We start from the raw sequence: 114,736 nt of genomic DNA, 5'->3' as shown, positions 1-114,736 counted from the left end.
CAAGAACATACATTAATGGACTATCTATACAGCACTGCTTCCCAAACATTTAATTTTCAAAGCAGTCCCCAGAAGTAGGAACTGAAAGGTGGCCTGCTGTACTACAAGGCAAGGGGTCAGTGACCTCTGCCCCCAAAATGGTATAAAAACTTACATGTGCACATTGGAGGGGGTGGTGTCCATAGCCTTAACCATGCTGTCAGAGGGATCCTATAGCTCTGCAACCCAGAGGACAGAGCCCTGGGTTTGCAGGTAGAACTCTCAGCCACTTAACTAGCTGTGTGGCCTTGGGCAAGTCTCTTAATCTCTCCGAATCCCCATTCCTTCACGAATAAAGTGGACATGACCTGCCTACCTTGTAGGGTTGGGCGGATGAGAGGTCATGTATTTAAAGCACTCTGCATCAGCAAGGGTGTAATAAAATGGTGACCCCGCTTCTTAATTAGGTGGTAAACAGGCTGAGGTCACTTAAAGACCCTTAGGATCTTCTAGCCCAAGGCTATCCTGGCTGACCTGACCCGAATCTGCTGCTAGGCAATCGCACTCTGACCGGACTCGTACTCGGGCACCGCTCCCGGTAAGGTCACTTTGTGTTTCTAGTCTAGGCGGAGCAGGGTCCTGCGGGTCGCCGATGAGGAGCGAGGTGGGTGGAGAACCCGAACGAGTCAGCCTGTGATGCAGCTCCCCCGGTACGGGGCGGAAACTTGGCGCGAAAAACGTGTGAGTCATGGGACCCTGAACTGGGCTGGCCACTCCAGTCGGGCCAAGTTCTCGAGCGCAGCCACGCCCCTGGGCCGCGCGGCCAATCAGCGCCCACTGCGCCGGGCTCTGCACACACACTCACACACACACACACACACGCACACGCACACGCACACGCACGCACACCCCTGCAGAGTTGGCGGCCCCAGGGTGCGGGCGACATGGTGCATGGCAGGATCTCTCGGCTCTCGGTCCGCGACGTGCGCTTCCCCACGTCGCTCGGGGGCCAGGGCTCGGACGCTATGGTAAGCGCTGCCTGACCGCCGGTGCCCTCCCGCCCCGCCAACGCTGGGCCCTTTAGGCGCGGGGCACCTCACGGGCCCCAGGAAGGTTCCCAACCTTGGAACCGTTGCTTTTGTAAGTGGAGAGGTCGGGAAGGGGAATGAAGGTACCTAGAGACTCTCCACCCTCCTAGGTTTTTTTTTTTTCTTAACTGTTCCTTTCTTTACTGAAGTTTAGTATTTCCTGTTTTTACATTTACAATTCTAATTTTGCTGGAAATGCGAATCGTATTTGCAAAACGAAGTTGTTAGGTTCCCACCAGTGAAACCCTAAAACACAGCGCTAGCTTCTCAACCAGGAGACCAGGAAGCCCCGGGCAGGGTGTTAGGTGGTGATCCTGTTTCCGCCACAGCTTGCTGTGTGACCTGGAAAAGCTCCTAACCCAAGAGACCCATATGCGAAGTGAAGGAGTCACAGTCTGGCTGGAAAACCAGACGAACAAACTCGCAGTAACTGGGTCGTGTGAGGGGGCTCTCATGAAATTACCTGAAAACATGATTATAGAGGATGTGTCACATAAAGAGTTAAGTCGATGTCAGCCTTTGGAGATGCAGTAAAGTAAGCACTGAAGGGCATTTTTGCTCCCTGAGAGTGTTAGCGGGACAGCCCATGCCACAACCACCTTCTAGTGCAGTGGTTCCCAAATATGAGTCCTGTGCAGGGTCTCCTCCAGGCCTGTCCCCACTGGATCCTCACTGCCCCTCCCGGCCCACTCACACATGGCACACTGGAAAAACAAAGTTGCAGGGTATGTAATGAATGTGTGAAACATCCGTGTTAGGATAATGATTATCTGTTACTTGTATGGAGGGAGGGGAATGGGTACCCAAGGACTTTCATTCACACTGTAAAGTTTTGCCTCTTAAGCTGGGTGGAGGACACCCTGATGTTTATTACATTCCCTATGCTCTTTATGTACCTAAAATGGCCTCTTGTTAAAAAGTCCTAAAGTTACTTAAAAGAATGTCCTTTATTCTGAGATTACGTTCTTCCTGCTTTTAAAAACCCTTATTTGTCCTTTCTTATATGATGTTATGGTAAATGACAAAAAACACCCACTGGGCAATCCTTTGTGGATCTCCAAACAAATGTTTGAAATTTTACTGACTTGTAAAATTTGAATACCTGATCATGTGCCCTTCATGTGCCCCTCTGAGGTGTAGCAGCTGTGGGGAAACCACACAATATCTCCAGGCCTGGATTTTCTCATCTGTAAAATGGGTATAACAGTGTCTGCTTTATACATGTAAATGAGATGTGTGTAGAGAGCCTGACACAGAGAAGGCTGGCAATAACTGTGGCTGTAATTACTGTTTACATATGAAGAAACTGAAGCAGAAGAGCGCTGACCTCCACTTTTCTCTTCTTTGAATTTGTGAAGTGTTAAGGTTGCTGGCTTACCATGGAATAATTTAGGAAATGGAATTTGTCTCTGGCCTGAGTGGTTTATGACCTCTGGGTCAGGAGAGATTATTATCTGACACCTGTATTGCAAGCTCATAAATACTGAAGTATTATCTCCCAGAGATATGGTGTGTGTTGTATGCTGATTTCCAAGTGCCTTCCTTTTAATTAATTAATTAATTAACTTATTTATTTGGCCACCCTGAGGCATGCAGGATCTTAGGGGATCTAACTCGTGCCCCCTGCAGTGGAAACACAGAGTCCTAACCACTGGACCACCAGGGAACTCCCCCCAAGTGCCTTCTTAATTGCAAGTCTGCTTGTCAGTCCTCAGCAGTACTGCCATGACTCTGAGGATTGCTCCCCGCACCCTCACTGCACGCAGCACTCAGCAGTTCAGCTCCCTCAGCACTTAGCAGCGGAGCGAGCCTTCCTGATCACAAGTAGGGTATTTTCATGAAGGAGCCCTGAAACTGTTCCCCATATTTGTTCAAGCAGTGGGTTCCAGTTACGATTTCTTACCAGCCTTTTAAGAAATGTGGAGCCCTCGGGCCTGCAGTGCTCTTACCAAAACTTATCCAGGCGCTCACTACGGTTCCAGAGAGCCCAGCTCCAGCTGAGCCTGCCACTTCCCAGCCAGACTTTTTTTTTTCCTTTTCCATTATAGTTTATATTAGATATTGAATGTAGTTCCTTCTGCTATACAGTAAATACTTCTTGTTTATCTATTTTATATATAGTAGTTTGTATATGTTAATTCTAAACTCCTAATTTATCCTTACCCACCTTCTCCTTTGGTAAGCATAAGTTTGTTGTCTATGTCTGTGACTCTGTTTCTGTTTTGTAAAGTCCATTTGTGTGTCATATTTTAGATTCCACATCACATATAAGTGATATTGTATGGTATTTGTCTTTCTCTGCCTGACTTCACTTAGTGTGATAATCTCTAGGTCCATCCATGTTGCTGCAAATGACATTACTTCATTCTTTTTTACAGCTGAGTAATATTCCACTGTATAGATGTACCACATCTTCTTTATCCATTCATCTGTTGATGGACACCTAGGTTGCTTCCAGCCATACTTTTCCTCTCCATTCCCCGTTGTCTGCTAAGCTCCCTGGAGCTGCTGTCCAGACCACTCTCTCCCACCTCTGCCACCCAGTCCTGTGCCATTGTGTTGCCACAAAGACTGAAGACTAATGTGCCCTTGGCCCCATCTCTGCGCATCAGCCTGCAGCCATCCCTCTCATCTTTCCCTTTATTCTGTAAGGCACGTCCTTCTCCAGAACTGATTTATGCCTGTGTCCTCATGCCCACCTTTCCTGACTGCCAGGGCCTGTTCCCTTTTCATTTTAAGTCTCTCCTTTTCTAGTGGCCCCTCTCCATTCCACATGGACAGGGCTTCCCACTTTGGAATAGTCTCTGCTTGGCCCTTACACCTCTCCACCCCGTTTCTGTCCCTTCCCCACTGAACCCTAGATTACTGGTCCATGCCTGTTGCCTCCATCCCATACATCTACTTCCTCCTTAACCTAAAGTCAACCTGTGTCTCCTTCCTTCTCTTGGAACTGCCCTTTCTATTTCTGCTTCCAGTGTCCTTCACCCTGGTCTACATTTCTTGCTGTCTGCTGCCCACCCCTCCCTCGCTGACCACTTGCCTTTCTGACTGCTCCTTCCTATACTGACCCCCTTCTTCCCTCTCAAGGCTCAGGCCTCAATGCCTTTCCTGTCTCATCACACACTCCCATTAAGACCCCCTCTGTGTTCATGGCTTCAGTTGCCGCTTTTATGCCAAAGACTCCCAGATCTCATTCCTGGATCTTCACTCTCACCTCAAGTCCAACTGCCATCCTTCAGGAGGACATTCCTTTTGTCCATTCAGAGGTCCTATGTTTTCTTTGGGGAACATGAACAGTTCCCTCTGATGGGAACTCTTGTTGGTGTTTTCTGTCCTTACGTGACGTCATTCCCGGGTTTATTTGGGGATTTCTCACGTTTGCGGATTTGGGGGAAGCATTTCCCCTGCAGCACACAGACCCTGACTACTCAGCTGCCTACGTTGTCTTGGAGACGGATGCGGAAGATGGACTCAAGGGCTACGGAATCACCTTCACTCTGGGGAAGGGCGCTGAAGTTGGTGAGTTGAACTTGAACCCTTGAGGTTCCAGAATGCTTAAGTTTCATTTACATTCCAGTTCTGACCTTATTTTCCTCCGTATTTACACTGCTTAAAGTGAGTAAAAACAATGTTTGATGGTTTATTTCATTGGAATAAATTTTTAAATAGCAGAATTTGGCTTCTCTCCTTGTAGTCATCCATAGACTGCAGGTGAATCCTTGAATCTCAGCCGATTTCTCTGCAAGAGCTTTGAGGATCTGAACTGCGTGAGTGAGTGAGGGACATGACGTAGGCAGGCGTGCATTCACAGAACAAGGCTTACTGTTGTGTGCACAGTCTACGTGCTTTTCTGAATATTCCACACCAAGTTGGTTTCAAGTTCACTGCTCTTCTGAGCAGAAAACACTGTAGGTCCTGCCCAGTTTCAGAACTCTCATCTGGAAGAGCAGATAGTGAAGAATGCACATTGAGCTGTGAGTAAGCCTGTCTTCTCAGAGCTGGATGAGGGCTCAGCGGTCTTGAGCGTCCACATTTTTGGAGATAAGGAAACTGAGGCCCAGACAGCCGCTCTGTTAGTCCTGACTGCCCGACGTGCTTTCTGTCCAGAATATTTACATACAAATTATTTGCTTGTTTTTTATTAAATGCGTAATTGTTTTTTAATGCACGCACAGTGTACAAAATTCAGTATGTACAAAAAGAAGACCTCTGACAGATCAATTTCAATGGCTCATTAGGAGCTGAAGCCGAATTATGATAGGTTGAAGGGTGAGGGTCCAGGAAGGGAAGAAATAGATTCTCTAACTTTGGTGGTGATGCGATACCTCCCTCATGGATATTTGTAGTGTCAGCCCTTGCCTAGTTGTAGAAGAAAAGTCTTGACCCACTGAACGATTTTAGTATCATCGAGCAGATAAAAGGTGTGTGTGTGTGTGTGTGTGTGTGTGTGTGTGTGTGTGTGTGTGTGTGTGTATAGGACAAGGAAACCTTTCTTGAGCGTTACGTGGATGCCATCAGGCTGTTCCAGCTCCTCCCAGGGCTTGCCGTCCAGTCGTCCGTCAGCTGGGCCTTCCGCAGATGCCTCCTGTGTGCTCCTGTGTGCTCAGCGCTCTGCCAGGCACTGCAGAAATGACTTTACAAAGAGAGAGAAAAAGGGGACAGAGTCCCACGTACAAGGAGAAGGAAAGCACAAACTTTTCAGGGAGACAGGGAGGTTTGTTTTTGTTTTTTTTTTTTAGTACAAGCTACACGGAAAAAGGTTAGTTCATTGCCCAGGAGGGTCAGGACGGCTTCAGAGCAACGGTGAGGTTTTGAGATGAGCCTTGAGGGGTAACTAGGAATTGGCTGGGCAGAAGGAGGCACCTTGGCAATGATTCCCTGACCCCCTCCCCCTAAGTCAGCCATTCACTGTTGCCGTTTTCCCCCAGGCAGTGACCGCTGACCCCCACAGGTTGCCGAGCTGTGTATCAGCTTCTCCTGCAACTCTAATTCTCTGGTGTAAGTCGAGCACTTAATGAAGCTGCTTTCTCCAACCATACAGGGCGGCCCCCAAAGTTTGTACAAAATTCAACAAGGCTTACAAGATGTGTTCTGGGACAAGCCATGAGACCCACTCTCTGTTAACAGCCAGGACCTGGAACTGGGCCCACAGTGGAGGGACACTGAACTGTCACGTGGTCCCTGGGACAGATGTGCTGCAGAGTTCACTGTGTGGGGACCTCCCTGACCCGACCCCTCCCCTCCCCTCCCCACACTGTCCCAATGGATGCCTCGAGCAGGAGAAATCAATTTCCATCTCTCTGTGCCTGGAACAAATGGCTCTTTTGTGGTGATGGAGTTGGCTTCCGCCTGTTTCAGACCACAGCATGACAGAACCCATTTTAATTTTAACCTTGTTGCATTTTTCAGGTGACTCACTGCCACTGCCATCTCACTGAACGCGTTAACGTGGTATTCAAATTAAAGTTGAAAAAAATTCCATTAGCTCATCACAGTTCTTCTGCAGCCTTTATCAGCCTACTTACCTAATCATCTTTTATGGTCCAAGAAAACAATGCTTTCCTCATTACTGTGAAGAGAGCACCTGTATGTGAGAGAGCAGGGAAAGTTATGGTTGATTTTTTATGTATAGATGAGACTAATATAGTTTCTTTTAATAGGAAAAGAAAAAGAGGTAAAAAAAAGCATAATTTTTAAAGAGAAAAAATGGGGCTTCCCTGGTGGTTCAGTGGTTGAGAGTCCACCTGCCGATGCAGGGGACACAGGTTCATGCCCTGGTCTGGGAGGATCCCACATGCCGCGGAGCGGCTGGGCCCGTGAGCCATGGCCGCTGAGCCAGCGTGTCCAGAGCCTGTGCTCCGCAACGGGAGAGGCCACAACAGTGAGAGGCCCGTGTACTGAAAAAAAAAAAAAGAGAGAGAGAGAAAAAATGGCCATAAGGGTTCTTGCCAGCACGAGAGCTCAGACCCACGGTCCTCCATAGCCTTTACTGACTTGTCTCTCCCGGGCAGGAGGTCCCAGGAAGTGAGTCCTGGACAGATGTAGTCACAGGAGAGAACCCTGGCCTCAGTCAGCACGGAGCTGCCTTCAAGGCCGAGTGTTTCCAGACGGATTTCCCACCCATTTTGCTTCAGACGTGCACACCTGAAGTAGACTGTTCTCCACACTGGAGTCAGACCACCACTGCCCAAATTTCTATGGAATGCACCAAATTTTAGTAAACTTCCTGCAGTGGCCTCAGTTTGAGCGAGGAGAATCCACATCCTCTAGATGAATGTATTAGTGTTGCTTGCGCTTCTCTTAGAGCTGTGAAAAATGAGCCCGTCCCCAACATTGTTAAATGTGTTTGCTTTGTGATGCAAACAGTGCATGGTTTTCAGCAACCATCTCAGTAGAACAGAGGTTTGATGCAGATAATGATACGAACTCTCTGAGTCGCTGATTTCCTCTTCAGATGTCTTTAATCCAAGAGCACCAACCATCAAGGAGTAAGGAACACTCTCTTCTCACAGTTCCAGGGAATGAGCGCCTGAACTGGAATCAGTCTGCATTCTATTAACAAAAGCCCTAGAGAGCAAGGAAGGTGTGGATCAGCCCTAAATACTCTATGTGAGAGCCAGTGCGAAGCATCTGAGGGCTGTGTCACACAGAGGCCAAGCAGATCCTAAGAACATGTTTTAAATACTTTCAAAACATCTTTCTCCTAAGATCTGACTGATAGTAAAATTGTGCCTCTACAACTATCTTGTGAAATGATGTGAGAATTTTAATATTGAAGCAGTGGCTATACCAAACAAAAGTCGATCAAAATTTTTTATAATAAATTCAATGCTTTAGGGCTAAGTTGATGACTTGGTTTGATTATTTTGGCCATTTTTACGTAGACTGAGTGTTTTATAGACTGAGCAAAGGATAGAAGGATCTTTCCCATACAGTTTGTTACTTTACTTGTTCATCTGAAATAACACAATAGTCTTTTTTAAGTAGAACACCAAAGATAAGTAATTGATGGTAATGCTGACCCAAGTGAAGATTAACCTTGAAATTAGTTATGAAAAACGTAGTCTATCACAAGTCAATGGTATGAAATTTAATGTTTATGAAAAGTGTTTTCATGTAGTTTAATATTTTACATGTCAGTATTAAGCTAATTGCAAATTCATTTCATTTTTAATAGAGTTATGCTGTGAATTCAAGATACTTTCTATACTTGAAAATGATGAAAAGGCATTTTTTTAAAAAAATTCTGAAGTCAGAGTCTTATTCCTTAGGAACAATGAATTAGCAAGCTTTGGTTTTGAAGATGACCTATGGACACTTTACAAAGTGAACAGGAAAATGATTTGGGAACATGATTTAAACTTTCAGATCTATGGCTCTGTCAATCAAAATTGGTTTGCTCTTTTCAGAAATTAAGCTCAGTATATAGATTAACAGCTATTCTGTTGTGTGCTATCGGTGTGTGCTATTAGTTATGACAACCAGAGAAGACATATTTGGGGCAATTTTTAAAGGCATGTACCTTTTGTATTTAAAATTATTTTCATTAATGCCCACAATAGATTGTTTGTGGTGCTTGCGTGTCTTAATTTATTTACACCAGAACTAAACAAGAATTAAATCCCCTTTAATAGTTGTCTGTGCTGTGAGTGCCCTGGGCCCCCACCTGCTTAACAAGGACCTCGGGGACATTGTTGGTGATTTCAGAGGCTTCTACAGACAGCTCACGAGTGACGGGCAGCTCAGATGGGTAAGGCACCTGTTTTGTAAAACACTTCTATAAATAACTCAGGTCTCATGTCCTTTGATTGCAGCATTTGTGAAAACAGAGACAGGTTTACAATTTTAAGGTAAAACATTTTATTCAGATAAATTAGGGCTTGAACCATTTGGACAATCAGTATTTTGAGGTAATCTGTTCCTTTCTTGAAGACTTGAATCTGGACATATTTGGATCCTGAGAGCTATCTCTGGACCTTATGGACCTCATCTCTGCTCCCTGGATGGGAAGAAGCGGTCTAGACCCTCTAGAGGATAAAGTGCTGAATGGGCAACCTTTTTAAGGGAGACGTAATGTGAGTAGAATTGAAGTTGTGGGAGGAGGTTATTAAGGACAAATGTAAGAGAAGAGCAAAGGTTAAGAAGAGAAAGACCAGAGCACCTTTATGTGTATAGGGCTATATTTGAACCCTAAGTTCAAAGTATGAAGAGAATGAGGTTCTAGAGAGAGGATTTTATCACAGTAAGGTCAGTCCAGCAGCCGAGACCTTGCTGATGTCTCCTGACATCAGCTCTGTCTTTTCCTAAGTGCTAAGTCTCCTGTCCATGCACAGAGAAAGGCACATTGTCCACATTGCCTCGGATTTCATTCTTAACTTCTGCCAACCAAGTGAAACTTGCTTTTAAAGCATCCCCTCAAAGGAGTTCCCACCGGTCGAATCTGGGACAATTCAAGCATCAAAATAAATGTGGTGGTGATGCGTATAAGTCGCTGAATAACCTAAGACACCATGAGTCCTTTCAGATAGCAAACAACCAACCAACAAGGGAAACTGTCATTACAATCGAATACACACTAATATAACAGGAATGGTAACATTAGAAAACCACCATATTACAACCATACCTGTAATTGAGTGAGGCAAGAATCACCAATGGATGCTAAAACTTGGGGGCAATATTAATCTCCTTACTTAGAAAGGGAAATGGTAACAACACAGTAGGGAAGCCTAAAGGATACTGACTTACCCAAGCGCTAAAAGATAATAGCCCTTACAAAACAATGTGGTGGCAACGTTGCAATCTAGTCATGATGGGGCTGCAGACCAACCCAGATGGAGGAACAGTGTGTAAGTCAACTGGCCTGTATTCTTTGAGAATTCTTTTTTTTTTTTTTGCGGTACGCGGGCCTCTCACTGTTGTGGCCTCTCCCGCTGCGGAGCACAGGCTCCGGACGCGCAGGCCCAGCGGCCATGGCTCACGGGCCTAGCTGCTCCGCGGCATGTGGGATCCTCCCGGACCGGGGCACGAACCCGTGTCCCCTGCATCGGCAGGCGGACTCTCAACCACTGCGCCACCAGGGAAGCCCGAGAATTCTTTGTAAGCCAATATTCTTTGAGAATATTGATATCTTTTTTTAAAATATCATTTTTAAAAAGAAAATTTGCTCCAGATAAAGAGAGACTAAAGTGACATGTCAGCTAAATGAAATATGTGAATACAAGAAAGTACATTATTGGGACAATTGGTGAAATTTGATTATGGACTGTCTTTGTAGGTAATAGTATTCTATCAATGTTATATTCCCTGAATTTAATCCTTGTTATATGGTCATGTAGGATAATGGCCTTGTTTTTAGGAGCTACATTCTGAAGTATTTAGGGTTAAAGGGGCATGATGTTTGCAACTTACTCTCAAATTACTCAGTAAAATAAGTTTATATTATTTATTTTATTTTTCTGTACATATGTGTATATGTGTGTACATATGTATATACAAAGAGAGAGAGAGAGAAATGTACAGGAGTTCTTTGTACTATTCTTGCACATCTCCTATAGGTTAGAAACTATTGAAAAAGAGCTTACCCTCCAAGTGAGTTTCCATCGCTGCCTTTTAATTCATGAAACGTGTCCCTGGCTAGAAGACCTAAATATCTTTTTCTTTTCTAAGAAGTGCTGTGTTTTGCTTCCTAACCAGATCAGTCCCGAGAAGGGTGTGGTGCATCTGGCCACGGCGGCCATTCTCAATGCCGTGTGGGACCTGTGGGCCAAGCAGGAGGGAGAGGTAATCCTCCAGGCAGCACCTCTGTGACCCTGCAGCACAAACACTACCTCTACAAGCAAAGGCAAATGCACAGCAGCTCCCAAGTGACATACGGAGAACTGTTCGATTATTCGTCTCTGCTGAGAGGTACTGGTCACAGTCAGGTTGTTGTTGGAGTAGGTTAGAAAGGGCTGAGCAAGAAGGGGTGGCAGAGGCGAGGGGCTGGGAGGCAGCATGAACCGGTGGGCAGGCAGGCAGGTGTTAGACTGATAGTGGGAATTCGCCACTAGTGCATTTACTGTCAGAAAACAAGTGGGTACTTCACATGTTTTGGGTACTTCACACATTTTACAAATCTTTTCTTTTCTTCAAGCCTCTGTGGAAGTTACTTGTTAACATGGTAAGTAAATTCTTTAATATTCTCATTGTTTCTGTAAATGAAATGGATTTCATGGATTACTTGCCTTTTGATAATCAGTAAATACATTCGGCACTGTCTCTGGATCAATCACTGTAGTGCTGATCAAACAAAACCCAGTAAAGTCTAATATTCTTTTTTTTTTTTTTTTTTTTTTTTGGCTGCGTCAGGTCTTTAGTTGTGGCATGCGGGATCTTTCTTTGCTGCACGTGGGCTCTTCGTTGTGACATGTGGGCTTCTCTCTAGTTGTGGCATGTGGGTTTCTCTCTAGTTGTGCCATGTGGGTTCTCTCTCCAGTTGTGGCGTGTGAGTCTTTTCTCTCTCCAGTTGTGGCGTGCGGGCTTCTCTCTAGTTGTGGCGCATGGGCTCAGTAGTTGTGGCGCACGGGCTTAGTTGCCCTGTGGCATGTAGGATCTTAGTTCCCCAACTAGGGATTAAACCCGCGTCCCCTGCATTGCAGGACGGATTCTATACCACCGGACCACCAGGGAAGTCCCAAGTCTAATATTCTTTTTCTGGTATTTGAAGTAACAAGGAGCTGTGCTCACGCAGGCAGGGAGGTCCGATGGTCCTGCCTCCCCCACTGTGGCACTTGCTTCCACATGCAATACAAATTCTTGAGTTTCTGTTTCCTAATTGTGAAAAGGGGATAATCATAACTTCTCTAGAAACTCCATAGAATTGGTTTAAAGACCAATTGAGAAAAGTGCCTTACAAACTCTGACAAGCAAGATGTTATTATTAAAATATTATCTGGGGCTTCCCTGGAGGTGCAGTGGTTGAGAGTCAGCCTGCCATGCAGAGGACACGGGTTCGTGCCCCAGTCCAGGAAGATCCCACATGCCACGCAGCTGCTGGGCCCGTGATCTATGGCCGCTGAGCCTGCGCGTCCAGAGCCTGTGCTCCGCAATGGGAGAGGCCACAGCAGTGAGAGGCCCGCGTACGGCAAAAAAAAAAAAATTATCTGGTCACTTTGACTCCAAGAGCAAATGGCAGATCAGACTCTTGAGGAAGGAGCCCACGGTGAATTCTAAAGATGTGCCCCTGCCGTTTCCTTTCTCCTTGACCTGTTGATATCAGGGATGAGCACCTGGCTGCCAAGGAGGAAAAAACTCTGGGCAGGTTAAGGGGAGTGAACTTCAGACCCAGGCAGACCTGGCTTTGAGTCTGGACTCCACCACTTCCTGGCTGCATGACCTTGAGCATGCCGCTTAACCTCTCTGAGCATCATCTGGCTCGGGGCGATGCCTTAGATGGTTGCTGAAAATCTGGTGTTTAACAAACAAAGGTCCTGGGACTTCCCTGGTGGCGCAGTGGTTGAGAATCCGCCTGCCAACGCAGGGGACACAGGTTCGAGCCCTGGTCCTGGAAGATCCCACATGCGGCAGAGCAACTAAGCCCATGTGCCACAACTACTGAGCCTGCGCTCTAGAGCCCACGAGCCACAACTACTGAGCCCGTGTGCCCTAGAGCCTGTGCTCCACAACAAGAGAAGTCACCGCAGTGAGAAGCCTGCACACCACAACAAAGAGCAGGCGCCCACACGCAGCAACGAAAGACCCAACACAGCCAAAAATAAATAAATTTACTAAAAAAAAAAAAGGAAAAACAAAGAACCATGGCCTTGAAGACTGTTGGGCCGGCAGACGTTGTCCCTTCTCTGGAGGAAAGTGAAAACGAGAGGCTGTAACATCATCTCTCAGACATGGTTGTGGGTGGCATGGGGGCGCCATCTGAAGGGGAAGGACGTGGACCTCTTGAGCCACCTGCAGGCTCAAGGTTGGCCTCTCAGAGGGGTGCTGGAGGTGGCCCCCAGAACTGAATGATTTGGGGCCACTAGGAAGGTGCCTGAAATCCCACCTGTGGACTTTTCATTCTTTTGGATCCTGTTCCCTGTTTCAATGCCAGTGGTCTTAAAAGAAGCAGAATCTCAGCATTGAGAGCTTTTATGATATTTAAGGGTTACAGCGGAGTACTATTGGTCACAGTACAACCTGCTTCCAAGCTGACTGACTTAGATTGTGGTGGGGAGGTCTCACCAGAAACCCAGCCGAGAATGTGGGCCTCCCCAGTGAGGCCAAAGCCCCGACTTCAGGGAGGGAGGAGAAGGGGACCCAGAGGTCCTTTCCCGGACAGAAAAAGCCCATGTCCAGCAGATTCTTAGAAACATAATCCACTTGTGGATTGATGTAGGCCTTTCCTACCTGCTGTCTTGCTGCCAGGACCCCAGGAAGCTGGTATCCTGCCTAGATTTTAGGTACATCACCGACGTCCTGACAGAGGAGGAAGCCTATGGTGAGTCATCCCCAGGAACTGGGAGCTTTCTGGTCCATTCTTATATGGAGGCAATGGGGCCGAGTGCTTTGTTGTCTAAAAGAGTGATAATGCTTTTTATTTTTTCCAGAAATCCTGCAGAAAGGTCAAGTTGGGAAAAAAGAGCGAGGTGGGTTGTGAGGAAATTCTCTTCATTTTTGCTATCATTGTGCGCTGTTTAGTGTCCCTGTCCTTGAGTGTCCAGGGGTTCGCATCATCCCCCTGCAGCAGGCCCACTGACAGACGGTTGAGTCTAGATGCAGTGGCCTCCTGGTGTGACCTCTTAGGTCAGAGTTCACTTTGGCCACTGCTGGGAGCAAGGCTGGTTTTAGGGTTACACCGCACGCCATGGGCAAGGCCTTGGTCAGCAGGGCGTCCCAGAGGGTATCCCGGGCCCTGGGTGTGACATCCTTGGAATCCGCACCGCCTCCGGGTGCCTTTGCAGGGCGGGCAGGAGAACAGCTGGATTCTCCATGGGCAGCGCCTTAGCCACGGGCAAGTCTAAAGCTGAAGGTCCCGCAAACACAAAGTGTTGACGAGCGTCGTGTTTCCACAGAAGAGCAAATGCTGGCGCACGGCTACCCCGCCTACACCACGTCATGCGCCTGGCTGGGCTACTCGGACGCCACGCTGAAGCAGGTGGGCGCTTGAACCTGGTTTTCTGGACAGGCTTTCTGGAGAGACATCATATTTTCCTCTTAGCCTTTCTGAATCATTAGGGATCCCAGGCCTCGCCCTGGAGGTTCTTGAATGTGAGCAAAATGAAAGCCGTTTCCGTTGTGGACGCTGGGCCCGTGAGCTGGTGAGCCCCACCTCAGCCCTGGAGGGGGAAGCCGATTCCCAGGCAGAGGCAGCAGCACAACATGGTGCAATGTGAGCCCTAACCGGGCTCTGCCTCCGTTTCCTCACTGCAAAGTGGGGAAATAATAGCTGTCCCAGGGGGTGTCTTGAGGATTCCGATGAATGCTGCCGTGGTGTGATGCTTGCAGCACATGGTGGCACCTGGTGGGCGGTCAGCGCCTGGCTGCTTTACTGCCCTTTCCCATCACCCTGCGCTCACCCGCCACTGAGAGAGAGAGAGGGTGGGGGGGAGACTAGCTTCTGTTCGTTACTCTTTTATCCACTCATTCTGTGGATGCCACAGAACATCCTGGCTTTAAAAAGAGGGACAGAAATGCTCCATTCCCCAGCCAGGAATGTTGTGACCATTAATGAAATGGTTCCCATAGAGATGAGGAAAGAAAGTCACCGAGCAGTCATGCTCTGTTGGCTAAGCTGTTTCTGCTCTCAATTTCAACACATGGTGGTCCTTCTGGTTCATGGTACAGCCATAGCGTTTGTGAAGCCAAATCAGAGATGGCCAAGGTGCCGCTTAGACCTAGGAGTGTGTGTGGTGATGGCTCTGCTCCTCTCCCCACAGCTCTGCAGCGAGGCGCTGGAGGATGGCTGGACCAGGTAACTTATTTGGGTGAACTTGACTCTCCAGTTAGCGAGAGAGGCTGGTCGGTGGAGAGGAGCCAGAATCCAAAGGCACCAAGGCCAGGATTTGCCCGGAGCAGTCTGGTGTGTAAGGACACACCAGGGAAATTTCAGCTGAAGCTCTTGCTCCGAAGACAAGCTATGAGTCTAGTTAGAATCCTGGAACATCAGAGTTGAAAGAGATCATTGATTTCCAGCCCTGATCTAGAAGAGAAATCTACTCTTTACTATAGTAACAAGCGTTGATTCAGCTTCTACGTGAAAACCTCCAGAGGCAGCAAGCTTGTAGGGTGCTTGTGCATTGTTGGAAGGCTCTGAGTGTTAGAAGAGCTTCAGTGTAGCAGACCCTTTGCTTCCCTATAACTTCCAGCCACTGGTCGCAATAATTCTCTTCGGAGTTCTTCTCCCAAGAGCCTGGCCCCCCTCTTCCCCAGGCCACCTCCTCTCCAGACCGACCCTCTGCCTTCTCTTCTGTCCTTCTCCTGTGTGTTTATGGACCCCTGGGCATCCTGCGGTTTCCTTGGGGTAAACTACGGTGGGCAGTGGCCCCGAATCCCGAAGCTGTGCAGGACACAGAGGGACCATCACCTTTTGATCTGGTCACTGAGTCCATCCATGCGGCTCAAGGCGGCCATTGTGCCTGTGACCCGTCACCAGGCTCTCTGCACGACAGTCTGGCCACCCGCCTCCTGCTGCCCCAGGTGTGGTCTGTGGAGCAGCACTAGTGTGCACCACCACTGCTTGCGGTAGATTTAGAAAACCATTTGTATGGGCTGCTTAAAAAAGTGCAGAATCTTGGGCCTCACCCCAGACCTGCTGCATCAGAATCTGCATTCTAACAAGATCCCTGGGTGATCTGCATACCCACTGAACTTTGAGAGGCACTGACTGAATTCTGGTTGAATTCTCAGCTACGTAAAGGGTTGGGCACTGAGAACTTGATGGCGGCAGCATGAAGCAGTGGAAAGAGGCTTGGGATGTGGTGGATTTGGAATCAACATCATGCCTTTTCCCTTCATCTCCTGCAGTGCCTGCCTGCTGTGTGACCATGGGCAAATTGTTCAACCTCTCTGAACCTCATTTTCTCTCTATAAAATGGGAATAATATCTCATGGTTCTCCTCAAAGTTGTTGTCTCTGAAAAGGACCAGCACAGCCGGGATTGGTAGCAGGTGCTCAGTAAGTGCTGGCACCTTCCCTCCCTCCATGTACCCAGGAAAGGCTGGAGCAGACACCGCTAGGAGTCAGAGAAGGCCGAGGAGAGATTCCTAGGCCCCTGAGCATGGGAAGCCCAGCATCCAGAAGTTAAGGCTTCCTTCCACCCAGGATAGAATGGTCATCTTTAGTGTGTTTGGTGCCGAGCGCAGGGGAGAGAATGGCACAGGCTGTGCGAGGGGCTTTTTTGTCAGCACAGAGGGTGGGTGTTGCGGAAAGGAGGACCTTGGGCCATCCTGGCTCCAAAGCAGCATCCTGGCGTCCGTGTGTAGGACAGAGGCTGGTGATTGAGGGATAGGATGCCAGCTCACCCACCAAGTCTGACTATGCCTTTTCCGTTCTTAACTCCTCTTCATGGCACAGCAAAAACTCAGTTAATGTTATTGAAGATCTAGCTGCTCTGTCCATTGCTGGACTTCAGGACAGCAGGTAATTTAGAGTTACTGCCCTGAAACTGAGTAAAAAGATACACCTACAGGGTTATTTTTGAGTGGCTTGTCTGAAGATTGATTGGGAAAGGGCAAGAAAAGCCACGTGTCTTTGCCAAGTCAGGGGACAGATCTAAATTACGAGACCAAATTTATTTTATAGGTTTAAGGTAAAAGTTGGTGCTGATCTCCAGGATGACATCCATAGATGCCGACTCATCAGAAACATGATTGGCCCTGAGAAGACGCTGGTAAATATCCTCCCTGCCACTGAGAAGTAAGCAGCTGTATGTGAGAAGCCTTGTCCAGGGCCAAAATACAACTTGTTTCAAGCAAGGATTAAAGAACACTTGGAATTTTAACACCGTATGTCAGAAGTACAGGTTTGAGCTCTTGGAGTAGGCGAATTGTTTAAAAAAACAAAAAACAAAAAACTGAGGGGGCTGATTGATAGTTTTTTATTCTGCAGAACTAATTCAGTAAGATCGGGTTTAGGGATTGTTCCTTTGTGCTAGGACAGATGTGCCTGAGCAAACAGGTCTCCCATTGGCACCCCGGGTATGTCAATCATTCAACCCCCCCTCTTAAATCTGCCAACCCGGCTTCAGGTAGGTGGGTCTCAGGGAGCCATTACTCAAGAAATGCTGGAACTTCTGCCGAGATAAATGTTAAGGATCAGTCATTCCTACGTATTTTTATAAAACGTTTCTTCCTATGTGTAAAATATTTTCATAAAATAGTCACAATAAGATGTTTTTATATCTTTTTGGAGGCATGTTTCATATATTAAAATAGAAATTTGAGTCCTGGACCTAAGATCAAAAGTCCCATTATTTATACATGAATTAATGCTACTTTTGTCTTGTGAGGTCATTCTCATCTAAATAATTTATGACAAATAGGTTCCCACAGCATTCCACAAGGGACCTCTTACCACTCAGCACATTCTACTAAAAAAATCCATCTGTGTCTGACTTCTCCAAGTATGATGATATCAGGGATGGAGAGGCCCTTTCTTGTCTCCACACACCAAGCACCTGGCTTCCTGGCAGTCTCGATGCACACAGAGGGCCCAGGCCTTAGGGTGAGAGGCCTGGATTTGAACTCACCATTTACTTGTCGTCCTTGAGCAAGTTACTTCTCTGCATATCAGTTTTCTTGTCTGTAAGATGGGTTAATGTGAACTGCCTCATAGAGTTACTATAAATGTTAAATGGGACAAAATCCATTAAATGGGACAGAATCCATTAAATGCCTAGCAGAGTAGATGCCTAATTAATGGTAGAGTTTGGGTTATTTATTATTGTGCCAAACACCTAGTAGGCAATAGCCAATAAGTGACTATTAACAAACTCGGTATTAACTGCACGATTCAGAATGTGATAAAACAGTTCCTACAAATGATGAACCCTGCAAGACAAATGTACTTGGGTGGTTTCTAAATGTAGATCAGGCTGGAGCTCCAGGGCCAGCAAGCACTTCTGGGCCCAGGCCAGGGCACTTCTGGACCTCATAGTGGCTCCCTGAGCAACTTGCATCTCCTCTGAGACAGTATATGGAGCCAGAGTTCGTCCTGGTGGCTGCTCTCGGGCTCCCTTTGTTATTATGGGTGTGTACTGGGCCCCAGCAGTCAGAGGCACCGAGTGACAGCGTTTCCTTCCTGGGAGCCACAGCCTGCAGCAAGGTCAGCAGCGGGCACACCTCCCCATGAAGGGTCTCTCCCTCCTTTCAGATGATGGATGCCAACCAGCACTGGGATGTGCCCGAGGCCGTGGAGTGGATGGCGAAGCTGGCAGAGTTCAAGCCCCTATGGATTGAGGAGCCCACCTCCCCTGATGACATTCTGGGGCATGCCACCATTTCCAAGGTAAAAAACCTGCTGCTGTTGCTAAAGTGGTGGTCACAGATCCTAAGATTCCTGGGCTTATTCCCTTTCACAGTTGTATTTATTTTAGAGAAAGTAAATTGCTAAAAGTTGAAAGGCTACCAGCAATCCAAAGGTTAACAGACCTGATTCCCATACTTTGTAAATACAGAAATCTGACTGATACTCAAATATTTTACTTACCCAGATTGAAACAAAGTGTAGATTCCTCTGGCTGATTCACAAGCAAAGGTTTGCTCAGCTAATGTCAAGGTCAGGCCTCCGCATGAGAAGGCTGCCCATCCGTTTCCACAGAGCCCTTGAACCAGGGCGCTTCCTGGGCAGACTCACCAGTATTCGGGCCGGCTTCTCTCCCTTTCATATGTAAGAATATGTGAGAAATATCCTGTCTCTCAGGGAGAGTCTCCCACTAGCCGGGTTCACAGCACAGATCTATAAGCCAGAGCACCAGGTGGGTCACTCGTAAGGAGAAAGTGTAACTTCTGGGAGCCCTATATTTTTGCATCCTCTGACAGAGCAAGCTCTATGTGCAGCCCTATTGAAACCAAAGGCTGCCGGATGGGTGAGAAATCAGGGAGGAACTGGTTGTGGGATGGAACACGTGCTGGCGTCAGACAGAGATGGCCCAGTGCACCCACCCCCACCCCCTCTACCACCTTCTACGGCTCCTTAAACTTCACACGGCTCGACAGCACGGCTGTTTCCTTCTTTAGCTCTAAATAGCTGAACAGCTTTAAATATTTTTAAACATTAGGAGTCTCAGTTCAAAAACTTAGGAAAATAACATCAGGTTGCCTTATATTTTACAGGCACTGGTCCCCCCGGGGATTGGCGTTGCCACCGGAGAACAGGTAAGAGATGTCTCCTCAGGGTCAGCACACACTGGCCACCGACTGGGGACACTGGCATACACTAGGGTACATCGCCCGTGTTGTTCTGAGTTGGGAGATTTTCTTAATCTTAGAAATTGGGTCACCTTAGACCACTTCATAGTCTGGAGTAAGATACATATAGTCAAGAGTTTGCATGTTCTTCTACAATTCCTATGACTAAGGTCATTTATCTTTTTCAAAGTAGCTCATCGGAATTTACGAGGCAGCAATTTAAAGCTGCAGGGGCCTAATATGCACCATGTGGTTTTAAGAAAGCCAGCTTCCAAACTGGGTAAACATGATTGCGTTCCCTTTTTGTGCTTATAAACGAAGCATAAGCGCCTGCCAAAGCCCGCAGCAGGCGGCCCACGAGCGGAGCCGTGTGAGGGAACAGATTCTCGGCTTTCCCAGCAAAAGGAGCAGCGCCGTTCTGCCATGCTTCTGTTTTGTCGCCCGTGCCACCTGCTCATTGCCATCCCCTTATTTCAACCTGATGCTTCATCTCCCACTTAGAGGTGGCGGTTATGTACTGATAGGTGGCGAGTGGTGTGACTTTTATGTGACACACATGTGGTTCCGCCAGCAAATCTGTCACAAAGTGATCAGAAGGTCCCCGCCTGGCCTGTCAGGGCTCACCTTATGCCAAGTGAGAACAAAAAATGAATACAGTCCGGGCTTCCAAGAGGCCACCAATGAGAGATCAGAATGGGCGCGGTGCCAGGTGTATAGATCCTGAAGGCCAAGGCTGACTCTTCTGTTGGTGTATTTTAATTCTATTTCCAGTGCCACAACACAGTGATATTTAAGCAACTCCTACAGGCAAAAGCCCTGCAGTTTCTCCAGATCGACAGCTGCAGGCTGGGGAGTGTCAACGAGAACCTCTCAGTGCTGCTGATGGCCAAAAAGTTCGACAGTAAGGGCACCGCAGGGTCACGGGCCAAACACCATTTCCCACCCTGGTTCCCTCTGGAGTTTCCCCTTTTGACTTTTTTCTAACTCTCATTTAGGCTTAATCAGGGAATCTTTGATGATTTTCATTCCTAAATATTAATGATTTAAACACCTGCAGGCAACAAGCAAAGCCACAGTTTCTCCTTCACTTCTCCCTTGCTGCCCTACTTGGCACTCAGTGGAAATCTGTCTTCACTTTTAGTTCCTGTGTGCCCGCATGCTGGTGGACTTGGCCTCTGTGAACTGGCGCAGCACCTGATTATATTTAACTTCATATCAGTCTCTGCAAGCCTCAAAGACAGGTCAGTGATGTGGCATTAACTTCAGTACTGTCTCAATCCAGGCCAGACCTCTGGCCACTGGCACATCCCATAACTCAAAGGCAGTTTGAGACCCACTACGGAATAGTCTTTTTTCTTCTGGAGGGTGGTTTCCTGGTAGCTGACTTACTGTTTTCTAGGTACATAAGAGGGGGTGGGGAGAGTCTGCAACCAAATGGAAACCAGAAACAACTCCTGTTTCTGACTTTCTAAAGCCCTGCTTTCATCATATGTATACTCTCCGCTTCTGTCCAATTTCTCCCCAACACTGGAGTCTTCAGGATCTGGCTGCATCTTTTAGTTCCATCTTATTCTCAACATGCGCCAGGTGAGCTTTAAATTAGGACAATCTCCTTCCAGTCACCTGCAGACACACGACTTTATTATGCCTTTCTTTCCTCCAAGAATTAAATGCGATCGTGCAGAAGATCACTAGGAGTATATAGTGAAAGCATGAGAACTTGCTTGGGAAAGGTGAACATCAAGTTCAGGGCTGAGAAATGGGACCTGTGAGGGTCTATGGGGACTTCAACTATAAAGTAATGGTTCTTTCTGCAGCTGGGTATTTAAACCTGAGATATTTTAAACCAGAAAAACGAACACTCCTAGATTATTCTGCTTTTGCCCCCTCATTTCAGTTCCTTAAAGCAGGACCAAGCGAGGGGCTCCAACCAACCTTGACAGGTCCCACAAAGTTTTGAGGAATGCAAAAAAGAGGGTCAGCCCTGACCCCCTGGGCACTATGCCCGCCCATGAGTGGGTGAGAACCTCATGCCACCCCCTGAAAGCAGACCTCACTGCTTGGGAATGCCACCACGCAGGATGGACAGCCACCAGACACAGGTGCCATGTGCTGTCACCTGCTTTGTAACCCTGTGTGTGGAGCACTGCTTCCCTATTCATTCTTCAAGGTCCACTGTCCTCTCCCATGGGGCAGGTTTTTCATCTGTAGCCTGTTCTTTATAGATTATACACAGTACATATTATAGTCAACAACTTGGTATCTATGGCCATTGAAACAAGGCCCTCTCTTACCAGTTCCTTTGTGTCTCCAGCACTGGACACAGGGCCTGCTCATCTCAGCTGTTCATTAACCAATGGCTGAAATAAGGCAGAAGTTAGGTCACTTGCCCCAAGTCACAAAACTAGACAGTGGCTGACACCTAATTTGAACAGATTGGTCTGATCCTAAAACCTGTGCTCTTCTAAATCATTTGTAGCTGGAAGGGACCTCATTTGGTGACTTTAATCTGTTCATCTTTTGGCTAGAGGCACCCAAGTAATCCCAGATACGTCTAAGTCTAAATTGATGCCTTTGGGATCACAAAACCTTAAGTTAAAAGATACTTCACAGTTCATTTCATCCAAGCCCCCACACTGCTTTATCTCTTACGGAGAAGAACCCGAAGTCCAGAGGCCGAGGGACTTACATAGAAATACATGGTATCAGCCAAGCCTTGGCAGAGTCCATCGTTTCTTAGTGGTGCTCGCCCCTTTGCCCTAACAGCACCACATGAACTATCTAACTGAAGGCATTGTTACCCCAACCCAATTCCTTCCTCCCAGGATATGTGACTACGTCGACCACCTGCACGAGCACTTCAAGTACCCGGTGATAATCAAGAAGGCTTCCTACATGCCTCCTAAGGTGAGTTTGGCCAGGGAGGGCCCCCTTGAGGAGGCACTGCCAGCCCTGCCCTACTCTTCTCAGGAGCTAGACCCCAGAGCACAAAGCTTTGTCTCCTTCAAGTCTGTTTTCAATATCTAGAAACAAATGGCTCTTTAGTCAAATTCCCCAGGCCTGAGGGTCAGAATGCCCCTGACAAGGCTTCTCTCATGCCAGCCTTTCCTCACCAGCTGGACCTGTAAACATGCACTCCTTGGGCCCTTCCTTCCCAAAACAAAACAAAACTAAAAAAATAAACCCGGCACCATCTAGCAAGTTAGTGAAAGGTTTTGACTGCAGTTGTGTTATCTGCGCCATTTATCCTTCTGTTCAAGAGAGCGGGGCTCATTTTCACCAACCCAGGTTGAACTATCAAAGGAAGTGTGAATAGTTAACTCTCCTGAGAAGCAGCCGATAAAGTGCGTCCCTCTCCCCCATTTCAAACAACCTGCAAACTTATTTTTAAAATATTAATTCAGTTGCCTCTGGCTTAGATTTAAAAGCATTTCTAGGAACAGCAGAAATAAGTAAAATAAATGACTTTTGTTCTAGGTGGTTATTAACATGATTCTATTTTTTGTCTTTGATAGGATGCTGGTTATTCAACAGAAATGAAGGAGGAATCTGTAAAGAAACACCAGTATCCAGGTGGTGAAGTTTGGGAGAAGCTCCTTGCTGCTCAAGGGAATTAGAGCTGAATGCTTAACAGCTTTTGCTTTAAGTGAAAAGGCTTAAAATTTCTTGGGTATGGTTTTACAAAAATAGAAAAAAACCATCAGAACAAGTTCAGCTGAAAGTCATACTAACCTCAGGCATCAGCTTAGTCATCATTACTTGATTCTTTTAGCAAAAAACACATTCTCCTATGTAATCTTTAAACCAAAGTAGATCCAGCCGTCTCAAAGTCCAGGAGGATGTTAAATCTTAAAATTTCTATCACATGCTGGTACCTAAACATTAAATTGTACTTTGAAAATAAGCAGCATGTTGGTATAATTCCTTAATCTTTTTAAAAACACACTTGTCATAAATTAGCATAATAAAACAGTCCTGCAGCACTATGGGGTATCTGATATGCAGCAAAGGTAAAAACATTTCACTGATCAGCCCTGAGGTGGTTTAGCATTTCTCTTGCTCAGTCTAAGCACGTTATTAGAGAATTCACACCATGCTGAAGCTAATGAGGGTAAAGTGATATTTCACAGACTATAACCCTTAAAGCCTTTATCCCAAATAATCATTGTATTTTAATGATAAAATGCAGCTAGAATTAGATGAATCATAGAAAAATAGGGTGAAATATAGCTTAGTCAGCATTTCTAAAATATACCTAAGCAACATCCAAATGAGAACACAGCATAGGTATGTTTGTTTAGGAGGGTTCAGTTAAATCTGTTTTAGGCAGGAACTGAGCAGATAAATGGCAACATGGAATTAAAAAAAAAAAACATGAATGCAGAACATTACAGCAAGATATAAAACAAATATAACTTTCTCTGTTCATAACCACACTAGGCATTATCACGACTGACGGTGTTATCCAGCTGGCTCCAATCTGGGGCGATAGTTATACATAATTCTTGAAATTCACTGACCATTTTCATAAAAACATTATGAAGTTTGAATTAAGAGTATATAAATTTTCTCTTTCCTGTCTTTATTCACAATCTCTACGTGGACATGCATCCTCAGTGAATTATCCTAACTCCAGGTCTTTTATTACTAAGAGAACCAGCACAGTTCTATTTGCCAGTGGCAACATCCTTAAAAGTTAATGAATAATAACTGATAGATCACCAACAGGTTTTGACCTAGTTCCTTCTCCTTTAGAGCAAAATGAACTTTCACCTACGTGTAAATATCCTTCAAACAACTCCTTCAAAAGCACTCTAAACAGCCATTGCCATTTTAATAGTCGGGTGAGGATTGTAGCCTTCAATCTGAAAGTCTTCAGCCTTGAAGTCATCAATTTTCTCAACTTTTCGAAGGATTTTGAGCTTGGGGAAAGGCCTTGGTTCTCGCTGAAGCTAAAAAGAACACAAGACCATTATTTTGCCAGATCCATACAGCCTGCTTTAATTTTGCTCCCTGTGTCCCTTCATGAAACAAATAACAGTATTTTACCAATAAAGTATCAGTATTATTTTGCAGGGGTAGAATACTACAGATACCTTGTCCCTGGTTATTCAATGCTGCTGACCAGTTCTCTCGCCCATGTGGAGAGTGAAGGATGTTCAGTAGAATCACATGGTGTCAGGAGCCTTGGTGGCTCACCAGGTTTAAGTTCTTATAATCGACTGCTCTTGGGAAATTTGTTAAAGACAGGGCCTAGTCTTTTACTTTAATAAAAAGTAGCTACAGAATGGTTACTTGAGTCCCTTGAACCCTAGCCCAACTGTCCCTGGCAGAAAGGGCAAGGAAGAGGACATGTGTTGACAACTAACAGGGATGCAAGCCAGGACTCCTGGGATGAACAGAGAGCAGCAATGAGGACATGGACACAGGTCATGACCACACAGTATTCCGTCCAGCATGACTGGAGCAGACTGCCAGAGAGGAGCATCTGGATGAGCCCTGGGTCACCCTCTAATCACAGCAGCCAAGCTCCTCAAAGACTTGCCAAACCGAGACCTAATCCAGAAGGGGCTAAAGGTTTTTGGTTTGAATTTTTTTCCTTGAGGTTCATTAAGCACACTCATATTTTTATTCCCATTTTAAATCATCCTTTGTTGGAAATACATAAGACATGACACCATAAAATGCCTAGAAGAGAACATAGGTAAAATATTCTGACATAAATTGTATCAATGTTTTCTTAGGTCAGTCTCCCAAAGCAATGGAAATAAAAACAAACAAATGGGACCTAAACTAACTACAAGCTTTTGCATAGCAAAGGAAACCATAAACAAAACCAAAAGACAACCCACAGAATGGGAGAAAATATCTGCAAACAATGCAACAAACAATGGCTTAATTTCCAAATATCCAAACAGCTCATACAACAACAAAAAAACAACCCAATCGAAAAATGGGGGGAAGACCTAAAGAGACATTTCTCCACAGAAGAAACACAGATAGCCAATAGGCACATGAAAAGATGCTCAACATCTCTGATTATTACAGAAATGCAAATCAAAACTACAATGAAGTATTACCTCAGACCAGTTAGAATGGCCATCATTAAAAAGTCTACAAATAAATGCTGGAGAGGGTGTGGAGAAAAGGGAAACCTCCTACACTGTTGGTGGGAATGTAAGTTGGTGCAGCCACTGTGGAAAATATGGAGGTTCCTCAGAAAATGTAAAATAATTTTACCATATAATCCAGTAATCCCACTCCTGGGCATATATCCAGACAAAACTAATTCAAGGATACATGCACCTCTATGTTCACAACAGCACTATTCATTATAGCCAAGACATGGAAACAAACTAAATGTCCATGGACAGATGAATGGATAAAGATGTGGTACATATATACAATGGACTACTACTCATCCATAAAAAAGAATAAAATAATGCCACTTGCAGCAACATGGATGGAACTGGAGATTATCATACTAAGTGAAGTCAGAAAGGGAAAGGCAAATACCATGAGATATCACTCATATGTGAAATCTAAAATATGACAGAAATGAACCTATCTATGAAACAAACACAAACAGAGAATAGACTGGTGGTTGCCAAGGTGGGGAAGGGGTGGGAGTTCAGGATTAGCAGATGCTAACAAGTATATATAAATGGATAAACAAGGTCCTACTGTATAGTACAGAGAACTATATTCAATATCCTGTGAAACCATAATGGAAAAGAATATGAAAAAAATGTATATACATGTATAACTGAGTCTGCTGTACAACAGTAATATATAACAGTAATTAATACAACACTGTAAATCAACTATACTTCAATTAAAAAAACAACAAAAAACATCCAAAAAACAAATCCTTTGTTGGCTGCTGTAACTTATGGAAGTGAACACAGACTTTTGAAAGTTCAGACCTAAGTACTGTATGTTAGCATAAAACTAAGGGAAAATATCTGCATTTAAACACTCTTCCAAGTAAAAGAATGAATTAAAATGCCACCTCTGGGAAGGTCCTAAACCTTCTGGTCCAAAGATGGCTCCTCCTCTCTGGTACTGGTACTTAATACCTCACAGCACGTGTCATGTAAAGTGTCTGTGGCCACTGAGGCCTATCTGCCTTGTCCCTGCCTGCCCACCACCACCTGCAAATCTGGAAGCAGGTCCTCTTATCTCTGTCAGAGCACTGAGGAGAACACCTATTACAGGAGGGATGTTTTCCATATCAACCTTTTATCAAGAGAAGGTACCAAACCCCAAAGTGTGACAGATACATTTCTTACCTGAATTTTCAGTGGCTCAATGTGATTCAGGTAAATGTGTGCATCTCCCAAAGTGTGTACAAAGTCACCCGGCTAAACCCCATGGGAGAAAGCAGAACAGTAAATGCTTTAGTTTGAATTCCTTTAAAACACATCATATAAAAACACATGATACTGAGTGTGCAGACATCCCAAAGCTTTTCACAAGGAATTTAACCAGCGTCAATTTTGAGAAAAATTGATTCATCAAAGTTATAATAAATAACCTATACAATCCCATTAGTTTATACGGAGATGAAATTCTCTGCAATTAGTTCTTCCATGTTACAGGATCTAAGAGCTCAGTGCTTGGGACTTCCCTGGTGGCACAGTGGTTAAGAATCCACCTGCCAATGCAGGGGACACGGGTTTGAGCCCTGGTCTGGGAAGATCCCACATGCTGCGGAGCAATAAGCCCATGTGCCACAACTACTGAGCCTGCACTCTAGAGCCCGTGAGCCACAACTACTGAGCCCACGTGCCACAACTACTGAAGCCCATGCGCCTAGAGCCCGTACTCCACAAAAGAGAAGCCACTGCAATGAGAAGCCTGCGCACCGCAACGAAGAGTAGCCCCCGCTTGCCGCAACGAGAGAAAGCCCGCACAGAGCAACGAGGACCCAATGCAGCCAAAAATAAATAAATTAATTTTTAAAAAATCATTAAAAATAAGAGCTCAGTGCTTTAGGCTGGCAACAGCCGTTCCTCCCTGAGAGGAGCCCACCTTCAGGCCCGTGATGTGTGCAATCATGTAGGTGAGCAGGGCATAGCTGGCGATGTTGAAGGGCACACCCAGGCCCATGTCTCCTGACCTCTGGTACAGCTGGCAGGACAGCTCACCGTTCACCACGTAGAACTGGCAAAGGGCGTGGCACGGGGGTAGGGCCATGAGAGGGAGATCTGAGGAGCCGGCAGAGGAAAGTCAGGAGGGGCAGTGGTTTTAAAGAACACAACTCTAGGCAAAACGAAACAACCAACTCATACAGCGGAGATGGTGAGAAAGAGCCACTGAACCAGCGACCCCCATGACCCATACAGACCGTTTCAACCCCAGGGATGGCATAAGGTCAATGACAGAGACCTGTCCACCAACGTGAGACTTCTGTGGATGCACGCTGACAACTGAAGCCATGCTCTCCTATCCGAGCTGAAATGAATTAGAATTACTTGTGCTACCACCATGGCATCAAACCACAAGTATAGGAGGAATGAATTCATTTGCAGCAGCCACAGGATATTGGCCACTCAGGCACACCCTCCCGTATTCAAAATCTCTATCATAAATGCAAATATTCCACTCTGGGTATTTAGTACACCTTGGTAGAGTTTAGTGTTACAATATAATTGTTTAAAATGTTCATAATAGTGAGGGGGGAGGTGATCTTAAATTCCATCTGCCCCAATTTAAAATGTTAAAATTTTCATGTGTATTTTTATAGGCAATTTAAAGCCCATAAAATACAAATTTCATCTGGGCCCAACCTCACCCTCTGAAGGTGAAAATGGGACCGCGTGCAACATGGCCAGCATCACAGGGGCAGCCGGGCAGCCTGAAGCAGTTCCCAGGACCACCTCCCGCCCTCTGCCTCTGCAGGAGGTAGTTAAGACATGGCAGGGTGACTGGGATGCAATCAACCTTTTGGATTCCAAGCACATAGGATGATTCTTCTGTCATCAGGGTTGGTTTTGATTGTGTCGATCACTTTTTGCAGTTGATCTACTCCTTGATCTGAATAATCTGAATTGGCAAAAAGAGAGAACACCTCACACGTGAATCACAGCATCCCATGAGAGGGTCTCAGAGGTCATCGACCACACTGTCCTCCCACAGCCTCCCCTGGCCCACAGTTACACGATAGCCAATGAACAATACAAATGTCTCATATTTCGTCGGGTTATATTGAGTCTTGGCTCCTAGGTCTGTCCTCTGGGACCATAACAATGTCTATTTCTTACCTAATTAAGAGTCCTTTAAATACTTGGCCATGGTGCCCCCTCCTCCCCCTTCTCCTATCGCTAACCTTCTTCAGTCTCAACAATCTGTTTCTTCCAGTGGTCCCCACAGAACGTAGTCTCTATACCATCAACCAATCTTTTCACACTCCACTGCCAGGCACGGGGCTGGATCTTCACTAATTTACCCTACCATACACGGTCCAACTAACTGAGGACGAGAATTCCTTTTTGTCATCTAGACACTATCCTTCCAACACTCCCACCTAAAATTACAATTTAACAGCCAAATACCTACTGACTGTAAATATCAGGAGACTTCTAATTATTATACCACCTTATACTTTTGTCCCATTTCTGGGCTCTGGACTTTAAGTCCCTGCCTCCTTCTGAAATGAACTGGAGGCTGAGATGTACAGAGCTTCACACCCCTCTGGTTAAACTTCCACTTATTGGAGTCACACTATGCTCAAGTCCAGTAGTTCTAAATTTGGGGAAGAAAGTCCTGTCACCATCACAGTTCCAGAAAAGTAATATCAAAGATTTAAAAAAAGATGAACCGTGAAGGAACAGTTCTGTATCTTGATTGTGGTGGTGGTTACATAAATCTACAGGTGCTAAACTTGCACTCAAATTTATAAAGCTGGAGAAATCTGGTAAGTGCTGTGGGTTTTACAAATGTTAATTTATGTGAGAGGTTACACTTTTCTGGGCAATTTCCTGTGAACCTATAATTATTTCAGGGTAAAAATTAAAAACAAAACAAAACAAAACCTCTTGTACTGAAATCCAACAGCTAAGTGTTCATACAACTCTACACTAAGGCCATATCAGGTCCCTCAAGGAAGAATAAATAATTGAACACGAGGCAGGATTTAAGGCACAATTAAGCCAGGGGTGTAAGCCTCACATCCTGAGGATGTCCTAGGACGGAGGCTACATTCTAACAACAGAAAGACCATTCACCTGCAGAGAAATTGGCCTACAGAGCATTCTTTTTGGTGTGTGGCAAAATTTATAGAACATTAAGTTAACTATTTTAACCATTTTAAAGTGTGCAGTCGGTGGCGTTAAGTACATTCCCAATGTTGTGCAACCATCAACACTACCCATTCTGGATCTTCTTCATTTTCCCAAACTGAAATTCTGTACCCATTAAACAACTCCCCATCCACTTTTGGTCTCTGTGAATTTGCCTATTTCAGGTTGGCATGGCATTTTGAACTTACCAAAGTTGCCAACATTCCAAAGACTTAGGCTTTTATTGAAGAACCCGACAACATCAGGCCCAAATCCCCCCAGCTGGCTAGAGCTGAGGTGTGACTGTCCCCTTTAGATGGCACATGCTTTCCAGGTAACTGTTTTTTGCTCAGCCAGCAAACTGTTACTTCCTGTGTGTATGCACATGCATGGCATGTGCACACGTGTACACACCCCCACCCCCACCCCGAGGTACGCATTTGCTTTTGCAACCCCTGACCTAGGGATGGGGGGACAGGAAGGGTCAAAGGACCTGGACTGAATTCTGTGACACTCAGCAAGTGCAGCCACCAAGTGACAGAGGAGGGTAGGCGTCCAGGGGTGAGATGTTTCACCTTCCTCCATCCCACCAGGACGGGGAAGAGAAGGTGACCAGAGACCGGTCCCCAGTACCACTACAGTATGCTGGGCAGCTCAGTCTTTAAAAGGGGAGATCAAGGCCGCCACAGCGCAATCCCTGGGACTCTTGTCCCCCAGATGAACTTCCAACCCTACGCCCAACACAGTGACCAACCACCAACCAGGTCACTATCTGCTGATGAACAAGGTATGGAAGATGCTAAGACCCAGCAAGTGCTAACCACCCTGCTAGGATCTGATCTGATCCTCCACCTGAATCTGAAGCAGCCCCTCACAAGGTCCAAGTTATACATCCACTTCCCCATCACCAGCTTCCTATCCCCCAGGCTTCACCTGCAACAATGGAACAAACTCAGGCTGTGAGAGGCACTCAGGAAATCTGAGGCCCCACTCCGTCTCCTCACCTGAATCCATATCTTTGTATTCGGCCCCAAAATGCCTCCACTGAAAGCCATAAACTGGGCCTAAATCCCCTTCTGCTCTGGAGAATCCCAGGCTGTCCAAGAAGTCTCGGGACCCATTGGCATCCCAGATTTTCACTCCCTTGGAAGACAGCTCCTTAGCGTTTGTGGATCCCTGCAAGAGATGGGAGAGAGCAGCATCCAGTGAATTCTGTGCCATCAGAGTCAATCCCCCAAAAGCCTCCCTCAAAGTGGGCCTGTGCTGCTGACAGACGGGATAGCACCTGACACGTCCCATCATTAAGCAGGCTGGTCCCAGTCCAAACTTTCTGAGGGCCCCCAGGATGGGCCAATCCTTCTTTGCAATCATGATCTCAAATCTTTTTTCCTATTCCCCTCAACTAAAATTCGAAACACCTCCAAGTCCTTTAATTACTTCCATCTCATCTAACAGTTCTGTGTTTCTTAACTAAATGTGTTCTGTGTCTAAGTGTGATGCCCCAGGATGAATCTAATGCCTCATGTGCAATCTGTTTGGTGTATCTTAGACCTGGTATATCAGATATTTCCACCTATTGGCCTAATCAGTCTTAGCTTTTCTGGCAAATATGTCAGTCATACATCTTACAAGTGCCACTATCAAGTCATGTTTACCCCCCAGTCTATACTTGCAAAGTTAAGGTGTGGGTTTTGGGGTTTGTTTGTTTTTTTTTTTTTTTGGTGCCAAATACAAGCTTTATTTTCCTCTTATATAGATTTTACCTCATTAGATTTGGCCCATGTCATCCTAACCTGTATCCTGATGGTGCATCCAGGTCAAGGACAGACCCACTGGCCTCTGGGTATGATACACTGTAAGGTTCCAAGCAAGGCTATGAGGCCACACACGCGTGGGCCCCATGCCTGCCCTCTCCTCCTCCCTTCTCTGACCAGCTTCCTGACCCCTCTAGTCTCACCATCTGCACCCAAAAAACAGCACAGCAGTAGTAACCACCACCCATATTACCGTGAGTAGAAAATACAAGCAAAACGCTTGGCACTCAACCCAATATTAATTATTGCATAGACCATACATACATCTCCATATTGCCCAAAAATCCCAGCTGAAGTGCAGGTAAACTCTGACCCCTGTATTTTTTTTTTTTTTTTTTTTTTTGCACTGCACAGCACGTGGAACTTCCTCGACCAGGGGTCAAACCCGTGCCCCCTGCAGTGGAAGCATGGAGTCTTAACCACTGGACCACCAGGGAAGTCGATAACTCCTGTATTTTTGAGTCACCCATGGAGTGATGATCAGAGGTGAGTCTGATGTGTTCCTGACAAGGATTTATTAGAATCCTGCACTCAAGCTTTAAAACAAGCAAATACATTTTATTTCTGAGCATCTCAGTTCCTCCCTGTCACTGAGTTTGTACTAATTTTTTTCACTTCCAACAACTCATTTCTCAACCTTTCGCATGTGGCTTCAAAAGTCTCCCTTCCCATCCATTCAGACTGGGCTCTAGCTGCTTTACAAATGTCCTCTTCTGAGATTTGCACTGATGTATTTGGAAGTAGAAGCTCACTGTCAGTTGAGATAGGCCAATGCAGAAGAAAATACCCCGAGAATACAGAACTAAGGGAGACTGGATTGAATCCAAATCTAAACCTTTTCTAAAAGGTGTTAAGAGGTCTTGGGCCTGCTTTGGCCCAAGGCAATACAAGCCACATAAGTGCCCTGTAGAAGGGATCCCAACCTTTAGCCCAGCCCAGAACAGAGCCCATTTCCTCAGGTAGCCTGTGACCAGCGCTGGCCAGAATATCACTGGTCTGAAGCAGGAGATGGAGCGAGGCAAAGCCGAGGTGTGGCTGCTGCCCATCATCACGACACTCTAGCTTGTTACTCAAGAGACCCTTCCAGCCTATCCCAACACGAGAGCACAGCTGGGATCTATATTCAGTGATCACTCCATGTTGAGTGCCTACTGTGTGGCAGGCTGTGTCTCAGGGGATGCAACAGCAGACAAGAGAAATTCTCTGCCTTCATGGAGCTTCTAATACTTTTCTAAATTAAAAAAATATATTTATTTTAAAATATATTTTCATTTAAAAAATTTTATTTGATTGTCTGCCTTCACCCTTGAAAGGGGAGGGCAGACCTTATACATAAGATATGTCTCTGCAGAGAAAACAAAGGACGGGTGGGAGGAAAGGGTGGGGAGGTAATCACAGTTTTAGATCCGAGGCAGGGAACGCTCACGGAGCAGAGACTTGAGGGTGAGGGAGCGAGTCATGCTACATGGAGCAGAAGGTTCCAGGGAGCAGGACCAGCGGGTGCCTGGGCCCTAGGGGGGAATGTCCGGTGTGCTGGAAGATTAGCCAGGAGGCCGGGGAGAAGCAGAGTGAGGACTCTGGCTGAGGCAGAGCTGAGACAGGACTGTAAGAACCTCGGCTCCTACTGAGTGAAATGGGAGCCACTGAGGGCTTTAGGCCGAGGACTGACATGATGTGACTTTTAAGAGGATCTTGCTGATGCTGTACTGAGAACACATGATTGATTTCCAATAGCAGCAACTTATTTACCTTGATAAACCACAGCAACTCCTCCAAAACACCCTTCCAGAAAACACGTTTGGTTGTCAGCAGAGGAAATTCATCTGGAAAACAAAGTTTATCATATAATTTCAAGATGGGAAAACAGAACATGCCATCCAACTTTCTCTGTAAAAGCAAACTGCTCCAGGACATAAGGCCCTGGAGTGACCATAGAGCAGCTGGAAAACTGCAACCTCTGCCACGTGGGCACCCCCAGATCAGAGTGGAGCTCCCAAGGCTGCAGCCCCAAGTCGGTGACACAATTCAGACCGAGACCACCCTCCTGTGCCCCTTGACCACCAGACACAGGAATTCCACACAGTGATTTGGGGCAGGGAACAGGCAGGGATGCCCGTGTGCACAGGGAAAGAACTACCACCCACTACCTGGTTAGCGTGAACCCTTCATCACAGAGGTGTGAAGACAACACATAGAATGTGACCTAGGACAAAGCCTGAAGGCTCCTATTCCATGATTATCCTGCCAGGGATAACTTGCTCAAGACCAGGGGATAATAGATACTGCCCTAGCCCAAAATGAATAGTTTCTAGATAGTCGCAAAGAAAGTTAACCTCTATTTTTTTAAGTGTAATAAAAATAGTTAACTGTTTAAACACTTGATATGCATGATCTATTTGATCCTCAAAACAACCCTCCTTGAGGCTCCATTATGACCTCCCTTTTTACAGACACCAGGAGGTAATACGTAAGTTTGCGTCAAGCAATAGAGAAAACTGTAAAAGCGTCTCTCTAAATTTGGTACCTATTCAGTCGACATTATCACTTGTACAGGTGATACTCATGTAACAAGAACAGATTCTTCAAGCACCTGCTTCCATTTTGAAGATGACTTCCTCCATTTTGAGCACATGGGGACGCTGAGGATGGGAGAAGTTAAACCACTTGCCAGAGGTCTAAGCAGAGGGGTGGGAGTAGAAACGAGGTCTGTGGCTCCCCGGAGGCCACTGCGCTGGAGCTGCAGGAGGGTGGATTCCTCTGCTCAGACAAAACTTCCTAGGCTGGGCTTCCGTGGTGGCGCAGTGGTTGGGAGTCCGCCTGCCGATGCAGGGGACACGGGTTCGTGCCCCAGTCCGGGAGGATCCCACATGCCGCAGCGCGGCTGGGCCCGTGAGCCATGCCCGCTGGGCCTGCGCGTCGAGAGCCTGTGCTCCGCAACGGGAGAGGCCACAGCGGGGAGAGGCCCGCGTACCACACACACACACACACAAAAAAACAAAAACAAACTCCCTAGGCTGTCCAAGCCACATCTGCCACTGCAGCCCCGTATTTTCGTCTCTCCAGTGGGTGCGCGGCGGAGGGTTTCTCCCCCGACCTGGGTCAAACTGCTTCACCAATAGTTGGTCTCCCCACTCACAACCGCCCTCCACACCTGTTTCAACTTTCGTCCGGTGCCGACCCCCCCCCCACCCCGCCCCTCTGTCTCCTGAAAGCCCGACCCTAACAACCCCCTAGACACACTTCTTCCCAGGAGCCACCCTGTTTTAAAGACAAAGACAAAGAAATATGAACTCCTACTCGGACTCTTGCGTTCCTGTTTCAAGGTTTAAGAGGAAAGCTGGTTCGCGGGACCAGATGGCAAAACTGTCATGAACCACAAGTTCCTGCCCCTGCTTTTCGGCTAGGTCTTCCCAATGCGGCCCCGCCCACGTCATCTACGCTCCAATTTTTAAAAACTTTGCAAAGCGGAACAGCAGACGCGGAGCGAAGAAGAGGGGCAGAAAAGGGGCCCTCCAGCCAAGGCCCCGGTCAAGCCCGAGCAGATCCTCTCCCACCCTCTAATCTGGGGCAAACGCTGCAGGATCGCGCCCGCTCTGGGGAGACAGCATAACTGGGTGATTAAGAGCCAGAGGACCCGGTTTTACCTCCCAGCTCTGTCCCTCCAGTCCGTGTGACCCTACGCAAATCATCTCTCTAATCCGAGCCCCAGTTTCGGCGTCTGCAAAGTGGGGCCAAGGCCGCTTCCCCTCCTCGCGGGGCTGAGGTTGACTAAACGCCGACCGCTGGGCCCGGCCTGTCCGGAACGCTCTCCCCACAGCAGCTTCGCACGCTCCCGCCCCCGTGGCGTGTCCACCTCACCTCTCAGGCTGTAGCGCGCCTGCATGCCGAACACCGACAGGGTGCCGGTGCCCGTGCGGTCATCCTTCCGAAAGCCGCAGCGGAGGATGTGCTCGATCTGCCCCAAGTACTGCAGCTCCCCGTGCGGCGGCGGCGGCCGCGACTCGGCGCCCTGCTCCTGCGCGGCGGGCGGCGACGTCGGGCACGGCAGCTCGGAGCCGGCGACGGGCATAGCGCGGCACCTGGCGCGGCACCCGGGACAGGACTGCAGGAGGCGAGGCGGCCCACCGCTTTCAACGGTCCTCTTTTCCCGCCGCAGCTCTTGAGACTCCGCCTCTTCCGGTGACGTTTCGGTGACGTAGGCCCCGCCCCTCGCGTCCCAGAGGCGCGCTGGGCTGCCAGCTGGGATCGCGATTGCCTTCCCGAATCGCGTAACCTTTATGACATTTTACAAGTTAAGAACCTTTGGCCTAGAAGGAAATCCTAAAGCTGTATCTTGGTGCGTTGCCTGAGACAGGCCGCTCTCGTTGGAAAGATTCAGGGTCGACCGCGCCTTTCGGTGATCAAGGGGACCCTGAAACAATTTACACGTGTTCTTGCAGTCGAAAAACAAACAAAACCCTGTTATTTGAGGTGTTTCCTACAACTGAGAGGGGGCTGCTGCAAGTGATTTGCATTTCCATTTTCCCCCATCCTCACTCAAGGCCGGCAGCTGGAGCAAATAGAATAAGGCAGCTTTTTAACTTAATAACAGCCAGCCGTTTTCAGTTTTGAATACCAAAATTTTCAGTTTTATTGAAACGTTTATAATATAAACACTGATGGGTAGAAAATATTTGATAATGAGTTTAAAACGTACTAATATATGTACATGCAACAGCAGCCTTTTGAATCACCTGTTTATTGAGCACATAGTAGATGCTCAATAAATTTCTTGATGTCACTGCGTCTAGGGTTACCAAGAAGATGTGGGCTCGCTCTGAAACATACTAAACACTATTTCTTTCCATTCAATAAAGTCGATGGTTTTTCTTTTTTCTCCCCTCTCCTCCCCCATCTCAACTTTATTGTCTGTGGAAGATTCTGGAATCTTTCTGCTAAAGGGCACTTCTCAAACTCAAGGTTAAAATTTTTGTAACAAGAAAACATTCTGGGAGGAGATAAATACCTTTCACCTGCAGCTCTGCCTAATCTGCTCGGCAAAAACATTTGTGTTTTCTTTTGGGTGGAATGTTCTTGCTGTTTGGTTGTATGAGTGCTCACAAAGGGTAAACTGAAATGCACTGGATAGCAGATGTTTTAGATATATTTAATCTATTAAACCTATCTAATCCGTCACCTGCTAGGCTGGCCTTTCCCAGGTCAACTAGATTCATCCTTCCCCTCCCCCAGCACCTTCCTCATCCCACCCCCCACGCCCACACCAGTGTAATAATAGTATTAAAAAGTCACTTGTATCTGCTTTGGGGATGATGGGCGTCCTCTGTTGAGCTGTACTGCTTGGATGGGGTGGACGTGGTGGCTGTCTCCAGACGCGGCGGGCTTTTTTTCTGATGGTCATTTGGGCAGAGACTGCTCTGTAGGAAACCTGAACTCAGAAAACAGGCTTTAGACAAGGATGGGGACTCACGTTGTCTGCCTTAGCTTGAGAGCGCCCTTGGGTGTGAGAAGCTAAAATACGGTGTGGAGGTGCGGTCTTCGCTGCGAGGGATCTTCCCGCACATTAATTACCGCAGGGCTGTAGGTATCTGCGCAAGGCCAACTAAATGCAGATAGATATTCCCCCAACCCCACGCCGAGCAAAAGTGTCTCCACACATTTCCAACCATATGCCTGGTCCCAGGATGAAAATCTCCCAGATTACCTAGTTGCAGTTACTCTCTGTGTTTATTTCCCTTTTGTTATTTTGAGCTGAGTTTAATTGTTCCAATCGAATATCACTTGTACCACAGGGTGAATCTTGGGACACAAGTGTAGACTCCCCCCCCTGCGTGGAGACTCCTCTTCCATTGTAGTACTTGGAGGACGTTGGTTTGATGATAATGGAGAGAGAATAGTTTCCTTCCCGGTCGCTGCTGCATAAACGAATGATCCTCTCAGACAAGCGTATCATTCATTCATTCATTCATCCAACAGCATTTACATTATAGTGCCTACCACGAGTCACCAAGGAGCAAGATAGACAAGATCACTCTCACTGACACTGACACAGTTCTAGGCTAGAACTGACACTCTAGCCTAGAGGAGCAATTCGTAAGTCTGAGAACAAGACATCTGCAGAGAGCGACAAGTGCTATGATGATTACATAACCAGGTTCAGAGACACCAGTTTAGATCCCACCATCAGGTGAGGCCTCCCTGAGGAGGTCACATTTGAGCTGAGACCTAAATAGTGAGAAGAAACCAGCAGGGGATGATCTGGGGAAAGAGCATTCTAACCTCAAATGCATTATACCAGCAGCTTTCACAGCACTCACATCTATAAAAACGCAAAATAAGAATGATATTGATGCTGAATCCTACCTCATTCTAGGAAGAAATAATAATTATTAATGGATCTGTTAACTTACTGGAGGAAAAAAAGCTTTTTCTTCTCATTTAGAGATCTATTTCTGTTAAAAATTTCACTGTTTAATAGCCATAGAAATGTGTAATATATTTATTTTGATCAATTATGTACAAGTAATAAATTACAATGATCACTCAATCCAGAATGAATATTTGATACCTAGATTTTTGTGTCCCAGGAAATTTTTAAGTTTCAAAATTTTAAAAGTATTTATATTTTATTGATCAATAAAGATGTTTAAGCATAAAATATATTACATTAGAATAAAATTCTCTGAAGAAAATAGAATGAAAATATAAGAGTTTAAGGAGAAAATGGAATGAGATAAAATTTCTTACTGTTAAAGAAAAACTTGTTTGTGTATTTGTTTAAATGAATGATACTGGATATCAAATTGCCATGATATGTAGATTCCGTTGGGCACATTTCAAAAAAGGATGAGATATTTTTAAAGATGCTACTATTTACAATACATGGGAAAATTAAAATTTCCTATTCTTTCAACTTATATCGAAAAATCATGTGCAAGAGCATATATACGTTTTTCAGTTTCCTTTTCAGTGTGTATGAGAGCAAGAACATTTGAATATTATTGGTCTGGATATTGATTCTTCTTTAAACGACAAATTCTCAAAAATGTTGGCACAATTAGGTAAAGGAAAGCAGGAATCTAAAATTTTTGACAGCCAGCTATGAGTCCGATACTAAATAATAGTATTATTTATATAGTCAAAGCTACCATCTACCACCAACTGATGCTTCTCATTATGGATTATTTACTGTAGCTCTCACAACTACCCAATAAAACAAAAACTATTACTTTTATCATTTTATAGATTAAAAACACAGAGGTTCAGAGAGATTAAGGATCTTGCCTAGTCAAACACCTATGAAATCTGGCAGCCAGGATTAAAATCCAGGTCAGCCTGCATGGAAAGGCTTTTCTCTGCCAGATGCTTTGAGGCCAATATCTTCCTTTCCTTTCTTCACTCTGCAAGGTTTTGATGGCACATTGGCTATAAAATAGTCAGGTTCCCTTTATAACTTATATTTTGGCACCTTCTCTGACAAATATATCAAATGTATGGCTGAATAGGCTCTATTTATTTGAGATTTACTGTACATTAAGGTATCCAGGATTCTATCAATAATATCCTTTTTAAAAATATAGCCTTCAGTTATGATAAAAACAGCTTTGTCTTCATTTGGAACTGACTATATTCAGTGGGCTGCCTTTGAACTCTAAGTCTCTCCGACAAGCTTTCCTACCAAATAGCTCGACCGGGTGAAAAATGCTTTAAAGGTTTCAAGTCCTCTCTTTATATTTCTTTTTATAATTTGAAAGACTGACTATAAATATATCCCCAGTGTAATCCTTAGTGACATATACTGGCAAAAGATTCTCCTGTATTACACCAAGGTCCAAATTCTGAGTTTAAGTAAGCGTCAGTCAAAAACACTTTGTGTTTTATGTAAAATCTGTATGGCCTTGTTAAAAAACAGCACTGTTGCGTTAATTTTTAAAAGAAACTAAGCAGTACACCCATATGCATGGCAGCACTCTCCACAATGGCCAAAAGATGTCAGCCACCCAAGTGTCCAACTCCGGATGAATGGATAAACAAAATGTGATACTCACGTACAATGGAGTAAGTAGTGTTCAGCCTTAAAAAGAAAAGGAATTCCAGCATATGCTACCACGTGGATGAACCTTGAGGACACTGCCCTAAGTGAAATAAGCCAGTTGCAAAAGGACAAATACTGTATGATCCCACTTATCTGAGGTCCCTAGAGTAGTCAGAGTCAGACAGATCGTGGCTGTCAAGGACTGGGGAACAGGGGAGAAATGGGAGTTATTGCTTCATGGGGACAGAGTTTCAGTTTGGGAAGATGAAAAAAGTTCTGGAGATGGTGGATGGTGATGGTTGCATAACATTGTGAATTTACTTAATGCTACTGAACTGTGCACTTAAAAATGATTAAAACAGTAAATTTTGTTATGCACATTTTACCACACACAGAAAATTCTATGCAGAAGCTATAGATCTTTACTAAACAAAGGAATGAATTACATATTTTTTCAAGAAGTCAAATATTTTATATTTTTAAAGCAAATTGAAAAAAAGAATCTTTGTTAATTAGAAAGTGGCACATTTGTAGTAGAAGTGATAGAACACAGAGCCCTTGGCGATTTAATATTTAATATACAAACTATGAATATACCATACAGTAATATGTACATTTGATTTTTTAAAAAGGAATTTTCTTTTTTTTTTTTTTTTTTTTTTTTTTTTGCAGTATGCGGGCCTCTCACTGTTGTGGCCTCTCCCGTTGCAGAGCACAGGCTCCGGATGCGCAGGCCTAGCGGCCATGGCTCACGGGCTTAGTTGCTCCACGGCATGTGGGATCTTCCCGGACCGGGGCACGAATCCGCGTCCCCTGCATCGGCAGGCGGATTCTCAACCACTGCGCCACCAGGGAAGCCCAAGGAATTTTCATTTTAACTCAATTTGAATAGTTATTAGACTGCCATTCAACATAAGAAAATTAACAGTACTTTACAATATATAACTGACATACTCTCCTGCAACTACATTTCCTGCATTATCTTATGTATTTCTGGATTTTCAGGTCTCAGCTGAAGAGGTAATTCTACTTGCCTCATATAGGATGCATCAGTTCTTACCTTAAAAAAGCATCAATAATCAAAATATTAATAAATTACCTATAGACTGAGTGCAGTTTTTCTTGGAATAAAGTCCAGAATGAGTAACAGAATAAATACCCTTGTCTTTTGAAAAAATTAATACATAGCAAAATAACAGAAAACTCATCTGTATGGATATTTTTAATAACACTATTCAAAGGGATCTTCTCAGTTCCCTTGGATTATTAAACCTCTACAATAGCCCCTGACTCTGATGTGAAGATACTCATTCTGTATTCTACATGCACATAGTATTTGTTCCATAAACTTCTATTGTTTACAACACATTATTTTAATCAAGGTGTTTCTTTCCTATGTGTGCCTTTCATTCTGATAATGATGGTAAGAAACAATCACCAAAAAAAAAAAAGAAAGAAACAATCACCAAATGCTTATTGGATACTTGGGATATGCAAGACATTCTGTTACAGCCTGTAACTGTGGATCCCAGACACAGTTACAGCTGTGAAAGTCTGGAATAGGGAAATAAACATATCCCAACTCAATCAATCAAGTTAGGCATTTAGGATGCTAGATGACCAGATGAGAATTCCAGAGGAGGGTTCTTAATATATGTTCTACCCTATAGAATTGGGATTCATGTTTTAACGAGCTACATTCTTGGAGTAAGGACCTAACAAATATTCATATATTTGAATGGAAATGACAGGGTGATTCTTTTACCCCATCTTTCCTGTTATTTTCCTTAGTATGTTGCTATTTCACTGTTGGCAGGTTTGAGAGCTTGGTGTGTTGATCTAATCAGAACACACAAAATCTTACCCACTGAATTAAATAGGATGCACAAAAGAAGAAATTCAGGTAGTAAGCAAACTTGGAAAAATGTACATTATCATCAAAAATGTAAAAGTTGTAATAGTAAGAAAAGTTTTCATTTATTAGTAAAGTTTTTTTAAAATTGAAATGTTAGGATATGAGAAAGTAGTACTTTAGACATTGCTGCTATCAAATTTGGCAATATATATCCATGAAATGTTAACCTTTAAACAAATAATTCAATTTTTTGGAATCCATCTAAGAAAATAAGTGAAAAATGTGAATAAGAAAAAGTAAGATGATAACAGTTTTGTGAAGATGGTGGGACTGTGGATAATCTTTGTCTTCTAAATTTGGGGGGGAATTCCCTGGCAGTCCAGTGGTTAGGACTCCGTACTCTCGTTGCGGGGCCTGGGTTCAATCCCTGATGGGGGAACTAAGATCCTGCAAGCTGGGTGGCGTGGCCAAAAAAAAAAAAAAAATTAAAAGAAAAATAAAGTTTTGGAATTTGTGATTTTGTTACTTTTAGAATTAAAGAACTATAAATTAAAAAGAAAAAAATTAATACTGCCTTTATGAAAGATCATTTTGTGAGCCGTATTAGTAAATAATTTGTTCACTATCTCAATTTTTCTACATATTTTCCATTGTCATTGCAGCCTCTTCATTCCAAAATCTGTGAAAAGATTTTATTGAAAATATTTTTATTATTCAGTCATAAATAAATCATTAATACCCATTTGAACACTAGCACACTGTTTCTTCCCTCAAAATCCTGCAGTGTCTCACTGTGGCCTACTGAGTTTGGGCCCTAGGCACAGCTGCCCAGCTTCCCCACTCATTTTGTGAGGCAGACAGTATCTTTCCATGTCTTTTTTCTTTTATATATAGAATATAGGACGGTGTTTAAGCCCTTCCTATATGCTTTTTTTTTAAATAAATTTATTTATGTTTTGTTTATTTATTTTTGGCTGCATTGAGTCTTTGTTGCTGCACGCGGGCTTTCTCTAGTTGTGGTGGGCGGGGGCTACTCTTCGTTGCGGTGCACGGGCTTCTCACCGCAGTGGCTTCTCTTTGTTGTGGAGCAGGGGCTCTAGGCACATTGGCTTCAGTGGTTGTGGCTCGCAGGCTCTAGAGCTCAGGCTCAGTGGTTGTGGCGCATGGGCTTAGTTGCTCTGTGGCATGTGGGATCTTCCTGGACCAGGGCTCGAACCTGTGTCCCCTGCATTGGCAGGCGGGTTCGTAACCACTGCGCCACCAGGGAAGCCCCCTTCCATGCTTACAAGTGAAGAAAGAACACAAACTCATATGGGGGAGGTTCCCAGATAGAGGGAGGCGCAAAGGACCCTGGTGGGAGTAGATTCGTTTAATAGGACTTCTCAGCATCCCTAGTATCTAGACACTCCAGTCTTTCTGGCCCCATTTGCTCACATTTTCCCTTATTTTTGGAATCTTTTTTGGAATATTCTCACCTTTATATTTTGACCATATATATATATGCACATATGATCAAACATATTATTTGATCATATATATATGATCAAACATATATATGATATATATCATATATTTTGGTGGGGGATGAATGGAGAAGAGAGGAGGGAGGGAGGGAAGAAGGGAGGGAAAGAGAAAAGAAGAGGAAAAGATGAGGGGGATATAAGACCAATGGAAAACGAAGAGGAAAAAAATGGAAATGTACCACACTGAGAAGTTTCTCCTCCATGATAAAGTAAAGACACTCCCCTCAACTCCCAGAGGGCCCCCTTGGGCACTCACTAAATGCTGCCTCCTATTACTGTTCTGTGTGTCTTGTATCTCCCAAATTCATCATTTTCTCCTCCACCATACCTGGGTCTTGTGCCTTCACTTAGTAGATGCTAAAAAGATATTGGTTGATTGATGTAACTTGAACAAAAGCTTCTCCAAAATTCAGAGGTAAAGGGAGAGGCAGCAAATCCAGTAATATCCAGCTTAATTATACACTGATGGTGACCTACTAACAAGATCCCTTCTGAATAATATCTTAGAATTAAAAATTATTCTTTTAAGATTGACCATGTTACCAAAGGAGACTATTATGTATAGTTTTAATTGTGCCACTAATTTAGAAGATCATCCTAAGTTTAACAGAGATGGTGACTAATGTATGCCTGAAATGTCATTCATTTATTTTCTCTGCAGACTTAATAGATTTACATTTTATCTCAATGTAGGATTATCATGGAATGGAAGTACTTGTACTAAGGTTTAGAGATGCGGAACACGTTGATACGGTGTTCAATCTACATTTACCTAGCTATTTTAGCAAAATAACATCTTCTAATTTGAAATCTTAAAATTATTTATTCACTATAGAAAATTGTAAAAATATCAGAAAATGGAAAGGTTTTAAAATAAATCATCCATTTCCCATTGTAATTCCTGACAATCCTTTTTATTTTTAATGCAGATTTTAGTTTTTTGGATCATTACATTTATAGAGTTTTGTACTCGCTTTTTTTTTTTGACCAAATGTCCTAACAGGAGCCAGTATAATGTGGCAATTTTGAGTCAGAGAGAACTGAGTTAAAATTTGGCTCTACCACCTGCTGACTTGAATAATTCATTTAACCTTGGATCCTGAGTCTCAAGTTCCCTTTCCAGAAAATGGTAATAATAATATTTACCTCACAGATAGGCTTAGAATAAACCCTTGTTCCAGTAGTTGTCATGTTATTATTTAAATTTTATAAATATCTTTAATGGTTTCATAAGACTTACTGAGCATATTTAGCCATAATCTTTTAACCATTTTCTTGTTTTTAGACGTTCAGATTGTTTTTAACATTTTAAATAATTTTGCAAATATAGATCTTGGGGTAGGAACTTTTATTCAAATTTAGATGTATTCCTTCTGATTGATTCCAGAAGTGGAATTAATGTATCAAAAAGAAATTTTATGACTCTTGATATGTATAATTGAATAGCTTTTCAAAAAGGCAAAAACAGTTTATGTTCCCGGCAATAACATATGGGAATTCTCATTTCATCACATCCTATCAGGGTTTTTTTAAATTTGCAAATTTAATAGGCAAAAATTGCTATCTTGTCTTAGTTTTCATGTCTTTGATTATTAATGAGGTTGAATATATTTTCAAGGTATTTTAAAACTAGTTTTGTCATTTTTCCCTTTTATGAATCATCTATTCCTGTTGACAAGCATTCCTAATAAAGCACTCTGTTTACCAAGATTTAAAATGTTCCTTAAAATGCTGTACAGCTTTGGCCAGCATGTAGCTAATGAAGTTAGAACTGTCAGCACTTTCTTCACGAGGGATGGTGAGTGTGAAATTGGGGGAAGGCAGAATGCTTACATCTCTCATCGTTACATCTCGTTTCGAAAAATTTCCTTCACGAACACCTGGAACTACCTAAGAAGAAGGATTATACAACAAAAGGTTACTAAATTCCAGCACACATTCAGCATTAATTTAATACAACATTAGTCAGGATAGGCTAAGTTGTGCTGAGGTAACAAATTAGCCCCAGCGTTCCAGTGGCTTCTTATAATTTATTTTTCACTCACGTTACATGTCCATTACAAGGGCTCTGAACCACCTAGAGGCTCAGGACCCTGGCTGAGAAAGGACCATCATCTCACATGTGCTGTAGCACATGTAATAACGCGTGGCTTTCTTTACATCCTCAGCAGAGAAAGAGAATGGATAATCACACACAGGCTCTTCTCTATCTCAGTCTAGGAATAACTCTTTTCATTTTTGTTCCCATTTCATTGGCCAGAACTTAACACATGGCACCACTTAACTGCAAGAGGAGCAAGAAAGCGTGAGTAAGCAGATGGAATATTTGGTGAGCACTACTGTCTGTGTCACAAATATTAATGTGATGTACCAAGCTTTGTACTGAGTTTCCACAAGAAATTTACAATTTACGGTTGTATGTGTGATTTTTGTAAGAACCAGTCATCTGAAATGTATGTCGTTTACTTTCTTAATGAGTTCTCAAGGGCATATACTTTGATTTTAATAATTTAAATGAAACTGTAATGACATGCAACTTGATGTAACCTGAAGAGAACTATTTTGGGGCTTCCCTGGTGGCACAGTGGTTAAGAATATGCCTGCCAATGCAGGGGACACGGGTTTGAGCCCAGGTCTGGGAAGATCCCACATGCTGCGGAGCAACTAAGCCTGTGCGCCACAACTACTGAGCCTGTGCTCTGGATCCCGCGAGCCACAACTACTGAGCCCATGTGCCACAACTATTGAAGCCCCTGCACCTAGAGCCTGTGCTCCACAACAAGAGAAGCCACCGCAATGAGAAGCCCACTCACCGCAACAGAGAGCAGCCCCTGCTCGCCACAACTAGAGAAAGCCTGCGCACAGCAATGAAGACCCAATGCAGCCAAAGATAAAATAAATTTATATAAAAAAAGAACTATTTTGAAAATGTGTTCAAATAAATTTCCCTATCAAAAAAACTAAAGCAGAATATTAAGAAGCCAAATTAACACTGGTGATTTCTTAATTCTAGTTTATAAAGCTAACATAACTTTCCCCCTTTTCCTTTTGATACATATAACACACATAAAAACTGCATAAAGCGTTTATGTCTAGTTCAATAAACAATTATAACGCTAACATGTAACTACAACCTAAAAAGCATAACTTTTTTCACCCGCTGGAATTTGTTATTTTTTTTTTTTTACAAAAGAGTCCTCTTCAGTATGTGCTGTTTTACAAATTTGCACTTTCCATTACATGATGAACTAAGAGCTGTTTAAAGAAAAATAAGTTTTACAAGCGGTTCAGCAAAGTGGTTAAGTCCAAGGATTCTGAAGAAAAGCTGTTTTGGCCTTGAATCTCAGTTCTACCATTTACTAGCTGTGCGACCTCAGACAAGTTGTTTAACTTCTCTGTAACTCATCTGAAATATCTGTAAAACAATCATACTCACCTTATAGGAACACAGAGTATTAAATGATCTAATACACGGGAAAAGTTCTTAGAACATTGTCAGACAAATATTGAGTGCTCTTTAGCAGTGATTATTATTAGAAAAATGTATCATTGAAAACCATAATTTTATTTTTCTATAGAGTTTTTTGTATAGAAGTGTCTTTGTTATCAATATCAGAAAGTTTAGTTAAATCAGTTAATGTTACTCAGCCACTAGAATGGAAGCAAATTGAAACATAGAATGGAATTCCTGACGACGATAAAAACAGTTAAATATTGGCTCTAATTTTCTAAAGATTGAAAGCACTGCTAAAATTTTTCTTAAAATTTTATTCTTTCCCTCATTCCTTACAAGAATTTTTCCTCTTTAAACTAAAAGTCCGTATTTGTGAATATGATCAAATACATCGCCTTATTTTACTCTCCTAGGGAATGATCTATCTAATGAAGTAATAGAGAGTCAGCAGGAATTGACAGTGGCTTTCAAAACCTTTTGACTATGGTCTACAGTTATAAACACATTTGTCATCATGACTCAAAAACACACATTTCTTAGAAAACAAACTTGTGGTTAAGAAAGGGGAAAGGCGGTGGAGGGATAAATTAGGAGTTTGGGATTAATAGATACATACCACTATATATAAAATAGATAAACAACAAGGACCTACTGTATAGCACAGGGAACTACAATATCTTGTAATAACCTATAATGGAAAAGAATCTGAAAAAGAATGTATATATAAAAGAGTATACTGACATATATATAACTGAAAAACTTTGCTGTACACCTGAAACTAATGCAACATTGTAAATCGACTATACTCAAATAGAAAAAGGAAAAAAACCCACATCTTACATATAAGTTATACACATATATAAACACACATCATGGAAATGGAAGTTCCATGACATATGCATCTGACTTATTAAATGAAATGCACTCTAATATTTTTTCTTCTGGTGCATCCTATTCTGCTTTTGTTTGTTTGTTTGTTTAATGTGCTGGTTGTGACTCTCTCAACTTATTTCTCAAACCACAAGCTTGTACCTTGAAAGAGAGTGAATCACTAGGATACAGAATGTCTTAGGTCAGATTGCCTAGAAGCAGAGCCTGAGATTCTGACACAGTTATTTATTAAGGGTGCTTTCAGTAAAACTTTTAGGGGGATGAGGTGAGCAAGATAGAGAAGAGGGAGAAGCTAATCTGGGAGGTGGCCTTCAGGTGACCTCCAGCCTCAGCCTGATCCTGAAGGGAGCTCTGGAGCATAAGTGGCCCCAAGGACAACCCTTTGGAGAAGGTTTCAGGGGTGAGCAGTTAGCAGCGCACCAGCTGGGGTTGGTAAAGGGATCCCGGGGGATTGTTAACATTACATGCTACACAAAATATTGTACCTTCAATTGCTCTGCTGGTGATTTTTGTATCTGGGTCTTTTTAGGAGCCCACCAATACCAACCTCATCAGAAATCACTTGCCTGGTGCATCGTATATTAATGTAATATGGTGTGTGGAGGGGGTGCATCAGGGAAGAAATTCAATCACTATTTTATGTTATGCAACAGGAGTTATTGATTGCAAGTGGGAGACATGGTATAAGTGCAACTTAAGATGGCAATGTTTATATGTGAATATTAATATATAACTGTGTTTCATTTTCAAGGTAAGTCAGTAGCTTGTTGTGTCAAAAGCTAATGAGATCTATAATTTACAGAGCTCTTGTTTTGGATAAGGAATTTATACTCATTGTTTTACAGACATCCATTTTAAGGTAGCTATTATTATTCCCATTTTCCAGATGGAAAAACTGAGGCCTAGAAGGATTACGGAACTTTCCCAAACTTATTCAGCTGGTAAGTTTCAGAGTCAGCTTTTGATCTCAAGTTGATTTACCTGATAGTCTTCTCCCTTAAAAATGACATTGGCCAGGTTTCTTCATGGTTACTTGTATCAGCACTATAGCTCTAAGCAGAATTAGCCATCTCTGGATTAGAAAGTATTTTGTGTTTTAAATTGGTTTTCTTTATAGAGTTTCTTGTTTTCTAAAGACCATGAACAAGTCAGCCTGAGTACAATCACAATGGAAGTATGAATATCCTTCTAGAGCCTGTTTTCAAATTCAGATGTAATTAATAAGTAAATTAACAGAAAAGTCAATGTATGCACACTTAGTCTCCATATCTGCTCTTGAGTCTCTCCATTACCTTAATGAAATTGAAGATGTTCTCCGTTCCTAGGGTCTGGTTTGCCAGTTCTGTCACCCAGCCAAACTGCTCTCTCATCTTCTCCATCAGATATGTGGTGTCCTCCAAGTGATGCTGGGTCATCTGGAGAACCTGGGCATATTGCTGATTGGATATGTTGACCAACTCAAGGGCCTCGTCTACTTTTGTGTATAGTTTAGGAACATCAGGACAGTCTAGCAAAGAAGAAAGTAACATGGTAAAGAAAAAGGTATGTGGGACTTGGAGTTGGGTGCTGTGGATTTAAGTCCCATCCCTTAAGCTTTCTACTTCCAGCCTTTTGACCTTGAGTGAGTTTTCAGCCAGGTATAAAGGGCATGAATGAAATAACACTGCAAAACGCCTGCTCACAGAGCCAGCACACACTAAAGATTTAAAATGTTCCTTTTCCTTGTCTTCCTTTCCATAGTGTCTCTGAAGGTCATTAGGGCTGCTCTCTTATACTCTGATCAGGACACATGGGAGATTGCACTTTTCTGCCACCTGGAAGTTGAGCGTGGCCATATTCAAAGTGACGTGTCTTACTGCTGGAGGAATCCTTTAAGAATGGTTTAGGATTTATCACCCTCCCTCCCCTGACAGTGGAACTAGTTTTGTTCCATATGGTGGAGGCTCCATCATCCTGAGTGAGGAGATGTGCAGCAGAGCTCCCAAGCAAGCTGTAATTGACAAGACATAGAGAGAGAAAGAAACCTTTGTGTTTACAAGTCACTAAGATTCTGCAGCTCTGCATTATTATTGCACAACAGCCCTTCTGAACTGAAACTGGGTTAAAGGAATTTATAGAGCTGCGCTGATGAGCATCCTGATACTGTGTAAAGATTATTTATCTGCAGACTACAGAAGTGTCTATGTGTTAGGGCATCTGGGATCATAAAAGATTGTTATCGTAGAAAAAGATCACAGGCTCTTTCGACTATATCTTCCTCTGTTTACTAAGAAACCATGCCTTCAGGAAGATAGGGGTGGGGGAGAATCCACCAACGAGAAGCTAGGTAACTACCTCATCTCAAGTCTTAAAAATCAGTTATTGTTTCTTTTTGAGATGTAGATATAATGCAAGATCCTCCAGCCTTCACACTTTTCCAAAAATTGTGTTGGGATCTTCAGGAGAGGGAGACCTTTGTACTTGCAGGTAAAACAATTTGCAACAGTGTACATTTGAAAAGTAATTCAAGAAAATATTTTGAAAACAGAGTGTCACAGTTAACAAGATACAGTATACATTTGAAAGGAGATCCAGATATTCTTTTAAAATGTCTTCATTTGCAAGTTTAGTGTTGTTAACTTTTAGAATAGTGGTGTAGTTTTGTATTTTTTTTAATTATGGGGGAAGAAGGTGGTGACTTCCCTCATGATCTTAGGCAATCCAGGAAGATCCCACATGCCATGGAGCAACTAAGCCTGTGTGCCACAACTACTGACGCCCGTGTGCCCTAAAGCCTGTGCTCTGCAACAAGAGAAGCCACCAGAATGAGAAGGCTGTGCACCTCAACGAAGAGTAGCCCCGCTCACCGCAACTAGAGAAAGCCTGCCTGCAGCAACGGAGACCCAATGCAGCCAAAAATAAATAAATTAATTAATTTTGTTTTTTAAAAAAGTAATAAATCAGCAAGGTTGCAGAACACAAGATCAATATATGTATATCAGTTGTATTTCTATACACTAACAATGAACAAACCAAAAATGAAATTAAGAAAATTCCACTCACAGTAGCATAAAAAGAACCATATGCTTATGAACAAATTTTTTAAAAGAACTGCAAGACTTGTATTGAAAATTAAAACACACTGTGAAAAAAATTAAAGATGACTTAAATAAATGGAAAAACATCTATTTTCATGAATGGGAAGCCTTAATATTGTCAAGAAGGTCATACTCCACAAATTGACCTATAGATTTAAGGCAATCCCTATCAAAATCTTAACTGCCCTTTTTGTAGTAACTGACAAGCTGATCCCAAAATTGACATGGAAGTGCAAAGGATCCATAATAGCTAAAACAATCTTGAAAACAAAGAACAACATTGGAGCACTCACACTAACCAATTTCAAAACTTACTACAAAGTACAATAATCAAGACAGTATGGAATTGGCATAGGATAGATATATGGACAAATGGAAGAGAATTGGGAGTCCAGAAATAAGCCCTTACTTTTGCTGTCCATGGATTTTCAACAAGAGTGCCAAGACAATTCTACACAAGAAAGAATAGAGTTTTTCAACAAGTGAAATTGAGACAACTGGATATCCAATTGCAAAAGAAAGAAGCTGGATCCCTACCTCATACCATATACAAAAATTAACTTGAAATTTATCACAGACTTAAATGCAAGAACTAAATATATAAAACTCTTAGAAGAAAGCATAAGCATAAACCTGTGTGACCTTGGATTGGGCAATGGTTTCTTAGATATGACACCAAAATAAAAATAGAAAAGAAGAAATAAAGTAGACTTCATCAAAATAAAAAACTTCCATGCTTCAAAGGACACCATCAAGAAAGTGAAAGGACAGCACATAGAATGGGAGAAAATATTTTCAAATAATATATCTGATGAGCATTTGGTATCTAGAATATGTAAAAAAAAAAACCTCTTACAACTCAACAATAAAAAGACAAATAACAAAATTAAAATATGGGCAAAGAATTTGAATAGACATTTCTCCAAAGACATGCAAATGACCAATAAAAACATGAAAAGATGCTTAATATTATTAGTGATTAGAGAAATACAAGACAAAATCACAATGAGATACCACTTCACATCCACTAGGTTGGCTAAAATAAAAACGATGGGCAATAACAAGCGTTGACAAGGATGTGGAGAAATTAGAACCCTCGTACATTTCTGTGGGAATGCAAATGGTACATCCACTTTGGAAGAGAGTTTAGTAGTTCCTCAAAATGTTAAACATAGAGTTACCATATGACCCATATATATTTCATGGTATATACCCAAGAAAATTGAAAACATATGTCCAAACAAAAACTTGTATACAGATGTTCATAGCAACATTACTCACAATAGCCAAAAAGTAGAAACAAACCAAATATCCATCAGCTAATGAACAAATAAACAGAATGTGGTATATCCATATAATGGAATATTAAGCAGCCATTAAAAGGAATGAATTTCTGAGAGATACTACAGTATGGATAAACCTTGAAAAAATTATGCCAAGTTAAAGAAGCCAGTCACAAAAGACCATATATTGTATGATTTCATTTATGACATACCCTGAATAGGCAAATTCAGAGACAGAAAGCAGATTAGTGGTTGCCAGGGGCTGGGTAGGGGAAAGGGGAGGGGAATGGGAAATGACAGCCAATGAGTATGGAGTTGCTTTTTGGGGTGAAAATGTTCTGGAATTAGATAGTGATGATGGTTATACAACTTTGTGAGTATAATAAAAAACAATGAATTGTATACTTTATGGTATATGAACTATATCTTAATGCTGTTACTTAAAAAAATACACTCACATGATCAGTGGGACCCACAGTACCTCAATGCATTTTTTTAGTCACGATATAGACATGAGAATGAGTGTTTCAAGAAAAGGAAGAAAGAAAAACCACATTTAGCAGGTGTCTCTTATGAAATGTGTCAATATGCATCCATTAGCTTTTGTTGCACAACAAACAAATATTTATTATTTCTCATGTTTTTGTGGGTTGGTTGCACTATTCTTATGTCTGAGCTAGCTCAGCTGGGGCTGGATGGTCTAGACCCTCACATTTTGAGGGTCTCAGCTGGCATGGCTGGGACCTCTCATCTTCCAGAAGGCTAGCCTGGGCTTGATCACGCAGTGGTGGATAGGCTTCCAGTAGCAAGAGAGGACAAATTTAATTCACAAGCACATTTCAAGGCACTCACATTTGCCAATATCTTGTTGCTTAAGGACAGACCCATGGCCGAGCCCAGATTCTCAGGTTGAAAAAAACAGACTCCAGCTTTTGATGGGAGGAACTGCAAAATATTATGGCTGTTTTGTCTTTAATCTAGTGTGCATGTATCACCTTCTGCCTGTGAGAGTTTCCAGTTTATACCTGTGGTTGTCAAGCAATTATTAATATTGCCTACATCACTTTCAAAAGAGATCCAGTTTAATTGCTAATTATATGGTCTCATGTAACAGAAACTGGGCTGGAGACAGACATTCCTTGATATAAATTCCATGTGCCTACCTCCTATATTAAGAAATAAAATATAACCCAAACAGATGAACCCCCACTGTGACCATTCCACATCAAACTCCTTTATCTTGAAACTACTATTTTGAATTTAGATGTATACATCTAGTACCAGTAACTGGTATGGGAAAAGAGCTACTTACAGTGAGTCCATTTAAAATTGGGACCAAAAATGTATGGTAAATAATGAAAAAAATGATTTAAAATGTTTTGGAACATATTTCATTTATCTAACATTTTTCAAATATAGGATTATAATTACAGCTGTATGCTTAGTCTTAGAACAAAGAATGAGTCAAATGTTGATAAAAGAGGCAAAAATCATTGTTTGACAAAACATACAAGAGTTGTTTGTAAAACACTGGAAGCAACTTAAATGTGCTTCAGCAGGAGAATGGATAAATAAATTGTAATGTGCTTACACAGACTAACATACAACAATGAATTTGTGAAATTAGAACCACATACATTCACATGACTAAATCTCCCAAACTGTACTGCGTGAAACACCAAGGTGCAAAAGAATACATAAGCGATAACATTTATAATATTAAGAAATATTATCCAAAACTTGGAAACAATGCAGAAGAATAGCTGTGTGTCCTTTCAATGTCACATAAAGTATTGTCCAAGAGGTCCACCCAAAGATTACTTAATTCTCTAGGGAAATGATCCTTTGTTGGATTTCCTATTCACTGTTGATTTGGGCCAGACTCCACGAAATTAGATGTAAATTACAGATTGAAAAGTGGCAAATAATTGTTGTCCAGTAAAGATATAAATTATTTTGGTCTGATAGAAATCATAACTGCAAAAGTTACAGTTTTATTGCCCTTCAGTACATTAACTAGTTTTATATCTAACTTTGCAACCTTACTTCAACATTCTGTCTATCCTTGACTGTAAATACTTCAGTCTCTCCTGTACTCCTTTAAACCAGCTTAATCACTCTTCTAGTTCCCTTATTAATGGAATAAATCAATCTTAACATGCTCATTTTGTACTTGTATGAGTCATATTTTTAAGCTTAAAAGTTATACTTTGACAATATAAAAACTAAAAACATGTAAAACATTGCTATGTATGGTATATGTGTGCTATATATAAACATATGATAAAAGGATAAAGAAACACAAGGAAAACAGCAAGGTCCTACTGTATAGCACAGGGAATTGTATTCAATATCCTGTGATAAACTATAATGGAAAAGAATATGAAAAAAGAATGTATATATATATGTATAACTGAATCACTTTGCTGTACAGTAGAAATTAACACATTGTAAATCAACTATATTTCAATAAAATAAATTTTTAAAAAAGAAATACAAGGAAATAATAAGCACCAAATTCAAAATAGAAATTTCCTACTGTGTGGGGAATATAGTCAGTGATGGTGACAAAGGTGGTTAAAAGTTACAAACTTCAAGTTATAAGATAAGTTAGTACTAGGGATGTAATATACAACATGATTAATAGAATTAACATTGGTATATGTTATATATGAATATTGTTAAGAGAGTAAATCCTAAGAGTTCTCATCACAAGGAAAAATATTTTTCTTTCTTTTTTTTTTTTTTTTGTGGTATGCGGGCCTCACTGTTGTGGCCTCTCCCTTGCGGAGCACAGGCTCCGGATGCGCAGGCTCAGCGGCCATGGCTCACGGGCCCAGCCGCTCCGCGGCATGTGGGATCTTCCCAGACCGGGGCACGAACCCGTGTCCCCTGCATCGGCAGGCGGATTCTCAACCACTGCGCCACCAGGGAAGCCCAATATTTTTCTTTTTTAAAAATATTTTTACATGAGATGATGAATGTTTATTAAACTTACTGTGTTCATCATTTCACGATGTCAAATCATTAAATTTGGAAGTGCTGTATGTCAATTATATCTCAATAAAACTGGAAGGGGAAAAAAACCCCAAACGATTTCCTTATAAGGGGATAAAGAGGATGTGATGTGGAAAGGGCACAGCGGGGGCTTCATCTATTTTGGTAATGTTTTATTTCTTCATCTAGTATTAGGCACATGTGTTTTTATTATTTTATTCTATATACATTTATCATAAAATATAAAAGTTTAAATTGTATGGGAGGGCTTTCCTGGTGGCGCAGTGGTTAAGAATCCACCTGCCAATGCAGGGGACATGGGTTCGAGCCCTGGGCCGGGAATATCCCACATGACAGAGCAACTAAGCCCGTGCGCCATAACTACTGAGCCTGTGCTCTAGAGCCCACGAACCACAACTACTGAAGCCCATGTGCCTGGAGCCTGTGCTCTGCAACAAGAGAAACCACAGCAATGAGTAGCCCCCACTCACCGCAACTAGAGAAAGCCCGCGTGCAGCAATGAAGACCCAAAGCAGCCAAAAAAAAAAAAAAAAAAAAAAGAATTGTATGGGAGCACATTAGGACAGCCTTTCCTCTGTGTTTTACCTTTTTTTTTTTTTTTTTTTTTTTTTTTTTTTTTGTGCGGTATGCGGGCCTCTCACTGTTGTGGCCTCTCCCGTTGCGGAGCACAGGCTCCGGACGCGCAGGCTCAGCGGCCATGGCTCACGGGCTTAGTTGCTCCGCGGCATGTGGGATCTTCCCGGACCAGGGCACGAACCCGTGTCTCCTGCATCGGCAGGCGGATTCTCAACCACTGCGCCACCAGGGAAGCCCCTGTGTTTTACCTTTGCAGCAATCAATTTATACTGCATGTATACTGTGTGACTTGATGTATACTGATTATTTGATGTGTTTATACTATATTATCTGATTTCTTATATATTGTCTTTCTTTTTCCAGTTTTGTTGAGAAGTAATTGACATATATCACTGTATAAATTTTAGGTATACAACATGATGGTTTGGCTTACATATTCACAATATATTCTGAATTGATTACTGTTATGGGTTTAGTTAGCATCCATCATCTCATACAGATACAATAAAAAGAAAAAAAATTCTCCTTGTGATGAGAACTCTTAGGATCTACTCTCTTAACAACCTTCCTATATATCACACAGCAGCTTTAGCTATAGTCATCATGTTGTACATTACAGCCCTAGTACTTATTTATCTCCTAACTGAAGTTTGTACCTTTCAATCACCTTCGTCCAATCACTTCCAACACCCCCCCCCATCTTCTCTATTATCTTATGACAATCAGGGAGAGATTATTCTTCAAAGCTTTTAACTGGGAGTTAAAGGAAGTTAATGATACATAGGTGGCATGTTTGAGTGGGACTATTTTTGTAAGAGGTCAGTATATTAGTGTATACTTTTCTCTTGTAAAAACTTCTGTTGTCTGTATGCAACCTTGTAACTGTGACTTGAAAAACAAACACTTGAATAATGAGAATCATGAGGACTTCAGACATTTTATTTAATCCTCAAAACACCTGTGTGAAGTAGCTATATTAATTTCATTTTCCAAATGATGAAACAGCTGCAGAAAGTCACCCAGGGAGCAATTCCGAATAAGACCCTCATCTGCTCTAATAAAAAGGTCCAGTTTATATTCAATCTCTTGTTCCAAATCTTAGCCACATGTTTTAGAATTTCCTTCCCTTAGGGCTTTGGCAAGGTAAAAAGCAGAAGCACAGGAATCAAAAGCTCTTCTTGGATTTTGCAAGAAAATTTGCGTTCAGACCCTAGCGGTTGGGAAGTGACTTCAGCTGGGGAGTGGAAGGGACATGAGGGTCGGAGGAAAGGGGGAAGGGCCGGTGGAGAGCATTTTTCACCTGGGGAAGGAATGAAAGCCGCTCTTGGTCAGATCTGGGAGGAGGCGAAACGCGCTGCTCAGGGATTGTGAGAAGCTACTATCTGTATTTAAATACTAATTAGTAATTAACCCACCGTCTGGAAAGAGTTAATGCCACTTGAAAAAAGACTTACTCGGAGGCTTGCCTGGTGGCTCAGTGGTTGAGAGTCCGCCTGCCGATGCAGAGAACATGGGTTCGTGCCCCGGTCCGGGAGGATCCCACGTGCCGCGGAGCGGCTGGGCCCGTGAGCCATGGCCGCTGAGTCTGCGCGTCCGGAGCCTGTGCTCCGCAACGGGAGAGTCCACAATAGTGAAAGGCCCGCGTACCACACACACACAAAAAACCCAACTTACTTGGCTAAAAATTTGCTTACACATTTTGAAGATTTCTTCATTGGTGGTTTTCTTTCTTTGCAGTAAGAAGAAAGAAGCCCTAATTTGCTCAGAGTTCTCTTTTGCACACAAGAGTGTTCGCTTGGTCTTTAACCATAAAAATTTTTCACGGGAATAATGAGGGAATTTTTAAAAGGGGAAAAGTAAGTTGACCTATTTTTGAATAATAAACTTTTATAAACCTGCCCTGAGCACCCCCAGACGGCAATGAGCACGCCAAAAAGAGCTTGAAGGGAAGCAAATGAATCCACGATGCCTGTAAAAGTGAGATTTGTGACCTCTGACCAGAATACAATCGAAACCCTGAGAACATAATAATCATTTACCTTCCTGTAGGTAATCCTGACATTTTTGGCATCTTGCGTGAAATTGGAAACATTCCGCTGAGTTCTGGCGAAGTTCTCCGCCCAGCCCTCGGCCCCGCACAGGCAATGCCGTCCTACTCAGGCCGCCGTGGGCGGAGTCTGAAAGTAACAGCATTTTCACATCAGTGTCATTAAAGAGTTTGAACTTTAACGGCATGGATAGAATGTCATTTCTCTTTCTAACCAGCACTTGCAAAATCTTTGTTCTGTATTCAATCGTAGGAGAGCATACTGGTGCAACCAGTTGCTAGGACAATTTGGCATCTATTAAAAAGTGCATGTGTCCTTTAATCCAGCAGTCTCATTACTGTCATTATTACTCATCATTACTATTATTACTACTTGCTTCCCCCAAACCCCACTCCCCACACAGAAGTTAATGCATATAATTTTATTTTCAGGAAGGAATCATGAGGAATTATTCATAGTAACTCTATTGGAAGAGAGACTTGATGGGGTGGGAGAGGGCAGCTTTCATTTCTTTTGTTCCTTTGTATATTTAAATTATTTTAAATTTAGTGTCTTATTTTTATCATTATTATTTCTGATATCATTGGGGTTAACTAGATAGGGAATTGTAAGCCACTCTTTTCTTTGGGCTTCTATTAAAATTTTTTCTAGTAATTATTTTAATTTTTTCAAGCTGTAATTCGAATATGTATTAGAGTTCCAAAGATATTGGAAATGTCTGTTTCTTAAACTGTGTGGTAGGTATTTATTACTATTCTTTTTTTGCGTTTCACATATATAATGTTATAAACAGTAGGTCAAAGATTTAGGAAAACATCTAAAGCAGATCAACTTTTAAGAAACTTTTTTTTTTCCTGGAATAATTAACCATCCATATAAAGATGATGTAAAAAGAAGTCGTCCAACAGCAAATTGACAATCCCCAATTGAGTGTTTCACATTAGGAAAAATTTGTTATTAATTTTTATTTTTTAATTTTTATTTTTTTTTTGCGGTACGCGGGCCTCTCACCATTGTGGCCTCTCCCATTGCAGAGCACAGGCTCTGGACGCGCAGGCTCAGAGGCCATGGCTCACGGGCCCAGCCGCTCCGCGGCATGTGGCATCTTCCCGGACCAGGGCACGAACCCACGTCCCCTGCATCGGCAGGCGGACTCTCAACCACTGCGCCACCAGGGAAGCCCTGTTATTACTTTTTAACCTGATGATATTCTGTTATATTAAATCCTTGATGTTAAAAAATGAAACATTTCGAGATAAATTGTGAAGTTTACTGGGAATTCCCTAGCGGTCCAGTGGTTAAGACACTGTGCTTCCACAGCAGTGGGGCAGGGGTTCAATCCCAGGTCAGGGAACTAGGATCCTGCAGGCCGCGTGGCACAGCCAAAAGCAACAAACAAAAAGTGTGAAGTTTATTGTTTAAAAACCTACGAGGCATTTGCTAGGTCATCTGGTGGGTAAGGCAGCCATCCCCTTTGTTGAACAGGAGTCATTTTCTCCCATTCCTTACAGATTTAGTGGCATCTCCTCTCTCCCCAGAGAACCCCTGTGAGTTCTACTGTAGAGCAATTCTGCATTATGTGCTGTTAATTTTGTATTCTCTATTAGACTCTGAGTCCTTTGAGAGAGGGGATTTGGTCTTGTCATTTTAATCTTGTCATTCTTGCATAACTTCCTCTCATTTCACTTATGATATGGTAGTATAATTGTTCACTGACCTGTTTTTCTTTCTCTGGACTAAACTCCTAAAAGTTAGAGGCTGTGTCATCTGTGTCATAATCATTGCTTATTCACAGCATCTAGATGAATACCTGGCATAGTCAAGGATGGCAAATTGAGGGCTATATGAACCAATTCCCCATGCTATACTCATGAGAGTAGCCCATCGCCTACCTTCGGCCAGAACAGAGCCTGAGGACCCTTCTAGGCAGTTACTTCTAGTAAATCATCTACCTTCCCAACTTGCCTGTTTCCCCCATGGGAAAATTAAGGACAGCAAAATTCTCCAGGGCAGGATTAAAACCCAGAACTCCCAGCTCCCAGCACCCAGCACTGTGTGAAGCTACTACACCACAGTTTTATTGAATGGATCTCATCTATTCTCTCTAGGGATTTGTAAGCCAAGTGAGGACAACTGCAAAAGCTATCTTATTCTGTTTCAACAGATTCAGCAACTGAAGTCTAGAAAGAACAAAGTAGGAAAGAAATTCCTTCATATGGAGACTAAAACGAAACAACACTCAATAAAATTTAAAAATATATTAAACAAGATATTTCATATTTTTATCACCATTTTCCTTTTAACAGTGTTCATTATTCAATTTTAGCTACTTTTCTAATTTTGGCTCTTAGGATGATCATGACAAATAAAGCCTACCTGTGAAGGCTGCCAGATACATAGTTTACACTCAGAAGATATTAACCACTGTAATTGACAGGAGGCAGCTTTCCTATTGCTATTGTAACAGATTCCACAGATTTAGTGGTTTGAACAACATAGATTATTTTACAGTGCTATAGGTCAGAAGTCTGAAGTGGGTCTCAGTGGGCTAAACGAAGGTGTTGGCAGGGCTGTTCTTTTCTGGAGGCTCTAGGGCAGAATCCAACTCCATGCCTTTCCAGTGTCTGGAGGCCACCACCCACCTTGGCTCCTGTTCCCCTTCCTCTATCTTCAAAGCTGGCAAAGTAGGGACAAGTTCCTCTCACGAGGCTGCCTCTATTGATTCTTTTCTGCCTCCTTCTTCTACTTTTAGGAGTCCTTGTGATTTCACTGGAGCCACCTGGACAACCCCAAATACTCTCCCTATTTTAAGGTCAGCTGATTAGCAACCTCAATTCCATCTGCAACCATACTTTCCCCTGCTGTGCAACCTAACATTTTCACAGGTTCTGGGGATTAGGATTTGGGTATCTTTGGAAAGCCATTATATTATTCTGCCTACCGCAAGGGGCAAAGGTTTATTCTCATTAGGTGGATTTTCTAGGGGCAATAGGTTTATTCCTCACCTACCACCAGTCCAGAAAAGTGATGGAAACCACACGCAAATACCCCACAGCCCCTGCCTGCCTATTTTTGATAAACTGTCCTCATGTACTCATCCGGGAAGAGAATCTCTCCTCTGTTGAGCTTGCTGTCTGGTTAGGGTAGGGACACTGGAGAGAGAAGAGTATAAAGGTGTAACAAAGGCTTTTTTGGTTTGCTGTTTTGTTTTTGTTTTTACTTTCTGCACTTGCAGGGGACCTTGGATCTCCAGATTATCACTGAGGTGACGGTGGTGCAAGGGAGGAATTGACTGGTTTAGATTCCTCATGTAAGTGGGATATAATATTTGTCCTTCTGTGTCTGGCTTATTTCACATGGCATAATGTCCTCCAGGTTCATCCATGTTGCCACAACTGGCAGAATTTCTAGGAGCCCGTTTCATTTGTGGTACGCGGGCCTCTCACTGTTGTGGCCTCTCCCGTTGCGGAGCACAGGCTCCGGACGCGCAGGCCCAGCGGCCATGGCTCACGGGCCCAGCCGCTCCACGGCATGTGGGATCCTCCCGGACCGAGGCACAAACTCGTGTCCCCTGCATTGGCAGGCAGACTCTCAATCACTGCGCCACCAGGGAAGCCCCCGTTTCATTTTTTGTTAGAGAAGAGCATCCCTGTCCTTGACTTAATGTTCCATAGAGATAAGTCCAAGGAAACACAGATTCTACCTGTGGCCCACAAGGCAACTCTCATTTCTGAGATGCTGCCTCCCAGGCTCTCCACAGAAGCCCAGAGAAGTTACCGTCTTCTGCCTTAACAACATAAAGCAGCATTGCTTTTTCCAACATGGAATATCAGAGGGCGTGAGTGGTATTGGTAGAAGGCGATTATTATCATTTACAGAAATTTCTACAGTCTTGGGTTTGTCTCTGAGTATTTTCTCTGGTTTTGTGCATAAATGATGTGATCTAAGGGATTACAGTAGTGATGCAGAGGAGGTCATGGAAGGCAGTAAATGTGACCTGGTTTTACATGGCACTAATCTTTCTTCCCAAACTGGGCGTTGAGGAGGCTGGACTGATTTTAAAGAAACCCCATGATGTTCAAGCAGAATAGAGCCAAGCACCTGCCTGAGTTTTAATAAAGGAGGCAACTGTCTTTTGCAAGTTCTCACCTTACCAGCATTTTCTTTCTCAGCTTTGAAAATTTGCTTTAGAAATAGAGAACAGCCCCACAGAGCTCTCAACAAAGACGGGAGAAGGCTAGTGTTTGGCAGACCTCAAAGCTTTTTCCTAAGAGGCTGTGAGACTTTGATTATCCATAAACCATCACTCTCAGAAACATTGTACAATGACTTAGAAATGGCTACCATTTCCAAAGTTAAATAAAACTCAACTTTAGTATGGATATCTAAATAATCTTTTAATACTTGCCTTTGTCTTGTTTTGATAAATCCTCAATTGCCTTCAGCTTCTCAGTAACTGTTGCACTGACACTTTGATAAATAGAGAGACTGAAATTACAGAACAGCTGGAAGAAGCTGGGAATGTCCCAGCTTTGCACAGGATGTGCTTTTCTTGCTGGCTCTTTGGAAAAAGCTGGAAAAAAGTAAGGCTCCGTGAAGTCTGTATCTGACATGAAATATGATTGAAAAGCCTGGTCAAATTCTTGCTGCATCTGTCTGAAGACGTCAAAACTCCTGTTATAGAGAAATCCCACATCCACAGTCAGTTGGCTGAACATGTTCTCTATCTGGGTCAGTTGTGCATCTTCCTCAACGAACTTCTCACCGATGGGAAGGTCTTTTTCATTATCTTCATGGAAAGGAAATAGAAACTGATATATCTTCCTGAAAAAATGTTCAAGCTGTGGGGCGGGATGGGGGACAGAAATGACATAAATTAAATTTCTTTTGGACTATTTTTTTTTATTGTGAATTTTAATGTCAACTTACAAGTAGTCATTACAAATCAAGAACAGTTCTGGGCAAACTAGGATAAGGTGATCTACTTTAAGATAATTTATTGACATTCATGTACCTGGCTTTGACTTTGACTATGGAAATAGGGTCTGAAGTTCCTCCTGGTTTCTGTTTGCCTACCAAGGCCTAAGAAGGCCAAGTTTCCAATATTACTGACAAGCCACAGTCCTGATGTACTGGTGGTGGTTGGCATGCATGGTTTTAGACCGTGCAGCCTGAAAACTGTGAAGAAGGCTCTTGTCTTTCACCTCTGCCTTAGTGCCTTAGTTCTTTTTTCTTTTTTTTTCTTCAGTGGCATGCCATTCATGTCTTTATGCTCTCCTCTTTCTCATCTCATAAATTAGTCCAGGGAAAAGATCAATACATTCACACTAAACTATAGATGCTTAATACAGCTAAATAGGTTACTTCGGGATGTTACATATTACCAGTGATCAAAGCCCTCCTTGGCTGTAGTCAAAGGAATGAAGCTCTAATGATAGAATTTCCTATTCAGGGGAGATCTTCCAGCAGTCACACCATGTTCTACTTCATCTATGTGACACATAAGTTCATGCCAGAACACAGTTGCCCTTGTATGATAGTGATATGACCCTGTTGTATGTTTTGGAACGTAGCAACCATCGAACATCACTGTGGGAGCACTCCCCACCCCCACTCAAGGGCTATTCAAAGAATTCTCCAGGGATTCTTAGAAGACTCATGCCTTTCTCAAAAAGTAATCTGGATGGATCATCTGCCTCTCCCTCTGCCAGCTTCTGTTTACCTGAACCCAGCCAAAAACGAAACTTTAAAGGCCCAAGAAACTGTCATAAGGTCACACAAAAGGCACAGATAGGAATGGTCCCCGAAGTTCCTGACTTCCAGCCAGTGCTCATTCCAGTAAACTCTGGTATGTTAGAGAGTGGCTATAAAAATAGAGCAGATGCGATTAACAGTGAAGGCAAATTAACTTGGCATATGAATTATCCTAGGGGCTGTTCCTTCTTTAATTGGGGATGGCACTGCCAAGCCAGGCGCAGACTCTGATTACTGCATGCTCTGATATGGAGAGGGGAATTTCTCTGCATTGCATACTCAGCCCACTTCTTGAAGGGGAAGGGAAATTCAGGCCAAGAGAAGAGGAGCCTTTTATGGGTCAGAGCTCATCCCATTCAGGTCACCACCCTCTGCGATTTTCCTCTGCCCAGAAGAGAGCCAAAGGGGACAAAAAAGAAAATATGCCAGTCCTATAGGACATGCACGGATGGGGGTGAAGGGGACGTGAATGTGAGCACGTGTGTGCACGGGCATGTGTGTGCTGCAGCAAGAGGGCAAGCCCATTGAAGGAGAGACTCAGGAGGCAGAGGATGCCTTCAAAGGCTTGGCCTCCAGAGAAAACATTAAAGCAGGTTGAAATCAGAGACTATAATACTATTATTCAGAATGCAATTCAGCAAACATTTATTGAATACCTATAATGCTTAAATGAAGGCAGATAAGATATGGCTCCTGCACTCAAAGAGCTTACAATCTAGTGGGCACATGTTCATAAATAACAAATACCAGGCAGAAAGAGTCAGGGTATTTCTGAGAGATACACACAGTGTCCTGACAGGGAGGGACAAGCACTGGATGGCTGTTCTAACTTTAAAATTATATATCCACAAGTGATTCATACATGAGCATGAATGCTAGATTCTAGGTTGCAAAAGGCCAATATCAGATCATCCATATCTATTCTAAATATCAACATAAGTTAATTTATTTAAGTAAGCTGAAGCACATACCTTAAGAACTTAGAAACCTTGAGCTCTATTTTTCCCTTACCTTGTTTTTCATAGAGGACCAACTGTTTTGGCAGGTTGTATAAAATCTCATGCAGTTACTTTCCAGGCAAGATTTGCATTCATCCCAGGAACCTGCCAAAGACACCTGGCATAGCCTTTCTTCCTCTTCTAGATGTTCTTGAACTTCATTCATAAGTTTCAGGGCCTCCTAATTAAAAAGTAGAAACACACACTCTATTTTCATTTCATGCCTCTATGTGTTGTACTTTAGTTGATTTCGCTCTTTACAAAATGTGCATATTCGAAACTAAACCTCTGGGAATTCCCTGGCCGTCCAGTGGTTAGGACTCCTTGCTCTCACTGCCAAGGGCCCGGGTTCCACGATCCCTGGCCGGGGAACTAACATCCCACAAGCCCTGCGGGGCAGCCAAAAATTAAAACAAAAACAAAAAATACTAAACCTCATTCCTTCTTCAAGCCCTTAGCATCTGACAGATCTACCCTGAAGCTTTCTGTTACCTTAAGATCACTGCTTGATCTCTGTTGAAGACCGGGCAGTTCTTATTCACCTGTTCATTCGTACAGTCAACAGCTATTTATTGAGTGTTTGCTATAGGACGGACATTCGCTGCCTGTGGGTGAAGCAACAATGAAGACACAGCCCCTACTCTGCTGAATGACTGTAATTGATCTGTTTACTTGTCTGTCTTCACTTCTAGTCCTTGAAGGATGTGGAAGATGGGTTTTCAAGGCTTACAAAGTTGACACATTTATTTCCTTCATTTATGCTGCTTTTAATTTTTGTGTGTTCTTAAACACTGCAAGGAAGCACAATTCTTGTGTATCAAATCAAATCTTGTATATCAAATTCCTGTGTACTGTATATCACAATTCTTGTAGTGAGTTGCATTCTAATGGCAAAGACGCTGTATTCTGAGGGGCTTCGTTCTTCTCATCCATATTCCAAGCACCCCGCCTTGTGGTGCCTGCTGTACTCGGCCAGGTCCCGCCCAGCAGAAGCGACACCTGTCCCTGAGAAGGTCAACCCTGCCCCCAGAGCTCCCCCCAGGCCAGCCCCACGTAGACCCACCCCCCCTCCACCTCCCTGCAAGTGTGGGCTTCTGCAGACCGGCTCCCTCCAGGCCTGAGAAGTAGTTCAGAGGATTTAGGGGATATAATGGACCTGTCCGTAAGGAGAAAGCCTCAGAGCGGATGAAGACTCCCTTAAGTGAAAAACAACACAAGGGAGCACAGTTTTTAACACCAATGTAGTATGCACTTTAACCTACGGGAAAAGAAAAAGAAATCACCCTTTCCTGGCATATTAAGTCCAAAGAAACACCTGGGCACTGACAATCCCCCCACATCTCTGCAGGGCTCAGGTTTTTCAGCTGCCCTCACGGCAGAATCCTGGGGCTAAGCCGCGTGTCATTTGCTACGTCCCACATAAGAAACCTGGCAGGGCTCCAGTCTGCCAAATGCACCTCGTGATCCAGACAGGTTTAACTTGTCTCTTTGGGCTTTGCAGAACAATTTTGGAATCCTACAACTTCTCAAGAAAGGTTGCCTCACCAGGACAGGCAACAGGACTGCCCAGATTTTCTCAATCAGTCTTTTAAATATTCTGCCCATTGTCACTATAAACCGAAATCCCAATATTTCCAATTACAAACTACATTCACCGTGGACCCTTGGGCAAATTATTTAACATCTCTGAGCCCCTGTCTCCTTCTTAGCAGATAGGAATAACTGTAGGATCTACCTCTTAAGGTTTCGTATTAAGTGAGATGAGCAAGCAAGGCACATCTGATTTCCTTCCACTCACCTCCAAGAGTGTAACAAGAACCAGTGACCAAATCACATGGCCCAAGTTTTGGTACTGAAATGTTGCCATGGAGGAAGTAGGTCTCTGGTTTAGGAATGCCTTGTCCATGCCTTCTGCTTCCCCCTAAAGGTCCCACCCAGCGATAGATTCCATACTTAGAACTCTCTTCCTGCAGTTCAAAGTCCCACACAAACCTGGAGGGGGGGTGCGAGGCATGGGGAATCACTTGAAGCTGCTTTAGGGTTTCCCACTTTAGTGGGAGCAAGTTTCAGACGCTCCCACTAAATATAAATAGGGAGAAGCTGATGAGGAGGATCGAGATTACACTGGATCACCTGAGGATGGGATGTGTTTTGTTCTGGGAGACTTGGGGGCACCCACCCCATATTTGTCAAATTCGTAATTTGTGTGAAGTATCCTTTATTTTAGATTGAAAATAATTTTAGGGAGGGAGACTCAGGGTTAAACAGGTTTTTCCTTTTTAAAATGAATTTTTAAAGGAGTACCCAAACCTTAAGAGTATAATTCAATGATTTTTTAAAAAATAAAATAAGTAGGTCTTAAGAAATAATAAAAATGCTACTAGCTCCTGGGATTCTTCAGGGTCACAAATGGAACTAACACTTGCTAACCTGACCCACACCAAGCATTCTTTCCATAGTATGTGCTCCCTCCTTGGCTTGCCAGGAGGCCCGGGAAAGGGAGAAAGACAGAAAGTCACTGGGTCTTCCACAGGCACAGAGCCAGTGGACTTTCTCCTGGGTCCGTCATGACAGGGTTACAACACTGTAAAGCAACCACACTCCAATAAAAATTAACAACAACAGCAACAACACATTAATGAACATCTCGAAACTCAGTTTCCTTAGCTGTAAAATGAAAGTGATGGTTTACTCAGATGTTGGAAGGACTGCAGGTGATAATGTGTTTTATAAAGGGCCTGTGAATGATATCTAGTATGGTTATTCCCGGTGGCCAGACTCACAAGCCCACCAGGGAAGAACACAGCTAGAGGGGCTTCCACATTTTCCTCATGAGGAGCTGGTTTTCATTTCCTCAAGGTCTTTTGATCTCTGCCAAAAGGGAGGAGGGCTTCCAGCTGCTGGTCAAGCAATCTCCTTTCCTCGACAGGGACCCTGTGTGGTACAGGGAGAGGGATGGCTGCAAAATCAACCAGCTGGTGACAGGCTGACTACAGCTTTGGGGTCCCAGCCTGTGATGTAGCCCTGCTTCAATGGATCAGGGGACACCCAGTGGCCACCGTGAATTCCAGCATCTCTGGAGCTTGGTAACCCCCAACTTTATAGGTCTACAGGTCTAGGTGTAGATCAAGGTCTAGAGAAGAAATATTAGAACTTGTATTTGTGGTTTTTAAATTTAAAAATCAACTATGGAAAGGAGAAACGGGGAGTTGTTTAATGGGTATAGAGTTTCAGTTTTGCAAAATGGGATGAATTCTGGAGATTGGTTGTCCAATAATGTGAGTGCATTAAAAAAATTATATTTCATTATTTATTTGGCTGAGCCGGGTCTTAGTTGCAGTATGCATGTGGGATCTAGTTCCCTGGCCAGGGATCAAATCCGGGACCCCCTCATTGGGAGCATGATGCTTAACCACTGCGCCACCAGGGAAGTACTGTGAATGTATTTAATATTATTGAACTGTACTCAAAAAAGTGGTTAAGATGGCAAATTTTATGTTATGTATATTTTACCACAATTACAAATGTTTTCATGAAAATAAAATTTAAAAGTAATTTACTCCTAATTTTAAAATTTAAAATATTTTCCAAATTATTTTTGTTATAGTTTTGATACCCTCTATAAGGGTATGTTGGAAAATAAATTTAAAATTTTTTTAACTGTTCTGAGTGTTATGTTAATGGTTAATGATATTAAACTATGAGCCATGCAATGTCTATAATTTAGAAATGTATTGAGCTTTGTACTGTAACATATGAACAGTTTTTAATATGGCCCATAGACATTTGAATATAATGTATAGTCTCCATTGATAAGATACATAGTTTGGACAACAACTATTAAGTAAAGGTATTTGAATTAAAAAAATTGATGAGGCTGATGTACTATTTCACATGCACTGGTGCTTGTGTCAGGCCATTGTGTGTGGCCAGCTGTGCGTGAGGACCCTGCGGAAGAGACACTGGTCGCCTCTCTCTGTTCACTTGGAGCCAATTGCAATGACTTGCCATTTAAGAGAACTCAGGTAAATGATGTTTTTAAACTACTTTTAACTAAACTAGCCCTCACTAAATGAACAGGAGGCTTTAAAAGTTTCTTGAAAAAAAACTCCCAGCAGATTAAAAAATATGAATAACTTAAGCTCAGATAGATAAGAAGCAAATGGCAGGGCTGCCACTTTTTCATTACAAGCTCTTTGGCCTTGTGTCAGTAAAAATACGGCGATCTAATCAGATTTGGCAATAAGCTAAAAAATTTGCAAAATATTGGGGCTTCCCTGGTGGCGCAGTGGTTGAGAGTCCGCCTGCCGATGCAGGAGACGCGGGTTCGTGCCCCGGTCCGGGAAGATCCCACATGCCGCGGAGCGGCTGGGCCCGTGAGCCATGGCCGCTAGGCCTGCGCGTCCGGAGCCTGTGCTCCGCAACGGGAGAGGCCACAACAGTGAGAGGCCCGCGTACCGCAAAAAAAAAAAAAAAGATAAAAAAAAATTTGCAAAATATCTAGATTATTTGAAATATGGACTTACATCTACCCAAGCTAATGATGATCCCTAAGTGCATTCTGTGCCTTGAGATAATAACGGTAGCAATTCATGTGTCTAATTTAATAAATAAATTAAAATGCATATATTCAGGAGTGGATGCTAACAATAATTATGGTAATAGGGATGGGAGAGCAAAAAACTTTGGAGGCCACTGATGTAGCCAAAAACTCCCAGACACTTTTGACACAATATCCCAACTCAAAAGGCACCAATAAAGCATTTTTAAGAAAGCAGCGCTTCCCAAACAGAGCCGAATCCCCCAAATTCCCGAGTTTGGAGTCCTTTGAAGGCCTAATCTACAAGGAATATGTTCTTTGAAGAAATTTGAAATTTTCTTCAAACTCTTCCTCCAATAAGGGCTGCTCTCCAGAAAATCTATGATTAGGGTAAATAAGTAATTCCTCCAGTGCACTCAGACATGCACTATTTATGGTCCAGATATAGTTAAGGACAGGTATGATTTTCAATGACTGTACCTGCTTTTCTTCTCTGCATTTCTTCAGGGTTCTCATTAGGTTGCTATGTTCCTCCTCTCTTCTTTCCATCAGGATTTTCATTTGCTTCACGCCAGTCAAAGCCTTCTTCACCTCTTCATCTAAATCTATCTCCCCAGCCTTGGAAAAACCTAAAAAATTAGGATGTAGTTGTAGTTTTTTCCTTTGAGATCTGATCAGATTACAATGTATCAGAATGCAATGAGTTCACCAACTTTTCATGTTCCCCCAGCAGAGACTTAATTGTTTTTTTTTTTTTTTTTGTGGCACGCGGGCCTCTCACTGTTGTGGCCTCTCCCGTTGCAGAGCGCAGGCTCCGGACGCGCAGGCTCAGCGGCCATGGCTCACGGGCCCAGCCGCTCCGCGGCATGTGGGATCCTCCCAGACCGGGGCACGAACCCGTGTCCCCTGCATCGGCAGGCGGACGCTCAACCACTGCGCCACCAGGGAAGCCCTGTTTTTTTTTTTTTTTTTAAAGCATCAAACTTTGAAAGCAGATCACAGTGATTTGGGCTGTCAGCTGCCACATAGACACGGCTACCACCTGGGTGATACCTTCTCTTCCTCACTTCTGAATTTCTAGCCAAGTCAGAGTTCATTTAAACCTATTCTTATCATTTTCCTCAGGGCCTGTTTTCATTTATCCAATTGTTTTTCTTTCCCTTAAAACTCAAGTGTGTTTATATTAGAAGAAAACATTGAGTTTTCTTCACAGACAATTTATATTAAATGCCCAACTGGGAACCTTAAACAGAGTGAACAATTTCCTTTTCTTTCAGCTTCAGTTACCTTCCCAGGAGGCATAAAACCTAGAAAGCATTTTGTATAATGCAAGATTCTTTAATAACCTACTGGACATCTCTTACACCCCTTTAATAAGCCTTTAGTGAGTATGAAATTCATGGTTTGTCATTCTCTCTTCACAATAGCCAATGTGGCCTCCAAAGGAGCTTAATCTGGTCTCCAAATTTAATTACAGATCCCCAAAAAGAAACGTTTAAACTAATTTATTTTCCTAACTGTTAAGTACTCAAAGCATATCTCATCAAGCAAAGGTCACAAGCTAATGAGCACAGACCAACCAGATTCAATGTCATTATAATCCATTCTTTCACTATCTCAAGGATAACTGCATGGATTACTTTAATTGTTTAAATTTTTCAAATGCTAGAAAAGAATTTCACTGTTCATTAAAACTGTGCTCAGAGGACACCAAACATCTGGATGAGACCAAGCAATGCAACCCAAAACGTTGGCAAGTTTTATCTCTGTGATGGCAAACATCTGGATATGTGGACCATTCTCAGAGACACGTTTGGAATTTTCTATTTTTATCCAGATGCTTGGCGTCTTGTCTACTTGGCTTAAGTGCCTGGAGAACATCTCACTGTGAAACTAGAGGGCATCCTGATATCTCTCAACTGTAAATCACCGTAAATGCCAGCAGGACATGCAAACAGGCAAATGAGACAGCGCAGATAAAGAACCCAAACATTACCTTTCAGGTCTCCATGTATAGCAGTTTTGTCCTTCCAAGTAGGTGCACAGTGACAATCTTTCAACCACAGCAGATACACAATAAACACCAAGAGTGGCAGCTTCATGTTTCCACTGTGACTGCAAAGGAAAAATAAACCTGTGTCAAATGCCTTAGGTTAAGTTAGTTTCTACTGGCATCAACTGAAAACACATGGTGATCCAAAGCATTTTACTGTCAGATTTTCTTTATAACTTTAGACAATGTATGCTGATATGGCTCAGACATAAGGAAACCTGAAATCTAAATAATTTTTTAAAAAAGAGGGCTTCCCTGGTGGCGCAGTGGTTGAGAGTCCGCCTGCCGATGCAGGGGACGCGGGTTCGTGCCCCGGTCCGGGAAGATCCCACATGCGGCGGAGCGGCTGGGCCCGTGAGCCATGGCCGCCAAGCCTGCGCGTCCGGAGCCTGTGCTCCGCAACGGGAGAGGCCACAACAGTGAGAGGCCCGCGTAACGCAAAAAAAAAAAAAAAATAAAATAAAAAAGACAACCCAAGTCCCTATTTTGTTTACATTCTTCCTGACAGTTAAATAAGGTCATCATCCGAAGCATTTGAAATTTAGGTCAACCAATAGCATGGATAACAGCCCCATAGAATCCAAACTGCATTTTATTTCCTTGTCAACAGTAAATATCCCCAAACACAGAATTAGATATGTCAAAGGGACTGTTTTTTTTTCAAAATTCAGAGTCCACCAGTAAGTTTTAACCTAAATCGCTTACTACTTTTTTTTTTTTTTTTTTTTTTTTTTGCGGTACGCGGGCCTCTCACTGTTGTGACCTCTCCCTTTGCGGAGGGCAGGCTCCGGACGCGCAGGCTCAGCGGCCATGGCTCACGGGCCCAGCCGCTCCGTGGCATGTGGGATCCTCCCGGACCGGGGCACGAACCTGTGTCCCCTGCATCGGCAGGTGGACTCTCAATCACTGCGCCACCAGGGAAGCCCCCCTACTTATTTTTTTATGAAAGCAAAAACCCCTCAGATTTTTCTCATACATCTTATAAAGTCCATCAGGATGTATGAATCATGCACAGTTAAATTTGTTTCTTCTCAGATAATAAATTTCCTTTTAAATTTTATTTGATAAATATTAGTTGCAAACATTCTAAATAAAAATGTATGCTTTCATAAAGTTATGTCTGTAAAATAACTTAGATTATCTTAATTCCTCCCAAAGGGGATATTTATCTGCTTTATGTATATTTGTTATTTAAAAAAAAACTCCATTGTTTAATCAACATTTGGAATATCTTTTAAAAATACTAGTAGTTACAAAGCTATCACATTTTATATCTACGGTTATCATTTGAACTAATTCTCTTTCTATTAAGACACTATTTACCAAATGAAGTTTTAATATATTTACCACCAACTTTGCAGGCTCTCCCCAGTGAGGTTGCCACCAGCTTCTGGAAGGACCTTCACTTTTCTCTGATTTAATTTTTGTCTGTGTCAGGGATTTTGCCTTGTTCTATTAATTTGATGACACAGTTCTTAATCCTATTAACATTTTGAGATTATGGTTTAAAATGCGGTAGGGTTTAGAAAGAAACACTAGAGGGCGGGCTGTCTACACGATCAGGAACAATGACCTTGAGTTTATCTTACACAAATTTTTTTTTTTTTTTTTTTTTTTTTTTTTTTTTTTGCGGTATGCGGGCCTCTCACTGCTGTGGCCCCCCCCGCTGCGGAGCACAGGCTCCGGACGCGCAGGCCCAGCGGCCATGGCTCACGGGCATAGTTGCTCCGCGGCATGTGGGATCTTCCCGGACCAGGGCACGAACCCGTGCCTCCTGCATCGGCAGGCGGATTCTCAACCACTGCGCCACCAGGGAAGCCCCAAATTTTTTTTTTTTTAATATGGAATGCTTCATGAATTTGCATGTCATCCTTGTGCAGGGGCCAAGCTAATCTTCTCTGTATCGTTCCAATTTTAGTATTTATATGTGCTGCAGAAGTGAGCACACACAAATTTCTTTTTTTTAAGATTTTTTTTGATGTGGATCATTTTTAAAGTCTTTATTGAATTCGTTACAATATTGCTTCTGTTTTATGTTTTGGCTTTTTGGCCTCGAGGCATGTCTCACGAGGCATGTGGGATCTTAGCTCCCTGATCAGGGATTGAACCCACACCCCCTGGAAGGCAAAGTCTTAACCACTGGACTGCCAGGGAAGTCCCCACAAATATGTTTTGATAGGACTCATTAAAGCCTTAATATATACATATATATATATATATTTTTTTTTAATTTGAAATTTATGGGACTTCTCTGGTGGTCCAGTGGTCAGGAATCCGCCTTCCAATGCAGAGGATGCAGGTTCAATCCTTGGTTGGGCAACTAAGCCTGCCCGCTACACTTACTGAGCCCACATGTTCTGGAGCCTACGTGCCACAACAAGAGAGCCTGCCTGCTGCAGCGAAAGATCCCACATGCTAAAACTAAGACTGGACGCAGCCAAAAATAATAATAATAATATAATGTAATAAATAAATAAAATTGAAATTTATTCTATGTATATTCTTTTCGCGGTACACGGGCCTCTCACTGTTGTGGCCTCTCCCGTTGCAGAGCACAGGCTCCGGACGCGCAGGCTCAGCGGCCATGGCTCCGCGGCATGTGGGATCTTCCCGGACTGGGGCACCAACCCGTGTCCCCTGCATTGGCAGGCGGACTCTCAACCACTGCGCCACCAGGGAAGCCCGCACCTCCAGTTTTGAATGTGCAGAGGCCTTCATAGAACGATGACGATTACCACATCTTTTCCCAAGCACTTTGCTCATGCTCCCCACGTTCCTTACCCCTCAGACCATCCTGCTTCTTTATTCTTTATCTCCCAAATACCTCAAGGCCTTTGCACCCCAAAGGGGGAGGATGGTCTGAGACTTGTTCTCCCATCTCCTCATTTGACTGCCTTGTGAATAAACCTTCTCTTTGCTGCAAAACTTGGCAACTCAGCGTTTTGGCTTGCTTAGCATCAGGCAAAATGAACCTGGTTCAGTAACAATAGTAATAATTTCCCTAGCTCTGTTTCCTTCCTTCCTCCCTCCCTCCTTTTCTTCCCTTCTTCTTTCTTTATCTTCATCTATTCAGCCATTCATTTAATAAAATTAAAGATATAATTCACATCAAAAAGCAGAATTTTGAAGTAAACTGTAAATACTCTTTTTGGGCAAATGTTGGCCACCTCTAACAGAGAGGACTAATGGTGAAGCATAAAGTTCACTGATTTAAGAATCAGGTTCTGTCAAAATCCTTACCTCGTGGTGGGCTCTGGATTTCTCTGTGTCCTCATCTAAAAATGAGAAATTATTGGAAGCAATAATCTCAACTCTTACTCTCAGCTCTAAATATCTGTGATTATTATTCATGTATTCTCATCAAGCTTCAACATAGTTTGAGTCAATCTGTAAAATAACACAGCCACCTTATCTCTTGTATAGAGTTACTGAACAGGTCAAATTAGTTAATACAAATGGAAATGATTTATTGAGCCATAGAGCACAATGTAATTGGAAGGTAGACCAACAACCTCTTTTAAAAAATTCAGACTAAACTAAAATGATTGTTTTAGGCTCATATAACATAGGCAGCAAAAGTAGGCATTGAATCCAGACTTCAAAATCTTTCATGAAAAAGATCAACCTTGAATATAATATGAAGAATTTATATCCCATTTAACTTCATCATGAAATCAGAATTTATCAGAACAGACCAGTACCACAAAAATTTAATTACTGATCAGGATGTATATAAATACCAAATGCATTCTAGAATTTCCATGACACCCAGCACGGTTCTTCTCTTGCATCCAGGGAGTATAGTCTTGGAACAGCTCATTTATCAGCAAATGTATGTCGGACAGCCTTGTGTTCCACACACTGAGGTTCTACGGACGCTGGGGCGAGACAGAATAGATGGTTCCTGCCCTGTAGGAGCTCCTATTACATTCCAGGGGAAGGGAAGTGGACACCAGGCAAATAAGTACCTAAGCAAGAACGTGTCAGAGCGTGAAAGCTGTTACAAAGAAAATAAAATGGGATAAGGGGATAGCCTGTGTTTTGGAAAGTGGGGGCAGCTTTAGGCTGGGCAGCCAAAGGAGGCCTCTCTGAGGAGGGGACGTCTATCTAACACGATCCCTGAGAGCAGGGCCCAGTGCAAAATGGAAAGGTGAGGCCCCTCGGTTCAAAAATGAAGAATTTCAAGATGCCAACAGCGGAGCATTAAACCAATATGGGGCCGTAGGGATCCGGGGGTGCAGGACTCATGTGCAAACAAGCCCTGCCTGAAAGATGGAATAGCAAGTGCAAGGGTAGGAACAAACGCTGCACGTTTGAAGAACTGAAAATAGGCTCACGTGGCAGAGGGAAGCGAGAGGATGGGTAAGTAGGATGCTAAGAGGCAGAAAGTGTGGACAATGTAGTATGGCAGGGTCAGACATGAACAATTATTTTTAATAACGGGATCATTGTGGAGGATTTACAAAGGGCAATGATATGGTCTGATTGGCTGGTTTTAACAGACCACTGTGGCCGCTGTGAAGGACCAATTATGGGACAGTCAGGTGGGAGGGGAACCAGGGGGGAGGCAGTTCCCATCACCCGGACATTTGGCCACACAAGGGTGGCTCCTTGGGCTGAGTGAGAAGTGGTCAGACTTGGGACTTATTTTGGAGGCAGGACTGGACTGTGAGCCGAGGGACGGAGCAGAATCACGGGGGACTGCTGGGGTTGTGATGCGCTAAGGGTGTCCAGCGATGCCCTGCCCTGGATGAGAAAGCCTGGGGCGTGTAGCCTTCCCTCACTTCCTACAACTCCTGACCTGCAGCCTGGATTTCACTCTCTCTGCCAGTGGGAAGTTTTGTTGTTAAACGCGTCATGGAGCTACTGATCACCAAATCCACGGCTTACTTTTTGTCCTCTTTCTTATCCTCCAAGGGGCATTTGGCACAGTTGACTAGCAACTATTTTTAAAGCAGCTGGTCTTTTGGTATTACTGAACCATTCTCTCTGGGTTCTCCCCTTACTCCTCAGACTGTTCCTTTTGATTGTAGCAGGATGGGGTTCTCTTCCCCTTCATTCTTTTAATTCCACCTAGTCCCACTGGGTTCTCCATCTTCTTCTTTTTTTTTTTTTTTTGTGGTACGCGGGCCTCTCACTGTTGTGACCTCTCCCGTTGCGGAGCACAGGCTCCAGACGCGCAGGCTCAGAGGCCATGGCTCACGGGCCCAGCCGCTCTGCAGCACGTGGGATCCTCCCGGACTGGGGCACGAACCCATGTCCCCTGCATCGGCAGGCGGACTCTCAACTACTGCGCCACCAGGGAAGCCCTCTCCATCTTCTAAATCTCCTTTATCTTATCCATACCAACCCCTCCACAGGAAGAGGGTCTTTTAGGATAATAACAAACTGCAATTATGCTGTGAGAGGCAATGTATACTGCTCCCCCCACAAGGGTGTGATGACCCAGGCAGGTGGGAATAGATTCCTGGGGTGAACCAAGCCAGGACCCCAGAGAAATGGAGAAGAGGCACATGTAAGGGAGACCAAGGGCACGTGACGTGGACGCAGCACTGACCAGAAGTGATCTGAGAAGAGTGGTTGACATGTTATATGAACCTCTGGGTCCAGGCACATTTCTTCTCTTTTTTTTTTTTTCAATAATGCTACAGCATTTCTATTGATTGATTTGATTGGCTGTGTTGGGTCTTCGTTTCTGTGCGAGGGCTTTCTCTAGTTGCGGTGAGCGGGGGCCACTCTTCATCGCGGTGCGCAGGCCTCTCACTATCGCGGCCTCTCTTGTTGTGGAGCACAGACTCCAGACGCGCAGGCTCAGCAGTTGTGGCTCACGGGCCTAGCTGCTCCGCGGCATGTGGGATCTTCCCAGACCAGGGCTCGAACCTGTGTCCCCTGCCTTGGCAGGCAGATTCTCAACCACTGTGCCACCAGGGAAGCCCCAGGCACATTTCTGACTGGTTGCCAGTAAGAGTGAGCTGAGCCTGTTTGCCCATCCATCCTGCTGTAGATCCCCATGGCTGCGTTCCATATTCTTTCACAGTATTTGCAGAGTGCGGGCTGTGTGCCAGGCACTTTATCAGACATTAGACACCTGCTCGGTCTTTTTCCTTACCCTCTTCCTCTGTCCCAGCCTTAGATGTTTATACTCCCCAGGATTCTCTTCTTGGGGAAAATGCCAAGCTTTTTTGGCTGATGTGACCTGGAACCTCAGACACTCATAGCCAGCCTTCTACTGGCCGCCTCTCGGACTGCATGGCCCACAGGGATTTCAGGTTCAACAGTTCCTAATCCAGCTTTTCCTCCTCAAGTTTGCCTTACCATGGGATCCCTGTCACCAGATCCAGACATTTGGGAATTATCCCAAACTTTCCTCTCTTCTTCAATCCAGCGGCCAACCCAAGCAGATTGCCAGACGATGTGTTATATCTGGGCTCATGGAATGTCAAGACCCATGTGAGTTAATGGCTCGAGAAGCTTTATTATTATTGATAAGCTAAAGCACATAGAAGTCAACAGACCGTCAGAGCAAACAAGCAAAATTATATATAACTGCAAATCAAGTTTTTCTTTAAATTCTGGCTACATTATTATGACCCCGGCAAATGTGTTTTAATTTGGTTCTTGATCTCCATGGCAACAGGATAGGTAAAATGCCATACGTATTTGATGACAACTGTAGCCTATACCAATGACCTGTGGAGGAATAAATCATTCTATCAGTTGGATAGTACATTTCAGCCTCACCTTTTGATCCATAACTGCCTAAGTAGTTGCAAGTCCAAATTAAATAATAAAATACGAACAGGAGCATATAAATAATAGAATATATCGCCTGGCTTTTTGAGTTTATCTGAGCAAACTGGACTTTTTTTTTTTTTTTTTTTTTTTTTTTTTTTTTGCAGTATGCGGGCCTCTCACTGTTGTGGCCTCTCCCGTTGCGGAGCACAGGCTCCGGACGCGCAGGCCTAGCGGCCATGGCTCACGGGCTTAGTTGCTCCACGGCATGTGGGATCTTCCCGGACCAGGGCACGAACCCGTGTCTCCTGCATCGGCAGGCAGACTCTCAACCACTGCGCCACCAGGGAAGCCCCAAACTGGACTTTTTTGTTTAGGGTCGTTTACTTTTTTTAAATGTTTTGACTGTGTTGGGTCTTCGTTGCTGTGTGTGGGCTTTCTCTAGGTGCTGCGAGCGGGGGCTACTCTTTGTTGTGGTGTGTGGGCTTCTCGTTGCTGTGGCTTCTCTTGTTGTGGAGCACGGGCTCTAGGGTGAGTGGGCTTCAGTAGATGTGGTGCGCGAGCTCAGTAGCTGTGGCTCGTGGGCTCTACAGTGCAGGCTCAGTAGTTGTGGCGCACAGGCTTAGTTGCTCCACAGCATGTGGGATCTTCCTGGATCAGGGATCAAACCCATGTCTCCTGCATTGGCAGGCAGATTCTTAACCATTGCTCCACCAGGGAAGTCCAAACTGGACTTTTTCTACATGCAAAAAAAGAATTCTTCCTGGGTACTGACTGCAAATTTTTAGAAGAATGCAACACACCTAAAATATTAAAATGGGCAAAGAAATTATACACGTATCTTGTAGATAGATCAGGAGCCCTTACGATTGCTCTTTGGGTTATTGCCAGATTTTTATCCAAAAGGGGGCAACAGACTTGCCAGGATAAATTATCCTTATATGAGTATTGAAGGAAATTGTGACTCTGGAAGGCAAAAAAACTAGGGAACGTTTTGGGTTATTTGTGAATTCATTAAAAAGTAGAATAATAAAAAAAAAAAAAGTAAAAGAAACTATCCTGGAATTATTCTAAAGTAGGTGATGTAAAATACCATGTGTGTTTTCCTGAAATGTGTCCTTCATCATTTTTATTTTTGAACTTTCTATGGGTAGAATGTTCTTTCTTCAAATCAGAATTAATTTAAAAACTCTTTCAGGAGCATGGATACAATCATGCATAATAATAATAGCACATTGCAGAATAGGAGCTCAAGCAACTAACAAAACAGAATTTGTAAAACATCAGAATTTTTAAAATGCCAGATCACAACAAAGATCATTTAAAATTTAAATTTTTTTGTGGTACGCGGGCCTCTCACTGTTGTGGCCTCTCCTATTGTGGAGCACAGGCTCCTGATGCGCAGGCCCAGAGGCCATGGCTCACGGGCCCAGCCACTCTGCGGCATGTGGGATCTTCCCCGACCGGGGCACGAACCCGTGTCCCCTGCATCGGCAGGTGGACTCTCAACCACTGCACCGCCAGGGAAACTCTACTTAAATATTTTAAATGATTGTACTGACTTTTGTCTCTTGACAACATAAATATGTTGTCAAGTTTTACTTTAGAGTTTTAAATTCACAGTTTGCTTATCTTAAATTGTTTTATTTTAAAAGATACCATTTGATTATTAATAAAGTATATGTATACATATGTATAAGACACATACATATATGAAACAAAATAAACCCTTTTTGTAGTACTTGGTGACTGCACGTGCTTTGGGGCTCATTTTTTACTAACAATGTCAGGCTTCATCCCCTACAGCTGGTCACTGCATTCTATCCATTTTATCTCATTCATTCACTCAAAAAGTATCTGAGCTGTATACAATTCTTCATAGCAGCTTTGTTCATAATAACCCCACACTGGAAACTACCCACATGTCCTTCGGTGGGTTCAGTGGGTTGAACAAACACTGGTACATCCATGGAATACTACTCAGCCAAAAAAAGGAGTGAAATATTGATACACACAACTTAGATGAGCCACAGGCAAATTATGCTGAGTGAAAAAAGCCAATCCCCAAAGGATCCATGATCCATGATTCCATTTATGTAACATTCATGAAATACCATAATTATAGAGATGAAGAACAGATTAGTAGTTTTCAGGGGTTAGGGATGGCAGATGGATGTGGCTAACAAGAGGTAACATGATGGCTTGAGCATGTTGATTATGGCGGCGATGCTACGCATACACACGAGTCTGTGTATAACTGCTGAGATCTGAAAACACTGTGATTATATTAATGACGATTTCTTGGTTTTGATATTTTACTATAATTGTATAATATGTGAACATTGCAGGAGGCTGGGTGAGGTGTACGTGGGGTTTCCCTATACATTTCCTTGTAACCTCCTGGGAATCTATAATTATTTCAGAATTAAAAATTAAACAAAAAATCTCAGATTTGTCTGCACTGTCCTGGGCATTGTCCTCCTTTTTGATTTCCTTTACAATATTTGCCCCCTCTTTTACATCTCTACTGCTGCCCTGTTTCAGATACCCTAAGTGCGGGGATTGTTGTTTTATGGTCTAATGAATCTCCAGTGCCTAGAACAGTGTTTGGCAGAGAGAGAGAGAGAGAGAGAGAGAGAGAGAGAGAGAGAGAGAGAGGCAGGCAGTGTGCATGTGCAATGAACAGAATTGCTTAACATCCTTACATGTCCTGAACCCAGTCTATTTCTCCACACTATCTCCCTCTGTTGCCTTCCCTATACTTAGTGCTGCAGCTGCCCTAACCTGCTAACAGTTGCATGAATACATCCTGGTTAGTCTTCTCTCCATGGTAGACATTGCCCCTTCCAGGTCTTTCTCCCACTTATTATTTATCCTTCAGTGTTCAGATTTAGAAGCATTTACTCATTCCCATTCTCTGGGCATTCTTGAGCATGCCCTCCTGTATCACACCATTCTACTTGTGTATATACCTCTATTACTTCATTTACCTCCTTTAATTCAGTAGTTTATTTATCTGTTGAATCAGTCAGGGTTTGTACAGGAAACAGAAGGCACACTCAGATGATATCATGAAACTAACTTTATGAAGGGACTATTCACAGAAGCGGGCAGAGGTAAAGAAATTGATTATTGGCTAAGGGAGCCCTGCAAGTGCTGGAGGCTTGGAGGAGAGAATTACAATCACAGAGCAATGGCCAGAGCTTCAAGCCAAAACAATGCCTCCCATTGGTTGAACTCAACCAGAAGCCACAGAGCAAGACAGCCCCAGAGATGTAGCTCACAGAGATCAATCCTTGAGGTATGGAGCAGGGCACAGAGAGGGAGAGAATGGATCTGGGGGAGACAGTGGCAAATAGAGACCAAGTGACACATGTTTCTCTCCCCATTAGATGGAAGGTTCCTGAGGGCAGGACCATTTCTCATTTGTTCTTGTAGTCCCAGCACCTAGCACAGGGCTCGACTCAGGATAATCATCCAATAAATCCTCGTGGAAGTGAATTACAATGTTAGGGCATATACTATATTTAACTTAATATTTATAGGAAAGCAGGCGGGAAGGCAGCCAAGCTGTTTACAATCTATCTTTGGCCCATTTTAATTTGCTTTCACATGGAACTGTTTTTATACATTTCTTGATATATCTAACTTAGATGACAACAGCACTACCAAGACAGAATCCACTGGAAAAGTTAATTTTGGTCATTTTGCTTTGCTGAGTTCAGTCTAATAGCTCCAAAAGCAACACGAACCTGGAAATAGTTGTATCCATGTGGGGCTATCAGCATATGACACAGGGCATGAGACACACAAAATATTTCAATAAGGGATGCTTGTGTACTAATTGTACAACATCATCTCCAGATCCCGTCCCCCAGCAGGCAATGAATAAAAGCTTGCTGACTGTCTAGAGTCAGGCAAGCCATGTAGATTTTTTGGGGTTTTTTTGCGGTATGCGGGCCTCTCACTGTTGTGGCCTCTCCCGTTGCGGAGCACAGGCTCCGGACGCGCAGGCTCAGCGGCCATGGCTCACGGGCCCAGCCGCTCCACGGCATGTGGGATCCTCCCGGACCGGGGCACGAACCTGTGTCCCCTGTATCGGCAGGCAGACTCTCAACCACTGCGCCACCAGGGAAGCCCCATGTAGATTTTTGAGGCATGAAAGAATCCAGATACTCTATCTAATGATATATATCAGGCCATTGGGTAGGGTGGCCAACCATCCTGGTTTGCCTGGGACTGTCCTGGTTTTAGTACTGAAATCCTTCAGCCTGAGAAATCTTTTGTCTCAGGTCAGCTGGGATAGTTGATCACCCTACAATTAGGGTTAATTAAAAAATATAGATTTAGGGGGCGAGGCCGCGGCGGGCACCGGAAGCGGCCGAGAGACAAGGGGACGTCGCGTCGCCGGGTCTCGAGCAGCTGCCTCGGAGCCGCCGGACGGACCACCTGCCCCGCCTGCCCTGCCATGGCTGAGAGTGACTGGCCCAAAAAGGGCTCCATGACCTCCCAGGCCAAGTCCAAGTCCTCCTCTCTAGCAGCTCAGAGAGGAGGAGACGATGTGGAGGCTTCCAAGAAATGGGCCGCCGGCCAGAACAAACAGCATTCGATCACCAAGAACACAGCCAAGCTGGACCTGGAGACTGAGGACCTGCACCACGACCAGGTGACCCTGGAGGTGGGCAAGGTGATCCAGCAGGGCTTGCAGAGCAAAGGGCTGACGCAGAAGGACCTGGCGACGAAAATCAACGAAAAGCCACAGGTCGTCGCTGACCGTGAGAGGGGCCGGGCCATTCCTAACAACCAGGTTCTGGGCAAAATCGAGAGAGCCATCGACCTTAAGCTCCGGGGGAAAGACATCGGGAAGCCGATCGAGAAGGGGCCGAGGGTGAAATGAACACAAAGCTTTGAAATCAGCGCGTTCCGGCTGATCTTGTCTGGCTGCTTCCCCGTGAACCCAGCGCCAGCGTGGGTCTCTGCACGTGGCCACGCGGAACACGGGGCGGTAGCCCTGCCCGGGAACCCCCTCTACCCCTACCCGCTGTCAGACTAAAACCTTGCAAAGTGTTTGCTTCTCCTGATTATTTTCCTCCCTGTCCCCGTCCCTCACGTGGGGTGCGGAACGCTGCCTTCCTGTCACCTGGGGTCTGCCCCGTCACCGGGGTGGCTCCAGGGAGCTCGGAGGGGGACCACCTCGCACAGGGTGGGCAGCCACCGTCTGGGAGAGGAGCTGCATCTCCAGGCCGGCTCGTAGAGAAGCTAATAAACATTTGTTGCCCTTACAAAAAAATAGATAAATAGATAGATAGATTCCTCACGATATAGCTTCATTGAGGCATTATTCAGAGGTGATAAAGCTATTCTAGCTCTTTGACAGTTATCTTGAGTTTTGTAAAACTTAGAATCTTCTTTGACTGGGATCTGGTAACTTTGCAGATGAATCAGTTAAGAAGTCCTAAGAAAAACCCTCCACTGACAGTATTTTCTTAACCCCAAACCTTACAAACATACTTAATCTAATTGGTTCCTCAGGTGTAAAATCAAAATGTACTCTAGCATATTTACAGAAATAACAAGCCTCTCTTTCCACGAATTTCCTCAGGTTTCTGGATATATTTCCAAACACCTTTTGTCTGTAAACTGCAAGTCTCTTGTTCTGATATTCTACGGAGGAATATGCACTCACAGCTATTGTACCAGTGGCCATTTCTAACTTTTGTATTTATATGCCAAGTGAGAAAGCAGTTGAGAACTAGTTAAGGCTTTTTGCAGCAAGTCTTTATCCTCAAACTTTTGGCTGAACTGTGGAAACTCAGTATTGCAATAAAACTGCCTGGTTCTGGAACCAGATAAATTCCTTTTATTAGGGAGAAACATCATATAGATACTGATTTATGTGTCCTATATGGAAGTACAGGAAAGATTTAGCCTGTATATAGTATTTATAATTTATGGGAGAGTTTTAGAAAAAAAAAATTGGCAAATGGATTGCCTTGAATCTTGGTGGGAAAGGCTAAAGCTACTGAAGTAAATTAAAAACAAAAATCCAACTGCTGTATATACAGTAACAACAAGTGACAGTTTGCAAATAAGAGGAATAGTTACCCCTATTCCAGTCACCAAAATTAAGATTTGCCTATGTGATGCAACACTAAGGGAAATAATTTCATTAATACTTTAATTAAATTATTTATTAAATTAAAGTTAATTTAGATCAGCAGTCCCCAACTTTTTTGGCACCAGGGACCGGCTTCGTGGAAGACAATTCTTCCACAGACCGGGGTGTGGGGAGGATAGTTCAGGTGGTAATGCAAGCGATAGGGAAGCAGGTGAAGCTTCACTCACTTGCCTGCCACTCACCTTCTGTTGTGCTGCACGGTTCCCAGCAGGCTGCGGACCGGTATCAGTCTGCTGCGGCCCGGGAGTTGGGGACCCCTGATTTAAATCATTATTAATTTTTATAATTGTGACAATATGACAATTCCATGATAGTGACAAAAATGTCACTGACATTCTTGGTGCTAAAAATAAATCCTTTAGGGCTTCCCTGGTGGTACAGTGGTTGAGAGTCTGCCTGCCAATGCAGGGGACACGGATTCATGCCCCGGTCCGGGAGGATCCCACATGCCATGGAGCGGCTGGGCCCGTGAGCCATGGCCGCTGAGCCTGCGCGTCCGGAGCCTGTGCTCCGCAACAGGAGAGGCCACAGCAGTGAGAGGCCCGCGTACCACACACACACACACACACAAAAATCCTTTAAATAGTTTTTTGGGGGTATACCTTATTTTATTATTATTATTTTTTAGATGTTGGGGGTAGGAGTTTATTTATTTATTCATTTATTATTGCTGTGTTGGGTCTTCGTTTCTGCGCTAGGGCTTTCTCTAGTTGTGGCAAGCGAGGGCCACTCTTCATCACGGTGCGCGGGCCTCTCACTGTCACGGCCTCTCCCATTGCGGAGCACAGGCTCCAGACGCGCAGGCTCAGTAGTTGTGGCTCACGGGCCTAGTTGCTCAGCGGCATGTGGGATCTTCCCAGACCAGGGCTCGAACCTGTGTCCCCTGCATTAGCAGGCAGATTCTCAACCACTGTGCCACCAGGGAAGCCCTGGCGGGTATACTTTAAATGAAGGAATTGTGTGATATGTGAGTTATATCCTTTTTTTCTTCCAGTTTTATTGAGATATAATTGACATACAGCATTGTATAGTTTAAAGTACAGCATAACGATTTGACTTACATCCATCACTACCACAAGAAGTAATGATTACCACGAGAAGTTTAGTGGAAATCCATCATCTCATATAGACACGAAATTAAAGAAATAGAAAAAAATTTTTTCTTGTGATGAAAACTCTTAGGATTTACTCTCTTAATAACTTTCATATATAACATGCCGCAGTGTTAGTTATATTTATCATGTTGTACCTCACATCCCTAGTACTTATTTATCTTGTAACTGGAAGTCTGTACCTTTTGACCACCTTCATCCAATTCAGCTCTGGTAACCACAAATCTGATCTCTTTTTCTATGAGTTTGTTTTGTTTTGTTTTTTTTGAAGTATTGATATAATTGACCTGCAACACAATGTTATTTCCTAGTGTACAACATAGTGATTTGATATTTCTGTACATTACAAAATGATCACATCATTTAAATAATTTGAAAAATCAACTATTTCTAAAGCTTTAAAAAAATTTACTTAAGCATCTGAAGTCACCATCACCTGAGAAAACTACAAATAATGAGAGTTACCTTAATTGAACAGCTTACACTGTGTCAGGCACCATTAGACATTTTACATAGAATCTCATTTAATCCTTTCAACCCTGTTATATGAGTATTACCAACTCCACCTCACAGTTTAATAAAATGAGGATCAGAGAAGTTAAGTATTGCCCAATGTCACAAAACTGTTAATGTAGAGAACTAAAATTCTATCTAAACCAGATCTTTTTGTTCTCTCCACTATATCACACAATTTCCTTAAAAACAAAACCAAAATCACTTAAAAGTGTGTAAAAATACTATTCCAGTGACTATATTATTTTGCTTCTCTCTACATAGTTTTCATTGTATGTTGCTAATTAAGAGTGAAGTTAAATAAGAAACCTTATATAGCATTATAAGATCTATACTGATGCTTTTTGTGTATTGTAGAAGTATTCGTACCTTGACTGCTTGCTGAATGGTACTGGCTAATTCTACTCATTTACTAATTTGCTCATATATTTCCATTTCTGAAAATGTTGCTGAAAGCTATTAAAAGGGAACAATGGGCATATTTTTAAAGTTCAGTAAATCAAAACAACATGGGCACATGCTAAAGATTAATTTGGGATCATTTACATATATGGCATTCTAAAACAAAAAAAGAGGAGGTACTTTTCTTTTGAGTGCAGAAAAAGGAATGCAACCTATTTCTTGCAAGGGCATAGGAGCGAGTCTCATATTCTCACACATGGCTTTGTTTTCAAATTCTTGAAAGTGCAGAAATTCTTTTAATTTAAAGGTGAGCCCATGGAAAATCTGGAACAGCTGTAGAAAACCATAGAGGAACGCAGTGCCACAGCCACTTTTCCAGTTTGTGACACCACCCCAGGGAGATCTGACCCTCTGCTCAGCACTGTTCTAAATTATCAAAGAGGCACCCCCGTCCCCATTGCTACAAACAAGATGCTTCCACGGAATTGATAGTCTCATTAACTGCTCCTGCCTAAAGGTTGTAAAGTGCAGAGAGGAACTCAGATAACCCTTTAGACATGAGAGAGACTCCAGGCTGTCCAAGGAAGAAGGCTCAGAGTGGGTCTAAACTCAGCCTACTAGATAGTAAGTCTTGGGAAACAGCCATATCTCAATCCACTCTCCCAGGGACCTGGCAGAACATCACCACGACTTTCTGCAAGGTCATGCAAAGTTTAAGTGATTTTTACTATCCCACATTCCGACATGTCCTTCTCTGTCGATTCATCTCCCATAGTGGTTCATCATTCTTTATTTATGGCACCTTTATTAGTTAACAACATCTCATCTCTCCTAGTAATTGTGCTGTTGCATATTTTTGGAAGTTTCTGCGGTCACTGTCAGGGACTGAGGGATTTTCATCAATGTTGAAGGGAGAGTTTGAAAATCCTGTTCTCAAATGAGACAGGTAAAAAATGGTCTTATTAGGATTCCTGTTTTCAATGTCCAGAGAAAAGTCCCAGGGAGAGAAAAACAGATAACAGAGCTTTGCATTGTCCACTGGTGAGATTTGTACATTGAAAAGTAGGCTAAGCTAGAGTAATCGGCTTAATCTAGCCATAAATAGTGTATGCAGCTCTTCATTTCATTAACATCATTAACCAGGGCCCATCAGGAATGTGGATTGAAATCACTGGGCCCTTTCACGGTTTCCTCTGATGCTGAATTTAGCCACCTGCGCGGAGCATGCCACGAACTGCCTGACACTGATACACCAGTGTCAGAGTGATTCTTTCGCTACCTGCTTTTTTTTTTTTTTCTTTTGCCAATAGTTTTGTAGGGATGGGTTGTCTCCTAGCATCTACCTCCTCCTCCCGGCTGTTTTGATAAAGAGAAGAAACATCCTGGAATAGCCCAGGAGGTGGCCTGAGTTTTGCTGTCAGCCTCTGAAGTAGCCACCACTGTTTGCACGTTCCCCAGGAAGAAGAACAGGGGGTGGCTTTGTTCTGCCCACACCGGAGAGGCCCTACATCCACGGGGTTTGCGTGACCAGACAGTGGCTTTCTCTGGCTTTCGGTAAGGAGAGGAAATTTCTTCCTCCTAAAGGACGTCAGGCCTCACCCGTCACTCATACGCAGGCACGTGCTGCCCCCTGAAGACGTCTATGCCACTAGCTGGAAATCAGACCTGTTAGCCCAGAGCGTTAGTTTCCCCTCCACCCCCAGCCCCACCCGCGACCCACCAACCCCTCCCAACCTCCGGTGTTGGCGGGGGGGGGGGAACCTAAGAGGCTCCCTGGCCTGCGGAGAACCAGCTGTCTGGGTCTGCAGCAAGCAGTGGCCATCTGGCTCCAGCTAAAATGTTGTCAGGAAGGAATATGGGCCTACTGTGGAAAGAACATCCCATTTTCTGAAAGAAGCTAGGAATACAGAATCTTGCATGAAATCCCTGAATTTTCAAACTTGGCAAGCTAACTCAGTTAAAAAAGAAAAACAAAAAAACCACTCTGATGGCAGACCCATGAGTAATATATACAATGCTTTGTGCAAATTAGAAAAAAAGCACCCCTCTGGGCAGATAAAGCAGGGAAAAAGAAAAAAAAGCAGTCAGCGCATGTGTGCCAAGTAAAAGGTACTTCTGGGCAGTTGTTCCCTGTGCCAGGCTCTGGGTTTAACGAGAGCGTCCAAAGCAGTTAGCGCATGTGTGCCAAGCAAAAGGTACTTCTGGGCAGTTGTTCCCTGTGCCAGGCTCTGGGTTTAACGAGAGCGTCCTGGCCGGGGTTCAGCCTCCACTTGCCTGCCGGCTGCGCGCTGCGCGAGGTACACCATGCATAGCTGCAGGCGGCTCTCCTTCGGCAGCCAAGTCAGTCTCTACACGCCAGATTCTGCCCCTGGGCCTCTGCGGGGGGCGGGGCGGGGCAGGGTGGCAGATTCACAAACTCTGGGTGATGGAGGAGGGAACCAGAGAGCCGGGAAGCCAACAGAAATTGCAGGCCTATCCTTGCTAAGGAGCCATAAAATTTTAAAATAGTTTTTCTACACTGTGTCCCAAACTTGCTCTCAGTGGTGCTGCGGGGTGAACGGTGAATCAGTAGGTGAGTTTATTTTAGACAGCATTTTTCTGAGGTTATTGCACTCTGTATGTGAGGAGGATGTACTCGTTTATCTACTTTGTCTTTCTTTTTTTTTTTTTTTTTTTTACTTTGTCTTTCTTAGTACACTTCAACTATGATTATTTTTAACATGTTTCCTCTATTGGCCTAGTACGGATCAGATCCCTTTATAGAAATTATTTCTAACTCTGACAACATCATGAAAAGATGTTGTTTTACAGATAAAGATACTAAGGCTCAGAGAAGTAATTTTTCTGCCAAAACCAGCTAGGAACTGGTTCTGTTCTGGGCTTCCAACTTAGGTCTGTCACTAGGAAGCTATTGCTGCCCTAAGATGATATAATGACTCTGTTACTTCTGAGATTCCAAAGGCTTTAGCTTTTCTCCCTAATGGCACCTAATCAAGATCTGTATTATTCAAGTACATGATGCATGGAAATCTCCTATTTGGTGCCTTCTCCCTCCTCCTTTTTATTTCTTGATAAATGCAAGAACAGGGACTTCCTTGGAGATCCAGTGGTTAAGACTCTGCGATTCCAATGCTGGGGGTGTGGGTTTGATCCCTGGTAGGGGAACTAGGATCCCACATGCTACATGGTCCCCCCCCCAAAAAAAAAAAGCAAGAACAGTTCTTTTACCAAGCAAAGGATGCATCTGTGTAGTGTATAACTTTGAAAATAACAACATCACCAGATGGACATATCCCAGTGAGTGTTGTTCTTTCAAAACACTGGGTTGCTATGGTGATTAGAGACTTATTCCAGCCATACTGTCATCAGTCACCACCTTGCTTCTCTTTCGGAAGAAACCTCAAAGCCAGTTTACAAACCATTCAGAGAAATTAGGCTCGTCATTTCAGTGGCATTGATGGTTTTAAATGTCAAATGATAACATCCAGCTTTTCCAGCCACTCTGTCCATCAGATTTGACTACAAATCACTTGAGGCTATTTCCAAAGCTTAAGTCCAGTCTCAGTGGAGTTAGATTTGCCTCTTGAGAATGTTCCGGAGAATATGCTGGAGATGTTTAGATTGTCTCCAAAAGAGAACTTCCAAAAATATTCTGAGCCCAGCAGTACCATTGGTTAAGTGTGACTTTTGAAGGGGACACATGCATTGGGGAGTGGACAGGTCCTGACAAGCTGATTAAACTAAAGAGTTAGGGTGGTGGGCAATGTATACATTTCAAGTCTAGACTTAGGAGTCAGACAGACAGGATTCAAATCTTCCTTTTACCACTTACTAGCTGTGTAACCTTGCACAGATTACTTAATCTCTTCATGTCTCAGTTAATGCTTTTGTAAAGTGGAGATAATTATTGAATATGTAGAAGCTCCTAGAACAGTGGGTGGTACAGAGTAAGTGTTATATAAGTGTTGGCTATTGTTAAAATCACACATAGCACTTTATAGCATCACCTCGAATTATAAATGTATCAGGCAAGATTCATAACAGGGCAGACATTTTCTATAAGTTTCATCACCAACTGTAGTAATAAAATGTTCTTTTGTTTGGTTGTTAAAATCAAAGTGGAATTTGCCATGTCTAAAGGTTCTCTATCTAAATACATTGCATTTCAGATATAATCTGTAAAAACCTCGAAGCACTATGCTGTACACCTGAAACTAACAAAATATTGTAAATGAACTATACTTCAATATAAATAAATAAATACACTCCATTTCATTTTACATCCAGGAATCCCAAATGAAAAGAGAGAAGCCTGGCAAGGTATCACAATATCAATAGCTTGAAATACCTGTGGCATACTGGCAAAATATTCATCCAACGCATACCTCTGCACCTTTATGACAGGAACATAACCTTTATGCAGTGCAGTCCATCTTTGTGCAGCTTTGGTTGCTGAAAATTCTTCCTGATATGAAATTGAAATCTCTTTCCCTTATAATTTCTTCTCTCTGAAACCCCTTGGAGCCCTGTGGAACAAGTCCTATTTCTTTGGAAGTCATATTCCTCAAGAGAATTTTCTTTTAGGAGAAACAGCTTTAGTTATTTTAAGCCATTTCTCTTAGGATGTGGTTTTGTATCCCCTCACCCTATTTATCTCACTGCTGTCAACAGGCCTTGATTTCTTCAGTTCCTTTTAAGATGTAAAACCCACAAGTGAGCACAGTCCTCCAGACCATAGAAATGGGTCTCCCTCCTCATTTGGTGAATTGCGCTTTTATGAATGTAGCCTGAAACACATTCATTTTTATTTTAGTTTAGTCCTTACTTTGACAGCATACTGTACACTAAAGTGCCAAAAGAAAAGAACTGATTACCCGGAATCCTGTATCCAGTGAAGGTGTCCTTCAGGATGAAGGGGGAAATGAAGTTATTCTCAGAGGAACAGAAAAAAACTAAGAGAATTTGTCACTAGCAGATCTACACTAAAAGAATGGGCCTAAATAAACTGATTAAAAGACAGATATTGATAGAGTGGATTAAAACTACATACAGTCTACAAGAAATTCAATCCAAATATAATGGTATAGGCAAGTTGAAAGTAAAAGGATGTAAAATGATGTATCTTGCAAACATTAATCAAAGGAAGCAGAAGTGATATATTTATATCATATAATATAGGCTTCAGAGCTCAAAAAATTATCAGGGACTGAGACTAATATTATATAATAGTAAAAGGGTCAATCTCCTGAGAAGTCACAGCAATCCTACATGCCTGTGCACTAAACAACAGAGCGGCAAAATACGTGAGGCAAAAACTAATAGAACTGAAAGGTGAAATAGACAGATCCAGAATTATAACTGGAGACTTCAATATCTCTCTCTCAACAGATTGATAGAATAAGTGGACAGAAAGTCAGCAGGGTTGTAGAAAAACTCAATATCACCAACAACTAACAGGACTTAGTCATCATTTAAATAACAGATATGCTAAGGGCACTAATGGAAAAAGTGGACATTTTGAAAGAACAGATGTGTATGTAAGTAGAGAGATGGAAACTCTAGAAAATAGTCAAAAGCAAATGCTAGGAATCAAAAACACTGAAACAGAAATGAAGAATGCCTTTTTTGGGCTCATTAGTAGCCAAGGAAAGAATCAGTGAGCTTGAAGATATGTCAATAGAAACTTCAAAAACTGAAATGTAAAGAGAAGAAAGAATGCAAAAGATAGATCAGAATGTGTAAGCGGACTTCCCTGGTGACGCAGTGGTTAAGAATCCGCCTGTCAATGCAGGGGACACGGGTTCGAGCCCTGGTCCGGGAAGATCCCACATGCTGTGGAGCAACTAAGCCCGTGTGCCACAGCTACTGAAGCCTGCACACCCTAGAGCCCGTGCTCCGCAATAAGAGAAGCCACCGCAATGAGAAGCCTATGCACCGCAATGAAGACCCAATGCAAACAAAAAAAAGAATGTGTAAGAACTGTGGGACAATTACAAAAGGTATAACATATGTATAAAGGGAATACCAGAAGGGGAAGAAAGAGAAAGGAAAAGAATAGATATTGAAAATGATGATGGCTGAGAATTTTCCAAAATTAATGATGGACACAAACCACAGATCCAGGAATCTCAGACAACACCAAAAATCTGCATGTAATTATCCAACTGTAGAAGTGGTGAACCTTTTGTAATGTATAGAAATATTGAGTCACTGTGTTGTACACCTGGAACAAAGAGTGTTGTAGGTCAATTATACTTTAATTAATAAAATAAATATATAAATAAATAAATACCATACTATGTTACCATAAATTATAAAATAGGGTGTATTTACAGACCCTATGTTTAAAACATCTTTTTATTTTTATGAATCTCATTTATACTTTTAAATATACATTAGCTAAGCACCATGGTATTTTATTTTATTTTATTTTTATTTTTATTTATTTTTTTTTTTGTGGTACGCGGGCCTCTCACCGTTGCGGCCTCTCCCGTTGCAGAGCACAGGCTCCGGACGCGCAGGCTCAGCAGCCATGGCTCACGGGCCCAGCCGCTCGGCGGCACGTGGGATCTTCCCGGACCGGGGCACGAACCCGCGTCCCCTGCATCGGCAGGCGGACTCTCAACCACTGCGCCACCAGGGAAGCCCCACCATGGTATTTTAAATGCTTGCTATTTAGTTAAAAAATGTCCAAGTATCTCTCAATATTTAAACAAGTTATGAAACTGTAAAGCAATGACATGTGCCAATGACATTACAATTAAAGCCTTTCATTATCAAATTTTAAAAAAACTGCAGAAAATCAAAGACAAAGAGAAATTCCCCAGAGGCCAGAGGCGGAGTGGGGGAAACACTTTACTTTTAGGGAAACAAGGATAAGAATTGTACTGACTTCTCTTCAGAAAGCAGGCAAGCGAGAAGAAAGTGGAGTGAAACATTTAAAGTGCTGAAAATAAAAAACATTAACTTAGAATTCTGGGTTCAGTGAAGTAATCCTTCAAAAGTGAAGGAGAGGGCTTCCCTGGTGGCGCAGTGATTAGGAATCCACCTGCCAATGCAGGGGACACAGTTTTGAGCCCTGGTCCGGGAAGATCCCACATGCCCTGGAGCAACTAAGCCCGTGCGCCACAACTACTGAGCCTGTGCTCTAGAGCCCGGGAGCCACAACTACTGAAGCCTGCGTGCCTAGAGCCCATGCTCTGCAACGAGAAGCCCGTGCACCACAGCAATGAATAGCCCCCGCTCTCAGCGACTAGAGAAAACCCACGTGCAGCAGTGAAGACCCAGTGCAGCCAAAAATTAAATAAATGAATAAATAAATTTTTTTTAAAAAGTGATAGACCTGCTTTGTAAGAAAGAAGTTCTTCAAGAGAGAAGGAAAATGATTTAATTCAGAAACTAAGATCTACATAAAGAAAAGAAGAGCATTAGATTTACTGTGCGATTTTACATCTATGTGGAATCTAAAAAAAAAACAAGTGAACACATGTAACAAAACAAGTGAACACATGTAACAAAACAGAAAAGAGTCATAGATACAGAGAACAAACAGGTGGTTGCCAGAGGGCATGGCAGGGGGGAGATGAGTGAAATAGGTGAGGGGAATGAAGAGGTACAAACTTCCAGTTACAAAATAAATGAATCACGGGGATGTAACATACAGAGTGGGGAATATAATCAATAATAATGTAATATTTTTGTATGGTGACAGATAGTAACTAGACTTATCGTGGTGATCATTTTGTAATATACAGAAATATCAACTCACTGTGCTGTCCACCAGGAACTAACATAGTGTGGTAGGTCAACTATACTTTAAAAACAAACAGATTGGGACTGCCCTGGTGGTGCAGTGGTTGAGAACCCACCTGCCAGTGCTGGGGATGTGGGTTCGAGTCCTGGTCCAGGAAGATCCCACTTGCTGTGGAGCAGCTAGGACCGTGCACCACAACTACTGAGCCTGCACTCTAGAGCCTGTGAACCACAACTACTGAAGCCGGTGCGCCTACAGCCCGTGCTCCGCAACAAGAGAAGCCACGGCAATGAGAAACCCGTGCACCACAACGAAGAGTAGCCCCCGCTCACCGCAGCTAGAGAAAGCCCGCACGCAGCAACGAAGACCCAATGCAGCCAAAAATAAATAAAATAAGTAAATTTATACAAAACAATATAAAAACAAACAGACAAACAAACTCATAGGAAAAGGACCAGAGGCAGGGGGGAGGGGGAGGGCGAACTGGATGAAGGTGGTCAAAATATATAAACTTCCAGCTGTAAGATAAAAAGCACTAGGTTTGTAATGTACAACATGATTAATATAAACTTAACACTTCTGTATGTTATGAAAGTTAAGAGAGTAAATCCCAAGTGTTCTCATCGCAAGGAAAAATATATTTTTTTCTTTCTCCTTTATTTTGCGTCTATATGAGATGGTGGATGTTCAGTAAACTTCTTGTGAAAATCATGTCATGATGTATGTAAGTCACATCCTTTTGCTGTACACCTTAAACTTATGCAGTGCTATGTGTCAATTATAGCTCAATAAAACTGGAAGAAAAAAAAGAAGAGCATTAGAGAAGGAATAAATGAAGGTAAAATAAAATCTTTTATTTTTAACTGATCTAACACCAATTAAAAGACAGAAACTGACACAGTGGATAAAAAAAACAATACCCAACTATATGTTGTCTATAAGAAACCTACTTGAAATGTAAAGACACAGGTAGGTTAAAAGTCAAGATATTCCATGCTAACAGTAATCAAAAGAAAGCTGAAGTAATAATATTAATTTCAGATAAGGCAGACTTCAGAGCAAGGAAAATTATCCGGGATCTAGAGGGGCATTAAAAAATGATGAAAAGGTCAATTCTCCAAGAAGACATAAAATTCTTATGCACCTAAAAACAGAACATCAAAATATGAGGAAAGGGCTTCCCTGGTGGCGCAGTGGTTGAGAATCCGCCTGCCGATGCAGGGGACACGGGTTCGTGCCCCGGTCCGGGAAGATCCCACATGCCGCGGAGCGGCTGGGCCCGTGAGCCATGGCCGCTGGGCCTGCGCGTCCGGAGCCTGTGCTCTGCAACGGGAGAGGCCACAGCAGGGAGAGGCCCGCGTACCACCAAAAAAAAAAAAAAAAAAAAAAAGGAAAAAACTGATCCATGTGTGAAGAGAAATAGATGAATCCACTATTATAACTGGAGATATTAACACCCCTGTATCAGAAATGGACAGATCCAGGAGGCAGAAATTCAGTGAGGACATAGCTAAACTCAACAGCACCATCAATCTACTGGATATAATTGACATCTATAGACGACTGCATCTGAGAACAGCAGATGACATATTCTTCTCAAGCTCATGCAGAACTTTCACCAAGATGGACTACATTATGGGGCATAAAACACACCTTAACCCGTTAAAAAGAATAGATCTCAAAAAGCATGCTCTCAAGCCACCGCAATGAGAAGCCTGCACTCTGCAACGTTGAGTAGCCGCCGCTCACCACAACTAAAGAAAGCCCGCGCGCAGCAACAAAGACCCAACACAGCCAAAAATAAATTTTAAAAAACACAAAAACAAACAAACAAAAGAACACAGCGCTTTAAAAAAAAAAAAAAAAGCATGCTCTCAGACCACAGAGAATTAAATTAGAAAAGACAGAAAAATAGCAGGAAAATTGCAAAATATTTAAGATCAAACAATAATACATGGGTCAAAGAAGAAGTCTCAAGAGAAATTAAAACAGATTTGGAACTAAATAAAAATGTAGTGGGGGGACTTCCCTGGTGGTCCAGTGGTTAAGACTTCACCTTCCAACGCAGGGGGTGCAGGTTCCATCCCTGGCCAGGGAGCTAAGATCCCACATGCCTCGGGGCTAAAAAAACCAAAACATAAAACGGAAGCAATATTGTAACAAATTCAATTAAAGACTTTAAAAATGATCCACATCAAAAAATCTTTAAAAAAAAATGCAGTGGGATACAACGAAAAGTGGAGGGAAATGAATAGCATTGAATGCATATGTTAGAAAAGAGGAAAGATCTACAATCAATAGTGTAATCTGCCACCTTGGGAAACTAGAAAAAGAAGCGGTATATCTGGGGAAATTCCTTGGCGGTCCAGTGGTTAGTACTCCATGCTTCCACTGCAGGAGGCATGGGCTCGATCCCTGGTCGGTGAACTAAGAACCCACATGCCTGGGATCCGGCACAGGCAAGGCTAGAGGACCCAAGTAAGCTGCGTGAGGAGAAGGCCCCTGTCATCCATCAAATTGCACCACAGCCCCTCCCTCAGCTCATATTTGTGCCCACGTGGGGGTAGGTGGTCCTTTATGACTAGCTGTTGGAAGAGTAAAAATGCTGAAGTTGGTTCAGGGATACGTCAGCTTTGGTACAACGGAACATAGGTTCATTACACTCAAAGGTGAACCAGGAAGATATCAGTGAAAGAGGAAACCCTCCCAATGGACAGAATTTCTGGTAGAGCAGAATCCACTTTGCGTGGAAAGAAAAGTGGCCTGAAATTGGAATACATGTGGGCTCTGACACTGGTGACCAATCAGTTGGCTGATTGTTCAGGACTCTGGAAAAGGAAACACCAGGGATAAAAAGATCTGGAAAAAAAGACACACAGATGTATTTATGGCAATGGGTAGGAAGTGTAAGGAATTCATATTAACACCTATCAGAGCATTTCTATCGTATAAGAGATGCCAAACAACTAGGTAGAATGACTTGGCCAGTTGATGTCAGTCTACCTCTGTCATTGCCACCCCGGGGCTGGCACAATATGCACATGAATGGAGTAGTCATTGGGCAGAGATGGAGGCTGTGCGTGGGTCCAGCAGCTCGGACTCCCATTCACAAAGGGTGTTATAGCTACTGTGGCCACCAAATGAAAACAGCACCATCCCCCAAGGAGGCCAACAGGCCTCCTGGTGTCAAGTAGCATAACTGGATTCCTTCCACCCTGGAAAGATGAGTGACTCATCTTGACTGGACCTGACACATATTTTGGTCTTGCTTGTGGAGCTTCAGCCAGCACCACAGCTGAGTATTTACTGACATAGGATCCCACAGAATATTCCATTGGACCGAGGCACCCACTTTATAGGAAAGGAAGTGCAACAGTGGGAATTCAGGCCCAGAGTCTACTGGTCCAATAACACACAGAAGCTTCTGACCTGATGGAGCAGTGGAAAAGCCCGTTGGAGATGCTGCTGAGAGGCCAGCTTGGGCATCACAATCAGTGAGGATGCCTTGCCACCCTCCAGGATGCAGCACACACTCAAAACTGATGGCCACTATATGGTGTGGTGTCACGTGAGTCCAGCACATCAAGGGCGGAAGTCATTCTTACCACAGCTGCCAGGCATTTACCCTTTAATTTGTGCTGCCTGTCCCCACAACTCTGGCCTCTGTGCATTTAGAGATCTTGGCTCCCAGAGGGGGAATGTTCCCCTCAGTAGGCACAGCGAGAGTCCCATTAAATGTCAAACTATGCGCGCCACCCATTTACGCTGGGTTCCTCTTGCCAAGAGGGCGGCAGTCCAGGGAAGGTGTCACCACCGTGCGTAACTGCTCCTGGACTCCAGGAGGATGCAGAGCTGTGGCAGAGCATGGGGACAGTATGCTTGGCACCCAGGTGACCCACTTGAACGTCTCTTGGGGCTCCTGTAGTCAATTTTGAGGGCAGAGAGATGTGTGCAGCAGCCAGAGCCTGAGAGGGGCACAGTGATTAGGGGCCCAGACTCCTCAGGGATGAGGATCTGGGTTATCCCACCAGGCAAGTCACATGTCAGCAGAGGTGCTGAGGGGGAGGGGAATCCAGACTGTGTGGTTGGGGGGAAGGATGAGCGCTACTTGTGGTCTCGAGACCAGCTGCTGTGACAGAGGCTGTAGTTCATCCCTCTAGATTTCCTTTTATAAGTTTCCCCCAGGAAGAAAGATCCATCAGAATCCTGAATTAGCCAGTAGATCTAAGTGGTATAAGGTGTGGGGTGTAGTAGACACCGTGGGGCCCTGCCCAGATCTCCCCTCTGGCCTGTCCCTCAGAACTGAAGTCATCTCCCAGGTGCTGGCAGTCTTGACAGCTAATAGTTTACAACTGAATTCTCTCTCCCAGAGATTGATTGTCCTTGGCTGAGGACAGCCACCTTGCTCAAGGTCATACCCCCTTCCTAGGGACAGCTCATGTCCAGTGACTGTCAATCAATGACAAGTTTTAAAGGCCCAACTTCTACCTCACAATTTGGGTCATCTGCAGGGTCACCCTTGCTCCAGAGCTCCCCATGAGATCAGCTGAGACCTTTGTTAGTGACCATATCATAGCCCAATTTCTCCCTCTACCCAGTCTTGGTTTCTTTCCCCCTCACCTGTGTGATCCAGAGAACTCAAATAAACTTCCTGTACACAAACCTAAGACTCAAAGAGCCTGCTTCCCATGGAAACCAACCTGCAACAATTTAAAGAATTGGACCTATCCTATCTTCAATCTTCTCATCTTAGACATAACTAAGATGCCTTTAAGGAAAAAAAAATTCCTTTACTGTCCTCTGCTCATTTGGGGCATTAGCTCCCTTGATAGCAATACAAACTTGAGACTGTCATATTTTTATCCTTGGCCTGATGCTCTGCTTTTCACCTGTTAACATTTATCATTAGAAAGCAAGAGTTTATCAATGAGTTCCCTACACAGTTTCTTTGGTATACTCCCTGCTTCTTTATTGGGACCATTTGTAATAGCCCAGTGAAAACTACTTTCTTAGCTCTCCCCAACCTTTATAGCTGAGTTTACTCATCTGCAAAAAGGTGTTTTTAAATTTTCATTGAACTTTTTGTGTTCTATTTGCTTAAAGACTGGGATACATGTCTGACCCAGCCAGACATGTATGATTTACTTCTCTTAAAATTCAAATGTCAATCTAGGTCTGCTCTAGTTGTTCCCCTGCCCCCGATTTACCCTCCATCTCCCAGAATACATGCTGATTGAGAAGCAAAACTAGTAGTCCATTGAGATGTTCTTCCTTAGCAGTGAATGGGATTCAGAAATATTTTGGAGCCCCTTCCTGTGTGTAGGACGGACTGTGTCTTTAAGGCAACCCTTTAAGTCCTGGGCTACAGCCTCCACAGTTGACCCCATGGTGTCTGGGCAGCTTGATTCCTGGGCTTCAGCCTGGGTTCCTGGTTTTTGCTTCTATCCTCTGCTGGGCCGGGAGCCAAGACTGAACCCAGTCCAGTTGGTCAAGGCTCTGACCCTTTCTCCTAGTTCCTGCCAACTTTCTTTGTTTCTGTTTTTTCTACCTTGATCCATATGTAGATCCTTGGGCCAAGACTCTGGTCATCAGGATGCCAGGAACTCTTGTTTCCCAGAATGCCACACTCCTCCCCTTGCCCTCAGATCGGGTCCCTCACATTGATGCTGGTCCAAGCTGCACCTGTATCCCCTACAACTGCACCTGAATCCACACTAAGACCTTGAACCTGAACTGTTAGCATTTGCAGTCTGGGTGAGTTCCCCTGCCCTGTGCCAGCCGCCTCAGCAAAATCCTTTCTCACAGTAAATGCCCACATACCCATCACTTCAGCTAGTGCTGCTGCTTTGACAAATTAGTCCCTGTTAATGAGAATTAAACCCAGAGTAGTAGTTTTCCTGATTGGATTAACAATCCTCTGAAGGGTAAAACTGCTGGCAAAGCAAGTGAAAAATTTTCCAGAATTTCAGCATTTATTTTAATGGGACTTTGTATGAAGACTTAATTTAGTTGTGACCAAAATATCTTGCCTGTTTGCTAGTTTTGTTGCCTATTATCAAAACATTTGTCCAGGCCTCCATCTCAGCAGATAGATTTCATTATCTTCCCACAGTTATATTATCTAACTTCATATTTGTAGATGTTCAAATGGGTAGGTATTTTATTTCAGAACAAGAAAGGTTTAATTTATAACAGAGAACAAGTAGTATTAACACATACACAAACCACAACAAATAAGTTTCCTGGGATTATAAAATAGAGAACTACTTATATGCCAGACATTCTGGCATCAACTATATACCAGAGGAGGGGGAAATTAAGCATCAAGAACCAAGATGTTCTAAGAATTAGAAGGTAGACAGTGGCTTGTAATAAAGCAATAATAAAACGACTAAGGTTATAGTATAACTCGTCTAATAACTAAAACACTAGTTTATTTTTCCAAGGACAGATAAGTAGTTCAAAGTGTGTTATTTTTTTTTTTTTTTACAATTTCCTAAGCTAAGATCTTACATTTATAAATATTTACTTAAAGTCATCAGTTCGCTTAATGTCTTAAGCAAATCATACTTTGCTTGGGCCAATATTAAATTCTGTTTTTATTCTGTAGCCCAAGAATACATCATGGCCTTGATAATCCACAGTAGATAATGTACACGCAAATCAAGAATCATTCGCATGTGACAAAGCCAGAGAACAGTTTAAATAGCACAATTTACCACCAGCCAAAGGCAAGCCTATCCTTTAGAGCAGTACCTTTCCTGAGCCCAATAAATGGCTGCACTGTTTTCCTTCAAACCAGTATTCAGTTAAGTGAAAATCAATGGCTAGGATGACCTGCTGGTGATTCCACCTTATCATGCGAGAACAATGACTTGAATTTAAGGAATAATATCTGAAGCAAGATAATATAAGACTACCAAAGAAGCGACAAGGGAACTGCTTTGCTGTTTGTCCCAAGAAGCTGTCTTGCCTTCAGTTTAATGGGTGTCCACCAATGCAAGGCAAATGGCAGATGGAAAGAAGTTTCAGGATCTTTGATTCAACCTACACTCCTCCAGGTCTGCTCTTGGGAATGAAAAACCAAAACCCATATTAAAAGCATCTTTAAAATTCTATAATTGAGCTAGAGATTTGGAAATAGAACTCTCTAGACCAACTGGGGGTAAGAGGAGAGACAGTGCTGGCCTCTCCCTCAAGGTTTCACAAAACAGAAGCAGGGAACCCAGCAAGTCAACTCAATCTCCCTACACATGCTTGCGGGAGAAACCGACTTTAATAGAGGCTGGTCTTTTTCATGATCCGGAGAAACTCTTCCTCGTTCACTTCACCGTCTCCATCCCGATCTGCTTCGTCAATCATTTCCTGCAGCTCCTCATCAGTGAGGTTTTCCCCCAACTCGGTGGCCACGCGCTTTAGGTTTTTGAAAGAGATCTTTCCGGTTTCATCGTCATCAAAGAGCCTGAAAGCCTTCAGGATTTCTTCCTTGGTGTCTTTCTCGGCCATCTTCTGAGTCATCACGGCCAAGAATTCATTGAAGCTGATTTTCCCTGTGCCTTCCTTGTCCACCTCGGCGATTATCCTCTTCATCTCCTCCTTCCTGGGTTCAGAGCCCAGCGCCCTCATGGCCACCTTCAGCTCCTTCACGTCGATGGTGCCGCTGCCGTCGGCATCGAAGAGGTCAAACGCTTCGCGAATTTCTTGCTTCTGATTTTCAGTGAGTCCGGGCTTAGGCCCCACCTTTCTTTTCTGGCTGGTGGAGGCCACGTTTGACTTCTTGAAGCTGGAAGCCATCCTCTGGCGGCGGTGGCGGCGGTTGTTACCTTAACGCTTGTCACCGCGCCGGAGCTAGGGCGCCACCGCCAGGAACGCGGGCTCGGGGCATCGGCTCATTCATTCCCAACCGCTTCCCTTGTGCGCCCCCAGGGAGACCCGGCTCAACTAAGCCCGCCCCATCTTCGAAATCTGACATACGTTAAAACCCACAGTTCCCTCGGTTATTACCAAGTTTCCACGACCTGAGAGACCTGAGCTGGTAGCCACCAGCCGCTGTGGGTTTCTATAATGTGCTGGCACTTGTTCTTTCCAGGCCATTTGCCAGCATCCATAGGACCAGGTTTATAGGGTTATTTGGAAGTGTTTCCTCTCTCCTTTTCCATACAAATTAAAACAAACAAAACAACCCTCTGGGTCTGAGGTTACCTAAGGGTAAATTGAGGATAATCAAGATTGAGTTTCATCCCTTGTCATAAAATGCGGGGAAGAAGGAGGAGAGAATATTAAAAGTCACACCATGTGTTCAGCTCCATAAATGGAAAACAGATAAAATGGAAAAAGTTATGTAGACAATTTGTAGAAGTTTGTCTCCTGACATTACACTCAACAATGATAAAAATGTCACTAGCTTATTTGGCATACGCTGAAATATGAAATGCAATATCTGAATGTAAGATTTACTTTCAGTGTTTCAATTTTACGTGCTCAGTATAATTGCAATTGACTGCAGTCATCACTTCATTCAGTAGGCTTTGATTTGGAGAGAGGGGGGCTGCAGTACTGTATTCTGGTATTCTGGAATTTTTAAAACTCTACCAGCATATTACTCTCACTGTTTGTCATCCAATTGGGGTTGTGCTGAAGCTTACACTCTGATTGCCCTGCTCCGGCAGTGGACACAGGAGGAGGTGATGCAGGGCATGTTGGGACTCAAAACTGCCTCCTGAGAACAAAGGGGCAAGAGGAAAATGGAAGCTTTGCAGGTGAAAGGAAAGAACAAATTCATCAGTTAAACCCATAAAGGAATTGTGTTTAGAATTGCTCTGTAGGTTCAGCTATTTTTGTCTGACCTAAGGCTGGACATCTTCAGGGTTTTCCCTTCACATAAAAAAATGAATGTTTCTTTCTAAAGAATTAAAAATAATTTGAATAAACTATTGCTGCTTTGGGTGGTAAAAAAAAAAAAAAAAGAATTGCTCTGTATTTCTTTAAACAGTTAAAAAAAATCCAGAAAGCTGACAATTGTAGTATTCTTTTTTAAAATAAATTTATTTATTTATTTTTGGCTGCATTGGGTCTTCGCTTCTGCACACGGGCTTTCTCTAGTTGTGGTGAGCGGGGGCTACTCTTTGTTGCAGTGAGCGGGCTTCTCATTGTGGTGGCTTCTCTTGTTGCAGAGCACAGGTGTGTGGGCTTCAGTAGTTGTGGCATGAGGGTTCAATAGTTGTGGCTCGCAGGCTCTAGAGCGCAGGCTCAGTAGTTGTAGTGCATGGGCTTAGTTGCTCCGCGGCATGTGGGATCTTCCCAGATCAGAGTTCGAACCCGTGTCCCCTGCATTGGCAGGCGGATTCTTAACCACTGAACCACCAGGGAAGCCCTTACAAATTGTCTTTAAAGTTAGTGATCAGATAGTGTTTACATGACATGTTTAATTAGCCAGATCTCACTACCTGCCCCAGTCGCTATGTGACATAATGGACAGAGGGCCTCGGCACAGGGTTTCTAAAGGTAAAAACACCTTACCTAGGACATTCCTCCCAACAAACCCCCTCCCCGGCACTTGTCGCAGATGGTGGCAACTCAAAGCAGGCTTTGGCAAGTAGACACTGCCATTGCCCATCTTCCAACCCTGCAAATCCTCCTGCTTTCTTAACCAGGTCAAAAAGCCTGGGATCTTATCTCAAACCTTATTATTTCTGTGACCCTGAGAAAGCCACTTAACCTCCCAGACTCAGCTGAAACTTCTGCAAAGTAGGCATAATAATAGAGCTTCGTAGTAGGCTCCTGTGAGTGTTGAATGAGCTACTCCAGGGACAGTTACTACAGGGAGCTGCTCCAGGGGCCATACAGGGCTGGGTGATTCTTAGTTGAATCTGAATTCCTCCCAGATATTTTGCATTTCTTTTGACACCCACTCTTCTGCCCAAATTCATGCCAAGCTATGATGTGTTGGGAAAAACTGAGGGATAGAAACTGCTTTATATAGAGCTATATTTGGGCCAAGCTGAGCTCAAAGCAAAACAGTTGTCATAGTTTCCAGATGTGTGCAATCAGCAGTCACAACTAAGGGCCACCAAGAGCTCCCTTCGTAGAAAACAGCGCCCTCGGCCACAGTCAGCTCTTGGTGGGGAGTTACTTTATGTTCAGTCTGTGATCTGATTTTAAACAAGAAGGGATGCGTACATTGATTGTGTGCCTAGCACTGGGCTTGCTTCTCTCATCTGCTGTCTCATTTAATCCTTGTCATCATTTCTCATTTTGCAGATGGAAAAAAAAAAAAAAAAGAGGCCCGGGAGGACCTGTCACGTATCCAATGGTGCACAACCGAAAAACGGTGGCTCTGGGATTTAAACCTTGGCTGGTCTGAGTCTGATGCTGAATCTTCAAGTCACCACACCATGCTGCCTTCTCCAAAAGTTGAGATAATTACCAAAATGCAGTATCACTGGGAAGATATGATACTGATTTTCTTCCCTAAGGCTAACAGCAGTTAAGCATATTGCCTAGAAAGATTTAACAGGATTTTGTGGGGTGAGTCACTGAAAGAAAGAGCAGTATGTCTGGACTTTTGTTTACATTTGTTCTTCAATTCTGCTTCACCCCATCCCCTCCGGGTACAAATTAGTGGGAAGCAGTCTGGGCAAAATGTTTTTGGTTGGCATTAGTCAGAGTCTATATAATGCTGGTGAAAATCTGCTTCATTGCTTTAAAGTCACTTTTCAAGTTTGAAGAAGACCAACATAAAGTAAATGAGATGTTCTGATAAACCAGTGGTTAGGGGTGGTTTTGCATTGTTTTGTTTTCTACTGTGAACATTTCTTGTACCGCGATGTCCTAGGTAATGTGCTAACTCAGTTGTTGATTATCTGAGATGGGGAGAGGAGGGAAGATAGTTGTTTAGATCTGGTCATGGAAGTTTAGCAGCTGGAAGGGGGGTGGGGAAGAGGTGCTAGAATTCCACAGCAGGGTCTGGAGTCAGCTGAGAGCAAGAGAAAGGACCCACACAGCTTGCTTATTCTAATTATTTGGTTTTCCATCTGACTCAAATGGCATGAAAAAGGTGAGGCTCAGGAGCCTTTTAAAATTTAAGTTGCTCTCAGCAAATTCAGCAAATTCCAGGTGCCACCCAAGGCAGAAAACATGCATAATAGAATTTCTTTATTGCTGCCTCTTTACTTTCCAACAAATGCGGAACAGAGAGAATGCCAATGCTTGATACTTCTGCATAAACAAGATAACTGTGTGTGTGTGTGTGGGGGGGGGTGACTCCAAAACCAACAATAACAGAACTAAACTATTTATTCATGAATATGTGGAGCCATTTACAAGAAATGGACTCAGCATCAACAGTTTTACAATCCCGGTGGTCTCAGAGTGGGAATATGAAGTCCAGTCCAGTAAGTCAACCCAAGCCTTTTTGGCAAGGCCAGGAACAGACTTAAGTGTCTAGCCAAGGACTACATAATTTCTCATTCCATGAACCCCAGAAATAAAGAAATACTCCTCTCAGATACAAAAGCAGACAGTGTTTTAGAAAAGAATTTACCAGAATCTCACACTGCTTCTCAAACTTTCACCCAGATACTCCTAATAGCAAAGGAGATTTAAAGCACTCCCTTGGGATCCAGGGAAACATTTGGAAGAAGCCTACAGCAAGAATGAAATGTCTTTATGATCCTGTGCTTTGTCTTTTTAAAAAGTGAATTTTGCTTTCTGCTTCACTGCAAGTTTGCTTGTCTTAGTATAGTTTTAAATGACTGATCATCGAGGAAATTTGATTGCTTTCAAAAAAAAATGCACTGTGCTTATCTGCTGACTTTAAGTATACCTCCAGGGGCTAGGAGAACCTTGTATGTTTTAGCAAACTTGGATCTAACGTGGAGTTTGCAGTGAAAAAAATAAAAATGGACAATGTTTCCCACTCCTACCCAACCAAGATCTGCTCCACTTATACATCATTTGGATTTGGGTGTCAAAGAAAAAGAAGGAAGGAAAAGTGTGAGGAGGAGAGGAAAGAAGATGTATGAATCTCCAGAGCATTTGGAACTTGAGAGGTGGAGCAAAATGAAATGCATTCATTGAAAGAATGGCTGCCCTCTCTTCCCAGAGCCCAAATCAGCCCAACTTAAGCATTGCTTTGATGGCAACAAGCTGAGAAAAGACACAATCTATGTTGACATAAATTCAAAGCAGAACCTCATGGGGTTTATGACCCAGAAGTTGACCACCCTGTAAGTAGTCTGCCAAGGGCCACCAAGTTAAGACACACAACAGAAAATGCAGAACTAAGAGGACTCAGAGTGGCTTAGTTGGATTTTTAAAATATCTCATAGACTAAGCTATTGGTTTCCTCTTTGATCCACCCTTTTTCATTATCCAAGGCCCCTGAGACTTCAGTGTCAAAAGCTGAGTCCTCTGTTAACTAAGGAGAATTTTCTGTTCACCAGAGGCAGAAAGGTCAAAAGCCCATGGGGGATGTTAGTGACACAGAATTAGCCAAGTGACCTGCATGTTAAGGGTATATTTAGGGATTAGCAGTGACCTGGAGAGCTTGTGCCCTTTTAAAAGACATTGAAATTCAAATTAAAAAAATAAATAAATAACCGTGCAGGCCCAAGAAAACAAGTCTTGTGGAATACAGGTCAGGCAGAACTTAGCCTGTTGGCTGCATGGTGTTTGTCCAGTCCTTGTATAGGTCACTGGGGTTCAAATAGTAAGGACACTTCTCAGAGAAAAGGACAGACAGAGGGAAACTTGAATTCTGGCCTCAATCCTACTCACGCCTATTTCCTTTAGCACAGCATCAATATCTTTTTTTTAAAAAAATCTTTTGACCACTGTAGGGCCTTAACTATACTTACACCCCTACTTCCCTATCGATACTTTTGAGCTTTAAGCTTTTTCGGCTGGCAATAAGATACTGGAATGTCCCCCCTGGGCAGAAACCGTTCCGAGCAAACAAGTATGGCGGGGGATGAGACCTCAAGCAAACCAGTATGGCGGGTGATAAGAATGATTAAGCCAGAGTTTAAAGGTCGCCCTAGCCAACCATAACTCATGTGACTCAACCCCCAACCACAAAAACACGAAAATGTAAAGTAGGCATCCGACAGCTAACCAATCAAAGAACTAGAGCCAAGACCCCACTCCGGTAAATGTAAAGTAGGCATCCGACAGCCAACCAATCAAGGAACTAGAGCCAAGTCCCCACTCCGGTCCGGAACAAACAAACCAATGAGAAAAAAACCCTTGATATATCCACACTTTGCATAATGAAAAATGAAAGCTATAAAATGTATGTGATTCCGCTTGGGAGGGGTTCCTCTTCGGCCTCCTGCGTGAGGACCAAGGAACCCCGGTGCACCGGCTCCTAATAAACCTCTTGCGTGTTGCAGCGACTCTCGACTCTTGGCGGTTCTTGGGCGAGCTGGGATTCTTCGGAGACCGTTTAGGTCTAACACCACAAAGCATGTGAGATCTTAGTTCCCCGACTGGGGATCGAACCCAAGCCCCCTGCATTGGCAGCATGGCATCTTAACCACTTGACCGCCAGGGTAGTCCCCACAGCATCAATATCTTTATGGAAGTATAGACCCTGCTATAGGAGCAGCCCGTAGGGAAAGTGAACTACTGCAGTTGTAGCAATAATCCATTTGATTTTCTCCCCTGAACCAGCTTGGTAGGAGAGGAGCCCACTTTGCCTGCCATATCCCTGTGGCCTTTTTCACTGGCACCCCTTTGGGAATAGAGGGCCCCTGTGATTGGCAGTGAGGCTGATCCAGGTAGGATCCTAGAGGCTACTCCTGAGTCCCGTGCTTGGCACTGTGAGGGAGCAGGATAGCCAGGGACTGTACCCCTCCCGCACGTATGAGACAACTGCCCTGTTATCAGAGGTCAGCTCCTCAACTCACTGGGAACTGAGGAAACCGAATGAAGGTGACAGTAGATGGTAGAGAAAACGTATGCCTTTTTTTTTTTTTTTTTTGGCGGTAGGCGGGCCTCTCACTGTTGTGGCCTCTCCCGCTGCGGAGCACAGGCTCCAGATGCGCAGGCTCAGCGGCCATGGCTCACGGGCCCAGCCGCTCCGCAGCATGTGGGATCTTCCCGGGCTGGGGCACGAACCCGTGTCCCCTGCATTGGCAGGCGGACTCTCAACCACTGCGTCACCAGGGAAGCCCAATGCCCTTTTTTTTTTTAGTTTTTATCTTATCTTTTTTTTTTTTTTTTTTTGTCTGTGTTGGGTCTTCATTGCTACGTGTGGGCTTTCTCTAGTTGTGGTGGGCGGGGGCTACTCTTTGTTGAGGTGCGTGGCCTTCTCATTGCGGTGGTTTCTCTTGTTGCGGCACACGGGCTTCAGTAGTTGTGGCACACAGGCTTCAGTAGTTGTGGCACATGGGCTCTAGAGCACAGGCTCAGTACTTGTGGTGCATGGGCTTAGTTGCTCCGTAGCATGTGGCAGCTTCCTGGGCCAGGGATCGAACCCATGTCCCCTGCATTGGCAGGCGGATTCTTAACCACTGTGCCACCAGTGAAGCCCACGTATGCCTTTTATGAAGAAAGGATTTGCATTAACAAAAAACTCTGAGAAGTGGATTTCGACTAAAAATCAATTCTGTGCTGTAATATACATTTAAAAAGAAGCTTCGGAACTAAATTACAGTTTAGCAATTGTGTCGGCAAACAAAACATCAAAGGAAACCAATAGGTCATGTTAGTCTCTTCTGAAGCAGCAATTAGAAATCCCTTCATCAACAAATAATCATATTACAGCTCCCTCCTGTGAAGCCTCTAAATAGGAAAGGAGTGCAATCTGGGAGGAGGAGATGATGTCTCCCTCATGGCAACTGACCATCCCCGTGGAGGTTTTTCGTTTAGATGTTGGTGAAAACGTCTATTGAAACTCGGTGGGTTCACCACCCAGAGTTGCTGGCTCCACTACTTGCCTTCATGTTCTGCATTTGCTACTTTGCATCTACAAAGCCCTTTCCAAATTCTTTTGGTTTCTGGATCATTCTTATCTGAAATCCATGTTCTTTTGTTTTTTTCCTTTGGCATAGGTCAGGGTTTCTTTTGCCCTGAGTCCTGTGAATGGGACAAAGCTTAAAATGAAAAAGAAGTGGTTTACTCGTGGTATTGTTTTCAGTTACACCTTATACAAAATGTCTGTCTGCCAGGGTGATTTCAGGCTTCAGTGCATTCATGGGATCCTATAGTTAGTTAATTTTAAAGCTCTCACATCCTCTAAGAATTTCACACAGGCATTTTCAATAATATTTTAAGGATAACAGATGGGAATGAGGCAAGGGGAGAAAGCTGGCTCTTGGTTGGGTTGAAAAAGGCGGGGCGGATGCACATTTCACTCCAGACCTCTTTGTGACTTTATCAAAATCGTGAATATTTAGCGAATCCTAAGAAAGTCACAGACATTATTTAGCCTCTCCTTCTGCTTTAAAACTGTGAACATCCTAATTTCCCAACACAGTCAAATTTTAGAGACTAGGACATAAACAATTTTATGCTTACATATTGTTCAAAATAAAGAATGCCTTAGAATCCCCAGTTCATTAGGATTAATGAAAAAGCACAAAAACAAATACATACATTTAGCATGGGGGCACTGCAGACATTTACAAGGCTGGGATTAACGGCTAGATAAATGGAATAAGATTAAGAACATGTTCAGAAACTGTATTCTTCATCTTAGTGAAGAGCAGCTCACAGGCAGAGAGAGGTCTCTCCTGCACCTCGGCCGGGGCAGCCCCAACAGGAGAAGCCAGAGATCTTGCAGCTCTAGGGTACATTTTATTTTATTTTAATTAATTAATTAATTGCTGCGTTCGGTCTTCGTTGCTGTGCACCGGCTTTCTCTAGCTGCGGCGAGTGGGGACTACTCTTCGTTGCGGTGCACAGGTTTCTCATTGTGTTGGCTTCTCTTGTTGCGGAGCACGGGCTCCAGAGCGCAGCCTCAGTAGTTGTGGCGCACGGGCTTAGTTGCTCCGCGGCTTGTGGGATCTTCCCAGACCAGGGCTGGAACCCGTGTCCCCTGCATTGGCAGGTGGATTCTTAACCACTGCGCCACCAGGGAAGTCTCTAGGGTACATTTTAATCTGAGACAAGTTGTCTAGATTATGTCAGTGGTCTGCATATAGGGGATGATTATACGGCCCAGGTGCACAGGCATCTGTGTGATGAGAGTAGCCCAGAGCCCTGGGTACCACCTTCCAATGCCAGCCCCGCCCACCAACAGTCACGTGACCTCGGGCAAGCTAAGCTTCAAATTCCTGGAAAACGGGGTGGAAAAGCAGTTAGCTAGCTCATAGTGTTGCAGTGGTGATTAAATAAGATAATCCGTGTAAAGTGTTTAACACTATGTCTGGTCCACCGTAAATGCTCAGGAAATGTAGCGCATTATAGTTTACAAAGCATTTCTAATATTATATATACGTATCCTTGCTTCACTTCTCAAAAAAGCCTGCGAGGTACAGGTACATTTTATTGTTGCCATTTTCTCAGTGAAGCACCTGAGGTTAGAGATTCTCAGCCTTTTCCTATTCACACAGCAAGCAAGCAGCAGGGCAAGGACTCAGCCCATGGACTCAGCTCAACTTCAGTGCTCCTCCCTTACAATCCTCAACCCCCATCCCCCCTCATCCGCCCCCCATCCTCACCCTGCCTTTTAAGCACAAGGCAGGTGAACTACTTATTTTAGACCTTCTAAAGTCCCAGAGAATAGCAAAGCTCACAGTTTCCCTCAATGAGATCTAGCGTAATGGGTAAAGCATGGGCTTTTGAGGCAAACAAACCTGGGTTCAAATCCGAGCTCCACCACTTCCAGGTTGTGCCGCCCCACCTCTGTCCCCATCTCTTCCTTCATGATGTGGCACCAACTTCCCCTTACATCACTGTAGGCACTTTGAAGGAATGTTATACTCAAGGCTCTGTCCAGTATGGTCGCTTATTAGCCATTAGCTACAAAGTTTAATTATTCAGTGGAAATGTATTTAGTGTTCCACGGGCTATTTCATTCCTAAGAATTGCTGTAATCGGTGATATAGGATAATCATATTTGTAAAAGAATGCATTGTTTCAGCTCAAAATACACTTTGGCAAGGCAAGAATGTGTATATTTAATAAAGTATTTGGAGGAGCTGTGTTTGGATGGCAACACCACCCAGTTGATTCAGTACCAAGTTGCTAGACTGTTCTTTGGTGTCATGGACTGAGCCACACGGTGCTGAGATTCTCAACGTGATTGTCATGTAAACCATAGGTCTGCCAACTGTTTACTGACACCTAAAATTTTTATTCACTGTCTAAATAAATCCCTCCAGTTTGATGTTTACAGCTTGTGATTATCCGACTTATCTTTTTTTAGTTCCCCGAATAGCAGTTGGTTCAATAAAAGAAATGTATTTCTCTCTCTCATACTGTCCAAGCTCACATGGCTACTCAGACATTCCCAGGGTGCCAAGCTCCTTCGATATCATTGTTCCAACCCTTCCAGGTGGTTTGCTCTGGTTTCACTGTCTGAGACAACTCTCCACCAGCATCTTAGCCAGCAGGAAGGGGGATGTATCACACTGTTTTGAGCAGCACTTCTAATCCTCTCAGTCCCACCTAACCACTCCTGGCTACCCACAGCTGTGCAGCCTTTGCTATTTTGCACAACTGCATCCAGGCAATGCCTCATCTTAGTCCCTACTCTAGGTTTTCCACTTTCTGTTCTGGAGCTTCTCGGACGGTACAGAAAGTGCAACCTAGCGGTGTAGGAGAATTTACAGCTTGACCTATGGCAGTCGGTTGTCAGTTGGTGTTTCCCCCTTTGTGTCTCCCCATCAGAAGGTCCTGTGGACTGAGCGCCATTCACCCATGATAGTGGCCAACACAGTAACGCGTTCTTGCCTGGGCTCTCCCTGCTTTCTCCTCACACTCGTTCTTGTCACCTCACTCCTGCTCCCTGAAGTCACTTCCCAAATAAACCTGCAGTTGAACTTTACCTTCATATTCTACTCTCAGGGGAACCTAGGCGGAGAGAGGGGAGCACACTGTCCTATGAACAGAAAGTTGCCCCCATCCCTTCTGCTCACACTCCATGGGCCACATGTAGCTGCAAGGGAGGCTGAGAAATGACTTCTTTATTCTGAGCAGCCAGGCTTCCACTTAAACAATCCATTGGAATGGATGACACCTCTGCACATGCTTCATATGGATACTTCTCTTAGTTAGACAAATTTGAATTTGCACAATACATCGTGGATAGACCAGAGAGGTGGGACCTGAGTTTTTTATCCAAGCTCTTCCACCCATTTTCTGTGTTAACTTAAGCAAGTTGCTTAAGTCTTCTGGGCCTAAATTTCCTCATTTGTGAAATGGTGATAGTAATAACTCTTTTCTCTGGGTAGTGGTGAGAAAAATGAGATTGCAGATGGGAAAGTGCTTTAAAACAGATAAAAGATGATGAGATATAGGTTAGATTTGGTTACGGCCTAAATGTAAACAATAAACTAGCAGCAGAATGTCCCATTTCATTCTGTCATTAGATTGCCAGACAGATACACCTACAGCACAGGATCCAATTCACCCCAGAGGTGGGTGAGCTTGCCCGGCCCACCATCCCGGGAAACAGTGATCAGCATGAGATAAACATTCGCTGCTTAAAAGGTTGCCCTAAAGTGGGTTTTTGGAGATACTCTCTCTTAATGTCCTTCTCTTCCAAAAGATTATCTACCTCTGGAATTTATCCTTTAAAAATAATCATAAAGAGAAGAAAGCAGAAAAATGTTTCTCATGATATTTGTTACGTGAGCCTAAGGGACAAAACTGCATTCCCTCTCCTCCATCAATAACCTACACTTTCAAACATTAAGAATTCCTCTGGACTATTTTTAGGAGCAAATTTATTAGTTCTATAGCATCTTGTAATCCTGAGGTGTTTAGGAAAACTGCATTCTTTGGATTCTGAAACCCTGGCTGTTTCCCTGAGCTACTTCAAACAATGCAGCTTTTGCTGATGGGGCACTCCGTGGGCCAGCAGTGTTGTTGAATTGTAAGTAAATAATCTTGAAACAAATCCGTGGTTGACACGCTGTCGTATTATGTTTACTGCTTCAGAGGAGGGATTTATTCTGAGGATATTGAAAAATTCCATTGCTGGTTGGGGGAAGTGACAATTGGAATCACCCATAAATTAAAGTGACTGCCCTCTGTACCATAGATATGGTCCAAAACATTGAACATGCACTAAAATGTCATATCCGAAATAGAACAGCACTAGATAAAAATATGTTACGTCACTAAATAAAAACAGATACTGTAGAAATGACAGAAGATTAAATTGCCAAGTCCGGCTAGAGCCAGCGCTGTTCTTCTCCCAGGAGTAATAAACATGAGAGTTCTAAAGCGGAGCAGAAAAACGAACTTCAGTTCAAGTGCATCCTGCTTTGGTTTAGCATAGATTTCATGATGTAATATAGGTTGCCATTTTTTTTTTTTTTGGAATGGCTTAATATTTAATAAGCCAGATACCTCTTTCCTTGTAAGAGGGGCATTAGCATTGTAACTTTCTAAAAACCGGTACTTGCTCTGCCTTCTCCCCCATGCCTGGCTCTCTTGGGGGTTGGCCTGGCTTTGCAGATGCGGATGTTGATGAGGGATGTCGTTTAATGTGACATAGGGCTAAAGGGTGAGGAAGGCAACCACCATGGTCCTTTATCTCAGCAGAAACTTCTGTAGGTGAACTCCATCTACATCCCAGCAATGTGCGATTACAGAAAATCAGGAACAACACTAGGATTAAACTACAACATCCCCTTGTGCGCATAATAACCTTCCTCTGATACTGCCTACAGTCTCTTAAATAGTGAACGTGTGCTTTTCGGAGACAATTTCTCTAGGTATAACGATGACCGTAGAGACACGAGAAGAGTTCTTCCACGATTGTGGAATACTCAGTAAGGGCCACTTCAGCAGGGTGGAAGGACTCAGAATCGCTGCACAAAGTCATAGCTCTCCGCCTGCAGTCAGGGAGTGCCTCCTACAGAAGGCCCCACTGGAGTCCACTCTGGCGGGGTAGTTGTGAATTGTCCGGGAGCAGAAAACTTTCAGGTAGAGGGAACAACACACACAAAGGAGTAGAAGCAAGAAAGTGGACAGCAAGTCCAGAGCCACAGGTGGCCTTCCTGGTGGAGTACTGGATGTGTGTGCGTGTGAATAGGAGAGTGAGGCTGGCCAGGGATGGAGGTCTGCGGGGCGCCCATGCGTGGAAGGCATGGGGGTGGCAGGTACCAGCCACAGAAATCCTGGGAATGAGAGTCGGAGTCGTGGAACGGGATGGTCTGGGGGAGATCCGGGTGTCCCTGTCGTAGACCACCCCCGGCAGGCGGCTGCTGGCGGGTGCAGCACAGCAGGACAACCATAGCGCTTCATCTGCTTGTACGCTTTTTGTGGGCAGCCCACAGGCCCAGACTGCAAGATCATGAAGGTCAGCAGCAGCAGCAGCAGCAGGAGAGGGGACAGCCTCTCACACAGCTCGTAGGATCTTCCATGGCCACCTTCAAGGTCTTACTTCTGCCCATAATACCCTGCCTGCCTGGCTGGACCTTCATGCCTGCACATTGGATGTGTTCTAGCCAGCTAGACTCTTCTCCATGAGTAAAAAACTGGCAAGTCCCCCTTAAATTTGCTCCCCTTCCTTTTTTTTTTTTTTAATTTTAAAAATATTTATTTATTTATCTTTGGCTGTGTTGAGTCTTTGTTGCTGTGCGTGGGCTTCTCACTGTGGTGGCTCCTCTTATTGTGGAGCATGGGCTCTAGGAGCATGGGCTTCAGTAGTTGTGGCATGTGGGCTCAGTAGTTGTGGCTCGCAGGTTCTATCTAGAGCACAGGCTCAGTAGTTGTGGCGCCTGGGCTTAGTTGCTCCGCGGCATGTGGGATCTTCCTGGATGAGGGATCGAACCCATGTCCCCTGCGTTGGCAGGTGGATTCTTAACCACTGGGCCACCAGGGAAGCCCTCTTCTTCCTTTCTAATCTATTCTATTTTTATTCTTTATATCAAGGAATGCTTACTGTTCAGTTAATCAGTAAATGCCCTCATTGTTTCAGTTCTCTTATGAGAGATATCTCCTCCTCCATGCCCTCCGCCTCCTCCTCTTTCTCTGGCACACAACAATAGAAGGGAGAATAGTATAAATGAACCCCCATTAGCCTATCACCCAGATTCAACACTTAATCCACTCATGGGCATAACCGTTTCATCACTATCCCCATCCATAGGTCATTCTGAAGCTAGTTCCAGACATTTCATCTATAAATAGTTCAGTATAAACTAAGAAAGATTTGATTCCTGTGACAATCTGATGTCCCCATCCCAGCCCCCTGGCCATATTTAAAAGTATTATTTTT

At 43.4% G+C, this 114,736-nt stretch overlaps 4 protein-coding genes, 1 non-coding gene and 1 pseudogene across 5 annotated transcripts; 2 read left to right on the top strand and 4 right to left on the bottom strand.

The window, feature by feature from the left end:
* Positions 1–923: 923 nt before the first annotated feature.
* ENOSF1 (enolase superfamily member 1) lies at positions 924–23,325 on the top strand. The gene is made up of 16 exons (XM_059039975.2): positions 924–1,007; positions 4,478–4,586; positions 8,702–8,817; positions 10,764–10,850; positions 11,203–11,229; positions 13,470–13,542; positions 13,652–13,690; positions 14,117–14,199; positions 14,981–15,015; positions 16,845–16,932; positions 18,414–18,548; positions 19,376–19,417; positions 20,222–20,351; positions 20,592–20,691; positions 22,276–22,357; positions 22,966–23,325. Exons 1-16 carry the CDS (start codon positions 924–926, stop codon positions 23,065–23,067), a joined length of 1,332 nt encoding a protein of 443 aa, XP_058895958.1. The 3' UTR covers positions 23,068–23,325.
* On the bottom strand, positions 22,805–35,710 carry TYMS (thymidylate synthetase). The gene is made up of 7 exons (XM_059039979.2): positions 35,406–35,710; positions 33,297–33,370; positions 30,738–30,909; positions 28,397–28,498; positions 27,485–27,660; positions 26,743–26,814; positions 22,805–24,402 (listed from the first exon to the last, which is right to left on the bottom strand). Exons 1-7 carry the CDS (start codon positions 35,614–35,616, stop codon positions 24,265–24,267), a joined length of 945 nt encoding a protein of 314 aa, XP_058895962.1. The 5' UTR covers positions 35,617–35,710; the 3' UTR covers positions 22,805–24,264.
* Positions 35,711–44,658: 8,948 nt separating this feature from the next.
* On the bottom strand, positions 44,659–70,704 carry CLUL1 (clusterin like 1). Its single transcript, XM_059039980.1, has 7 exons — positions 70,593–70,704; positions 69,077–69,225; positions 64,070–64,237; positions 61,713–62,145; positions 57,296–57,433; positions 48,595–48,809; positions 44,659–44,847 (listed from the first exon to the last, which is right to left on the bottom strand). The coding sequence occupies exons 1-7, from the start codon at positions 70,696–70,698 to the stop codon at positions 44,659–44,661; spliced, it is 1,398 nt and encodes a 465-aa protein (XP_058895963.1). The 5' UTR covers positions 70,699–70,704.
* Positions 70,705–72,484: 1,780 nt separating this feature from the next.
* LOC131742986 (U6 spliceosomal RNA) lies at positions 72,485–72,595 on the bottom strand. Its single transcript, XR_009331644.1, has one exon. It is a non-coding gene; the product is annotated as a U6 spliceosomal RNA (small nuclear RNA).
* Positions 72,596–81,849: 9,254 nt separating this feature from the next.
* Positions 81,850–82,278, top strand: LOC131742310 (endothelial differentiation-related factor 1 pseudogene; annotated as a pseudogene).
* An 18,336-nt stretch (positions 82,279–100,614) lies between these two features.
* Positions 100,615–101,133, bottom strand: CETN1 (centrin 1). The gene has a single exon (XM_059039982.2). The coding sequence runs from the start codon at positions 101,131–101,133 to the stop codon at positions 100,615–100,617; it is 519 nt and encodes a 172-aa protein (XP_058895965.1).
* Between the last annotated feature and the right edge of the window lie 13,603 nt (positions 101,134–114,736).

This window comes from Kogia breviceps, chromosome 15 (genome assembly GCF_026419965.1).
Source record: "Kogia breviceps isolate mKogBre1 chromosome 15, mKogBre1 haplotype 1, whole genome shotgun sequence".
Taxonomy (NCBI): Eukaryota; Metazoa; Chordata; class Mammalia; order Artiodactyla; family Physeteridae; genus Kogia; species Kogia breviceps.
Note: the sequence above shows the minus strand (reverse complement) of the source record. Positions and strands in the feature narration are given on the sequence as shown.

Bases quoted from the DNA above. Each gene is read 5' to 3' on its own strand.
- CETN1 (XM_059039982.2), bottom strand. From the start codon at position 101,133: ATGGCTTCCAGCTTCAAGAAGTCAAACGTGGCCTCCACCAGCCAGAAA.
- CLUL1 (XM_059039980.1), bottom strand. From the start codon at position 70,698: ATGAAGCTGCCACTCTTGGTGTTTATTGTGTATCTGCTGTGGTTGAAA. The intron at 69,226-70,592 runs GTAATGTTTGGG...CTAATTTTTTAG, and splicing joins TATACATGGAGACCTGAAAG to GTTTTTCCAAGGCTGGGGAG. The intron at 48,810-57,295 runs GTAAATGATTAT...CTTCTTTGCTAG, and splicing joins TCAGGATTACCTACAGGAAG to ACTGTCCTGATGTTCCTAAA.
- ENOSF1 (XM_059039975.2), top strand. From the start codon at position 924: ATGGTGCATGGCAGGATCTCTCGGCTCTCGGTCCGCGACGTGCGCTTC. The intron at 4,587-8,701 runs GTGAGTTGAACT...CCCCTTTAATAG, and splicing joins GGGGAAGGGCGCTGAAGTTG to TTGTCTGTGCTGTGAGTGCC. The intron at 13,543-13,651 runs GTGAGTCATCCC...TATTTTTTCCAG, and splicing joins GACAGAGGAGGAAGCCTATG to AAATCCTGCAGAAAGGTCAA.
- TYMS (XM_059039979.2), bottom strand. From the start codon at position 35,616: ATGCCCGTCGCCGGCTCCGAGCTGCCGTGCCCGACGTCGCCGCCCGCC. The intron at 26,815-27,484 runs GTGGGCTCCTCT...CATGGGGTTTAG, and splicing joins CACACATCACGGGCCTGAAG to CCGGGTGACTTTGTACACAC. The intron at 24,403-26,742 runs GTAAGAAATGTA...TGTTCTTTTTAG, and splicing joins TTGAGCCACTGAAAATTCAG to CTTCAGCGAGAACCAAGGCC.